General features: G+C 43.2%; 6 protein-coding genes across 8 annotated transcripts; 3 read left to right on the top strand and 3 right to left on the bottom strand.

Moving 5' to 3' along the window:
* Positions 1-25,741: 25,741 nt before the first annotated feature.
* On the bottom strand, positions 25,742-31,653 carry spast (spastin). Of its 3 annotated transcripts, XR_015719919.1 has the most exons (17): positions 31,317-31,653; positions 31,136-31,219; positions 30,977-31,063; positions 30,734-30,894; positions 30,499-30,632; positions 30,309-30,402; positions 30,123-30,197; positions 29,924-29,995; positions 29,762-29,837; positions 29,570-29,661; positions 29,362-29,441; positions 27,799-27,841; positions 27,522-27,601; positions 27,374-27,444; positions 27,239-27,279; positions 26,952-27,149; positions 25,742-26,221 (listed from the first exon to the last, which is right to left on the bottom strand). XR_015719919.1 is itself a non-coding variant. In XM_006806927.3 (16 exons), exons 1-16 carry the CDS (start codon positions 31,432-31,434, stop codon positions 27,024-27,026), a joined length of 1,434 nt encoding a protein of 477 aa, XP_006806990.2. In that variant the 5' UTR covers positions 31,435-31,653; the 3' UTR covers positions 26,362-27,023. The 3 variants fall into 3 exon arrangements, 2 of the variants coding, with proteins under 2 accessions (XP_006806990.2, XP_006806991.2); XM_006806927.3 differs by lacking the exon at positions 25,742-26,221 and having other exon boundaries at positions 26,362-27,149; XM_006806928.3 differs by lacking the exon at positions 25,742-26,221 and having other exon boundaries at positions 26,362-27,149; positions 30,977-31,060.
* Positions 31,654-34,468: 2,815 nt separating this feature from the next.
* On the top strand, positions 34,469-43,243 carry memo1 (mediator of cell motility 1). Its single transcript, XM_006806929.3, has 9 exons — positions 34,469-34,957; positions 36,206-36,287; positions 36,377-36,445; positions 36,639-36,751; positions 37,202-37,313; positions 37,759-37,901; positions 38,021-38,097; positions 39,226-39,330; positions 40,715-43,243. The coding sequence occupies exons 1-9, from the start codon at positions 34,897-34,899 to the stop codon at positions 40,844-40,846; spliced, it is 894 nt and encodes a 297-aa protein (XP_006806992.1). The 5' UTR covers positions 34,469-34,896; the 3' UTR covers positions 40,847-43,243.
* Positions 43,244-45,874: 2,631 nt separating this feature from the next.
* srd5a2b (steroid-5-alpha-reductase, alpha polypeptide 2b) lies at positions 45,875-47,901 on the top strand. The gene is made up of 5 exons (XM_006806930.3): positions 45,875-46,244; positions 46,826-46,989; positions 47,091-47,192; positions 47,267-47,417; positions 47,525-47,901. The coding sequence occupies exons 1-5, from the start codon at positions 45,973-45,975 to the stop codon at positions 47,589-47,591; spliced, it is 756 nt and encodes a 251-aa protein (XP_006806993.1). The 5' UTR covers positions 45,875-45,972; the 3' UTR covers positions 47,592-47,901.
* A 6,161-nt stretch (positions 47,902-54,062) lies between these two features.
* On the bottom strand, positions 54,063-56,889 carry mkks (MKKS centrosomal shuttling protein). The gene is made up of 4 exons (XM_006806931.3): positions 55,852-56,889; positions 55,477-55,658; positions 55,049-55,159; positions 54,063-54,951 (listed from the first exon to the last, which is right to left on the bottom strand). The coding sequence occupies exons 1-4, from the start codon at positions 56,825-56,827 to the stop codon at positions 54,523-54,525; spliced, it is 1,698 nt and encodes a 565-aa protein (XP_006806994.2). The 5' UTR covers positions 56,828-56,889; the 3' UTR covers positions 54,063-54,522.
* Positions 56,890-57,148: 259 nt separating this feature from the next.
* Positions 57,149-89,495, top strand: slx4ip (SLX4 interacting protein). The gene is made up of 8 exons (XM_006806932.3): positions 57,149-57,388; positions 57,561-57,641; positions 66,358-66,447; positions 66,750-66,876; positions 77,613-77,681; positions 79,193-79,281; positions 87,273-87,379; positions 87,479-89,495. The coding sequence occupies exons 1-8, from the start codon at positions 57,269-57,271 to the stop codon at positions 88,242-88,244; spliced, it is 1,449 nt and encodes a 482-aa protein (XP_006806995.2). The 5' UTR covers positions 57,149-57,268; the 3' UTR covers positions 88,245-89,495.
* A 237-nt stretch (positions 89,496-89,732) lies between these two features.
* On the bottom strand, positions 89,733-116,326 carry jag1b (jagged canonical Notch ligand 1b). The gene is made up of 26 exons (XM_006806933.3): positions 115,998-116,326; positions 115,406-115,711; positions 108,839-108,890; positions 105,914-106,171; positions 105,325-105,385; positions 102,105-102,235; positions 101,877-101,996; positions 100,730-100,843; positions 100,526-100,639; positions 100,324-100,437; positions 99,799-99,845; positions 99,156-99,329; positions 98,576-98,726; positions 97,543-97,707; positions 97,352-97,465; positions 97,105-97,218; positions 96,829-96,942; positions 96,283-96,399; positions 95,504-95,531; positions 95,107-95,192; positions 94,419-94,532; positions 94,205-94,314; positions 93,299-93,538; positions 92,573-92,710; positions 92,225-92,366; positions 89,733-91,654 (listed from the first exon to the last, which is right to left on the bottom strand). Exons 1-26 carry the CDS (start codon positions 116,052-116,054, stop codon positions 91,179-91,181), a joined length of 3,657 nt encoding a protein of 1,218 aa, XP_006806996.1. The 5' UTR covers positions 116,055-116,326; the 3' UTR covers positions 89,733-91,178.
* Between the last annotated feature and the right edge of the window lie 20,593 nt (positions 116,327-136,919).

Below are 136,919 nucleotides of genomic sequence, written 5' to 3'. Positions count from 1 at the left end.
ACTGGGGACATTCACCAGGTCAAGAAACCAATACAGGATCTGCTTGAAAAAAAGTGTGCGTACTTTTTCCCTCCCTGTCACTGAACGACAGACACAGGGACTGATTGTATGAAAGTAAATGGCTTGCCTGTCATTTTTGTTCGCTAGTCCATGCGTGGCATTCGTAGAAATACATTTTCACATCTACAGGAAATCTGTAATAAAAATTGTTCGAGGGGGTTTCTCAAAAGGTGGCCTCTAGCAAGGCTGGTAGTAGTGACAGTGATTCTACACAATTTATTATAAATGGATTAGAAGTAAAGCTATTTACTGCCTCTCCATGCCCCTGTGTGCTGGATCGTTAACATGAATAATAATCTCTGCAAGGCTGAAGCCTTTTATGATTTCCTGCAGTGGCTCAGGAAGTAGAGCAGATCATCTACTAATCAGAAGGTTGGTGGTTTGATCGCTGGCTGCTCCAGTCTGCATGCCAAATTATCCTTGGGCAAGATACTGAGTATGAATGTGTGTGAATGTTAGACAGAAAGCACTTAGACATAAGAACAGTGCTTGTGTGAATGTGAGATAGCTGTGCTCAAGCAGAAAACTGCTATATAAGAACCAAGCCATTTATATTTGACATAAAATAGGGGAAAAAAACTTCAAGGAACACCGAGCTGGCTTACTGGCGATGGGATGGGATAGGTCCCATAAAAAAAAACACAAACCACGAATGCCTGCCCACAACATGTTCACACCTATGCTTCAAAGGCTTCGTCAGTCTGCGCAAATATAATTTCACACAAGTGAGGAATATGTTTAAACACCACGGGGCATCTTTTTACCCGATGACATAAACTTAAAGATTCATGCTACAGTTAGATGCTTTGAAAAAGTTATAATTAAAATGTGGATATTATACGTTGTATATGAGGTAAAGCTCTCATGAAGTAAACAGAGACCACAGTTCCTAAGTTCACCTCAGACAAAGACCAGACTAATTTTACTGTTCCCTCTGCACCTAACGGTTTCATGACTCCACAGCCAAGCCTGCTATAACCACAGATTGCTGCTCAAAATATAATTATGCTAAAATAGTGCATGGTGTTACAGTGTTAAGTTGTCCAGTTGAGCTGTCTGAAATTACACAGAGGAAATGAACACTTTATATTATTGGTCTTATCTGCCAGCTTTTTATTTTCAGGACAAAAGTGCAGCACTTTTGTCTAAAATACCGTTTTTTTGGATAACATCTTCATATAAAGCCCATATGAAATAATAGATGAATGGTTCAGTATGCATTTGAAGTGAACACAGGCTCTGTGTTGTGACCAGCAAGCAATGTGGACTGGTTTTGTGGCTCAAGATCTTTGGCTCTGGACCACATGCAAACATTTTTTTGGGCACTGGGTCTAGTTTGCAATTTCTCTTCCTGAGTGTGTTTGTGTAAGCAGGTAACTTATGTAAGAGAGTCTCACTGAGGGCTGAATGTTCGCCTTTCCTAAAGCGGTCTGTACATCACCTTCGGCATAAAGGGATATTTGGCCAAAGTATAAATGCGGAAATATCAACCTACAAATCAAACTCTAGATCCTGTAAAACCTTACGTCCTAAAAGTATGTGAATACATCTGGTCACCTAGAGCCACGTGCTTTTCAAGACTAAATTGACACAATTTCTTCATCTGACAGATGACGGCTTACGCTTCCATTTAAGTTTACATGGAAGCGCTAGTAGCTGATGTGAATGGCCAGCTCTTTGCATCAGCCTCCTTTACCTGTGCTCCAACACTGGAACTCTTCTTGAAACTTCTGGGGACTAAGAAAATTAGTGATCTCCTTTGACATCTTCAAGGAATCCAACCTGTCCCTTTGCATGATGCGTTGCAACACATAGGTGCCTGCTGGTGCGGGACAGGGGTAAACATGTTTCAAACATTTTAAACCTTTTAAAAAGCGTGACCTTATTAGTAACAGAAATGTCCACAGCTGTCCTAACGCCTCATCAGGGTGAGTGAGTTGACCTGTGTTTGACAGAAGGTTAGTGGGCTACATTATTATCCTCTCCCTGAGCAAAAACTTGTTATGCTTAATGATGGCAGCTTCGCTACACCTAATCACCCATATGACACATGCCTGGCTGGGCTTAAATAAGACAGCTGTTACTGACCTGTTTACTTGGAGGTCAGCGTACCTCTAGTCTTAAATTACTAAATTTCAGACACAGTTTTAAAAATGTAAATGTTTTCTGCAACTCAGAGGAAGAAAAATCCAGTTTTTTGTTGTCGTTAGCAATGTGCTAAGTGTCACTAAGCTAATAGCCAAGCTAGTTAGTGCTAGCTAGTGTGTACACATGGCTAGATTAGTTTCCTTGTGATTACATTGAGTACCACGTAGTTATCCAAACGGTGCATGTGCAGTTGTGGTCAGAAGTTTACATAAACTCATTACAGGCGATGTCATGGTAATGTGGGGCTTTTAATAACTTAATTTAACAGTTCTTTTTCTAGGGTAGAATGATTGTATAGGATACATCTTCAACGACTTTAAAAACAGGAACTGGGTGGACAGGTTGGAATTTATTTTGAATTTCCTCTAATCCACATAATCAAATTTATACGTGAAAGCTCAAATATTCACACCACTTACCATTTGACCAATACTAATATTTGCAAATTTTATTGTAACTTGTACAGCCTCCAACAGAGAAATTGGGAAAATACAACAATAGAAGAGAATGGTACTTTTAGGGATACTTTAACACCCCCACTGAGGGTCTAAACTCGACAATGCTAAAGACAGAAACTGAGGAATCTGAGAAGAAGAAGGAAGAAACATATTTGTAGTGAAATCTACATAAAAATTCAGTCCTTTTCTTTTATTTGCAGATGTGGAATGTGCACAAAATCACTATTCACGTGTAACAAAATGCTATTTTTTCGGAGACACCCACATGGCAGGTAGAGGCTTTTACAGACAAATCATGTTTTTCGTGGTTTTAGTTCAGTTACAATGAACAACGTCCACTTTGGGTCATCTTTCATTATCCCCACCTGCATTACTACTTATTATCATTTATCCACCAGCTGCAAAGTTTAAAATTTAAACTTGTTTAAACTTTCACTTAAACCAAAATATTCTAACAACATATTCTGTTCTAACTGACCGCATTCCTGTTTTCATGCTTTTTTCATTTGGCATCCTTAAAAGGATTAGTCAAAACAAATACATATATTTCTTTATAAAATAAAAGCAAATGGTTCAAGTGGGACTTTACTTGAGTTTTATTGTCAAATAAAGGAGAATTATTCTAGAACTACTGCCTGTCAACTCATTTTAATACAGTCATAAAAAAATAAAGTTTAAGTTATTCCGTACCATCAGTAATGTTTCTAAACAATATTAACATTGAATACGACTCTGAAGCACAGTGAATTATTGGATCATTTGCCCCTGTTGGAGGAAGATGGGTGGAATCTTGTCAAGGCTGAACTGAAGCAGCAGCAGATTCTTTCTTCCAGAAAAACCTGAAGTGCTTTTTCTTCTTTTTCAGGCACAGTTCTTGGAGATCTTTGTTCTGCACTACGATACTTCACATCTCTTGGTAAAGCTCTTCATGCTGCACCTAAAGTTTTTTTCTACACCTTTTCTTCAGTTTTTCTTATTTTTCTTGATACTTTCTTGAAGTTCTTTGTTTTTCTCTTGCAATTGTTTATATTTTTATTCTTGAACTTTATTTTCGTTGCGCGTGTTGTTGTGTTTTTTGTTGTACATTGTCATGGATGACCAGCAACTCTTGATGTCTCCTCTGCAGTTCTTGAAGCGCAGACGGGATGTCTTGATGGTTTTTCTCCTGTTGTCACTTCTCCTTTTGCATTTCAGTATTTGTATACTGCGCTAAGTTCCCTGCAAATGGGTATCTTTGCTCACCATTGCCTGGATTATACTCTGCATTTCAGTGCATATTTCCTCCAGTTCTTTTTTCTTGTACTCAATTTCAATGTTTTTGTCATTTATTTACTTGTAAAATACTCATACTTCAATATTTTTCCCCTGGAAGTCTTAGAGAAGATGTTGCATCTCTCTCTGTCTCTTCCAGTCTTTCCTTGTCTTGTTTCTGTCGTGCATTTCTTTGGAGCGTTTCATTAAACATCACTTGAAGCCCTTTGTTTTTTTTCTCCATGTTCTAGAGCAGGGGTGTCGAGCTCCAGGCCTCGAGGGCCAGTGTCCTGCAGGTTTTAGACATCACCCTGGGTCAACACATCTAAGTCAAATGATTAGTTCATTATGAAGCCTCTGGAGAACTTGTAGGCATGCTGGGGAGGTAATTTAGCAATTAAAATCATCTCTGTTGGATCAAGGACACATCTAAAACCTAAGGCCTTCGAGGCCTGGAGTTCGACACCTGTGTTCTAGAGCTTGCACTGCATCTCTTGGTGTATTTCGTAAAGTTGGCCCTGCAGGTCTTTGTATTTAGCTTCCTTTTCTTCTTTCTCATTTTCCAGTTGTGCATTCTTTTGGAGCGCTTTATTAATTATCACTTGAAGCCCTTCGTTTTTCTTCTCCATGTTCTGGAGCCTGGACTGTGTCTCTTGGTCTTGCAGGTCTTCGTATTCAGCTTCATGCTCTTCATTTCTCTAGGCTTCTCCACTTGAGTTTTCTCCTCTTTCAGCTGGGTACACATTCAAATGTTACTGTCAGCAGCTATGTAATTATTAGGATGATCTATTGTAGTGTCTATGAACAATTCAAAACAAATTTCCACAAATTATTATATAGTTGTAGTTGAAAACTGAACCAAAGCCTTAATCGTGTTGAGCAGAACAATTTACAGCAAAACAGACAAGCAGAGAAACATACACAGAATTGTTTTAGTCCTTTCAGAATGAAAAATCAGGCTGCCACTCCTTACATCTGGACAAAATGCAAACTGTTGACAGACTCACTTTTATACCCAACCCCACTCACCCCCAACCCAAAGGACAGATTTGAAGTCTGTTACTGCCATGTAATGACAGCCATCCTGTTCAAGCCATATGTAGAATATTATGAATGCTGTTAAATGTTAGCAATTATTAATATGTTCTATGTCAAATCATCAAACAATAAATTTGGGCAAAACAGAATCTATCTTGGCTTCATAAATTTGTTGCATTTATTTAACCATGTTCTCCAGGTGTTGTTTTCCTTTATACAATGCTGAAATGCTCTTCTGAGGGCTTCATCCCACTGAGGAGTGCTGGAGTCATCTCTTTGCCTTAGGTTCTGCTTCTTCTCAGACATTTTGGTACCTTGAAACAATGCTTGAAACAAAACTCCTTCAAATGTCTTCAAAAATATACAGACACTTATTCCAGTGTTAATAAAAACTTGACGTATACCTTGTGTCATCATGTCTTAGAACTGTCAAATCTCTTCCTATTGAATTTCTTGACTTGTTTAAATGGCACATAAATTTGTGCATTTAGTTCCTCAGTAAGGCATGAAAATATGGGATGTTAATCGTGACTCGTTACTTTGACTTGGAAGTTACTTTTTCTATCACCTGAATATTCATCACTTCTATATTTAACAACATTTTACAACTGCTAATATAATTGTGAAATTTTTGAACCTTCACAACTGACCTGTGTCATGAAATTACCTCTTCATCTTCTTTTTGTCACAGAAACCAAACCCTACAATTCAAAGAAATCATAAAATCCCCAAATTTTCATAACATTCAACTACAACTGTACATATAATAGACCTGAATACAATACAATACAACCTAATAACACAGCTGAGTTATTGCACGTGGGACATAAGCTTTATAGCAGTGGTGGGGAACTCCAGGCCTCAAGGGCCAGTGTCCTGCAGGTTTTAGATATCACTCTGGATTAACACATCTGAATCAAGTGTTTAGTTCATTACGAAGCCTCTGAAGGACTTCAAGACATATTGGCTGTATCCCAATTCAGGGTCTGTAGCCTTAAAGGCCGCATTTTAAGGCCGATTACGTCACAGTGGAGTGGCTGTCCCAATTCAAAGGCTGCTCGAAATGCGGCCCTCAAATGCGTCCTTCATTTCCCTGAATTTTGTGGCTGTGGCGGTGTAGACTTCGTGGCCCCATATATCCCACAATTCATAGCGCGGCAGTCAGTGTGGATAATTCTGCCGCAGACGGCAGAAGCGGAGCGGCCGAAGAGTAAACTGTGAAAAGTAAGTACTGACTATTGTGTCACTTATTTATGTGCAAATGTTTAATAACGAAGAACATTAAAACATTACTGTTGGCCACATGTTGGCAAAGTTATGTGACAATATGACGTTTGTACTAACTTGGTTTTAAAGCCTTTACTTTGAAATATACGCCGTTCAATAGCTGACCTTAATCTTACAGAGAATGATCAAAGCTCATGTAGAAACAAACAAACAAATGAACAAAAGATTTTCTCCTTCATTTCTGTCAAACAAAGCTGTATGAAACGTTTCCAGCTGTTAGTATCATGGTTGCTAGGCAACTTGGGCAGCGCGACGGAGGCTAGACCGTCTCATTTCACAAGCCTCGCACTTCCGGCCTTAGCGGTCTTTGAGTACACGGCCCTTGTGGACCGTTAAGGCTGCGTACTTTAAGGCTGCAGACCCTGAATTGGGATACAGCCATTGAGGAGGTAATTTAGCCGTTTGAATCAGCTGTGTTGGATCAAGGATGCATCTAAAACCTGCAGGACACCAGCCCTTGAGGCCTGGAGTTCCCCCACCCCTGCGTTATAGTATAAAAGTGACTATTGTTGTCCTGATCAGTCAGATAAGATAAGTGATTAATTTCACTTCTTGCATGGCTCTGAGACAGAAGCTGTTCTTGAATCTGTTTGTTTGGGATTGCTTGCAACCATATTTCTCTTGAAATATGCCTTTAAATTACAATATAATCAATCTTTTTTTTAATTTATTAGTTTTCAAAAGAAAAAAAGAAAAATGTTCATTCTACCTTACTTGTATGCTTTAGTAAACAAGAAGCAAATTCAAGTCAGCGCCTTCGAACAATGAGGCCGCTGTGTTGTATCATGGAAACGTCGATGCAGTTTGTGGTCTGTTTATTGATTCCACTGATAGCTCCACTGATATCTTTGGAGAAAGTGGGTCAGCTATAGATGCTGAAAGAACAGGGAACTGTGCAAAAGCTACTGAAACAAAGTGAGTTGGTGAGACAGGCTGAATGTCAAATAAATGTGTTACAATGCAGTAGTCAATGAGTAGCCATGTAAAATACAAAAACAGCTCAGTGTTCTTATGAGATCATTTCTCATCCCTGAGCAAGGGTATTTATTTGGCTCACAGTGATAGAGCGTGCCCAGAAATGTGTGCAGATCAGGTGCATGCAGACAGGTGATAAATGTGAGTATTTTACATAGATAAATGCACAGAGGATTTTCAGCAACTCTCTCCAGCTCATTTCCATATGTGTGGGTTCAACCTCTGAGGCCTGGTCTCACTTAAAAGAAAGTGCTTTCCTGACCACCTGGACAACATACCAGACAGTCCTTAGTGGGTCACTTAAAAATGCAATGCACAGATGTAAAACACCTGGTACAGTCTGGGCCATTGGGTATCCGGTCTTTAAGTAATGACGTGATAAACCCAGGTCCAAACTACTCTGCGTTTTTATTACCACTATTCATTTTAAAGCTCAGTATATTATTTGAAAGTCTCAATGCAGCTTTCTTTAACAAAACAGACTGTACCGTCATGTCAAACACAGCAGGTAATGAACAAGAACAGCTAACAAAGTTAGCACAGAATCTTGTTCATTTATTAGCTCCAGTCATTTAAAAGAACATGTCGCAATCTTGTACAGATTCACAAATACCCTACCTAATCTCTGTTCTAGGACGCCCTCTGGACCCAGTTCAAATGCTCTCTACAGAAAAGGGCAGAGTTTTGGGTCCATTATTATTTTCTTTTTACATGTTTCCTTTAGCTGGCATTATGCAATCTTTTAGTGACATTTCTTATCATTTCTATGCTGATGACATTCAACTGCATATGTCCTTTAACCTCCTATGACCCGAACTCTTCCATTACATGCATTTTTAATTTCTCTTTGATATTTGGGCCGATTGGGACCTGATGAATGTAAAAACAAAGAATTACCAGATCTTTTTTTTTTTTTTTTACCTAATTTTTCTTTCTAAGAAAAATGAGAGCCACATATGAGGATATTTGTTTAAAATTTTGATTGAACAGTGGCAGTATAATGTCCTCGTAAGTGGATATCAGGCCCCTGTAGAGCAAAATTTAGTATTTTGGTCTAAATAACCCAAAATGTGATGTCCACATATGTGGACGACAGGTCCTAGGAGGTTAAGCCTCATCAGATGGATAGGCTGTCCACCCTAGTCCAGTGCTTAAGTCAGGTTTCTGATTGGCTTTCTAGCAACTTGTTAACTTGTTTTAAACACGAACAAGACAGAGACTATGATCATAACACTCTAATATCAGTCAGGTTCTTGCTTCTTACTGTCCTTCTGCTAAGTCAAATATTCGAATTCTTTTCTGGGCCTTGACTTACATGTAAAATCTTTGTCTCGTTCCTGTTTCTTTCGTTTAGGGAACATTTCTAAACTGCAACGTATGGTCTCCTTAGGTGAACTGCAACAATTGTTCATGCATTTGTGTCATTTCGTTTAGATTATTGTAATGCTCCGTTTACCAGCTTGGACAAATCATCTCTTTCTTGCCTCCAAGCTTTACAAAATGCAGGAGCCAGACTAGTAACTCGTTCTAGTAAGCAAGCTCACATTATTCCAATTTTATATTCTTTACATGACTCCCAATTGATTTTAGAATTTATTTTAAAATTCTTGTTTTTTGACATACAGAGCACTAAATGGCCAGGCCCCAGGTTATTTATCCAAGCTTCTTACCAAATACACAATACACCACTGCTCGTTGTCTCCACTCACAGATAGTTTGTTGGTTGTTCCCCGTACACGACTGAAGTGGACAGAGCCTTTCAGTCTGTGGCCCCAAGGCTGTGGAACAGTCTACCAATAAAACTACGTTTGGTTAACTCTGTGGAATCCTTTAAAAAGCAGTTAAAAACTTTTCTGTTTAAACAAGCCTTCTGTTGATCAGCGCTTTTTAATTTTTTTAAGTTTACATTTAACCTTTTATATTGCGTATATTGTCTGTTTTGTTACTTAACATTCTGTTTATTTGAATCTTTGTGTACAGCACTTTGTGACTTTCTATGAAAAGCGCATAATAAATAAAATTTACTTACTTACTTAAGCACTCACATACACATTCCAGAGAAATCAGAACAGAGACAATGAGAGCAAGAGTAAAGAAAAAAGAAAAGCAAAAAAATCTGCGCTAGAGGCATGTAGACCATGACAGATGTACTTTTAGCTGAAGCCCATGATAAGGAAATTACCATAATCCAAGCATGATGTAATGAATCCATGGATGACTTTTTTAAGGTCTGCTTGAAATCAAAATAATAATAATAATAATAATAATAATAATAATAATAATAATAATAATAATAATAATTTTTGTAACATTTCTTAGCTGGGACAAACAGTTTTTAAATCAAACTGAAATTTAGAGTTCAAGGGTCAATATTTAACAATAAACCTATACAATAAGCTTTAAACAAAGAATCATGTTTGACTTGACCCAGAAATATTTTTAAGGAGAAAAGATTTCTTCATCTTTTCAGAAAGTGCTGAACGTTGAAGTGACATAAAACACTGAATGACACTGACTGATATAGAAACACATCATATTATTTTGATATGATGTTGTATTTATTAATGATTACTGCTGCTCCTGCTCCTCCTTCTTTTCGTGTCCCTCCTGCAGCTCTGTCTTCTCATGTGTCCTGCTTGTTCTTGTGTTCCTGCTGCTCCTATCGCTACTACTGCATCTCCAGCCGCTCCTGACACATTTCCTGCTGCTCCTGATCCTCCTTCTGTTTCTGTCGCTCCTGCAGCTCCTGCAGCTCCTGCTACTTCTGCCGCTTTTCCTACTCTTCTCGTCATTTCTCCTGCTCCTCTTTGTGTTCCTGCTGCCTCACTTTTATGGCTCCAGCTTCTCCTACCACTTCTCCTGCTCCTGTTGATGCTGTTCCAAACGCACCTGCTACTCTGACCATTTTTGTTACTCTTACAGCTCCGGGAACGTTCCCCATTTACCGGAGTCCAGGGAGCGCTAATCCCACGTAACTGCACGACCGTACACGCACAAGAGGTCACAGCTCCAACGCCGCTCCCACGTCACCGCCCCACAATCCGGGCCCCTCTCACACGTGCACAAGAGGCCACCGCTCCCAAACCGCCGCCACCCCACATTCTGGACCCTTACTGCACACGTGCAAGAGGGTGCCACTCGCATGCCTCCACACAATCCGGGCCCCTCTCACACGTGGACAAGAGGCCACCACTCCCACGCCTCCACACAATCCGGGCCCCTCTCACACGTGGACATGAGGCCACCGCTCCCACACCGCCGCTACCCCACATTCTGGGCCCATGCTGCACACGTGCAAGAGGGTGCCACTCCCACGCCTCCACACAATCCGGGCCCCTCTCACACGTGCACAAGACGCCACCGCTCCCACGCCACAGCACCACATTCTGGACCCCTACTGGACGCGTGCAAAAGGGCGCCACTCCCACACCGCCGCCACCCCACATTCTGGGCCCCTCTCACACGCGTACATGAGGCCACCGCTCCCACACCGCCGCTACCCCACATTCTGGGCCCGTTCTGCACACGTGCAAGAGGGTGCCACTCACACGCCGCCACACAATCCGAGCCCCTCTTACATGCGTACAAGAGGCCGCCGCCCCACATTCTGGACCCCTACTGGACGCGTGCAAGAGGGTGCCACTCACACGCCGCCACACAATCCGAGCCCCTCTTACATGCGTACAAGAGGCCGCCGCCCCACATTCTGGACCCCTACTGGACGCGTGCAAAAGGGCGCCACTCCCACACCGCCGCCACCCCACATTCTGGGCCCCTACTGGACGCGTGAGAGAGGGCGCCACTCCCACGCCGCCACACAATCCGGGCCCCTCTCACACGCGTACATGAGGCCACTGCTCCCACACCGCCGCCCCACATTCTGGACCCCTACTGGACACGTGCAAGAGGGCGCCACTCCTACGCCTCCACACAATCCAGTCCCCTCTCACACGCGTACAAGAGGCCACCGCTCCCACACCGCCGCCACCCCACATTCTGGGCCCGTGCTGCAAACGTGCAAGAGGGCGCCACTCCCACGCCTCCACACAATCCGGGCCCCTCTCACACGCGTACATAAGGCCACCGCTCCCACACCACAGCACCACATTCTGGACGCCTACTGAACGCATGCAAGAGGGCGCCACTCCCACGCCACCACACAATCCGGGCCCCTCTCACACGTGTACAAGAGGCCACTGCTCCCACACGGCCGCCGCCCCACATTCTGGACCCCTACTGGACACGTGCAAGAGGGCGCCACTCCCACGCCTCCACACAATCCGGGCCCCTCTCACACGCGTACAAGAGGCCACCGCTCCCACACCGCCGCCACCCCAAATTGTGGGCCCGTGCTGCACACGTGCAAGAGGGTGCCACTCCCGCGCCGCCACACAATCCGGGCCCCTCTCACACGTGCACAAGAGGCCCCCACTCCCACGCCACAGCACCACATTCTGGACCCCTACTGGACGCGTGCAAAAGGGTGCCACTCACACGCTGCCACACAATCCGAGCCCCTCTTACATGCGTAAAAGAGGCCCCCGCTCCCACGCCACAGCACCACATTCTGGACCCCTACTGGACGCGTGCAAAAGGGCGCCACTCCCATGCCTCCACACAATCCGGGCCCCTCTCACACGCGTATAAGAGGCCACCGCTCCCACACTGCCGCCACCCCACATTCTGGGACCCTACTGGACGCGTGCAAGACGGCGCCACTCCCACGCCGCCACACAATCCGGGCCCCTCTCACACGCGTACATAAGGCCACCGCTCCCACACCGCCGCCACCCCAAATTGTGGGCCCGTGCTGCACACTTGCAAGAGGGTGCCACTCCCACGCCGCCACACAATCCGGGCCCCTCTCACACGCGTACATAAGGCCAGCGCTCCCACACCGCCGCCACCCCACATTCTGGGCCCATGCTGCACACGTTCAAGAGGGTGCCACTCCCACGCCGCCAGACAATCCGGGCCCCTCTCACACGCGTACAAGAGGCCACCGCTCCCACACCACCGCCACCCCACATTCTGGGCCCGTGCTGCACACGTGCAAGAGGGTGCAACTCCCACGCCTCCACACAATCCGGGCCCCTCTCACACGTGCACAAGACGCCACCGCTCCCACGCCACAGCACCACATTCTGGACCCCTACTGGACGCGTGCAAGATGGCGCCACTCCCACACCGCCGCCACCCCACATTCTGGGTCCCTACTGGACGTGTGCAAGAGGGCGCCACTCCCACGCCGCCACACAATCCGGGCCCCTCTCACACGCGTACAAGAGGCCACCGCTCCCACACCGCCGCCACCCCACATTGTGGGCCCGTGCTGCACACGTGCAAGAGGGCGCCACTCCCACGCCTCCACACAATCCGGGCCCCTCTCACACGCGTACAAGAGGCCACCGCTCCCACACCGCCGCCATCCCACATTCTGGGCCCGTGCTGCACACGTGCAAGAGGCCACCGCTCCCACGCCACAGCACCACATTCTGGGCCCGTGCTGCACACGTGCAAGAGGGTGCAACTCCCACGCCTCCACACAATCCGGGCCCCTCTCACACGTGCACAAGACGCCACCGCTCCCACGCCACAGCACCACATTCTGGACCCCTACTGGACGCGTGCAAGATGGCGCCACTCCCACACCGCCGCCACCCCACATTCTGGGTCCCTACTGGAAGCGTGCAAGAGGGCGCCACTCCCACGCCGCCACACAATCCGGGCCCCTCTCACACGCGTACATGAGGCCACCGCTCCCACACCGCCGCTACCCCACATTCTGGGCCCGTGCTGCACGCGTGCAAGAGGGCGTCACTCCCACGCCGCCACACAATCCGGGCCCCTCTCACACGCGTACATGAGGCCACCGCTCCCACACCGCCGCTACCCCACATTCTGGGCCCGTGCTGCACACGTGCAAGAGGGCGCCACTCCCACGCCTCCACACAATCCGGGCCCCTCTCACATGTGCACAAGACGCCACCGCTCCCACGCCACAGCACCACATTCTGGACCCCTACTGGACGCGTGTAAGAGGGCGCCACTCCCACGCCGCCACACAATCCGGGCCCGTCTCACACGCGTACATGAGGCCACCGCTCCCACACCGCCACCACCCCACATTCTGGACCCCTACTGGACACGTGCAAGAGGGCGGCACTCCCACGCCTCCACACAATCCGGGCCCCTCTCACACGCGTACAAGAGGCCACCGCTCCCACACCGCCACCACCCCACATTCTGGGCCCGTGCTGCACACGTGAAAGAGGGCGCCACTCCCACGCCTCCACACAATCCGGGCCCCTCTCACACGCGTACAAGAGGCCACCGCTCCCACACCGCCGCCACCCCAAATTGTGGGCCCGTGCTGCACACTTGCAAGAGGGTGCCACTCCCACGCCACCACACAATCCGGGCCCCTCTCACATGTGCACAAGACGCCACAACTCCCACGCCACAGCACCACATTCTGGACCCCTACTGGACACGTGCAAGAGGGCGCCACTCCCACGCCTCCACACAATCCAGGCCCCTCTCACACGCGTACAAGAGGCCACCGCTCCCACACCGCCGCCACCCCACATTCTGGGCCCGTGCTGCACACGTGCAAGAGGCCACAACTCCCACGCCACAGCACCACATTCTGGACCCCTACTGGACGCGTGCAAGATGGCGCCACTCCCACACCGCCGCCACCCCACATTATGGGTCCCTACTGGACGCGTGCAAGAGGGCGCCACTCCCACGCCGCCACACAATCCGGGCCCCTCTCACACGTGCACAAGACGCCACCGCTCCCACGCCACAGCACCACATTCTGGACGCCTACTGGACGCGTGCAAGAGGGCGCCACTCCCACACCGCCACACAATCCGGGCCCCTCTCACACGCGTACATAAGGCCACCGCTCCCACACCGCCGCCACCCCACATTGTGGGCCCGTGCTGCACACGTGCAAGAGGGTGCCACTCCCACGCCGCCACACAATCCGGGCCCCTCTCACACGTGCACAAGAGGCCCCCGCTCCCACGCCACAGCACCACATTCTGGACCCCTACTGGACGCGTGCAAGAGGGCGCCACTCCCACGCCGCCACACAATCCGGGCCCCTCTTACACGCGTACAAGAGGCCACCGCTCCCACACCGCCGCCACCCCACATTCTGGGCCCATGCTGCACACGTGCAAGAGGGCGCCACTCCCACGCCGCCACACAATCCGGGCCCCTCTCACACGTGCAAAAGACGCCACCGCTCCCACGCCACAGCACCACATTCTGGACCCCTACTGGACGCGTGCAAGAGGGCGCCACTCCCACACCGCCGCCACCCCACATTCTGGGCCCCTACTGGACGCGTGCAAGAGGGCGTCACTCCCACGCCGCCACACAATCCGGGCCCCTCTCACACGCGTACATAAGGCCACCGCTCCCACACTGCCGCCACCCCACATTGTGGGCCCGTGCTGCACACTTGCAAGAGGGTGCCACTCCCACGCCGCCACACAATCCGGGCCCCTCTCACATGTGCACAAGACGCCACCGCTCCCACGCCACAGCACCACATTCTGGACGCCTACTGGACGCGTGCAAGAGGGCGCCACTCCCACACCGCCACACAATCCGGGCCCCTCTCACACGCGTACATAAGGCCACCGCTCCCACACCGCCGCCACCCCACATTGTGGGCCCGTGCTGCACACGTGCAAGAGGGTGCCACTCCCACGCCGCCACACAATCCGGGCCCCTCTCACACGTGCACAAGAGGCCCCCGCTCCCACGCCACAGCACCACATTCTGGACCCCTACTGGACGCGTGCAAGAGGGCGCCACTCCCACGCCGCCACACAATCCGGGCCCCTCTTACACGCGTACAAGAGGCCACCGCTCCCACACCGCCGCCACCCCACATTCTGGGCCCGTGCTGCACACGTGTAAGAGGGTGCCACTCCCACGCCGCCACACAATCCGGGCCCCTCTCACACGTGCACAAGACGCCACCGCTCCCACGCCACAGCACCACATTCTGGACCCCTACTGGACGCGTGCAAGATGACGCCACTCCCACACCGCCACCACCCCACATTCTGGGCCCCTACTGGACGCGTGCAAGAGGGCGCCACTCCCACGCCGCCACACAATCCGGGCCCCTCTTACACGCGTACAAGACGCCACCGCTCCCACGCCACAGCACCACATTCTGGACCCCTACTGGACGCGTGCAAGATGGCGCCACTCCCACACCGCCGCCACCCCACATTCTGGGCCCCTACTGGACGCGTGCAAGAGGGCGCCACTCCCACGCCGCCACACAATCCGGGCCCCTCTCACACGCGTACATGAGGCCACCGCTCCCACACCGCCGCCACCCCACATTCTGGGCCCCTACTGGACGCGTGCAAGAGGGCGCCACTCCCACGCCGCCACACAATCCGGGCCCCTCTCACACGCGTACATGAGGCCACCGCTCCCACACCGCCGCTACCCCACATTCTGGGCCCGTGCTGCACACGTGCAAGAGGGCGCCACTCCCACGCCTCCACACAATCCGGGCCCCTCTCACACGCGTACAAGAGGCCACCGCTCCCACACCGCCGCCACCCCACATTGTGGGCCCGTGCTGCACACTTGCAAGAGGGTGCCACTCCCACGCCGCCACACAATCCGGGCCCCTCTCACATGTGCACAAGACGCCACCGCTCCCACGCCACAGCACCCCATTCTGGACGCCTACTGGACGCGTGCAAGAGGGCGCCACTCCCACACCGCCACACAATCCGGGCCCCTCTCACACGCGTACAAGAGGCCACCGCTCCCACACCGCCGCCACCCCACATTGTGGGCCCGTGCTGCACACGTGCAAGAGGGTGCCACTCCCACGCCGCCACACAATCCGGGCCCCTCTCACACGTGCACAAGAGGCCCCCGCTCCCACGCCACAGCACCACATTCTGGACCCCTACTGGACGCGTGCAAGAGGGCGCCACTCCCACGCCGCCACACAATCCGGGCCCCTCTTACACGCGTACAAGAGGCCACCGCTCCCACACCGCCGCCACCCCACATTCTGGGCCCGTGCTGCACACGTGCAAGAGGGCGCCACTCCCACGCCGCCACACAATCCGGGCCCCTCTCACACGTGCACAAGACGCCACCGCTCCCACGCCACAGCACCACATTCTGGACCCCTACTGGACGCGTGCAAGAGGGCGCCACTCCCACACCGCCACCACCCCACATTCTGGGCCCCTACTGGACGCGTGCAAGAGGGCGTCACTCCCACGCCGCCACACAATCCGGGCCCCTCTCACACGCGTACATAAGGCCACCGCTCCCACACTGCCGCCACCCCACATTCTGGGCCCATGCTGCACACGTGCAAGAGGGTGCCACTCCCACGCCTCCACACAATCCGGGCCCCTCTCACACGCGTACAAGAGGCCACCGCTCCCACACTGCCACCACCCCACATTCTGGGCCCATGCTGCACACGTGCAAGAGGGCGCCACTCCCATGCCGCCACACAATCCGGGCCCCTCTTACACGCGTTCAAGAGGTCACCGCTCCCACACCGCCGCCCCACATTCTGGACCCCTACTGGACGCGTGCAAGATGGCGCCACTCCCACACCGCCGCCACCCCACATTCATGGCCCCTACTGGACGCGTGCAAGAGGGCGCCACTCCCACGCTGCCACACAATCCGGGCCCCTCTCACACGCGTACAAGAGGCCACCGCTCCGACACCGCCGCTACCCCACATTGTGGGCCCATGCTGCACACGTGCAAGAGGGCGCCACTCCCACGCCTCCACACAATCCGGGCCCCTCTCACACGCGTACAAGAGGCCACCGCTCCCACACCGCCGCCACCCCACATTCTGGGTGTCCGTGCTGCACACGTGCAAGAGGGGGCCACTCCCACGCCTCCACACAATCCGGTCCCTTCTCACTTGCGCACAAGAGGACACCAATCCAACGCCCTCCCACACTCTGGACCATGAGGTGCCATAAGATACATTATTACTCACACACCCTGCTGAAACGCTCTCACACACTCCACTGACAACCAAAGCATTTCAGTTAAAAAGGAAGGCATTTTAGCTGACCAGGAAGTTGTTTCCTGACAAGGAAACTGAAGGAAAAAGTGGTACATTTCAAACCACTACACAGATGTCTACTCAGCACCCTGCTAGTAGCCTCAGTGAAGCAGCTGCATTGCTTAACAATATATTAGCCTCAGCAGAGACCATCAGAACTCAAATTCAACAGCTGTGGGGCAGTAGCCTGTTACAAGACTGTGGTCAAGTGAGCCCCAACATGCAAAGTCACAGTCAAGCTGGCCGCACCGCGAGCCGCACCTACATTCTTGTTGCACTTTACTTACGCACATTACGGTATGGGTGCCGACTGGCTTAGAAACACGTGTCTTCTGCATACTGGCACTTATGTATGTATACATATATATATATATGTGAAAACATTTCAGTAATAATGTTCCTTACGGCACCTTATACTGGACCCCTACCGCACACGCGCAAGAGGACATGGCTACCACACCACTGCACACTCCGGTCCCCTCCAGCAAAGTATAAAAATCTAAGACCGTTCATTTGTTCTGGTTTTGCGATCAAATAAAAATAGTTTGATGATTTTTTGGTAACTGAATTAAATGCCTATATCATAACAATTCAAGAATAATTTCATTCATACACACACAGACACACAAAGACAGACACACACACAAACATATATATTTTAAATCTTTTGTAAATTTGCACCAAAGCCAATTCTATCTATTGTCTTGCAAATGTCTTCCATAAATTGTCATCAAGAATCCTTTGCGTTTAATATCTTTCATATCTCAGCCTCTAACCATGGCCTAATTTATTAGTGATAAATAACATTTGAATAACAGCTAATTATTTACTTTTCTGTTGAAAGCATTTCACACTAAGTAGCAAGCTGGTACCTTAGAACAGCAACACATCTACAGGTCCACACTGTGTTTAGAAAAGTTTAACATTAACGTGGACACTGACTGTCACCTTTACATGTCCACTTTATCATCTCTCACTTGCTGAGCAGTCCTTACCTTAGAAAATAATCTCTTCTTCCTTTTCTGTCCTCCGTTGTTCTCCACTGCAATCCAGAGCAATTGTGTATGCATCTTCCCAGCATCTTACAAAAATGTTTCATTCTGTTAATGCTATGACAATATTCATTTGAATTAAAAGTATTCAAGGGCCTTTGGCACATTAGCAACAATCAACCTGCCTTCTATATTTCAAAATTTCATGTTTTTGTAAAATAACAAATTTTCCCCAGTCTCCAGGAGCCTCTGAAATGGCACAAATCTCAATTTTTTTCAGGAAAGAGAAGCATTAAAGTGCCAGTGTGTGTTTTTTTACTGATGGATGACACAAATTCAAGTGTGCTTTCAATCATGAAATACAATTAAAACAAACACACACTCACACACACACACACACATAGATGCATAGTTTCTGTAGCTAAATAACAAACAACACCAGATCCTAAGATACAAACATTTTCATGTCTCTGTTATAGGGTGTTGACTTTGACTAGAGGCAGGCTGCAAAATGTTTAAACGTGGTTGGTGTAAGAATGGGCTGTAAGAAAGTACTTGCTTTGTTATACCACACCAAAAGAATTACAAATACCCATGTACAATGCCATTGTCTCCTAAACCCAGTTAGACAAAATAAATAAGGAGGGATGCCAATCTGGAACAGTCTTTTATCTCCATGATCAGTGACAGCAGCAAGATAATATGCTACTACAAAGCAAAAACTTATTAAAGTAATATATATATATAATTATTCTTTTGTAACAGCAACAGAAGTACAAGTCCACACTGTGTTTAGAAAAGTTTAACATTAACTGGACACTGCCTTGTCACCTTTACGTTTCCACTTTATCATCTCTCACTTGCTGAGCAGTCCTTACCTTAGAAAATAATCTCTTTTTCCTTTTCTATCTTCTGTTTGTATCCACTGCAAGCCACGGCAATTGTGTGTGCATCTTGCCAGCATCCTACAAAAATGTTTTATGCTATTAATGCCATGACAACATTCATTTGAATGAAAAACATTCTAAAGGCACCTGACACATTTACTAAGCTCCACCCCCGGTTACGATTGAGTAGCAATTCGGTCTTTAAGTGATGACATGATAAACCTGTGTCCAAACTAAGGCTGTTGTGTTTTTAACATGTTTAAATGATTTTAAACTTGTTCTATTTAATCTGAACAAGCCTCTGAGAGATGCAGTAGTCACTGTCGGTTTTTCTGGGTTTTTATTACCACTATTCATTTTATAACTCAGTTTTTAAAACCTTACGATGTAGCCCTTGCAGCAATAAATGAATGACTAACCTCGTATTCTGAATGTATTATCCAAGTTGTTCTCCTGACTGAAGTTTGGTCCGTTTACAGCACCCTGCCCTGCAATGGCATTTGTCCCTAACCATCGGGAACCCTCACGTTAACTTTTATCAAGTGTAAGAAAGTTAGCCATACTCCAGCTTTACTGTGCTAATGTGTTTATATTATGCTAACCGTAGCTGTGTAGCTAGCCACCACGTAGCACACCGTTATATACCATCCAGCTGTATCCAGTAACCATACAAAGTCATTACTGTTTAGTTTTCTGTCTTCATTTATGTCAGAAACATAGCAGGGCTGTAAGTTTGAATTTTTTCAGAAATCCCTCAGTCAGAACATGGTGTGTGTGTTTGCAAACAGCTGAGCCAACGGCTTAATCTGCTCTGTTACAATTACATCTGGCATCTTTTTTTTAAGCAGATGCAACACACCTTTCACCAAAAAGTAACACCTCATAAAAATTCGAGCAGCCATAAATCTGAGATGAAAGCAGAGCAAGGAAGGATATGATAAACGTGCTTTTCCTTTGAGGATTACACTGGCACACCTGTCCAATAAAAAAACATGCCAGCTTAGTAACTGATCTGATCACAGCTAGTATCTTAATTTTTGGTAACAAGCAGAATAAAAAACTAAAACCTGCAACCATATTTTACATGTTTAAAAAAAACATAGTTTAAATAGTAATCAATCTGTTATGAAAAAAGATTATTTGGAGTCATTTTTGGCTTCTTGGCGTGTTTATGTATGCACGCTAGTCTCTGCTTTTGAGCTCACTGTTTGGTGTGTACCATTTCCTGGGGCAAATATCTGTCTCTTCAGCTGCTAAAAGCCCCATTACCTTCACTAACTATGTGATAATTCTGTCTGCCAGCTGTTTGGTGATAAGTAGGTAGTGCACAGGTACAATGGAGTGGTGAGAGTGAGCCCATCAAAAACACTGACCTAGCAGAGCTTAACGCAGTTGATTCCTTCTTCTGAATATCCCCATAATTGCTGAAAGCAGCCACATACAATATGACGCATATGGCATTTTCATGCTTTTTACATTTCGTGTCACTGCAATAAGCTGTAAGCTCTGTGGCTTAGAGGCTCAGATGGGCATGCAATATAATGCCAGGTATCAGTGGTATCACTGGGCACACTGTAGAGGTAAATTCACACCTTACTTTAACTTTAATTATACAGTAGTTTCTACAGGATGCTGCAATGGCACACATTAAACTTTTAAAAGCCTCGGTGCTGTGCTACCCTATCATACACTGTATCAAAATTACCGTCTAAAACATTTAATAATTACAGCAGGATTTCTTCCTGTTCCTTATGTGGTACTTTCTCGGATGGCATCACTTTGAAAGCAGTTGACACATGCAGCTTCATCTGTGACTCAGCCCTCGTGACGTACATTTCGGCTCAGTATGCGTGTAATTAAAGTTTGTGATGTTTGTATTGTTTCCCTGGAAAGAAATCACAGCAAGCGCTGACTTGAGGGATTTCAAAAACACCGCTCTCATAGAGGCCTCATTCTCTGGCCCTTCTCTCCAAGCGATTACGCTGCTTGATTCACTGCTTTGTGTAGGGACACCTCTGTTTTACAGGTCATGTGGCAGAGGTTAGAGTCTGCTCTTGGATCAACTTAGTACTGCAGGGTGATCTGTTCGGTTCTGAGGCTCATGATCAGTGGCAGAAACCAACCCAGAAGCGCCATTTCCACTTGGATTTCCTAAAAAAAGTCTATAAAAATAGCGTAAAAATATGTGGTGTACTGGGTTGTGTTTTGTGTTGTGAGGAGTGCTGTGAGAAACTGCAAGATGCTCTAGGCTACATGGAGATGAAAGAGCTCCTGCCCTCTTCCTGTGTATTTGGCCAGGACATTCTGCTTTGAAACATCCCGATAAAACAAAATCTCACCATGGTGTCTTTGAGAGATTTTGTTGTGCTAGACAGAGGGACACCAGGGGGGCTATGGACACAGTATGTTGACTTAATCATGATAAACAGGCGGACATGACATATACCAACAGTAACAGTTTCGCTTCTGTAGCTCTCAGGGATGTGCTTTGATTGGATTGGAATCATCCTGTTACACATCTGTAAACGTTCCCTTGGTATGTTTTGCTGAAAACACGCAATGATAGATGAGCTGGATTTTATATAGAGTACTCAAAGTGCCTTTAACTACAAACAACACACACACAGTGCTTTTATTCTGCACCTTATAAGTACTTTCTAACTAGATGCATCAAGGGCAATTGGCAGAATACAGGAGCCAAGGACTGAACCACTAAATTTCTGATTGGTAGATAACTGGCTCTACTTCACTGCCTTTAGATCTGTGGCTAATACTGAAGCACTTTGTTTTAATTGTGTGCCTAACTCCTTCAGCACCTGGCAAAGCAAATCATATTCAAAAGGCATTTGATTACTTTAATCTTTACACATTCTTACTTCATTACACACGGACGAATGTTTGGGAAGGTGCAGCTGTTTTTGATCCATATTTAATACTCTTAGGGGAGCTTATTTTATCAAGCAGAAGATTTGATGACCAGCCCATCTAAACCATCATTTTTGCTCTGATCAAGGGAGTGTGATTATGGTTTGATTTGTATTACTCTTTGATCAAGACTGAAATATTTCAAACTAATGAATGAGCATAAATTGCCTGGTTTTTCCTTTTGTGCCATTATAAGGTTGACTTTACTAGTTTTGTGAGCTAATTTAGTGCATAATCAGTTTAGTCATTCTTTTACTTTCAATCGTTCATCAAACTAATGCTTTGTGTTTACACTAATTATTAAACTTAACATGCTACTAACCTAAAACTAATTTGAAACTGGAGATCCTGCTAAACATTAGCGCTGGACTAATCCAGACAGTGAGAGATGTAAATCAACCTGTTGTCAAATTGCTTCACACTGAACCTGACCGGAATCTGAGGCGGAGCTGAACGTCACTCTTGTTCTCACTTGAATGTCCCAAGGGAAGGGCAAAGATGAGATAAAGCCAGAGAGGATAAGGAGAGTGTGAAAGGCAGAATGACAAGAGTATTATTCCTGTGAAAATGCTCAGTCCTTAACGGACTTGCACTTTTCATCAAGCGTTTTGGCTGCATATGAACTGAAGGAATGCCCCGCAGGGCAGCCTGCAACTCAACCTGACAGTGTACTGCTCCCCCTCCCCGCTACGTCTTAACATGTCCACCTCAGTCCAATTTAAGTCCTGAGCATCATCTCCGAGGGATATTTCTACAGAGTGAAAATAAAACACATCTCTCATTCCTTACAGATGTGGCCAAAATTAAGCTTTTCCAGTGATGTGTGGACAAACTGATGTCAAGTTCAATACAGCTGCACCAGTTCTGTGAAGTCAAAGTGAAGGGGGTTGGCTCCTGAGATTAATGGCTTTGTGCAGGCATGACAGACAGTTTGTTCTTGTCCATCCACCTTGGCTTTTTTTTAGCTTTGTGGCTGCAGGAGGTCACGTCGGGCCATACAGATATGTATAATTTGTCTTTAAGAGGACTTTTTTTTTTCTTGCGAAAAAAGAAACAAACAAACTTGATTTAAAAAAAGATTGTTTTTCCTATACACCTTGGCCTTTGAAAATTAGGTTGTGAGACCAACATGACCATGTCTTTTAACTTGCTACTTGAATCCTGTTACCTCTACAATCCAAATGCATCCACTTAACCCTAATTCTAAAGAGGCTTGGTTTATTGTGTAAAGTCAGTGTGAGCTGATATTGGCTACAGCACCCCAACAACCCTAAAGGTAAAGCTACCGTGGTTATGTTAATAGATGGATGTGCTGTAAAACTACCCATTACCGCCTCACCACATCTTTATCGGCCTCCTGGAGTGAACATTTAAGAGGCCTTCACTCGCGTCTGCACTGTAAACTCTTTCTGAAAATACAAATCAGACAGAAAAAAAACCCCCAAACACTCCACGGGCTCTTAGAGAAGCAAAAGCATCACACTTATTTTGGGGTTTTCCACAATGCATGCTGAAACTGTGTGGAATGTCTGCCATCCTTTCACAGTCTGTATTTTTCCACTTAATTCCCGGTGCTACATGTATTGCATGCATATCAGCCCATTGTTTAGACAAGAAACATGCAACATGAGCTCGGTTTTTACTAAATTAGCATTACTACTTATGGCAATTGTTTTCCTTTGTTTCAAGTTCAAATAAAGCTAAAATAAACTAAGCTTCTTGTCCCGCTTTCTGAATACTGTCTTTAGTAATGACATCATATGATCTAAATGACCCCGTTTTCCTCAGGCAGGAATAGGTCAGTTTTTCCATTTGTATATCGATTCATAACCATACACGAACAGCTCATTTGTTCTTAGCAAACACACCCACTGACACGCACAGACACACATATATATATACATATATATAACAGTGTGCAAAAAAAATAAATGGGCTGATAAAGGACAGATGTTGCCTTTGGATAGATAATTAGTCTTGGTTTTGAGCTTCCCATGAGAGAGAAAGAGAAACACCCCTAAGGTAAATGAAGTTATGAAGAGGGTGTAGCAGTTGGTTATACAGAAAAAGCCAGTGCTAGAAAGTGGATACAGCTCAGGTCTTGAAGGCTCTCCAGTGTTTAAGCCCTAAACCATATCTTTATTCCAAGGGCAACATCACCGAACCTCCCTCCAGCTCAAATGATTTACAATCTGACTGAATATGGTGCTGTACACAGTTAGTTTGAACTTTCTTTGGAGTTTTAGCAACTAATAGGGCAACTGATAAATTATATCAGGGTAATAATTAAGTCCCCCACAAACTCAAAAAACAATGCTTTACAACCCAAAATGCCTTAAAGCGAGGCACGTGTAGTTGCTCCTTGCAAAACTCTCCCATCCACATGCTGTTAATGGGCAACTCAAAGAAACAATCACCAGTCATTGTTTGCTCAGTCAGAGAGAGATCCTCACTATGCTAACTGTTTTACTCTCTACAGGGTGGGCTGTTAGCTGGTGGTATCAAATGATCACCAATTCTGTTTTCCCTTGAGTGGATGTCGTGGTCAAAGCATCAATGAACCACTGTGGAAGTGGAGGCCTGCTGACACGCAGTCGAGAAGGGAAGCTGTCAATCATTTTATAGGTTTAGACCACCTCAGTAAAGCTCTGTCTTATGCCTGCTACAAGTAATGCGCAATGTGAACATATAATTGCTTTGTACTGTAATTGCAAGCTATTAAAAATACTTGTAGGAACGTTGCAATTACATGCTGCAGGCTTTTAGTTTCTACTCTTCTAAGTTCCAAGGTGAGAGAACAACATAAAATAGTCCTGCAACAAGTCTGCAATAAAATCTATTTGTTTACTGTCCAGGATAATCTCAGGGGAAGAGTAAACAGCGAGGGGAAAAAAGGTGATGACTAAACCCTAATGCTCTTCATCCCTGTCTGGCATCATGAAAGAAGCTCTTCAGTCATGACATGCAAAATGAAGAAAAAAAAACAACCCCAAAATCCTCACTCCATCCAACAAATCTCCCCTGAGGGAAAGAGAGCAGTCTTAGGTGTGGCTCCAGCTCTATGAGTGAATGTTTTGCATTTTAGCCTCCCCCCTCCCCCCATTTAAAAAAAAGTCTTGAAGCAGTGTGGAAATAAAACTCATAAGAGCTTGAGAAAACTTCATTAACTGCAGAAAATGTTTGCATACGTAGAGTCTGCAAATAGAACTGCAGGAACCAGATGATGCAGCTGCTCGGCCACATAAACCAAAAGCAACACTGCCAGCTGACCATAGGAAGGGCCGTAGGGAGAGAGCTGGAATTTAAGCACACTTTTACAGTGAAACAGATTGGAGGGCACTTAAAAAAAGATCTACAGTCAACCACAAGCATTTATGTTAGCTTGAATCAGCAAAGCTCCCACAGGTGGAACCTCCTGAATAAGCGGAGTTACGCCCGGATAAGAGGTCTTGACCACAGAGCTGCATAATATAACTTCACTTACGACTTTGACTGCATATATGTTCGCACACCCATGAAAATTGCATACTTCACTGATCTGTCAACCTGACAGTCAGCTCAACAGAACATGATTTTTATTCTTATTAACAGCAATTTACTGCATACCACATAACTTTGGTTGCAGGCAAAATAAAAAAAATATGTCAGCTCTAAAAACATGCAGCATGAAGATGCAGAAAGTAGTGTGGAGCAGGCAAAAACCAGATCTGCAGCACCATCTATCTACAAGGGTGAAGTAGGTCAAAAGGCTTCATTCTTCTTTAGTTCACCTCACAGGTCTTCAGGTCTGTCAAAGATGTTTATTAGAAGTGAGAACTTCACTACAATCCTCACGCCTGTAAGCATTAATATTTTAGATCTATTATAACTAGATGATAAAATATATTGTATGTAACAATTAGAATGACAGATACAAGCTGCTATTAAGTTCATGGGCATGTCTGGAGTGCTGCTGATATTAATCTTTTAAGCTCTCTTACTTCCCCAGGGATCACCATAGCAGAAGATGCTCGTGTTTGATTTGGCACAGATTTTCTGACACAAAGCTCTCATTTATCAGAGCTTGGGCTCAGGACAGGACTACACCAGCTTACAATCCCTTAAGGCAAAGGAAATCATTCACATGTAAGGCAAACATGTTAATCACTGCACCACAGGGCTGCTATTGTGACTCAGATACACGTGACATGAGTTTTGCTTGTTTATGAAAGTTATCAGATTTCTGTTATTACCCAGATGTAATGTAATGAATGCATTTATTGAAGAAGGAAAGTGGGAAACCACCACTGCAGTTTGGCTCAGTGAAATAATTTTCAACTTTATGTAACAACACAGCAGTTTACTGAGTCTCCAGCTGTCAAATACAAGTATTAATATCTATAGACGACTGGTGCAGATGGAAAACCTTCATAAACAAACTTATAATACAAAAAAGCCCACATAGGCAACTCTTCTCCCAATTATTGCTCGTGTTATGCATCTAGGCACGGAGAGTGTTAAAGTCAGTACCATCAATGTGTCAGAGTATCAGGTGACTAAATGATGTCATCTAAAAAAGGCGAGGTCACGCTCAAGATTGACTTGCTTCTTTTTGCGAGGCAAGTGGAAAGCTGTCATCTACAGGATGTTTTCAAAAATAAATATTACAATTTCAAGCAGCAATTCAATATTTTAGGTGTGTAAAATTAAAGTTTCAAGAAAGCCCATAAGAATCGTATTAGCAAATTCCTTCTGTCAAACAGAAAAGGATCTGATTATGCATCCAAATGTCCCAACATTCATACATTATTGCTTTAGGGTTTATTCCATGTTTAATTTAATTCAATTACCTGTAGAGGAAATAAAGGTAAATAAATTTGATTTAAATTCAGATTCTTTTCCAGTTGAGATGGTGAGTGAGTTTAAACTGCTGATGTATCACCAAAATCTTTGTTCCATTTGTTGTACATATCAAGAGTTGCTGGACTAACAGTTGGTTTGATTCGCTTCAGAGAATCCTCAAAGTCTTTCTTCTTAATGTTGCGCACCTGTGGATATACACGACAGTATAACTGTACAAACAGTACAAATGAGACATATGTAGGATTGGAAGTACTTTAAAAAGCTATTCTCTCACCTCAGTAGCAGCCATATTACGGACTTGGTCTGGTCCCAACTCTGTGCAAAGCAAAGTTCATATAAACATTAAAGTGGTTGAGCTCATTATGGAAGTATGTGTGACTCTGTGACCAGCATGATAAAAGACTCATACCTCTTATTGGGCCAAGTGCAGCATCTCTGGCTAATGCTGTCAAATCGCTCCCTGAATATCCTGCAGTCACTCTGTGAAGAAAGTTTTGAGGGATTAATGCAAAGTGACATAAAATTATCCCTCTGAAGTCTTCAGAAGTGGAACTCACTTTGCAAGACAGGACAGTTCGCTTTGGCTCAGTGGACTCCCGTGCTTTCCCAAAAGGTTTTTCAGCAGCGTAAATCTTGTCTGGAAGAACAAGAGTTACATCATATACAGTTATTAGATTTAACGGGCAACTGCCTTTTCCTCACAGGGACAGGTAGGTGTTTTTCCCTTAATAAATGAAATAATAATTTTAAAACTGCATTTTGCATTTACTCAGGTTATCTTTATAAACAATTATTTCAGTATATTTGTGTATGTATATTTTTCTATGTATATACCTTCTCATCGGGTAAGGTCACATATACTCTTTTTGCAAAGCGCCTGAAGAACAAAAAACAACAAATGGTTGTGAGTCACACATGAAAATAATCCTCCAACAAACAAAAAATATATTTACAAATTGCTTTGTAAAATGTAAATACAGCCAGAATGCAATGATATGCAAACCTTATTGTATTCATGATTGAATATGGAAAACATAATATACTTAAACTGAGAAAATTTTCCATTTTAAGAAAAATGCAAGGTCATTTTTAATTTGATGGCAGCAACATATTTCAAAACAGCTGCAACTTCTTTTCCCTATTTTTCATTTTATGATGTGACAAATGTTTTCAACTGGTGAAAAGTCCGGACTGCAGGCAGTCCACTTCAGCACCTGGACTGTTCTATGAAGCCATGCTGTTCTAATATATGCAGTATGCAGACTAATATTATCTTGCTGAAATATGCAAGGGCTTCCCTGAAAATTATGTCATGGGAGCATATGTTGCCCTAAAACCTGTATATGCTTTCAGCATTGATGGTGCCTTTCCAGATGTGCAAACTGCCAACACCATAGGTGCTTATGCACCTCCATACCATTAGACATTTGATCTGATTGCTGATAACAAGCCAGATGCTCCATTCTCCTCTTTAGATTCCTCTGATTCTCGATCCATTTTAAATGAACTTTGGCCCTGACAACCCAAACTGTGTTCACAGATCATTTCTGGAAGCAGTGATTTCCATGATAGAATCACGTCTGTTTTTAATGCAGTGCTGCCTGAGGGCTCACACATTGAGTAGATTTTCAGCCTGGTCCCTTGCACACATTTCTCCAGATTCTCTGAGACTTTTAATAAGATTATGTACTATAGATCAGCGGTCCTCAACCACCGTGCCACCGACCTGTAGCGATCCATAAGTCGTTTGGTACCGGGCCGTGAGAGTTGAGACTCGGGTGTGAAATTTATGGTTTGGAGTTTTTATCGTTAACTCGGTATCCCTGGATCTTTTCCCGTGTTGTAGTTGAAAGAAATGTTTACAGCATTAAGGGGCAGAGAGGAGGATGTTACTTTCAGTGTTGTTGGCGTATTTCAGGAAGACGCCGCTAATAAAGTTACACAATTACACAGTGAATTCGCATTTATTATTACATTTACAAAATACCACAGCTTTTGTCTTGGTCGTATCATTTTATTTTGTTGTATTTATCCGCAACACCTTAAAAGGCTTGTCTGTGAAAATATTGGCTGCCATTAAACCGGTCCGTGGCGCAAAAAAGGTTGGGGACCGCTGCTGTAGATGACGAGATGTGAGTTTACACTACTATAATTGGTTCTGAAACTGTAGACTATTTGTAGACAGTATTTTGCAGATTAGTGAAACTATTTACTTCTGAGAAAGCTCTCTAAGAGGATCTTTTTACATCCCATCGTTCTTACTTACGTATGTAGTTGCAAAATTTTCAAATGTTAAAATTTGGCTTTATGAGATCAGAAAATTGATGCATTTTCTTTTGCATTTTACACAGGATTTAAACATTTTTGGAAATGTTAATGTAGAACAGCATAACATACCTTAATATTGCTTCATCGAGCTCCTGGGGCCTGTTAGTTGCTCCCATTACAAGTACCCTGTCATCCCTTCCTGACTGCACCTGAAACCCAGAAGAACTTCAGAGAAAACACCACGGCTCTCCAAGTTAACTAGGATTTGAGCTCCTCTGACAATGTTTGATGAGTGAATTGCTGAGCTCTGCTGTGTTTAACAAATTTCTGAACTTACCCCATCAAACTCAATGAGGAACTCAGTTTTTAAACGGCGAGAGGCGTCGTGCTCCCCCTCCCTCCTTTCACAGAGCAAGCTGTCCACTTCATCTGAGTGTCAAACAGTAAACAGTGAGGTTTATTCATGAGCTGAAAATTTTTGAGATACACTGGTGTTTAAGGCACATCTATTCTTTAGTGTAACACACACCGATGAAGATTACTGAGGGCTGTAACTCTCTTGCAACCGCAAACAGTGCTCGTACAAGCTTCTCGCCTTCTCCCACCTGTGACGACATGAAACATTTAGAAGGAAAAAAATGAGCTAGTAGGCAGAGAGAGCTTATTAAAAACTGTTAAAAGTGTTTCTTACATATTTGGAGGTCAAACTAGCAGCACTGATGTTGAAGAATGTTGCATTAGACTCTGCAGCAACTGCTTTGGCCTTGCAAGAGGAAATAAATGGCTGTGATTCAACTGAGGATAATGAGGGCTATCAACAGCTATATGCAAAATACAAAACAGTTTAAAACATGACTCATATGATTTGTTGTGCTGTAAAATGAACTTACGAGCATGGTCTTCCCATTTCCTGGTGGGCCAAATAAAAGCAAGCCACGTGCAGGAGCTCTCAGACCAGTAAAGAGCTAAACAGGAAAACGTAACAAAAAACAAAAGAAAACTTTGCATCTTAACAAAGAAAAACTTTGAAAGTATATTCATGGTAAGCAGACAGATAAAGGTTAAGAAGTAATAACCTCAGGTCTTAAGGCAGGAAGGATGACAATTTCTTGAAGTGCTTGCTTTGCCAGATCCTGCCCTGCGATGTCATCAAATGACACAGTCGCTCCACTGCAGTGAACAGAGGAAATATTTTAAATGTGCAATACTTTTTTTTTTAATTTCACCCAGGGAAAAATGTCTTGTTGATTGTGATGCTTCTGATACCTGTCTACAATTTCATTCATAATTAAGTTGGCCAGTTTACTGTCCACATTCTTGAAGTTTTTCATATCCCTCTTCGGGGGCTGTTTCACAGCTGCCGGTCTTCCATTCTGAGTTTTTCCCACCCGAGCGGTTGTCTTAGCAGGAATAAGATTGTCCCAGAAAGCATTACACATTAGACAGGTAGCTTCAAATGGCATGTGCCTGCACTATTAAATAACCAAAAAAACCCACAAACCTTTGCATCAGTTAGTCTTAATGAAGGTCTTACAGGAGTGGAGGGTCTGATGGTGGTGGAAACACCTGCGGGTTGACTTTTAGGAACTGACTTTGGCTGTGGAAGAGTATGACGTGATGTCCCTTGGGGGTCATTTCTCCTTTTAGAGGCTAGTGTCGTCTCTGTGAAGGAAGACATTTGATGATCTTAAGCATGCCTTCTCAGCATACATTACGTTGATAAAAATAATCAAGGCCAACTCACCTAAAAGGGTAAGCCTGTCTTTTGCCATGGTGAGGTTGGTGACCATTTTATCCTGAAGTCTCTTTGCTCGGTCATACTGCTCTCCTGCTAAAAAATACACTGAGTATGAAGTTACAGCTGATTGACAGCTCAGAGCATACCTGGATGTATTTGTAATACCTTGCCCAGTGAGCTCTATTGCAATACCCCTTTCAAGCTCAGAAATCCCTTTCTTGTACCACTGCACAGCCTCCTTCTTCTCACCTGTTATGACAGAAAGGATGAGGTGTTTATTACTCTCTTGCACACGTACAACAGCATTTAATAACTCAATACAAAATTAATAACACAATAAACAAACCTGTGTCGTCCTCGTCGATCTTCAGTGCCTTGGATATATACTCAAACGCCTGCTTGTGGATGTTTTTTATAACTTCAGCGCTGTCTTTGGGCTTACTTGCGTTTGTTTTGGTCGACATTACTCTCGCGCTACTTCCCCCCTGTTCTCAGTCATAACACGGTAAGCTAGTCATAAACGAAAACGTTTAGGCTTTAAATCGCATTTAAAGGTGATGCAGTCCTCTTTCTTTGGGACAAAACACAACGCTTTAACTTCATAGAATAAAAATTCTGGCGCTTCGTGACAACACAAACATTTCCAACACAAGCTTCCGGTTTACCGAGCGACCCAAACAGACTCCGCCCCTCTCCGTTCGACGCAACAGAGCAGAGCTCGTCCTCGTGAATGTACCGTTACAATCATTAATGGACATTTTACTAGGTAAACAGAAAATACACTAATTAAAGGTAAAAACAAAAACATATTTTGTTTTATACCTTATATAGTATAAGTAACGCAAAAGAAGCAAAGACAATTTAAAAAAAAAACTTACGTAATTTCCTTTTTATTAAAGAAAAATTATATAGAACAAGAAGTAACTTCCGGTTGAATTCCAGACTAAAAGCATGCGATGTCTGCATATTTCCGGGACACAAACTGAAAATATTTTTTTCTAAAACCTTAATAATGTGCACATACCGGTTCTCTTTAAAACAAACAAAAAAACAAAACAAACAAAAAAAAAAAAGCATGACATTTGTTTCAAGATTACATTTACATACAGGAAGGGTTAGCCATTCAGTCTTTTTTAATTCCACCCATTTCTTATCACAATACCTGTGTTGTGTGCTGCACCCATATGGTTGAATGAAAACCGAATTCAGGTATAACAACATGACTACAGCTTTATTGATAAGTACGTTTTACACGAGTGGCACGAGACTAACCACTGAAGATCAGTGAGACAACTCTGAAGACCAGCTAAAAGTATGTTAAGATAAATAACTGTCATTAGACATTCGTATCAGTGTAATAATGTGCTCATACTGATTTGTGATGCTGATTTTTGTTTGAGAACACAGTGTTCATTGTGTTCATTGTTATCCAAATCAAATCAAATCAAATCACTTTTATTGTCACATCACATGTGCAGGTACACTGGTACAGTACATGTGAGTGAAATTGTTGTGTATATATAATAAAATATATAAAAAATATACAGAGTTGGTTGAGACCCAAAAGCTAAACAGAAAATAAATCTGAAGAGCATAATTATGGTAAACAGAATTAAAAACATTTAGAAGGAATAACCTCAGGTCTTAAAGCAGGAAAGTCGACAATTTCTTGAAGCACTTTTCCAAATACTGTCCTGTACTTGTTACAGCATAGGAGGGCCAGATATCCTTGGAAACATCTGCAGGGTGGATTTTGGAAACTGGCTTTGGTTTTGGAAGGACAAGATTAAGTGTCAGTTGTATCCTCTCCTTTTAAAGGGTGTTTTCATACCTAAATAAGCTGATAAATAAGCTCTTTTCACACAGAGAAAATCCAAGCAAACAAAAATGCGCCACTACAAAGCACATTAGAGTGTTCAGTCCGCTCCAAGCACATCTGGCCAATAAAGCAGATGTGTCTGACCAATAAGCCAATAAGCTGACTGAACTCAAGTTTAACAGGGTTTCACACCTTTGTTGTGAGAATGTCTGTTTGCTTTGTCATATTGATCTCCTGCTAAAATATGAAAGAGGGCATAGGACTTTTAGCTGTATTTTTATCAGTTTTACAGCTTTTCCAATAGACAAAGACCTCCCTCATGGCCGCTCACGCTACACACAGGATCTGAGTAACAAATAAACAATTAAGTTACAGAAGATAATGCTTTCCCCACAATGTACTACAGAGGTTTTTTTTGTTGTTTTTTTTTTTTTTTACTGGGGGTCCACAGTAAAAAGCCCAAAGTGCTGCACTGACTGTATTTTTTTATTCACTATGGCAGCATTTCTTTATCATGGAGAAAAACTGAGACATACTGTTGAAATTTCACTTCTTCCTATATTAAGATAGCTCAGGGATTAAATATGTAGTTAAAACATCTTTCCATTAACAAAAAAGGCAGTTTCTCTGGTACAGACTAAAGTGGACTGTAGGCCCACGACGTAATATGAGTTTGACATCTCTGGTTTAGACAGGTCTTTTTGAAAATAGAGAACACAAGTTTTGTATTTTGTCATCCAGTTTTCTTACAGTATTTAAAAGTAGAATGGGAGAGAGAGCCTTCAGTTTTCAGGCCCCTCTTCTATGGAACCAGCTTCCAGTTTGGACTCGGGAGACAGACACTATCTCTACTTTTAAGATTTGGCTTAAAACTTTCCTTTTTTCTCTAAAGCATATAGTTAGGGCTCAATCAGGTGACCCTGAATCCTCCCTTAGTTATGCTGCAATGGGTGTAGGCTGCTGGGTGATTCCCATGATGCATTGAGTATTTCTTCTTCAGTTACCTTTCTCACTCACTATGTGTTAATAGACCTCATTGCATTGAATCATACTTGTTATTAATCTCTAGCTGTCTTCCACAGCATGTCTTTTGTCTTGTCTTCCTTCTCTCACCCCAACTCTCACTCCAACCCAGATGGCTGGCCCTCCCTGAGCCTGGTTCTGCTGTAGGTTTCTTTCTGTTAAAATTGAGCTTTTCCTTCCATCCTCATAAAGGTGCTTGCTCATACGGGGTCATATGATTATTGGGTTTTTCCTCTGTATGTATTATTGCAGGGTCTACCTAACAATATAAAGTGCCTTGAGGCGACTGTTGCTGTGATTTGGCGCTGTATAAATAGTTGAATTGAATTGAATCTAAAAGCAATTAGTTTTTCAACAGTCACAAATCTCTCATGGTAGCAAACAATGACTGTAGAAATGACTGTTTTCTACAGTCACTGGTAGCAAAAGTACTCTTTTCAATCCTAAGAAGAGGAATAGGTACATTTTGGTGGATGCCCTATTGACGTCCCTGCTTCTTTGCCACGCTGTACCCGCTCACCTGACGGACAGCACAATTTCACAATCAAACAACATCTCAGTAATGGCTACGCCTCCTGGATTTTTTAACCAATCATGTAAAGATGAGCAATCAAACAGCCAATCGGACAGCTCTGACGTCTCTTCGATAACATTTTTTTTCAGACCCGCCCCTTGCCTGGCTTGACAGACAAGTCTGTAATCCTCAGATCCCAACTGTGACATCGCTGCTTTTATTATTACTGTTCTGAGTGTTTCATATCGGCACATTACAAACATTCTGTAATTTGTGCCTTTCCGCATTGCATGCTAATATTAACAGACTTTATGCCAAACGGACCCTAGCTACTCTCCTGGCTAACTTATTAACCGGTAACAACACAAGGGCCATCTGACGGTACACTGAGCTTGTTAGCCAGCTAGCTGCTGATTCTCTAGTCGAACTGCCCTTTGTCTTTTCAGGCAAGTCACCTAGCAGGCGTTGGTTTCTTCTCTCGGGTAGTTAACCCAGGATTTTGGAGTTTTGTTTTTAATTTTTCGCCTGACAGGAGTGAAGCAAACCAAGATAGGCGGCTTGGGAACCAAGATGTCGAACCGAGTGGTGTGCAGAGAAGCAAGTCACGCCGGGAGCTGGTACTCTGCTTCGGGTAACTGTCAACGAAGCATCATCCGCGTTAGCACACCGTGTGCTAGCTGGCAGTCTTATTTGTTTGTTTTATGCTTTGTGTTCTATTAGTTTTTGAGGCTTCTCATTATGCGTAACTTACTGGCTTTGTAACTGGGCTCCCGGTGGCTTGCCACCGCAGCAATTGTCAGGGCTGTAACGTTAGTCCATCCGATTTTTTTTTAAGTCGGCTAACTAACTGTTATTGACTGCCGTCTCCGTATTATCCCATTTGGTGTACGATTGGTTTGAACTTGTTCAGCACCTCCTCCTCGGATAGTGCGTGGAAATGTCAAAACAAAGCATTTTTGACTATCAACTCAACCAACGCTAACTTGGCTAATATTGCAGAACTTCCTGGCCTACGTGCTAGCTAGCCAGCTACACTTAAGATTTTCCGAAGCTGATTACCTACATTAACTTATGCGGTTATTGTCATTATTGTGTTCTTGTTGGTGTCTGCCCCTGATCCGCTTAAGTTATGTGTACAAATGCTCCCTGCCACAGAACAAAGGATTGGGTAGGGCAGGGCAGAAAGCTGAAGGTTCATGTTGCACCCCTTCCCCCATTTCACAAGCTGTACGCTAGTTTCTTTTTTTAATTAAATCCCAAAAGGCTGCCCGATTATCCATTAGAAACTGGCATTTACAATCCTTTTTGAGACAACATATAAAGCAGATAAATACTCAAAACCACAAATGCCGAGCTAACATTGATTACCGTGATTCTGGTTGTTTTTCTAACAAATCATTCAGCTCTGTGTGCTGTTAATGTTGTCAACTATTGACACTGGTAAACATGAACTTAAGTAGTTTATACTGTAATATAGGCATTGTATTCCAGTGTAGTTAATCACGTTTAGTAAAGTTAAAATTGGATTATGACACATTATAATGAGCTCCAGCTTTACAATGACAGTTGCCCAGCATATAAAAGATTGACAATACTATGTTAGGCTTTGTCAAGATGGGCTCTTATCCATTTCTTTTCCGTTCCAAAATAACTGACAAGGAATAATGAACTGCTGTCACAGCTGGATTTCAGCCCAGTGCATTGCTATCACAGTGAGACATTGGTAGGGATCTAAAATGATTGTAGCCTTATCAAAGTGTATTTGGACTAATTCTACAATTATCATTTGATTTTGTGACCCCTCTTTATTCTAGTGTTAGTCTATTCTAGTGAAATATGTATACGTATATATCTTTTTTTTTTTTGTTTACTTTTTCAGGATCCCAGCTGAATGCACAACTAGAAGGCTGGCTGTCTCAAGCACAGTCCACCATCAGACCCGCTAGAGCCATCATAGCACCGTAAGCACACATTGACAAACAGAAGGAAAATGTCTTCTGAATGTGTTCAATGCCTTCTTAATTGTAATATGGCTTGTTTTTGTTTGTAGCCATGCTGGGTATACTTACTGTGGTGCTTGTGCAGCACATGCCTACAAGCAGGTTGATCCCTCTATTACGTAAGTGATTCTGTTTTCTAGCACTCTTCCTCATTTAAGAAGATGCTTTGCATGATTGTTTATCTTAAGTCCACTTTTTCCACAGACTGAGTAGATGTGAGTGTAGATAGCAGAGTACAGAAATGTTGGTGCTGTGCTTTTTGCGAAAACAGCTAATGAAACAGCTAATGAAATTAGTTCTGTTGCCCTTCAGTCGTAGGGTGTTCATCCTGGGACCTTCACACCATGTGCCCCTCTCTCGCTGTGCCCTGTCACCTGCAGACATCTATAGAACGCCCCTCTATGACCTGAGAATCGACCAAAAGGGTATTCACTGTTTTCAAATATGTCTTACATCTTAACTTGTGCTATAATTTATTTATAGGTATTTTGCACATCCTCATAAAAGGTGTTTTGAGGATGTGCGGTGATGTGAGGTAGTAACATGACAGTTTGGATAACATTTACAGTGTAAATGTCATGTTTTGTGCCAAAAGCAAAGTGAAGAACATTTTATTTGGAGTCATTTCTCTTAAAAATGTGAAATGAAGCAAGTACAGAGCTTCAACATACAGACCTTATGCCAGTTTGGCAGGTGATACACTTTTAATGATCCTCCAGTGACCAGACCTTGCCTTGACTCTGTGGTCAGGGCTTTTTTTTATTTTTTAGATTTTCCTCAGCTAAGCACTTGTCAGAATTCTAATCTCACTGACTTTATCAGTAGTCGTGACTATGAAAAAATTCACAAAATAAAGTGAAATCTCTCTCTTTCAGTTTATGCTGACCTCTGGAAAACTGGGTTGTTTGAGAGAATGAGTCTGCAGACAGACGAAGATGAGCACAGTATTGAAATGCACTTGCCTTACACTGCTAAAGCCATGGAGAGGTAATGCACATGAGACTGACATTAATTCAAGTGGAGAATCAATCTATGCATTTAAAGGGAACTGTCTGACAGATTGAAGCTTTTTCTTGACTGTTTCTGACAAAAGTGAATACAAGGTACAACAGCTTTGTTACTTCTGTTCTCTTATTTTCCTTGACTTCCTATTCTATGCACCAGGCACTATTGTAAACCAGAATCATACTGGTGCAGGGACACATGGATGTGCATAATTTATACAACCTTCTGTTAGGTTGGCTGGAGACAGAGCCATTTTCATGGTTCTGTAAAACAGGGATCATGTAGTAGAACTTGAACTGAGCTACGTGACTCCATAATGGGAAATAACAAGTTGAAATCACACCATTGATGTTGACCAGTGAGACTAAAGTCACAAAGTTGATGTTTTTAGCATGTAAAAGTTAAGTTATTATTATTGATGTTGCAGCCACAAAGACGAGTTTAGCATCGTGCCTGTGCTGGTGGGTGCGCTGAGTGAGTCAAAGGAACAGGAGTATGGGAAGCTGCTTAGCAAATACCTGGCAGACCCTTCTAACCTTTTCATTATCTCATCTGACTTCTGCCATTGGGGTATGTACTGACATGACACACTGAAAACAGCAGTTTGTGATGCAAGGATAATTTGGTCTAAATGACATAATTACTTGACTGTACCCAGCTGTGTACTGCGGTGTGTTTCTCTCTTGAAGGTCAACGGTTTCGCTATACATACTATGATGAATCTCAAGGGGAGATCTACAGGTCTATTGAGCATCTTGATAAAATGGTAACTACTGAGATATGTAAGATATAACATGTAATATAAAATGTTGGGGAAAAAAGTAATTGTAAATTTTTTTTCAATGAAAATAATAAATTTTATTTCACTGAGAAAAAACACTTTCATTGGCCACATGCACGGCTGCTGTGGGTAATTAAGCACATATAAAACGCGCCCAACCAATAAAAGGTATTGTACATGGTATTTTGAAAATCTCATGGCCTTAATGAGACAGTTTATTTGCTTGTACAAGTTAAAGATTAACTAAATTTAATGATAAAAAAAAACCTACCGAATAGCAGAGAAGATTTATAGATTTTTCTTAGTTTTTTTTCATGATTTTTTGTGATAAACTCCAAAATAATTTGTATATCAATTAAGTACAGTATATAATGGACTCTGATAAGACTGATTTATTGTTATATTGGTAGGGGCTTAGATATTGGCCATTTAACTACTTATGGATATCAGTATCTGCATTTATAACTGCCAATTAATGAAAATGTGAAAAGTGAAGAAGAAAAGGGAGACGTCATTCAACCACGCACAATTTGTCCACTAGAGGGCCCTTACCAATTTACTGTGAAAGCAAAAAAACTACACTGCCATATTATCACTGATATTATTCACTATTACTGAATTTCCCGGAGGAACCCACCCGAGGGATTAATAAAGTTTCATCTAATCTAATCTATCATAGTAAGGACTCAAATTTACATATAACCATGTGTGACTATGAGTGTGTGTCTCAAAGAAAAACAATTATTGGCCAATATATAGAATTTTTAAATTACACAGTATCAGTGTGAAAAATCTTATATTGGTCAGCCTCTAGTATATTACAGGAATATAAAAAAGGAACGTGAATATCCACGCTGATTTTCACTGCAGGGTTTCTGATTAATGACAGTTGCATTCCGCTTATCGAAGATCGTTTTATTGCGCATGCTGATTCATTGTCATGACCTACTTGGCCAGTCGCAACACCTAATGGAACTGAAACATTATGAGTGTTATTCATTTCACTTATTATTCCTGCTGTGGCGAGTCATAATGTGTTCTTATCCAAAAAAGATACACATTTTTGCAGGTATGAGGGTACATTTAAGGTTTAATTTCTTTCTGTCTGTCAAGGGGATGGGCATTATAGAGCAGCTGGATCCCATGTCTTTCACCAACTACTTGAAGAAGTATCGCAACACCATATGTGGGCGTCACCCGATTGGAGTGCTGCTAAATGTAGGTAACCCAGGAAAAAGTCTTACCAAGTGTATTTCACTCACACTCGTGTTATTAGGTACACCCCCTTAATTCTTCATTACATAGATTCAGGATATTGACATGGTGTGGATGTCATTTGAATACAGTGAACTCAGTGTCATGTTTAAGAAACCAGTTTGAGATGATTTGAGGTTTGTGACATTGCACGTTATCCTTCAGCCATCAGAAGATGGGTACACTGTGGTTAAAAAACAGATAACCATATGTTTGCACATACTCAGAAAAAATACTCACACTGTGGCGTTTAAACAATTCTCAGTTGACACTAAGGGACCCAAGGTGTGCCAAGCAAATACCCCATACACCATTAAGCAAGGATTATACTTTCTGCATCCGTGAGTTCACTTGGGTCCCACTCACATCAATTTTGTCATCAAACAGTTTACTGAAATTGAGGAATTTCGATGAGCATCCCTAAATAAGAGCCTCAGTTTTCTGTTCTTGGCTGACAGGAGTGGCGTCCTGTGTGCTCTTCTGCTGCTGTAGCCCATCTGCTTCGAGGTTCGACTTGTTGTGTGCACAGAGATGCTCTTCTGCATACCTTGGTTGTAACTAGTTGTTGTTTGAGTAGATGTTGCCTTTCTATCAGTTTGAAGCAGTCTAGTCATTCTCCTCTGACATCAACAATACATTTTATTTCTTTTTCGAGCCATTCTCTCTGAACTTCATGTCTGTGTGCCCAAATGCACTGAGTTACTGCCATCTGATTGCCTGATTACATATTTGTGTTTGTGTTTATTTGTTTTTTGTGTGTATATAACAGTCGTTGATGAAATTCATGTTGTGGGCTGACTTTATTTATATTTTGACTGATAACTCCCAAGTAGAGAACCTTCAATGAAATGAGGTTTAAACTACATGTTTTAATCAAGAAGTCAGCATCCTCATCAGCTTTTCTATACAAGAAACACAGAAAATACAGAATCTGGATTCATCTTGAGGTGATCATCCAGAAAATCCTAAGGAAATATTACGCTGTTATTTGATTTTAATATAACCTTTCAATGTAACCTCTAGTCCCACATGTATGACATCCTTCTGGGCTCTGGAACCAGTGTTTTCCAGGTAGTCCATTCGTCATGACACCCCTATATTTCTTGTTTGTTTTTATTTTATTTGGAAAAGCTAAATTAAGATGTGACATAAGGAGGATAGGTCTTAGTGCTACTCAGGTCCTCTGGCCAATGGTCAGTTGACATTCAGGATCCAAATTCATGTCCTTGTCGAGAATAATTCCCTAAAACGAGCCAATCTGTCGTCGTTATCGTCTTTGTTTGTCTAAAGACTCTTGGTGTGTCTTATGATGTGAATTAGTGCCTAAGTGGATTTTGCTGTTTTGCAGGCTGTGGCTGAGCTGAGGAAGTCTGGTCTAGAAATGAACTTCACTTTCCTGAACTACGCCCAATCAAGTCAGTGCAGGAACTGGCAGGATAGCTCCGTGAGTTATGCTGCTGGGGCACTCATCGTTCATTGAGGTCAACTTTTTGCAGGGGCCACAGCAACGCCGCCACCCTGCCCTTACTATCTATCGCCATAACCCGACCCAGACACCCTCCCTCTCACCCCCTCCCCCAGTTATGCCCACTATTTGCAGGAAGGACCTAGACACTCAAAGCCAATACAGTCTTCTTTCTGTCTCTCCCTCAGCTCTCCTCTGCCTTTTCTCCGCCAGTTTGAAGTGTGTCTCAGAGCTTTTGGTTGAAACATTTTGCTTGAAGTGCAGTTTTGAGATTTTGTAGGAGCAAATGGTTAGTGGAGATGGGAAGAGTATGTAGTGTTTTGGCTTGGAGTAAGCAATGAGAGGGGAAAAAATAATCTTATTTAGGTTTTTGCAAGGACTGTAGTCCTCTTAGTTCCCTTTTGTTTTCCTGACTAAACAGATTTGAGTTGTAAAAATGCAATCTTTATATTTGGACTCAATCTGTTCTCTTGTAATTTGCCTCAGAATAAGAATTAAAATAAAACTGCAGATATTAATGGAGACTATTTAAATGTTGCCAGATGAAAATGGAGTGTTTTGGCTGACTGCTTCAAGCTACATGCGATTTAAACTTTGAAAACAGTGTCATAGGTAATTACTACCATTGCTCAGCACGTGTTGTAGTTGCTAACAAAGGGCTGCACCCAACAAAGTTCACTAACCCCCCTTACTGTACAAAACCAAAAACAATATTATTATCCTTTTAGTTTATTAAACACAATATTTTAATCATATTTTATTCCTTTTGTTTTCCTTATTTAGTAGTTTTAGATGTGATGATATTTACTCAGTTAGTGTGTAGGTTTGAACAAAAGCCGAGTCGTCACTTGAGCTCTAAAGCCATCAGCCAGTTTGCCCAGTAAACTAGTGTATACAAACACCGCTTCCTGACTACAATCCCATGCTTTCTAGCATGCTAGAGCCAAACTGCAGTTATGTAGAAATACAATCAACGGTGGATATTGTGTACGTAAGTCCATCTATGAGACGTCCAGTCTCCGTTTACAACTCCACCCCGACTTCCTGTAGTTGCTGAACGGTCAGAAAAGGAGAAAGACAGTTTTGTTACACATTCAGCAACATTTCTTTTTGTCTAAACAACAGGCAAAGCACTGAAGACCACAATGACTTGCTTAAATAAGATCTGTACCTCTCCCCAGTGCAATGCGTGGTAAACCTTATTTGGATTTTTTTGATTGAGGAATGCCAAAATTTATTGGAAAAATGTAAGTTTTCATCCCTATATTTGGTTTACAGTTTTGAGAATTCATTTCAGAATTACTAATGTGACAGTGCAAGTGTCTCTTAGGCAAGTACTGTGCACAAGGCAATTAAAGATGGCTCGAGTATTAATATCAGCACAAATGCTTTCCTGGTAGTTTTAGCAATCTACCCGGTGTTGCTCCCTGCTACATTTTGGATTTATCAGAAGTGTCAAGCACAAATATTTTATTTACTAACAAGCGAAATAGTTGCTGCCTGAAATAATTCAGTTTCCAAAGGAATGCTACATGCAGACCCACCCCAGTGATTCTTAGTAGCAGTTTAGGCTTTTAGTACCAGTAACGATAATAGGCAGCACACAAGTGTCTACTGTCCTGTTGTTTAAGATTGGAACGTCACTTTTCTCTGACTTTTGCTGCTAAAGTTGAATATTCCTATTTAAGCAAAGCAGTCCTCTAACATTAGCCCCTCCCCTCTTGGCACCAAAAGAGGCACCACACTCAGCATTAAACTACAGCATCTGTTCGAATGAAGTGGGCACAGACTGAAAGATGAAATCCCAGAATGGCTTGACCTCTATTGCTAATTTAAGGGAAACTAGTAAAGCATGACACACTGTGCTATTGTGCCTTTTATCACTGTTGCACATATTCATATAAAGCATATTCTCACTTTTAGTCTTATTTTAGAATGTGTACTTGAGTTTTGTTTTTTCTCACGTGTACCCTCCCCTTTGCCTATTGCCCGACGGTGTCTCCAGCTCGCCCGACACACCAGGAATATTCTACCTGTCCCCCCGTCATCCGTTGGTCTAAAATGGCACCAACTGTTATCTCCTTTCTCCAGCAGGGAGTGGTATTCCTCTTTCTCCTAATCACCTCATTCCTGTAGAGAGAGACAAAGGCTAAACCTCAACACTGTTCATTTTCTGTTATATGAATATTTGTTTGTCTTTTAGAAATGTTTTTTGTATTTCTTGTTTGTTTGTTTTTTTCTTTTCTTGGTTTGAGAATTGGAACTTACACGTCACAGACCTAAAAATATACTACTTAACTACTCCCTTAATGGAGTTTTTTTGATCTCAGGTTCCACTGGTAAAGCATCCCAAAAGGCTCTTCAGATGAGGCCGAGGATTCATGTAACAAAATGAGTAAAATGTACTGAAAAGCTTGTCTGCTCTGGTGTCTCGTTCTTCTGGTTTTTACAATCACACAAAACGCACTGATCTCATACATCCATGTAACTTCTCAGTTACTGACTACATTGAAACCAATTATGTTTTTCAATACCAAACACTCATTTTCACCCCAGTTTACCAACTAACAGACATAAGCGAACAATAGGTTTACAGTGCGGCTTCTACAATAGACATCCTGTGCAAACTACATCAGTCATGAAGCAATTTTAAGGCCAATGTCACCAACAGGGGGAGGCAGGTTGTAGGAGGAACACGGTAACATGACAACACTAGTGTGTTTCTTTTGGGAAGTGAAATATGTGAGGACTTCAATAGTCAAGTTTTTGTTTCAGATAGGAACCGATTCCACTTTGTGGTCATTTTCAAGGCTATAGTTTGAGTTGGTGTTAAATTGTACTGTTATACTGGGAATTATTTGCTATTTAGCCCATTCTTACTAATGGAGAGATAGTGGACAGAATATTACAAACACTAATCTGAAACTCTTTCAGCATCAATTGATCATTAAGTACTTTTTCAAATAGGAAGGACACATTCTGGAGCAGTTTTACTACACTATAAGGTTTCCAAAATGTACCTAATAAAAAGGCAGCCGATTGTGCTTGTGTGTATTTGCACAAAACTACTACAGATTGTGTTGCTTTTTAAGTCTACCTTGCTTTATAGTACATATTTCTACTAGTTTTTACATATTTGACCATTGAACTCAAATTAATTTTTTTTTTTTAAAGAAAATGTGTCTATATAAGTGCTTTAGCTGTGACTTGACTAATGAACTCGGATGCTAGAAAGCTGCTGCTGGTTCCTTACTCATCCCATTTTCACACCAGCAGCATTTGATCAGTTGTAGAAGGAATCATAGTACAAGTTGAAGTTAACAAGAATTCTAGCCACCAAAATGCAATGCTAAGTCTTTAGTTACCCTTCACTTTTTAATTAACTTGGTTGGGTGATTATTTCTTTGTTGTAACCTTGCTTCTGGGCAATAAATCTTGCACCGTTCAAAAGCCTGTTTATTTCCCCTTAAATGGTCCCACATTTGTGGAGATGCATTTGCGGGTTGTGCACATGAAAAACTTGCCAAATCATCTCTGCCAATGCCAAACAGCTTATTCTGCTGTTGACTCTTGTTTGGTGTCGTTTATTGGACTGGATCACTGAAGTCTGAAGAAATAACACCAAAAAAAGAGTGAATAGCAGAATAAGCTGTTTGGCATTGGCAGAGATGATTTGGCATCAACAAAAAAATTTAGCAAGAATTTCATGGACTCAGCCCACATACTCAACTTTGCTTCTCAGCCCAATTGTATCCCCTTAATGCCCTTAACTTACTTTTTTATGTGTAGTTTATTTTGCTTTCAAGGAGGCAGACTTTGTTATTTTTGGTGCAAAAGTTGCTCAGGCTCTCTGAAGGTCTTTTGGACCTTTTTCAGAGGAACTTTTTTGTTTGTTTGTTTTGTTAAGCCACTTAATACTGACTTATTATTAAATAGACATAAAACAGGCAACATAGGTACTTTGTTGCCAGCGGCCCGTCACAAATACACATAATTATTTCACATCTCTTTGGTTGAATATATGAAAGAAGCTCGGAGAACTCTTCTTGAAGACTACTTAAAGAAATGACAAGAAAATTTGACAGAGATATAAATGGCATTTCCATGTATGCTTGCACCTTTCAGTTCATTGCTGCACCTATTTCCCATTTTCCTAGCAAAGGTTAAAGAAATGAGGGGTGGTTTGATACTTTTACACAGTATGTTTACTGGGGAATGAACATCAAAGACAATACAAGTTAAATGGTGTTGCACAGAGTGCTGAATTTTTATATGTTTCCCTCATTTTCACATGTATTTAGAATCCATGTGAAAATGAGGGAAATGTATCAAATTTCTACATTTGCTACATTTCTACATTTCCTGATCTGAAAGAACAGGTTCTGATGTTCTGTAAAAGTGACCTAGCTGTGTGCTTGTTATGGTTTTATTGAGGCCGAATGCTTCAAATGATTAATTTCAGTACTATATTCATACCGAGTTGAACATACCAAAAAAAAAGAACTTTTTATGCAAATTCATATCATATATATCATCTGATCACTGAACCCTGAAACTAGGTACATTTATATAATCTATAATCAAGATTATAATCTGGACTTTGACTTTGCTAGGAATTTTTGATGACTTCAGTCAGTCCTCCTGTGCCAGCTGTAACCTCTTGATGGTATTTAGTAGGAGATAAACTCTTACTCTAAAGCTACAGGACTCTGAACATTTACCCTCATGCCTTTTACTTATCACTTGGAAATACAAGAAGAGCAACATAACTGAAGTGCACTTCAGGGTTTGCCATGTGCATCTGTAAGCAGTGGTGGTTTTGAGCACTTTGGTTACCTCTCATACTCGAACTTGTGGTGATTCTTTTCATGTGTGTTACAGCTTTTTGGAAATGTGACAGTTTAACATCAAAATGTCTTCCAAGACAGAAAAGGCTAATCAAGACATTGCCTCTAGCAATGTTTGTACCAACACTCTGAAACCTCAACCTGTCAACAGCCTGATGAACACACACACCTCTTTCTTTATTTTGGGAGGAGTCTGCAAGGCGGTTTACATCCATTGAGCTTCATACATATGCTTAGTTCGCGAGTGGAAACGGTCACAGCAGTTTTTACCGGCTGAGGCGAACACTTGCTAGGATGCACTGCCATCAGGACTTGGTGAGCTTTCTCAGCTGTGGACTTATTCTGGTAGGAGTTTGTCACCTGGTTTATCACAGGAAGTCACAGAGCTCCTATGGACGCTACATGGCATGCCCTCCTGCTAGAACGGTTCCTGCTAGACTAGCCTGGTTCCTTCAGGAGATGCCGGCTTTCATCATCCCTCTACTTTTAATGCTCACCACGCACAAATCCACAATTATGGGGAAGTACCTGCTGCTAGCGACCTTTTGCGTGCACTACTTTCAAAGGTAAAAGCAGAAAAACAAGTCAGCTTTGTGCCACTTGATATGCATGTGAAGGGAACAGGGAACATGTATTCACGACAGTAAACAATGTGTGTATTCCTATTTAATCTTTCCAACGTAAGAGATCGACTTTGATGTTATTTAAAAAAAGGAAAGTTAAAATCCCTCTTCTCTAACAGTTTGTCTTTTCAGTTTTACATAAAACAACAAAGACGTGGCGTAATCATCTTTTAGCTGCTGGATGTACATTACGTATTGAGACATTTAGTGAAAGCAAGACACAAAATTTCAGATGGGGACCTAAAAAGCAAAAGAAAAAAACAAAAGGAGGTTTGAAAAGGATTTTTCCTGCTGCTATAATTCAAAACAACACTCTGAGGAATGCTTTCCTAACCTCCCATGACGAGTGGAGCTTAGTGGCACCATTTTAGTTTTCACCTTAATGCCAAATCATTTATACAGTGTGCTTCCAGTGGTTTGTAAAAACACAGCTTTTTCTGCATGTACCAGCATGGAAAAAATGCACAATTATCCCCGTCTTTCACCACCCCTGCTGCATCTACCATTTTGTTCTCCAATCATAGAACATTTGTGTACTCGCTATTGATGAGAGGAAAGCCTTTCCCGCTGAGTGTGATGGTGACAGCGGGTTTGTTCTGCGCTCTAAATGGTTTCCTGCAAGGACACTACCTGCTGCATTGTGCCCAGTTTGATGATGAGTGGTTTACGGGTTATTGCTTTAAAATTGGTAAGTGGAATATTTACTCTTTGGATGTGAAAGTCAGAATCTAATTGTATTTTTTTATAGGTTTCATATACTGAGAATTCTTTTTTTGTTGTTGTTTTCAGGTTTACTGCTGTTTTACATCGGCATGGCCATTAATATTCACAGCGACTTTATTCTACGCAACTTGAGGAAACCAAAGGAAGTAATATACAAGATTCCTACTGGTAAGAGACAGATTACAAGTGAGCAAACTCCCACTGTGCTTGTATTAACCTGCAGTCTACTTAATCTCCTGCAGGAGGTCTGTTTGAATATGTGTCTGGTGCCAACTACTTAGGGGAGATTGTGGAGTGGTTTGGGTACGCTGTAGCCACCTGGTCTTTTCCAGCACTCTCATTCGCTCTGTTCACCCTCTGCTTCATTGGACCAAGAGCCTACTACCATCACAGGTGCCTAAGATATTGATGTGAAGGAGTCCTGACACAAATACTAACCCCTCAACTAAGGATTTTACCCACATGCTGTTTCTAAACCGTTGTTGTTTCTTCTGTTGCAGGTTTTATCTTGAGAAGTTCAAAGACTATCCCAAGTTTCGAAAGGCTTTAGTTCCTTTTATCTTCTGAGGGAAAACGTTCATGTATTGCAAAAAACTGTTTACCGTGGTCTATAATATGTTATACAACATTGTTATTAGTGAGGCCTTAACGTGGAATAGTCTAGTTAGCTTGGTTTAGTTAGTATTTGTATTTAAGAAGGTACCGAGGTGAAGTATATCAATAGTATTTGCAGCTTGTGAAATTTATGCATGATGTATTAATAAATGTATTTGTCTTGTTTCTTACTGATACTCATACAACCGAGTTTCCAAAAGTCAGGAATGCTGTTTGAAATTAAATCAAATGTAAGAATCCACTGATTACCAATTTTACCAATCTTGCTTCAAAACTGCTGGTGCCATAATTTTTGGGACAATGTCACAGCTTTTGTAATTTTGTCTCCGTAGACCATCACAGTGGGATTAAAACTAAACAAAAAGATGTTAGTTTCAACTCAAATGGTGTAACAGCAATAGGACCATAGCCCACCATTTTCAGTTGTTGTGAAAGTAATTGGAAACTTAACTGACAGCCAGTTTCAGTAGGTCAGGTGAGACCAGTTCTGTGACAAATGAGATAGATAAGAGATTTGGAGTCGATCCAGTTGTTGAACTCGACACTGGAACTTAACATGAGGTCTAAAGACATGTTGATGCAAGTGAGGCCCTCATGAGGCTGAAAAAAGGAAAGTATAAATTAAAAACAAACCTCTCTGTTTAAGAATGTACCAGCAAAATGAAACGCCCACAGAAGGCAATTACAGTATGTGATGACAAATTCCTTCTTTGATTAAGAAAAACAACTTCTCCACCAGTGGAAATGTGCCACTAGTATTTAATGATGATGTAACTGCTGACAGAAGTAGCAGGATGAATTGTGAAGCGTACAGGCCAATACTCTCTGCTCCAACTCAGCCAGATGTTGCAAAACTGATAAGAGACCCTTTCACAGTGCAAATGGAAAATAACCCAAAGGCTACTGCCAAAGAAAGACAAGAGTTTCTCAAGGCAAAGACATGGAATATTCTTCAATGGGCAAGTCAGTGACTTGATCTCAACCCAACAAAGCGTGCTTTTCAGTTACTAAAGACAAGACTGAAGGCAGAAAGTCCCACAAACATGCAGGAACTGGCTGCACTGAAGGCCTGGCAGACTATTGATGTTACCTAATACCGTTTGTGAGCCACGGTTCAAATTCAAAGACTATCCCAACTTTCGAAAGGCTTTGTCCATAGGCTCTAGACTTCAAGCAGCCAGTGACTACACTGGCTACAAAGAATATTCATCCAAGTTTTAAAAACAATCTTTATAATTAAAATTTTATATAAGTATATATAACCTGCACCTAATATGCACATCTGTCACATTTGATTTAAAATCTACTTCGTTGGTTTAGAGAGGAAGCAGTACAAAAACTAATGGACCTAACTACAAGGCTCCAAAAAACCCCCCCAAACTTTAAAGTTACACTTTTTAAAATCAGAATACAGCATCAAGTCAGTGAATCTTCTGGGATATTGAGCTGGTCAGTTCAGTAGCAGAGGGGGTTGTTAATCAGTTTCTTCATCAGTTTCCTCTTTGATGTTAATGATATTAACAACAGGTGCACTAGATGGGCAACAATGAGACGAGCCCCAAAACAGGAATGGTTTTACACGTGGAGGACACTGACATTTTCGCCTCCTCATCTTTTCTGTTTTGCATTTGGCTTAGAGTCAGAGTCACTACTGGTAGCACGAGGCAATACCTGATACCAGAAGGTTTGCTGGGTCTCCCATCACGGTCTCAAGAGCACGGAGGAGATTCCAGGGGACAGGCTCTGGGAGAGCTGTACAGCTGTGCATGTAAAAGGTCCTTAACACATCAGCAGGACCGGTATCTGCTCCTTTGTGCAAGGAGGAACAGGATGAGCACTGTCAGAGCTACAAAATGACCTCCAGCAGGACACTCATGAGGGTGGTCTAAGGGCCTGACGTCCTCTAGTGGGCCCTGTGCTCACTGCCTGGCACCGTGGAGCAGATTAGCATTTGCCATAGAAAACCAGAATTGACAGGTCCACCACTAGTGACCTGTGCTTTTTACAGATGAGAACAGGTTCACCCTGAGCACATATGACAGATGTGAAAGGGTCTGGAGAAGCCGTGGAGAATGTAATGCTGCCCTTTACATGTGGGTGGGTGGGTGAGTGATGGTCTGGAGAGGCATATCCACTGAGGAGCACACAGACCTTTACAGGCTAGCCAACGACACCATGACTGCCATTGGGTACCAGAAGGAACCCCATGGACCCACTGTCAGACCCTATGCTGGTGCAGTGAGTCCTGGGTTCCTCCTGATGGATAACAATGCCCAGCCTCATGTGGTGAGAGTAAGGAGAGTGTCAGGGTACTGGGTCTCCTGACCCAGCGTGTTAATTCTTTGTGATTTTTTGTATTATTGTACTTGTGTGAGTTATTCTATGCTTTCTAGTTTTGATCCCTTGTCCTTCATGTTTCTCTGTGTCCCCTCTGTTCTGTGTAAGTCTGTGTCTGCATGTTTGAGTTTCCCTCTGTGGCTTTCGGTTCTTAGAGCCCTCTGCCTTATGGTTTACGTCTCCGTGTTTCTTAGTTGCTGTCTCCACCGTGTCAAGTTTGCGTCTCTGTGTCTAACTTCCTGTTTTACTTTGAAGGTCCGTGTCTTATGTGAATAGCTGTGTCCCAAAACGTCGGCTGCATCCTTCGGAGGGAGGAAGGATGCAGCCGGGTCCTTCGAAGACCAAGAAGGCCGGAAGTGCGAGGCTGTGAAATGGGACGGTCTAGCCTTCAGATTTGTGTCTCCGCTGTGTCGGTGGAGTTTAATAAACTCGGCCGTCTGCTCCTTGCTATCTGAAATATAACAGGACACTGGCGTCACAGTTTTCTGTTTGACGTTTATTCAGCTGTGTGAAAATCTCGGAGGAAACCACCTGATGGATTAATAAAGTTTTATTTAAGCTAATAATCTAATAACTTTGATCTCAGCCAAACCGATTTACTCCGGAACAAATAAAACACCAAAAAAGGGTAAAAAAATGACATTTTTAAGTTATCCAAGTGACTTATATATCATGTTTAACTTGAGTAGCGAAAGAACGGGGGTCTGAAAACGATGAAGCCGGGAGTCCGCTGCTCTCGCCGGCTGGAGTGACCATTGAATCTGTCCGCTATCGAGCGGGTGGGTAACAGACGTCTCCGAAAACGTCGGCACACTTTTGCAAATATGCGATGTCTTGATAAACCAAGCAGATATTTGTAATTTACACAGCTACTTTCTCGCCTGAAAATATGTTAAAAGTTTATTTTGTGACCCAGAAAGATTAATAAGACTAATTTTAAAACTCAGTAGCGGCCGCCATTGTTGGCAGCTGAAATTTGGCTATGAATTCTGGGATATGGTGGGCCACGAAGGACACACCCGACCCATCCTTCAAATTTGGGGAAATGAAGGATGCATTTGTCGGCCGCATTTGAAGGAGTCGACGAATTGGGAAAGCCTTCGTCGCCTGGCTGTGACGTAATCGGCCTTCAAATGCGGCCTCCGGAGGATGCAGCCGACGTTTTGGGACACAGCTAATGTGTTCAGTTTATGCTTCCTTGTCTCGTCAGTTCTGATTTCCCCCAGCTGTGCTCGCCTTCTGTTGCTCATTCCCCTCATTACTTCCCAGTGTATTTAAACCCTGTGTTTCTCTGAGTCAGTGTCGCGTCGTCCCTCATGCCGTGTGGATCGCCCTGTGTTTAGTGTGTTATTCCCCAGTATAGTTTACTTTGTATGCTCGTTTTTCTGTGACCAGCAAATAAAGCTGTGGTTCTGAGTTTATCCTTCGAGTCTGTGAGTCCTGCATTTTGAGTCCTCATCTCCTGCCTGCCACACAGCGTTTTATGACAGAACGACATGACCAGACATGGACTCAGCAGGCTCCGCCCGGGAAATTGATTTGGCCCGCATCCAAGGTCTGGTAGAGCGGCTTTCCCACACTGATGATGTTCGGGCCGTGACTGTAGGAATCAAAGCCATTGAAGCCATTGAAGCCATCCTCGAGAGGAACCCCCACTTTGGTCAACTCAGAGGATTTATGGACTCAGTAAACATGGTGCGCGAGGCCCGGGAGGTACTGCAAGCCCGAGAGTTAGCTATTCTCGCCCACTCCCGGTATTCAGCACCGAAGCCACCACCGCTGCAGCAGCAGATGGAGCTCTCTGCAATGCAGCAGCGGCCATTAAAGCGCAAGGGGGTTTCCACGCCGCTGCCGCAGAATTCTTCACCATCCACATCCAGCTCTGACCACCGCTCACCTGCCTCCTTTCTCGCAGCAATATGGTCAGAGGAGGAGTCAGATTCTACCTCTCTGCCATTACCAGCAACCACCACTATCTCCGCTCCCATTTCCAGGGGGAAGCGGCGGCAGCGCAGGCAGCGAAAACTGCCACGGACGGAACCCAGGACTTCACCAGAGCAAACGCCTTTGGTGAGTGTAAGTGATACTGAACAGTTTACTGGGTCTGAAGGCCCAAGGTCTGATTATGTTATGGCTGAGAAGAAAAAGACTGTTTCCTTTGAAACCAAAATTTCCCATTTGGGTGATCTAAAAGACTGTTCTCCTCATGCTCCCCCTAGCCATAACAATGCAAAGAACTGTGGTAATTCTGTTCCATCTGAGCCTGGACTAATTAACTCCGTGTCTGCTAGCTCAGATTATTAATCCCGAGACTGTTTTTCCAGAAGCTGCATTTTTCAGGTCCCCGGGGGTTAAAAATTTGTGTTTCCGTTGAGCCTGAAGACAAAATAACGAGCACTGCGAAAGAGAGCTCTAGGTTTGCGCCCACAAGGACCGATTCTATGGCAATTCCTGAGACTGCTACGCTCTCCAAGGCTTCCCCAGAAGCTGATGTTGTAATTTCAGCTGAATCTGGACCCCTGGAGACAACAGAATCCACTCAGCCTGTGATTATTGACTGTTTCTTGGCTTACTCAGAGCAGGAAATAAATACCTCCAAGACTGTTTTTCCTGAGACTGCTCTAGCCCAAAGTGAAGCTCACTTAGCTGCCCGGCCTACTGAAGCGCCATTCTCACCTCAGCTATCACTCCAGCCTCCTACATTGCCTTTAGCCCAGTCTGCTATTCATTGTTCGATTCAACCTTTAGTTCGGCCACTTGTGCAATCCTTTGCCCGTTCAGTCCTTTGCTCATGTGCCTAGTCAGTTCCGAGCTCAGTCTCCTGCGTCGCCACCAGTTCAGTTCCCCGTAGCACTTCAGTCTCCCTCAGTTTGGTCTGCCACTCAGTCGCCCTTAGCTCCATCATCCACACTACCACCTGTTTCTCTTCCACCACAACCATCACTACACTCAGCCAGTCAGGCTGCTACTCATTCAGTCATTCAACCTATAGCCCTGCCATTAATGCACTCTGTAGCTGAGCCATTAGCCGCCCGGCCCACAGCCAATTCAGCCACTCCTCCACCCGTTACACCTCCACCACAACCGTCACTGCAGTTCCCGGTTCAGTTTCCTGCAGCTCAGCTGTCCCCAGTGCAGTCTCCCGTGTCCCCAGTGCAGTCTCCCGTGTCCCCAGTGCAGTCATCCACTCAACCACGAGCTCCACTTTCTCCCCAACCGTCACTACTACCTCTAGCTCAGTTTCCTGTGCAGTCACCCCTAGTTCATTCTCCTGTGAAGTCATCAACTCCACCACCCACTCCACTCTCACCACCACCGTTACTACAGACATCAGTTCAGTCCCCTGTGCCAGTGCAGACGCCCTCAGTTCCCGTGCAGTCATCTACTTCACCACCATTAGTAGCTCAGCTCCCCGTGTCTCCAGTAGCCCAGCTCACACCTGAACCATTAGCCCAGTCCCTTGTAGCGGTTCAGTCTTCTGGTCAGCTTAACATTCAGCCAGGGGTCCCAATACCCTCTGGTTCTACATCGGCTCCTGCTGGAAGCTCGGATGAGTCCATCCAGCACTCCACGGCTCCCACGCCGCCACCCGCCTCGTCCACTGGGGGTTCTGGTGAGCCCGGCTCTGTCACCTGTGCCACCCACCTGGTCGCCCCCGACTGTTTGACTTATGAACTTTTGTGCTGGCGACCTCCGGGTCGGCCCCCTGAACTGTTTCTCGGTTGCCACCGTTGCCGTTTGCACGATCGGCCCCCTGACTTACTATTGAACTGTTATTTGTGCGCCGGTGTTTTATGTGCACGTGTTGTTTTTGGACTCCTGGTGCTCCTGTTTTGTTTTGCCACACAGCGTTTTATGACAGAGTTCCTAGAGAACAAAGTAACTGATGTTGCTGACTGGCACCCACTCTTGCCTGACCTAAATCCAATAGAACACCTCTGGGAACACCTCTAATAACAGGAGCTCAATGATGCCCTGCTCCAGATCTGCGAGGAGATCCCCCCCCCCCCCCCCCCCCCCCCCCGACACCATCCGTCATCTCATTAAGGGCATATGCAGATGTTGTCAGGCATGCATGTGGGGGCCACACAAACTACTTACTAGTATTTTGAGTTGCTTTAATGACATTTCTGCAAAATGGACTAGCCTGAAGTATCAATGTTTCATTTTTATTTATGGGGTGTCTTTGAATTCAGCCCTCTGCAAGTTGATAATTTTCATTTCCATCCAACAACATGGTATCTCTTTATTGCTAACACATTACCCAGTCCAAATTACTATAAATGCCCAGCATGATTCTTTTCCCCAGACACATCAGATGCGTTTTCAGCGTAGTTAAACATTAATGCTACCTTCACATATATAAGTTACCCATGTACTAATGTACCCCAGTGCCAGCATGGGTTTTAAATGATATGCAAAAGGACTCCCTACTGTCTAAACTTTTTTTTTTTTTTTTTTTAAATTTGAAACCAAAAAGGCAGCATTCAGTCCCCATTTTAAACCCACAAACCAGAATTCCACACTATACAAAAAATCTGTTCTGCTAATTCATATCTTGAATTATATATTTAACATCCAGAGCAAGATTAGCAGTTTCCACAGCAACTTGCAATGCACTGAGTTTAGCTGTGAAGGAGTCTAGTACACGTGGCTGCACACGAGTGTCTCTAAACACCGATGATGGACAGAAATCTGAATATTTAGTGCTTAGATAAATCCACTTCTTACTTGGGCTACTTTGTACCAGACCGCAGCCACAGAAGCCCAAACTTTCCTCCATGGTTTCTTTGATGGCATCTGCAGGGAGCATCCAGCGATGAGCATGAGTCAGATCAATTAAAGAACTCCCACCATCGTGCTCCAGCGCTCGAGCTGCAGACTCCAGAGCACAGCAGAATAGCTCCACACCAAGAAGGTACTCTGTCTGTGAGCACATTAATACCGATGCAGTCTCTGGTACTTCACTCTTGCTCTAAGAAAAAAATATGGCATCATGAAGGCATGTCATTGTGAAAGACATGTGAAATCAATAAAACTGGGGTAAGTGAAGACCAAATACTGGATCTCACCTTGTGTCTAACATAAGCAGCCAAGTTTGTCTCAGTACAGCCACCCCCAACCAAGGCAAATGGTTCCCTTAGAGTGAGCCTCAGTACATGTTCTGCCGTCTGGCACACCACCTTTAGCACAAACACATCAGGAAGTGACCACTTTGTCACATTTACATGATAATAATGGGTATTCCAGGTCTCTGTGTTTAAAAACGTATATTTTCTGAAGAAATTTGATCTCTCAAAGGACGAACACTAAAAATTTACTTTGTGGGAAAATCCATTACTGATTTCTCATTTATTGAACTAACATACATCAGGATTTGTAAATCTTAGCGATAGGGAGTCTTATGAGTGGAATCTATGTTGTTTCAGGCAATATGTCTCTCCATCCATCATTAACTCCAGAAGCCAACAGTACAGCTTTAACACCCACTTTATCTTACCTTCAGCTCATTTAACATGGTCTGGTTCCTGTGGCAGAGGATCATTGTGCAGATCGCAGACTCCCCAAGAGGGAATAAATGCAGCATTGTCTTGGATCCAAAGTGCTTTATACAGAGATCCCTCACCTTCCCGTAGGTCTTGGGTGGGATTGTGGTATGTAATGTGGCCACAGGTTGAGCCCCTATTTGTAAAAGGTATGCAAAAAACAAAACAAAAAACCCCCACCATAAATACAACACAAGTATATTCCACTTGGACAGTAGATAGATTATTACAGTAGTGCAGTGAGCTGAATTGAAAAACAAATAAAGCTATTGGTGTTTAACTGGTGCTTGTATGTATGGCATGATTTTGCAGCCTGCATCTAGGCTTACCTGTCAGCTGAGTAAGTGGCTCCATAAGAGCAATTCCCAGTCTCTCTACCACTATGACACCATGACTCCTCAGATATTGCTGCAAAACTGGGTGGATGACCTTCTGGCACATGAAGAGCTTCACTTCATCGTTAATCACCTGTCTGCCAAGCTCCAGAAGTTGACCCAGGATCTGTGAGTCTGTGTCTACATCCGGGTGGGCCTCAATTACTCCATCTCCTAGTTCAGAAATGTCCCCAGCAAGAGATGCACTGAAAAGCACAACACTGAGGGGATTTAAAAGTTTGTCTTCCTCGCTCAGGCCATCAGGCATCTCCACCAGTAAACCTGGAAGCACTTCAGAGCTTAGCACAGAATGACCTTCTACAGGAACAGTCACTATTCTGCCAAAACTGACTATACCTGGACTGCTGCAGGGAACGGTGAGCAAAAAAGCTTGCACAGCCAGTTTGCTAATGTGAAACGTCTCGGGCTCTGTTAGTACACATGCGGGTTTGCTGGAGATAACACTGCGAGCTAACGTGATCAAGTTCTGAGTGCTGCAGAAGTCAAGCTTCACTCTACAACCACAGTCTTCTTGTTGAAGGTAGCTGGTACACAGAGCGAGCAGGTAGTTGTTCACTCTGATAGCCACGCTTTCCTTGAGAGCAGACTTTTTGATTTGTTCAATAAGAGAAAGGCATAAGATAGCTGCAAACAAACCGCAGTCGCTGAAGCGAGAGACGTGGTTGAGGATGGAGGTTTTTATGAGATTGATAAAAGGCTGCGAGGAGGAAACGGATGAAAGAAGAACCGAGGAGGCAGAGGTGGTCACGACGTGTCCTCCAATGTTGTTGTGAACTTGTTTCAGTCTACCTGTGGGACCGAAACAAGACGTTAGTATCTGTTTCAGCAGGTGAAGCTTGCTGCAAATATCAGTGTTGTCCAGTGGCATATCAGTGCAAACAGATGGAGATTTCTTGCTGAGTCGAGACATGACCGAAGCACATTTAACATTGTTAAGGTAGACAGTACCGACATACGGCAAATCGGCAGTGATAAGTGTTAGTAATGATAGAATAGTGATGCTCGTAGCATTGCCTGACCAAATTGTGTTTTAAAAAAACGGGGAAGAGTTGCAGATTAATTTATTAAATCCAACCAAAACCATCACTACCTTATGGCAGGGTCTAACATTTGATGCCATACATATTTAGATGTAATTTGACAGTGTATAGTTTGAGAGATTAACAAAGGCGTTGTACAGACACAACTCGTTTCCATGGTAGCAACACAGCGCTTGGCCAAACTGCGGTCCTACTCGAGAAACCGTCGCTTGGCTCTAGTACCGGCTTTTCATAAGGAATAAACAAACTAAAAGCGAATTTACGAGTCTTTATGTAGAAGAGTAGTTGTCTATCTCTATTATTATTATTTTATGCAAAAGGCATACAGTGAAACGTCCCACGCACAATGCGCTGAGTTATTGGACTACAAATTGAAGGTGACGTCATCTCCGGTCGCCCGGCTGTTGAAGAACCATTCAAAACTGTTGGCGGTATGAAGTCCTGGTTAACTTTAATATACTTATACGTTTTATGTCTAACAAACTTATATGTTATTATTTTAGTTTATTATAACACTTGTTATGTTTTTGTAATTGTTGACGGTGGCCGTTTGTCGTACGAGCGCAACAAATAAATAAATCTCTCTGTCTTCAAAAAATACAGCTAATAGCTGCCCACCGTGCACTTACTCTAGTGACGCTAACTGAATTCATGAGAATGGCTCCTATCAAACTTGTCATTAAGGTAAGTGAAACGATATACCCAGTACACGAACTCGTGCGGTGCTGTGTTGAATTAACATACTGTATATTATATTTGTTGATGATGAATGAATAAAACGAGGTAGATAAGGGTGTGTGGATGGAGGACAGTACAGATCAGGAAGTACAGATGATTAGTAAAGAGGAAGTGAGGGCGGCTGTGAAGAAGTTAAAATTATCGTAAGACTCATTTGCGGAAAATTTGTAGCAGTATGAGCAGTACTGTTTTCATTACTGGGATACAGCAGACACAGGAAGAAATCTACACAACATTATAGGCTTGAAGAGAATGCAGGGTACGAACCCAAAGGAAGAATGATTATTTTGTTGACAATAGGACATATAGGCTAAACCATACTCTAGAACAGGCAAACACTGAACAGGTCTCTGCATTTATGTAATCCACCAAAACCTGTTGAACACGTACCAATCCTTTGCATTAAGTTTGAGTGAAAAAGAAGATAATCAGTGGCTTTATTCAAGGACAGAAATTACAGTTTTACACTGAGGAATTTGTTACTGAAATTAAACAATTTTCTATTTAAATATCTTGAATTAGATGATTGATGCTAGTCTCCTGTCCACATTCCAGTCCACTAGGTGGCAGTAATGCACCTGTAAATTGGTTTGCCAACTTACAGGTGCATTACTGCATTGAAGAAAAAGCTACAAGAGGATGAAGAGTAGAAAAGCAATTGGTTCAAATGACTTGTTTTTAGCGGCATAGAGATATCTATATGAGATGGAAGCACGTGATAGGATGCCAAGGAATGAACTGGGTTATTGCACGAGGAAGTTAGAAGTGGCAGAGAAGTATTTGAGGGTAGTATAGAACATATATGAGGACACCAAGATGATAGTGAGGTGTGCAGTATGAGTGACAGATAGGCTCTGCCGTGAGCCCATCCTTTTTGCTGTTGTGATGGACAGCTGAAATGAGATCTGACAGGAGTCTCAGTGAACTGTCATTTTTACAGATGACTGTGGTCTTTAGTAAGAGTAGGAAGCAGGTGGAGCCTGGAGAGATAGAGGTGTGTTCAGGAGAGTAGAGGAATGAAACTCATTAGAACGAAGAAAGAATACATGTGTGTGAATAAGAGGGAGATGGGTGAAGATGCAAGGAGTAGAGGTACTGAAGGTGCATGAGTTTAAATATCTGGGAACAACCATCCAAAGCAACGCACAATGCAGAAGAGAGGTGAAGAAGAGAGTGCAGGTAGAGTGGAGCAGGTCAGAGGTGATTTGTGGGAAAGGGATAGCAGCAAGACTGAAATGGAAAGTTTACAAGATGGTAGTAAGACCTGCTATGATGTATGGTTTGGAGATGGCACTGACAAAAAGACAGGAGGAGGAGCTGGGGGTAGCAGAATTGAGGAAGTTCACATTGGTACTAATCAGGATGGACAGAAATTGAGATGAGTATATCGGGGGACACCTCAAGGTAGTTTGGAGACACAGAGGGCCAAGTCTGTGCATGTGTGCAGATGATGGATAGTGGATATGTTGAGGAAAGGATGTTTGCTATGGAGCCCCCAGGCAGGATGAAAATAGATATACAGAGAAGATGAATGAATGTGAAGGAAGACATGAAGATGGTTGGTGTGAAAGAGAAAGATGCTGAGGATATGGTGAGATGTAGGCAGATGGTTAGTTGTGGGAGCACGTAAAGAGATCAGCTGAAATAAGAAGGAGATAATATATATTTGTTAAATTAAAGAACATTGTGCTCCCATGTTCAGCTGCGCAACATCAATTGTACCTCAAGGTGCTTTACATAGTATGGTAAAGACAGAGTTTGAAATTCTTATCAACACTCATTTTAAAAGCCTGCATCTCTGATGGTGCATTAATGCCTGTGGGCTTGCCAGCTAACACATCTGGAATACACTCTCATCCAGATGATGTCTTTTTCAGGGAAGGCCTTGCATATTTCAGCAATACAATGCTAAAGCATGTACTGGATCTATTACAACAGCATGGCTTCACAGAAGAAGAGTCTCAATGCTGAACTGGTCTGTCTGTATTCCAAACCTTTCACCAGTTGGAAAGATTTGACAGAATATAAAATGAAAAATATAAAAAGGAAGATTCAAGACTTTTGAGCAACTAGAATCCTGTATCAGATAAGAATGGGATAATGTTCCTCTCCTAAAAGCTCAGCATCTGGTCTCCTCAGTTTACAGATATTTACGTTATTGAAAGAAGAGGACATGCTACGCAGTAGTAAACATGTTGCTGCCATCAAATTCAAAATGACTTTGTTTTTTTCTTGAAATAATACTACAATTTTCTCAAGTTTAAACATTTGGTATGTTTTCCATGTTCTCTTGTAAATAAAATGTGGGATTATAAGATTGCAGATCATTGAATTCTGCTTTTATTAACATTTTATACAGTGTCCCAGCTATTTTAGAATTGGGTCTGTAACTCTAATTGAAGTACATTTGCTGAGAGCTTTCCCAGTAAACTTTGCTCAGGGCTATAAAACTGTTTATAGCTTATTTCAGCGTCCTGTCAACAAGTACTTGCCATATGTATTTGGGAAGTATTTTGCTTCTAAGAAGCTGTTTTGTGTTTTTCACTCACCACAAAATGCATTTTTCTGACGTAAGATGCACACAAGGTACCAAGCGACGAGATGAATATGCTTTCTTTTCAAACGTTTTAGCCGTCATGATAAACACCTCTCTGTGTTTGTGCTACGTCCAAATAGTAGAACAGCTACACAAACTACTTCCAGCAAGTGACATGAGTTTTTATGGTCTGTGCTAAACCTTTGAAAAGCTCTCGTGCAGCCCTGGAAAATATGCAACCCAGCAATACAGCATGTGGTTGTTTTTCTAGCATTTGCTGTATTTCTATTCTGATGTAAGATTTTCTTTCTTTTTCCCCCCTCTAAGTAGCAATGTATTTGTCCACTAGAGGGCACTACAGATGCATGTTTCAGCTGCTGTAACACCATGTTACCATGTTGTGGTTCATTCTTTAGAAAAAGTTGGAGGTTCTGGTCATCTTTTGGAAATCTCATGCCTTCCCAAGAGCCTTTTGTTAATGGGCACAACCATACGGCGAAGAGGAAACTCATTCTATGAAAAATCCGAGCTGTTCATCCTCAGTCTGTTGCTCTGACAGAAATAATGCACATCAGATGTTTTTGTTAAGTGCAGGGAAAGCCGTTGGTCTCTCTTTTGTTGATGTTTCATTTATTGAGAGTTTTGGTTGAGGGGCTGCAGACATTTTCGCTGATCTCTCACATCCTCCGTAATGCCATGTGTGCCTAGCTGACCAGATATTGCGTTCATTCCCTTTTATTTGTTTCATATGCATGCCTGCATACAGGCTACCCCACCACCCCCCTTGGTTGGATGTGGGAGAGTAAAAACCCTGGAGGTTCACGGAAGGTTCCTTCCCACTGGGCACATAATGATACTGTTGTGTTAGTCTGCCTGAGAAAATCCACACAGCCTCTACCATGCTTAACCAGCTAACCGCAACAAGTATGTTAGAAGGGATCAGACCAAACAATAGCATTCAAGGCTCTGCCTATGGCTTCTCTTTTACAAGACATACAGCACTGCCACCATGTTTTCTTAATGACTGAATTAACTTCTTAGAATAATAAAGAGAAAAAATCTCCTGGTTTCTGTTTTCACAGATGTTGCTGATTGTGTTTGCCATCTTGCACAGAGAATAAGGTTTATCTGAGAAATTATGATTTTTATGTTCTTGGATTCATCGGGCCATGTTCAGTAGGTTGTTCGGGGCGTTTTATGGTCCTTTCTACTGGGCTGTTTTCAAAGCAGCTCCCTCCGTGGTCTGTGGAACTGCAGGAGGTGTTGGTATGCTCCTTCTTAAATAGGCTTAGACCATATAGTGACCTGCCACTTCTCAGACCTCCCGAAAAGGCCCTGCGGGCTAAAAGGCTGATCCACTCAAGTGCATGCTGTGTCTGCCAGGACATTATTGCTACAGAGCCCTGCAATCTGCCTTCTATTAAGAGCACACACCACCAACTTTTTACCCATCTAATGTAGTAAGTTGAGACAGAGACCAAAGTGTTTTTTTAAGGAATAAAAGATCTGAGTTATCACAGAGCAGTTTAATGTCAGAGGTTTATGTGCTGTTTAGTGTTATTGTTGGTCTGGAGATGAGCTCATAACAGACCACACATCATGGCTCTGAACAAAAATGATTGCTTTTTCTTCTTGGAAACATTTTTGACACTTTCCATTTTCAAAAAGAGAAAGTGACAAGGATAAAAAAAAAAAGAGGAAAAAAACGCTTTCATCTCAAAACTGGCCTACATTGCAGTACAGAAATCACATCTCCTAATGAGGCAAAATGCTTCTCAGCTTGCTATTTCTGTCTATCTACCAATTTCTCAGGGATGTGTCTGCCTACACTTTGTTTGCCGAGTGTTACCTGGAGATATTCTTGTCTGTTCTTGCTGCTGGAATTCCTCTCCTGGGTTGTGTCTCTTTTTATCATCAAATAAAGGAAACTCAGGTGTGCTAACATTCATCCAGAATGAAGGGAGGCTTGCACACAAAACACTTTGGTGCATTGTTTGTAAATAACATTTGCCCTGGGAATAATCAAGTTTCAAATGTTAACGTTAAGTAGCCAGTGGTTTGAAAAACTGGAAAACATTTTTTTTGTGTGTGTTTTTTGCTTCTTTTTTTTTTAATAAGGGGAAACCCAGGTGACTCACAGCACAAAGAAAGAGAGCTGGGAATGAGAAAAATAAAGCCAAAGTTGTCACACCCACATATCTAAAGAGTTCCCCAGGGTGCTTTGCGGACTTGCAGAAAGAGTCAGAAAAAGAGAGAGAGAGAGACAAAGGGAGAGTTGGGATAGATGCAAGTTTTATTGAGTGAGACCGCATCTGCTGTCCCTTCTCTCCCAATGTAAACATCTGCGGCTGGTTAGTGTTAGCCTCTGAGCTAAGTGCAGTCTGAGAAGGTCTGGTTCTTACACTGCGATAGCAATGGCAAAGGGCAGCGAGGTGGGGAGGCGGGTGAAGCTGGGCTCCGTGCCCAAGTTTGAGCAGCGCAGGCAGGAGGTTTGGAGATCTGGGTCTGGGAGAGAGATAAGGGAAGGTAAAGAGTGTTTTGGGAACTGAGTGTGACATAGACCAGAGCTCTGCAGACGAGAGAAAGTAAAAGAGTCATCGGGATGTGTTTATTTACAGGCAGAAAATAGAGAGGACCTTTCTTGTGTTGTGCTGTGGGCTGTGGGCAGGTTTAGTGTCTGCTTTTTTGGATTTTTTTCTCTTGGTTAACCTTTTTCCCCCCACACAAGTTATCGGTTCAGAAGCAGGGAGACTTGGGATAGAGAAGCTGAGCCTTAGCCTGCAGGAAGACTCGGTCCTATCTATTCAATATGTGACAGCAGACCACAAAAGATGGCACAATAAAGGATTTGGGATTAAGTAGCGCTTCTTGCCGCCTCTCGTTCAGCCTTCAGCCTCTGTTCATAACTCTAAAGCCCGAGCAAAGCAGAGAACAAAGCGGTGCTGGCCCACTTTAGTATGTATGAAAAGAGTAACTTCCTCTTGAACTTGGCCCTTTATCAAACTGTTCCTTTACAACAACAGTGACAGAAGCTCTGAGTATTTCCTTAAATGTGTCACAACGTAAAATAGCTCTTCAGTTTCATCAGTGAATATGTCACATTTAATGAAACCCTTAGGGTCCTGAGTATGACATGGTAGAAACTGTCACAGAAAGAATAAAATATGGAGTTTTTACTAATGGGGTGATGCTAAATTCTCTGTTGCCCTTTTACTGTGTTTTCTAAAAAACAAAAGAGAGAGAGAGAGAGGAAACTTGTGGTTTCATCGCTGCATCTAAAAAGTATACTACTCCTTGTGAAGATCTCACTTTAAAAAGATCAATAAATAAACATAAATCAACATACACGAAGGTTATGGTTCGTGGCATAGTTCAGCCAAGAGATGCACTGGTCACTCTTTGTGCTGGGAGTTGACAAATTTAGGCCACATGATGTGATTGTACTCAGAGCCTTTGTGCAAAATTAAATTAAATGCCAAATTCTGCTGCTATTTTGTCTTGTCTGCGACATTCAACATAAATGTCCCTTGTAAAAAGCTCTAGTAGCTCTAGTGCCCAAGCAGCACAGCGTTGGCCAAGATATCAATACTTTTGCAGGTAATTTGTCTCTCTACCAAACTGGCACTTTTGCTGGGCAAATTAATTGGTTTCTCATTAGGGTGATTGCATTAGTTTGCATTCCTGACAAAATCCCCCGTTTCCGAGAATCTGGCAGAATCACATGCTGTTTTTGTATAAGGGCAGACCAGTGTTTATCATTAACTTCCAATTCCCAGTCGAGCCTTGTCTGCTGTTCTAATGTGATAAAAAGAAGTTAGTCTAAAGCTTGATACTTGTCTGGCTGGCAGCCCAAAGGACACTCACTCAGAAGCACAGAAACCACGTCAGGGGATTTACAATGCTGTGCTTTTCTATAACGATCTCCCTCTGAACCCTATACTGATTGCATATTTTTAGCAAATTAAGTGTGACATCACACTTTTTTGTGATTGCAAAAAAGTTTGCATGATATTTTGTCCTTTCTGAGGTCAACACAGCTGAGCAGACAGATAACCGCTGGTCAGGTTCAGTCTCTGCCAGCACACATGAGACTGTGTGATTTTGAGCCATCTAATTCAATGATTGTAAGATTTTGTGAAAACAGAAAAAGTGCACAAGTCCAGTAGCCACAAAAATGTTGACAAGTGTCAACTGAACATTTGTCTTGCACATTATCAGTAAAAACTAAAGATCGTAAGGATCAAAGGGTGGTTAGACTGGATAATCTGGTAACTTGTATGCAGTGAAAAGAGTTAAGTCTTAGAAGTCGGGAACCAGTATACCAAAAAATCCAGTCTGCATGTGTCATCTCCACTAGCTGGTCTCTGTGTTTTGATTGACAGGGTCTGACCCTCTGTTGCTAGGTTTTCCCACACATGGGTATTTGTAGGAGGCCACCAGTCATTGGTGCGCAACTGTGAGACAAAGGTCAAAAGATGAAGAGAATGCTGATCTTTAGGGACGAGCTGATACTGACAGGCAACATGCACACAATTTAAACATGAGGAGCTGGCATTAAATGGGGCTCCGTTCTGGTCCGTGGGGTTCATTTTTCTTTGTGCATGCATGCTATTGTATAAGAACCTTTCTGTATTTTTTTGTACACTCTGTTTTTATTTTTTAAACAGTTTTCCATTTGTAAGTGTATTTTAACATTTAGACTTGCATTAGTACTTTAACATGAATTGGCATGCATTAATGCTGTAGGGCTGCACATACTCAATACTACAAGACATGTCTGAGATTAAAACGAACAAGAAAGATTCACTTATCAGTCATGTGGGGGCACCCTCTGCACTCGTTTAGCTGTGGAAATAAGAAAGCAGATTCTCTTCAGTTATTATAATACAGAAAGAACGAGAGAGGATAATGCTCTCAAGGGGAAAATAATGCAGAGTATTTGGCAGGCTGATTTGCTCACATGTAGCCTTTAATAACATTTGATGAAAGGTTCACAGCCAAGCTTTATTTTTACCAGTTGAGAAGCAATGCAGTACTTTAATGAGCAAGCTAAGCTAAGTCCTAACTAACAAAAGAAAGAGACAACTGGAAAAAGTATGAGTTCGAAGTGTACATTTGTGTCCAGAGTTAGAACATTAGTAGACGGTTATACCCCTGCGGGATGAGGTCTCTCACGTCATGCTGAGAGCATGCTGGATTGTAGAGTTTAGTCATCTTGTCTATAATACTATGCTTTAACACTAGCCCAGAGGATGTGCCTGCTTAAAAACAAAGCTTTCAGTGTGCACCAGTTTCCCCTGTTACTGAATGATCCAGTGATCCTTCTCCTCTTGTTACACACTCTTCAAGTTCCACAATGTGATCCTCAGGTCAGTGTCTGGTTTTGGCTTTTCGTGACCTTAGTGTTTTTGCACCGTCATTCTCATGAATGCTTTTTGCCGCATTATCACTCTGGGTTTTAGTACTCGCTGCTCCACTGTGTCATGTTGTGGGTGGTCTCAGTCCATCCATTACTTCCTTGACCATGGAGAGGCTAAGTTCACACGAGACTCACATCCATTTGCTCTCTGCAGAGGGCAGCTTTTGCACTCATGTGTAAACCATAATCAGGCTAGCTTGAGAAAGATGTAACAGCAACTTAAACAGCAGCGGCACTTTTGGCCTCCTTGTCCCTTATTGCTTATTGTCACAAGGACATAGTGCTTCAGGAATCCACCCTGCTGCTCTTTTCCTTTCTTTCTACAACACACACAAAAAAACAAGGTTTTATTACCTCTCTGATATAAACTGGGATAATAGTCCTCATTTTTATGGTACATCTTTAGATTTTCCTGTAGCTTACTCTGTCCTTAGGCACTGTATTGCAGATATAATTTACGCTGAGTGAGGGGAAATATGAGGAGACAAACGGGGCCATACTTTTTGTAAAGAGATTGGTAGGGAGATGGCTAGACAGAGAAAAAGGAGGGAGCGGACTGCTGTGAGAGGCCTGGGGTGATGTTTGAGGACACAGGGGGTCGTTGTGGTTTGTCTCGCTGTCAATCACCCGCACTTTGATTCCCTTTGTTGCCTGTGAGCTCAATGCCCCTCAGCAACCTGTGGCTATCCTTCCTCTTTGTGTTACAGTGTGGGAACTATGCTGTGCTGGTGGATCTCCACGTTCTATCCCTGGGCGGCCAAGAGGACACTAGCTGGTTCACTACGAGCCACATCGAGGTACAGACACGGGGAGATGGGCGTGGCTGTTATTAAGTGTGAAAGGGAATACATGGCGTCTTTCCTGCTGGAGACCTTTTCAAAAGGCGGCAGCAGCGTAGAATCTAAAATGACTCTGAGCCTCGTCTATTTTCATTGTTGGAGAACTGTTCCCATCTCCCTCTCAGCCACATGTGGAATTTCAGTAATCATCTTTGCCTCATCTGAACTTTAAACTTTACTTGTTATGCCAAATCAAATCTTGTGTTCTCTTACCAATTCAACATATGTTTACTTTACATACATTAAATATGTGTTTTTAGGAGGTTACAACCCTGGTTCAAGATTCTGTGGACCAGAGGGTTAAGCAGTATACCGAGTTCCTCCACAATAGAAGACAGCCCAAACAGAAGAAGGAGCTGGCATCAGCTTCAGCCTTTTCTGTGAAAGGTAAAACCCCATTATCCCGACCCTCGTTAATACTGGATTGTTTAATCTAGCGGCAAATATTCCAGTGTTTATCAGTTTATATAATTTAGTGCTTTAAAATCCATTATTTAGCACAACACTGTGTTTTTCAGTCATTTTCCTCCAGCACTGGTTTTAATTGTCATGCGCCAGTTGTATTTATTCTGTTTTGAAATCATTGTTGCTCATTCTGATGAAGTCATCTACGTCTTCCCTTTCCTTCTCCTAGGTGTGTCTGTCGTTAATTCTTGGATAAGTAAAATGGTTTTCTTTGGCTTTGAACGCAGTAGCATATTTACTCAAACAAAGCAGACTGTTGAAGTCTGTACGCAGAATGCAAATTGGGTTACAAAACAAAGTTACAGGAAAGCATTTCACGGCTACCTTGTTGAGTGGGTGAAAAGACAACAGAACTAGTTGGGGCATGGTGGTTCCCTACGCCCAGGGTGTGACCTGTAAAGGCAAGAGCTGATAGGAGTTTTCATATTGTGTTGTGGTGTTTGACTTGGCAGGTCTCAGGTGCATTTGTATGCGCAAGACGCATATTCATTAAAACTTCTGACGTTTATTATCATTCTGTTTAATGCGCCACTGGCTAGTCTGAGTTTATCTGCACCTGTAGTTAAACGATAACATCAAAAACCAGCTGCTGTGACACAAAAAAGTATGTACAGTAAATATCAATAAATTATGCACAAATTTACATAAGTCAATTCAGTTTGTCCCTGTTTATGCAGAAAAGATACATTCCCCCAGCCATCCACATGCATGCCTTTGAAGCACTATATACCTATAAAGCATCAGAGGAACCTCCAGCTGTGTGGTGTAAGACAGACAGGTTTTGTCACAGGTAGCAGTTAAGGGCAGTTAAACTGGGCTCTCTCAGCGGGGCAAGCCTGACTGTTAGAGTGGGATTACAGGGCAGTCGGCCCCATAAAGTTTCTCCTGCGGCTGTAGCTCTGCCTCTCACGCTACCTCCCACACACACACTTAGTCCTACCACCTTTTTGTAGTTTTCACACGTAGTGTATATGTACACATTTTTCAACTTTCTGTCCATATAGTCCTGATATAGTACGACAATGCGTGCACACAGGTGCTCATTTGCATCAGAAAGAGTGTGAATCAGAAGTTGTACAGTGTGTTTGAGACACATATCCTCCCCTTGGGTTAGGTGTGAACAGGCTCACAGTGTAAGGTTACTGAAAAGCCTGACTCATATTTCCCATGACAGACTGACGAGAGACAGACATGTCTAATGATGGTGATCGTAGACTAAGGCTCCACGTGCGCGCGCACACACACACACACCCCAAATGGTTGTGCACAGTTTAGAGTGTGAACAAGGGGACTATCAGTATTTCAGCAGTGAAATATGCATGTAAAAATGATTAAGCTCCTTGCAGCTTCACCACAAAGAATGTAACCAGTGGAACATGACTCCATAGCATATCAGAGAATTTTCCCCTCTTACAACATGAAAAGGTATAGTGCCTCAAACAGGCCTACACAGTTCATGTTCTCTAGTCCTATTAAAGGTCTTAAGTGAGTGTAATGACATTCTTGGGCTTTTCATTGTCCCAAGTGAGGGAGGTGGCTGAGCAGTAAAGACTGAGGCTGTGACTGTGAGAAGTGAGCATGCAAGCAGGAGCCATAAAAAAGGGGAGGACAGACTATAGGCTTAGGGAGGGAAACCCAGCAAACCACAGGATGGGTATTAAGTATTGATGGTATCCATTCAGCAGTGGAGGTAGATATTAATCTTTCAGACTGTTGGTGAGATTGTTTTTTGTTTTAGCAGAGGACCTGCTTGCATCTGTTTGTTTTATGTTTGATGGCAGGATGGTCCTGGATATCAAGGGGTGAGCCACATGTGACGAAACATGTGCACATGCATGTAGTTGCATATAGAGAAAGGTGTCAGGCAGGATAGTACTGATGTCTACGCCAAGAATAGGCAGATGGACCGTTGCGCTATGTGTGGGATGGTGCGGGAGGGGGCTTGTGGGTCTTGTGTGAGGCGGCGTTTGAGCTGGTGCCCGTGTAAAATCACAGGGACTTCCGCCAACAGAGAGCAGTAAGAACGGCGTACAGTCTCAGCTGTTGGCACTTCAAATGAGCCATCAACAGCTTTTAGCATTCCAAGACTCTTCAGCACAAGTGTCTGTATCGGACTTCTTTCTGTGAGTTATGGTATTTATGTATGTACGCTGTGCTGAATGCATATGTGTGTGTATAGCACCCAGTGAACAAGTCAGAGAGCGGCTTATCTCATGTCTTCTGTCAACATAAATCTAAGCCATTTCTACAAATCTCAGCTGCAGAAGCCAATTCCAACTGTCAGCCCCCCACCCCTCTCGTTTTTTTTATACAGGCTACTTGAGACTTCGTGATTAGCTCACAGTGATGTGATTTATTTATGTTTTTAGAGAGATGAACAGAGGGAACTTTTCCCACCAAGCATTTTGGCTCTGGACTTGCAGAATGGACATGGTAGACTTTAAAAGTCCAGGGAAGGGGAGGATGAGTGAGGCCTCATGCATTCTCACTGGTAGACCGTGTTCAACACACCCACATTTCTCATAGTAATTACAAAATGAAAATGAGTGCATAATATGTTCTCTGTGTTCTCAATGACATTTTTGTCATTCAAAATGTTAACCGAGTAAAGAAGCTGGTGGTTATACGCTACAACAAAGACTATCCACAATAACATTCATGAAAATTCATGACAGATGCTAATATCTTGATCATCATGCTGTCTAAAAACATACAGACTTGGAAAAACATACAGACTGTCTAAAAGATTGCCATACACCACCTACTGTATTTCCTTTTCCTTTTCCTTTACCGGATTAAATATGATCCTGCACTTTCTTGCCTCATACTGTTTCCACTCAAGAGGATATTGATTTTGTAGACCATAATAGCAATATGTATGTGTCTATGGGTATAGTGTAAACTGAGAAGTCCCATTTTACATGGGTTTAGTTAACATGCCATTTCAACTTCCCAAAGTACATTGCCAGATGTCTTTTGTCTACCATTGGTATTGAAATAGGCACACTGATCTGCCTATGTGAGGCAGAGCTCAGGTGTGGTTTAACCTGGCATTTGGAGTCCTGCTACCAGTCGGAGGACTTAGAGGCACTGTGGCAAAATGGTACCTAGAGTCAGTTTGAACCCATGAGCTGGTTCCTTCTTCCTCTCCCTGCACAGGTGCCAGGGCTTAGAGGGAGGGAACACCTGCCAGCCTGTTTCCCCATGGCCACGGCAGGCTGGAGAGGCATTTTCCCAGGCTCCCCAGATGAATGGTCACTAATAGCCGTGGGAGAGGGCTTTGCGAGTGCTGCACAGTGTACCACTGACTCCTTTTGGCAGGCCTATGAAGGGGGCTTAAGGCAGCCTGGACACGGCCAATGCGGGAAAAGCACAAGTGTTGCTGGATAGCTTTACTGCTGGAGAATGTGTTTACGAATGACCATCTCCCTTCCAATAAAGACTGCGGAGGATGTTCAGGGACAAGAAGGGAGATGGCTCACTTTTACTCAGCTCTAATTTAACTGTTGTTTGACTTAACCATGCATTTCAAGATCTACAGCCCAACAGTGAGTTTCTAATTAGGATAGGATTGTAGTAGCATATGACATTTTCTGTGCAAATATACAAAGCAGTGCACGTGTTGCTTGGGATCATTTTGAAGAGTGTTCGGCCTGGATGCAAACCTTTCTGCTTAGTACTGTGATGCTTCTCTTGAGGCAGACTTTTTATCAAATGTCATTAAGTGGTGACGGTCTGATTTAACACACTTTGTTGGTTTGTAATGCAACGTCAGCTATTACTATTTATATTAGCAACTATTATGTGGGGAACTCGTCTGTAAATAGAAAAGCATGGCTGCGTGGTTTAGTTACCTGCCCTGCTCTATGTTACTGGGCGTGAGGGAGGCTGGGATTAAGGCAAGAGGGAAACGGAGACCTGTGACAGGAACAAAGGAATTCCAGGGCCTAGGCTGGAAATGGATCCTGATCAGAGTAGCCGCTCCATCCAGCCCGCCTCTCTCTCTGCTTGCTCTCCCTCCCTTGGCCCCTGCCAGGCAAGCCCCTTCCCCATGGTGCTTTGTGGTGTTGCTGTGGCTCTTTAAATCCTTTCTCTAAGCCTCCAGCCTTACTCAGCAGCAACACATAGGACAGTCCGACTCCATTGTTAACCCCACTACCTATTATTTCTCACAAACACGCACACTTCTCTTATAAATCTTTCTTTTTTTCCCCTTACATTTTATGCATTTATATTTATTATCGCCTCTTCTCTGCCTTCCATGTCTGCACTTCTTTGCTCTCCTAATGCCGTCTTTTTATGTTTTCCCACTTTCCCTGCTTCACTTTCTCCACAGGGTCAGCTGTAGTCTCTTAGGACACAACCGCAATCCCCACCATAGCTGTCACACCACACTCTTTTCCCATATAATTAGGGCCTGAGTCTTAGCCTGAGCATGGATCACATTCATGTGACTGTTCCCTTTTACCACAATCTGGTGTGGGAGACGGCACACACACACTCTGTTGAACTCATGCTAAGTGTTCAGCCTGACCAGAATGCCTTGTTGCAGGCATTACTAAAACATGTCAGAGAACAGCAGTTCCGTGCCCTTTCACTTTGGAAGAAATGGACTTATGTCATGTGCTTTTGAGTTTTGGTTTTTTTGTTGTTGTTTTTTTCCATGGACAGGTGTTATTATAGTAGTTTGCCTAATGCACTGCGTTTTGTCAACACTGGTGAGGTGATAATTGAAAACAATATTGTATTACACTTTCAAATTTTACATAAAGTAACAGTTTCCAGTTAATCCACAATCACTTAAATTGCAGCAGTATAACTTTAACATTTACATAAGACAGCATATCATGACAAATTTCTAGATTATGACTAGATCTTTGAACTTTAGCGTAACACACTTGCTCTTTTACGCAACAAATTCCAAGTAATGTGTATATCTACTACCCACAAGTCATAGGCCGCTCTTAAACTTTTCCCCTTGTTGCACAAGTGGAGTTGCAGCAATGCATTACCTTGTAATACACTACCTCCAACACAGTTTATCAGAAAAGCCTGCCCACAATGGCTTTAACAAAAGCAAATACAATAGATAGTGCACGCCGACCATTTCCAGTTCACGTAGTGTTACATCATTTAACTATTTACAACAGATTATAATAAGATTCAGACCTAGTCAGAGGAAAACAGTTTTGGTTTTTTGGTTTTTTCACTCACTCACTTTGTACCTTCCTGTTATCAATAAACAGTGGTAGATGTTCCAGGTAGGAGAGGCTTCTTTCAATGAGACTTTAGCCCTGGTTTTAAAGAGTGAACACTTTGCATAACTCAAAGCCCCAAAATGCACTTATTTTATTTAAATGCAGATTAAGCAGATTGCTTCCTCACTCTGAATGCTCCGTTTGACTGCACTTTGGGAAATTTGTAACCTCGCGAGCTACTTAAGATATAATGATGATTGAACACGACATTTTGTATTGTGACTTCATGTCTCTCATCAGATTATGTTCCTGAAAAATATATTTTTCCCTTTGGTAATTGTTCTGCACTTCAGAATGCTCCCCACCACTTTTATTCACATGCTGCATTATGGGTTGGCCTGAGCTACCATGCTGCGGCGTATTTTGTAACTGCGATGAAGGGGTCACCCAAATGTTAAATTGAACACTCATGTGCAAATATTGTTTCAGGTGGAAGTTGTGCGGGATGATAAGGCACAGTTCTCTGCTACGGCCGTAGTTACAGTTGCACACACAGAGTGATGTCCTTCCAGGAAAGCCCCCACTTACATATGGGTAACTTCCTCATGCGCTCTCATCCCTCGCAACTCCACCCCACTCTCGCGCACTAAGCCTCGACTCTCCACCCACACTTGAGGACAGAGGGAGGGGGTCTACATCAAAGAAGAGATGTCAGGAGATCAGGATTCTCAGGCACTGGTGTCTGAGTGTCCTGCTGGTTCAACTCCTGTTCGTAAAGAGGTTTCGTGGGAATTACAGTTCTCCCGACATGCAGTCATTAGTTTTACATGCACACTAAGAATATGTTAATGAGAGAAATTAGGTTAGAGGAGGAAATCGGTGCCTTTGCAACCACTGCAGTAATCAGATTTTTGTTTTTGAGGCAGTGCAGGCATAATTTAAACATATAATACTGTGGCCTGTAGAATTCTGTTCATTTTGAGTTGAAACAGTTAAACTGACTGACTAAGCAGCTCTTTTCCCCCCGCAAGAGCCTGAATTTGACATAAAATCTTTGTTAAACTGTGGAAATTGGTTTCAAGGATGCATCCAAGTTTTGGGTAATCAAGTAACTTAAGAGTCTGTAAACACAGAGAGAAAAAACTGTAGTTTTCCTCCTCGTCACCACAGGACAGGCTGCTAGAAATGCCGATGGTAAGACGAAGTATGCTGTGTTTTCTATGGGTGTTTTAATGATCTCCTCAGGATATGACTGAAGTTAATGAAGTCTTTTCCATGGGTGCTTACCTTTGACCCTGGTCTGAATGCCTCTCACTCCTGTCTGGTCCATTTTACTGTCCTACTCACTCTGGACGCCTTCTGGTTTGTTGACTTTTCTTTCCTCTCATTGTTTTCCCAGGAAGTGGTGAAAACTGCACTGTGTGTGTATGTGTGTTTCGAAAGCACTCTAGCATTGGTCTTTCTTCTGCAGTTGTTCTGCGGTATGTTACAAGATGGCAGAAGTCTCTCCAAACAAGAGGTTAAAATATTATCTACCACATTTCTAAAAACATGGCATACTAGCTTTTTTTATTGTTTGATTTGACCTGTCATAATATTGTTGTGCATTGTATTTCAAAACAATTAAGCAAGGCCATCTTCTTTTTAAGGAAGTACAAATGAAACCTTTTAAAGTCTCTGCTCTGCAGATTTGAGTATTGCACCACTGTGGGCCACAGTTGCCACAAAAAGGGGCCACTTATTCCCAGAGGAGGGACCAGCAAACTGTTTGTGAGAGAGAAACATGAATGTAAGCTTAGCACGAGAGAACCTGGGCAGAGGGCCAAGAGCAACTCTGCGCTGCGCAGGACGTTTCAACATTGGAGCAACAGCTGATGTCTCGGGCCGCGGCGTTGCACTGGTTCCCAACTCCATGTCCAGACATCCCTGTCAAGTTTGTCCTGGGAATTGGCAAGCTCAACTCACCAAGGGAAAGCAGTGAGAACAGTTGTACAGCTAGACAAGTGGCTAAGAGGGCTAAATCAGAGCCTCCAAAAACAAAGAGTCATGAAAGTGCAAAGAAAGATGCTTGCTTCCTGGTTCCTCATGGACTAAGAGCAGTCAGAGAAAACAAAACGGAGATACAGATCAGCATTCCACAGTGGGTGATAAATTATTTTCTCCTGTGCTATTTAGGGAAAAACACAATATTAGATTTTGTTCCTGATAAAGAAATTCTGCTGTTAAATACAGACATGCTCAACATACCCAATCTGTGTGTTAATGCAATTTCCCATTGGGATTAATGGCAATCTATTTAAAGACTGTTGACTTATCCGTTATTATTACATGCCTTATGTGCACCAGACTCTAAAGGAACAGTCTTATAAGGCTGGAAACTTTAAAGACAATTTAGTGAGAGTACTATCAATACCATATGTACTCCTACATTAAAGCTAACACCAGCACGGAGGTGCTCCTTCAAAGAGATGTGCACCAAGTATAGTGTAGTCAGTAGGAAGGACAGTGACATTTTTCTCTGTACTCATGCGCATTGTATCTAAACCAAAAAGACGTCTGGAGCTTAAAGTACAGCGAGCCACGTTAAAGGAATAGTAAATAATTTTCTTAGGTTATTTGATAGGAAAAAAAGACTTCTTTCAAACTATATATGCCCATTTAACATTTATACATGCATATTTTCATCATCTCTTTCTCATTATGTCTCCTCACCTCAAGCCTCATCTCCTGAAGTCAGGGCTCCAACACGCAAAAAAGTGTGTTAGCATGATAACAGTACCATGCTAATTTGTGTGGCTAATACATTTTAGGCATCATAACTGTAAAGGCTTTGCTACCAAATTATCAGGCTTTTGACTTTATGTTATTATCTGCTTTTCATTATGGATAAGTGGATGTAATCCCGTATAGCTCGATGTTGGCAATTGAACATTATAATCACTGTTTTCTTGCAGACCTACTGTGATGGGGGCACATAGCCAGTAAAACAAATCATTATCATACATGCTGAGTGTGCCGCATTTCCAGAACTGCAAGCTCTCGGCTGATAAAACAATTTGCACAATTCTTTTTTTATTAATAAGTCTTATGGGTCTTTTTGGAAGGAGCTTTTTGCTGCAAAGAAGCAGAGTTTAATGCCAGCCTGCGCAACCTAGATAGAGCTGTAGAGATTCTATTCACTGACGAAAAGACAACTGGGTTGGTCCCAAGACATTAGTCATCCACTGATGGCTTGTGTAAAAAATCATTTGGCCTGAGGAGCAAGAGTTTGTACAGAAATAAAGGATATGGTAAGCTGAGCTTCTTTCATCACCCCAAAGAAACATTTTAGTTTCACACAATTAATATTATGTAACTTTTGAAAACAAATAATGGGATGTAATGTGTAAGAAAATATTTAACCAATATGCAGTTTGAGTGAAGAAATGGCTCTTTACAGATCTCACAAATGTCACTACTAAAAGTCACTTTGTAGTTGTGCATGTTAGATATTTGGGTTTTGTTCTCTTGCAGAGAGATTCTGTTGAATGTTCACAAATCATAGTTACGATGCTAAACATTTTCCAAAACAAATTTTGGTAAGGCTCAATTTATACTAATACATTTGATGGTAAAAAGCATTCCTGAAGGTGTGATATTGAAAAGATTGTAGCCTCTGGGTAACAATTTCCCCTGATTGTCATTAAAATACTGATTGTAATTGCTTAGTATCATAGTAACTCATAGTAACACACATCTAGTTTCAAAGGCTCTGTGATGAAGTTCACGATTGATGGATTTCAGTCTATATTTATAATGTCAGACTGATTTGATTTGTGTGTTTCATAATCTATGTTGGTAATGTCTTTTCTAATGATGAATATTATTCATGATGTGCTGACTCTAGTTGCTAATTATACCGCGGGCACCAACAGAAAGAAACCAGACATGATGCTATCAATCACTGGGTAGTAAACTTAAGAATATACAATAATGTCTTGAAGTGTTGACACTGTTTTTGTAGTTTTGCCTCTGTACACCACCAAATTGGATTATAATTTAAACAATTAAGATGTGATTGAAGTGGAGACTTTCAGATTTAATTCAGGGGATTTAACAAAGGTATTGCATTAACTGTCTTTTAGTCTGGACCTGTTGTTCTTGAGTGTAATGGGTGGTTTGCACCTTGTTGTAAATGCTCTGTAGTTTCACTCATAAAGCCATTTCTTGATCGTGGACTTTAACAGTGATACACCTACTTTCTTAAATTTTGTAAAGGGTTTGTCATGAAATAATGCAGCAACAGGCTTCACGGACATGGGCATGAAACTAGTTGTAGTTTATTATTTGAAGTAGACTTGTCCAAGTTGTTCCAAGTTTTCTTGATGGGTGACCGTTAGTGTCATTACTGGCAGATTTAAAAAGACTTCCAAAACAGCAGCTTTTCAGAAATACAGACAGCCTCATTTTTAGCCTGATGACAGTGCACATTTGAGATTATCCAGGGACTTCTGAAAGAGCCTTAAGTGCAAGAGGTCATGATTTTCTCAAACTTGGGAAGACATGTAATCCTTTAATTGAAGCAAAAAAAAAAAAAACCAAACCCAGACAGTTTGCAGAAAATGGGTTTTTTATATGTCCACACATGGGAGAGAATGTCAAATAAGAAATAATAGGAAGGTGGTGTTAAAGTTTCACATTCACTTTCTTATGAGGACAAAAAGGGTACGAAGAAGATATCAAAGGATGAACTGGCTTGGTCAGCTTCCCAGCACTGCGTGTCTGTTTGCAAAGAACAACTGCATAGCGTGTTAGCCAGGCCCTTGCTTTTAGTCAACAAATTCCTGCCAGATTAGGCAACAAGCTGCTGTTTCTGCACAGCACATCTTACATACCATGAAATCATTCCATGACAAATAGAGCAGAGACCCCAGAAAGGGTTTCTGTGCTTGTGCCAAACTGGAAGGTCTTTTAAATTAAAGGAGAATGAATTGTTTCACACTCGATAAATAATTTGGCTTGTTTTAGCGTGCTGTGCCTTAGACCAAGCATAAACTTAAAGTTAGTAGAAAATTGATGGGTATGTGTCCAAGCATATGGAGCCATGTGCAGCACTGTTATCTGCATTAATGGAGTGTGCTCTATTGCTGCAAAATACCCTAATCCTGTGTTTTTTTTGTGTTTTTTTTGTGGTTTTTTTTTTTTTTTAAAGCTTTACTGTGATTCTTTTACTGCATGTGACAGCAGTAAGGCCAGTTGTGGAACTCATCATATGAGGGGCTTTATACTCACGTAGTGTGTCCATTATTTAACCACTTTGTCTCACTATAACATTTGCAGCTGTTTCGTGTAATGATGGGAAATTGAATTTAGTTTGTAATTGGTGTATCAAAGCATGCACCGTCTCACCAAAATGTGCCCACTGTTAGATAGGTAATAGAACCTTTTATGTTAACTGTCTCTCTGTTTTGGTTTATACAGGTGAAAAATTCAACCTGGTGGGCAATTTTCTGAAGCGACACTCCAGTCTCAGATGTATTGTCAAGCAGGGTAAGTGACCTACATGTTTTCAATAAATCCATCCCCAGTTAAAACTCAGAAATAGACCTCTCAAGGGTTTATACTCAGCCAAATTTCCCACAGAATGAGTGAGGCATCTGTGGTCTGGATGTTGATGTTTCTCCCCCTCACTTGTTTTTATGTCCTGTCCCTACCTGATCGGGGTGTTGTTGAGAACAAGCGGCCATTAAGTGGTTCCCTTGAGAGGCTACTGAGAGAGGCAGAGAGAGAAGGATTCCTTAGCTGTATGTGGAGGGCAGTGAGAATCTATCTCCATGGCTCATCTAATGCCTGTGACCCTTGGCCACCTTTTCATGGGACCAACATGGTTCTCTTCCTGTCAGTAAAGTTAATATCTGCTCCTTGGGGGAGGACCAGGCCTTGGCTGTTGAGGCAACGGTGACCTGTTGCTGGCTGAGATGACGGCTTCTCTCAGCAGGTCCATTACACATCAAATTAGACTCGGTCTCCTGAGGTCAAAGGTTGTGTAATTTGGTCCACTGAGTTGGCAGTACATATGTGGTTAGATCATTAAAAAAAATCAATTAGCTATAAAATGGATGGTGAAAAGTTTTTATCGTGGTTGACGAGACGGCTACAAAAAACGTTCTTAAAAGGAGTTCAAGGCTGAACCACAATAGGTCTTCTTAAAGCTATGTTACGGTAATTAGTTGTTCAGAATGCAGTGAAATATTCTGATTTAGCTGACTTAAATTTCACTCCACAATGCCAACATTTTAAAGAATAAAGAAGAAAAAGCTGACATTTGGTGGAGCAAAGACTGTAAAGTTTGTCCACGGGTTGGCATTAAAGGAATAGTTACGAGGTCATTGAGACTAAATGTTTTATTCCTCTTATTTAATATGATTTGCAAATTCCATGTCAATCTACTTGTTAGATTTCAAGAAGGCTTTTGGGTTTGCTTTAAATTTTAACTGGGATCGGGGTAATTCGAAGAAAAGCTAGATTTCCAAACTCCAAGAAGTGCTCTGTCTAAAAGTGTCCTGAGAAATTTTCATTGAAGGTTCCAATTTCGCTTGAAACATTTCACGAGCTCTGAACTTTTTGTCGAGCAATCAAGCAGAACCCAAACCCAACTGAAAACAGCAGACATTATAAATTTAATTATTATTAGTGTCACATGTCATCCGGGCAGAGACTTTTGGAATATAGCTGGACCTGAGTTTCTTGACATTGTTTGGAAAAGCGGCTTAAATGATCTTTCCTTCTGAAGTCAGTGAGACAGTATTATTACTCCCAAGAGTCATTGTTAATGTAAAATTTCCTAATATTTCATGCTGTTTATGCAGCTCATAAAATTCAGCAATTATATATAAACTGCTATTTTCTCCCCGGTCTGAGGGATAGTAAATACTTGGTACTGGTAGATGTAAAAATTAAACATTGACCACAATTCCCTCTGTCTGAGTTTGACTGATAATTAGAGGTGAGCCCACGTTATTAACCAGCAGGGTCTGTGTTGTTTCTCTGCCTGCTCTCAGATTTGCGTGTGTTTCCCGAACGATATGTTGTGTGTGTGAGCCGTCCAGAAGATGCCTCAGCGCACCATAGAAACCCGAGCCTGCCCGCGGTGAGTGCTGTTTATACTCCTCTATTTCCTCTTCCAGTCGCCTGGCAAAAAGTCGTCCATGTGTCTGTGTGTTATTATAGGGATGTGCTGCCAAATTGCACTCTCGTTTATATATGCTTATCCTCTTTATAAGGGGTGGACTCTGAACCTCCATGGGCTTTAAGGAGACCTAGTGAGAGGAAAACCAATGATCGTGGGAGGCTGGGTGAAGCGGTGCCAAGTCACGCTTTTTTGAAAAGCTCCTGCTCCCACATTTTTAATTACTTACCTGCAGAACTTTAGTTCTCTCTGTCAGTTTCAAGCATGAGGTTTTGGGGTTTGCATGCTCAAGAGAACCACAACAAATCCCTCTGTCCTGCGGTTGCATGTGCATTGTTTGGGTCTTTAAGAGAGAATTCGGTTAACTTTACTGTCTGCAGTTGAATGCCACGTGCCTTGATTAATTGGACTCAAATAAAGTTGGGTTCAGTGAATATTTCCCTGTAGTCTGTGCTGTGTAGACCAAGTTGAACTCTTGTCAGTGCCATAAGACCTACTGCTGTAGTTCTTTTTTTGTCCGCCTGTATTATAATCAGTTGTCCTTTGGTCAGTGTTCATTTGATCTCAAACTCCCCAGAGTATTCTGGGAAAAGCCTGTGGAGCCTCTCACCTTGGCACTCACATCAAGGACAGACATCTCTCCCATCACATCCCATGATCAGTGGCCTGATGTTTTTCTACAGGGTTTTTGCTATTGTTTCCCTTTGAAATGTCTCTGCACTCTCCACAGTTTGGCTTCCAATGAAAGCAGCGATTGTAATATTTTTAGTGGAGCAACATAGTCGTCAGTGAAAAGTTCAGATTGTGTAACCAATTTTCCAGTTCAAGGAGGCACTGTTGTCGATTGCGTTCCTCTCCTCAGGATGTGGTTCTCTGGGCTCATACAGTACAAGCTGAGGGAATTGGAGGGTGGGAGTCTTGTGGTGAAGCTCTCACTAGCTCAACCTCGAGCCCGCATTGTAAGGGAAAGATACCAGACAGAGAGGCTGAAGTTTTTCACATGACAAAAACAATAATTTGTTTATATCCCTCACTCTGTTCTTATTTGTCAGAAAGGGAGTTTTTGCAGTTTTAATGCTGCCAAGGAAGTCAGAAATCGGAAAGGGAAAAAAAAGGTTTAGACTGTGAGTCACAACTGATGTAAGGTATAATGTTGCTGTCTATAAATAATGGGGTGTTTGGAGTTCTGTGTCAGAGTTGATATCATGTTTAAAAAAGGGTCTTTTATCCCCCAATTCTTGACAGCACAAGAAAGGCAGTCTCAAAAAAATGCCACATTTGTCCGTGTTTAGGGAGGTTTCAGGTTTGTTGTTAGGATTCAGTTTGTGTGACTAGTTGTGCAAAAATCTTCAGCCGCAGTGGAAATGTAGACTCATCAATGAGCAGTTTTCACAAGTTTAGGGGGTTATGTTATGAGGGAGCTAAGGTGACATCACTGAAAGGCAGCTTCTCACTCCCGCATTTGAGTGTACTCTATTTTAATTTTATACAGTTTGTTCACTCTATATTAGTCATATTTTCAACTGACATTTAGTCAGGAAGCAGAAGCATTTTCCTTCCAAACAGCCACACACGATGAGAGAAAAGGTGTGCTATATAAAAAGGTGAGATTCTATTTCTATCAAACAGCCTTCCCAGGAAGGGATTAGCAGTGTAATACGCAAACTATGGGAAAGAGCAAACTTAAGGGGGGAAAAAAAGGCCAACTCCAGCTGTTTTGGTTTCAGATGGTCATTTGCTGCAGAAACAACCATGATTGTCCAGTTTGAAATGCTTGATTTAAATGTTACTGGGGCAGAGAGTGTTCAAGCATCCGGCAAATGTTTTGGTTCAGACATACTGAGTGCCATGTCTGGGATAAATGCTGAAATCCTATCAGCCTAATTGACTCTGTTTGTTAGGCACCTAGAATCCACTGTTGCTATGCAGACGTTGGGCAATTGATGCTGCTTTGTTTTCATGTGATAATGGAAAAAAAGGCATACGCAGAGGATTTGAAGATTTACGTCCCTTCCCTTCATAAAAGCTTGCTCCTATTGTGAGTCAGCACCAACACCGAAGAGGGCAGCATGGGAAGAAAATCTAGTGTTTATAATTGCGGCCGTTGTTTTTTAGTCAGGCACAGAGTGGGCAGCTGAGGTGAGTGGCGTGCTGGGCTGCAGAAGTTTGGATCAAAGGCAGAACAGATGTGTTTCCAGTCTCCCCCCCTCCCCTCCTCTTTTGAGCTCTGGACGAGCTTGTGTGTTTACTCATGACCTCAGCACGCCTCTGTTCTTCAGAGCTCACAACAGCTAACAGCAGTCCGTTCCCAAGCGTCCAGTGTCTACTGACCTCCTCTACACCTAGGCTGAATGCACGACTATGATCTCTTACAGGTCCTCATTCCAGCCCATCTTAAACTGCTTTTAATGATTTACATGAAGTGTGTTCAGTTAACCACTTGTCTCAGTCCTTTGATATGGGTGGATCCAGAAACTCTTGTTTGGGGATAAGAACTGTCCCCTATTTTAGACAAGTATGTGCCCATGCATGTTTGTTGACTTTGTTGCAGAGAAGATGTGGTGAGCTTACACAAACAGGGCATGCTTGCCCTGTGGGAGCAGGGTGGGTGCATGATGAGGGGTGGAATTTGTGGACTCCATTCACGAACATCTCTGCAGGAGGTTTTTCATTCCCTGACAGTTAAATACTCTTGTTGTTTCTTGGTGCCAGTTTGAGGACTTTGTATATTTAGATGTGTCATCAAAAAAAGCTGCTCAAAAGAAGTTCCAGTGGAAAGAATAATTCATTTTTTATAATATGAGTGCTGTGAGGGATTCAAGCATTTCAAGCTACCACAGATTTCAAGTTGAGACACTATTATTTTGTGACAGATGAGTGGAAAATTGCTTTATGGGAATGCATCTCACTGGCTTTGTATATGTTAGGTGAGGTACAAAGATATTAAAGTAATCCCAGAACAAACAATCTGACTTCCACTGTGGCACATGAAAGTTGATGGTTCATCGGAGCCTCCCATGCTGACTTGTTAGATTTTTTTATTTGAAGTTTTTATGTTTTAACTTCCATGCTTAAAAGCTTTTGGAAAAAGATTAACTGAAAAATGCTCTTTTTCTACAAAGCAAAATTGTTAAAGTAGTATTTAGATGAATGTGTATTTGTGCAGACTATATACAAAAAAGCTGTAGTGTGTATAAATATGGCATTGTATATCAATAAGCATTGTCTTTAAACACCAAGAGAAGGTTTGTCATCCTTTGCAGCAACATTTTAAACAGCTCAGAGACCTTTTGGCCATATCGCTGCATTACTTTTGAGTGCAGCTGCATTAAAAGATAACCAACATAATCGTCCTATCTGTGTTCTACCTTATCTTGGACGGCTTAGAGGCTGTTGCCTGTATTTTATGGAGGCTGTTGCTGGTTATCCTTTTGAAGTTTTTTTCCAGGAGTCATTCAGAGTTGGGGCAAGTGCTGAGAATCTGTCCTGGTAGCCTTTTAAACCAAATGAATCATTCTCTCTGCTATCCTTGCCCTTTTGCCAGGCTTATCGCTGTAATCTGACATCCAGATGTGCTGTTTTGTTGCAGCTCCTGTGGCGAGGCTGTGTTGTTTTGGAGGCTCTGGGGCCAGGGAGGGCACTGTTGGTCTGCTCTACATGTTGTATCACGAGGAGCATTTTTCAGCTTTGTGTGGGGGCGAGCAGACTGGCTGGCGGTGGGGGGGTTAAATCCTTTTTTTTTCTCTCAGAGAGAGGTGGTAGCAACGGCGGGTAGACGTTCTTATTTACCACCATCCCTCCCTCCTTTTTCATGGGACTCTCTCCAGCTATTTAGAGTTTGCATCATTCCTTACAAGATTAGGCCACCTCGGTTCCCACACAATTCTTACCGTTTTATCCACATAGCTTGTGATAATTATAAGGTTATTTAATCCGTCTGATTTCTTCTGTAGTTGCTATATACAGAATCTCCAACCTCTAGACCCCTGCTGAAAATAATTTATGCACAATCTCTCTCGCTCTTTCTGTTTATCTATCTTTTCTCTACTTGCTATCTATATCCAGCCTCTTCCTCTCTTCATGCTTCTTCCTTTCTCTGACTCTCCTCTTTCACTCTCTTGCTCTTTTGAAGTCGTGCCGACAGGAACAGAAAGGCACTAAACTTTCCCAGAGAGCCTCCCTTTAGCTCCTTGTTGATTTTTCTTTCAAGTTCATTTTCAAACAGCATTTATTCATATTAAACAGGCTAGAATACATATCAAGGCATTACAATGCAAACGATAGCACCCACATTTTTCTCAGAATTGTTGTTGTTGGGGTGTGTGTGTGAGTGTGGAGGCGAAATGAGAGTTTGTATGTGTGTCACTGTCCCAAATCCATGTTGAAGGTTAGCTGTAGCTCTGGGTATGAGAGAAAATGTCTAAAGACCAGACCAGAGCTCTGCCCACACTGTAGCATGACTCCATCTCAACACAAAGAGGAGCCTGTGTGGAACTTCCTGTGTGAGGATTCTTGCGTTTGTGGGCATGCTGGAGAGACTGTTGAGGTCAGGCAGTGTGACTCTGAGGGGGTGCCTTTGCTTTTGTTGTGCTCCACTCTCTTTTTTTCTCTTATACACTCTGTAGTATCTTGTCTCTTGTATTTCGCCAGCTCCGCCTCCTTCCCTGCTGCCCGGCCTCCCCTCCCTCTGTCTGGCCTCTTTATTCCGTCTACCACACCACAGACCAGAGTTGCTAGGTCTCAACACCCAGCGCAAAGCCACAATGCCCCAGCTTGCCCTCGCAGCTTGGGTCGATCACTCCATTTCCCCCTTGCGTGTCGGGTCACATGTTGTCACTAGTATCGTGACGTGCGGGGGAGGACATTTATGATATTTCTCTCAGTTTTCACAACATCTGCAGGATGCCAGAGCTTACCGCACTGGCTTTCCCCATCTTAGAGTGCACATTGATCATTTTACCAACCAGTTTATATAATAGTAATGATCTGAAAAATGGCTGATGTTGAATAAACATAGCGGCCACGACCTTGAATTTTCCCAGATTTAATTTCTGTCCAGTTGTTGTTCCCCCTTTGCAAAAACCAATAAAGTTTAGCGGCGTGAAGCTGTGGATAGCGGTCTCAGCCACGTTGATCCAAAGAGCGATAGCTTCAACAGTATTGGATGGTTTGCTATGAGCTTGGGCATAGCATAGCGCAGTGGCCAGAGAATAGATCCTGATTATTAATAAATCCTATTTTTGGTGATCCCTTAAATCTTGTGCCGCCACTAGATCAATTTTTTCACTTGTCAGTGAAATAGCTCAACTTTTATTACACAGAAATACACTAGAGGATAAAGCTTAACCACTGTGGCGATCCCCTAACTTTTTGCTGTCAGGTTGATATGAATGTTTTTGAGTGAAATATCTCAACAGATAATTTAGCAGGCATGAAACTTGTCCCATCTTCTCCTTTAAACTATAAACTCGCTACCAGTACCCAGGAAAGTACTACTCAATACCATGGGGTTAAAAACATAAAAACAAAAAAAACAAGATCACGTTCTTTTCCTGTCAAATTTACACCGTCCATTAACATTACAGACAGGCAGAACTTATAATGTTTGCTGCCTAGCTCCAACATTAACATTATCATTTTATTATTAGCCATAACCTCTACCTTACAGAAATGGCTATTGCTAATTGTTAAAAAGCTAATGTTAGCATGTGTGCCAGCCAGGTTAATATTTATTACTGTTTTTTTTAAATAAATAAATAAATGAAACAAAATAATAATAACAAATAAACAAATCTTGTTGGAACTGTCTTACATTTCCTTTGCCAGGGTTGTGGTTCTGCTGTTTACATCTTCAGCTGCTAGTGAGGGGAGGGCCTTTCTGCCCACCTATCTGCAGCCATCCTGTGCAAAGCTATCTGCCAACTGTAGGAGGTGAAGACGGCACTGCTGGTGTCAATAGTGAAATATTTAGTGATCTGTCAAGAGACCTAAAAACAAAACAGTCAAAGAAACATAGGTTAAAATGACAAGCTTTATTTCATGACTTTTGAACTTTAAAATTGGGTCATCAGATGGATTCCTATTTAATTCTGTAGCCTAAAAATGCACACGCCAACCTTAAAAGGATTGCAAATACATCAAATGTGCATATCACTGCAAAACCTACAATGTATGCAAACACATAATAAAATCATTCTTACAAACCCACAAGGTAAAATTGAGGCCCATTATAAATTTCCTGACAGAGACCTCACCCAACCACATATGCATTAGGATTTAATTCGGTTCAACTGAATTTTATTTATATACCATCAAATCACAACAGCAGTTACTTCAAGTCACTTGTAAGGTAAAGGCCCTACAGTAATAGAGAGAAAACCCTAGAAAAGATCGAACAACTCACCCCATCTCTCTTTGCCTTCATTGGCAGCAGCCCTAAACAGCTGCAAACAACCTCGTTCACCTTGAGGTAAGTGCAGATACACCATATAATGTTCTGTGCCTTGCTTACACACACGTCAAATGCCCATTGTTTGCTTCTGTCAAGTTCCACAGTCTGACCGCCTGTGATATCAGTCATTCCTGTTGGACAAGTGACAATGAGTTCAGAGTTCATTCCAGTCACATATAATGCAGTTGCAAATGGACGTCTAATCCAAAAGTAATTTTTAGTATCAGTTAGTATCTAAGTATCAATTTCGTTGACAAACGAACTTGGTTGGTATGCCGCTTAGGTAAGTACTGTACTGAAAAACAAAAAAGTACTGTAGCTTTTTCAGTTTTATATAAAGATTACTTGTAAGTATCAGTTCTGGCAACATCCCCATTGTAGACCATGAGCTGATATAAATGCCTTTGTACAGCTTCAGACCCTTAGAAGTTCTAGTATACAAAATATAATATAATATACTGCTTCTCCAGATAAGAACTAGCAGACGTGCTCATTTTCTAAACCATTGCTAGTCTACAATTCCACCAACTTTTTTTGATTTGATTACTTTATGATGAATTGACAGTGCTTCAGCCTTTGAAGTTCTGCTCAATTTGCCACCAGCGTCTCTTGTTCTCATAAATCCAGAGTCTGTTCTGGGGCAGCCAAGGAAAAGACCCCATGATTAACCGTCATTAGTGGCCTGTTGAGGGCACACGTTGGTGAGATCCAATTTTCAGCTTGTTCCTCGTTCTGCCTCAGAGGTTTCCCTTAGTATGTGGATATTTTGAACTTTCACCCCAGAGTTTTAGCAAATAAGACTTGCTTTTCAGAGACACTTAGGGGTGTAGCAGAATTACAGATGCAAGTTTTAGACACATAAGGACATAGAAGAAGCGCTCGGCACTCATCCTGCTTTGTTCAGTTACAGTTTCAAAAATCATTGCTAAAAGTAAAAAAGGTTTTTTCCCCCCTTCAGTCTGTTTACATTTGCAGCTGTCCCATAACATGCTTTTTACACCTTTTTTTAAAAAAAAATTTTTCTTTCCCACGCAATGCTGCCCTTGCGTCACATTTTTTCTCTGTTACTGAATCTTCGTTATTCGCTGTTTTAACTTGTCAATATGGTCACCGTTTCGTAACTCTGCCTAAGGCTGAGAGCATTATTTTAAACCTCAGGTAGTGTAGGCTGAACAATTGTCACGCCATAATGAGCCAGTGATTAATTTCAAACTTTGAGGTGGAGGATTTGGGGAGTTTACGGTGGGTGTGGGGGGGGCAGCTGCTACTCTCTCTGAAGGCCCTTTCATCTTTCATGTTGGGCAGCATCATAGTTTAAATAATAAGGTGACTGCATTGATTGAACTTCAGACAATCTGACATGAACTCTTTTAGTTTTTGGTCTAATGGATTTAATGAAGGTGTTCAATGAAGGATGATGACAGCACTGTGAGACGAAATGTTTCCAGGGTATGCCAGTAATAATATTTGTGTTTACACTGATTCTGTTTGTCCTCTTTAGACTGAGCTGTGCGAACAAAGCAGATCTGAATATTTTTCCAGTGTGGGAGAAACCCAAGAGCCTTTAAACAGCCCCACGAAAACAAAGAAGACTGTGCTTCAAAAGATGTAAGTATGATCTAATGCAGAACTTTCCCACCCCACCAGTCAGAGAGGACACTCAAGTATCTGTTTATATCCTTTATACCCATTTTTTTTCTTTCTCAGAGCCAAACAAGCCAGTGTCCAGCGAGACCTTTGTGGTTCCACTATGGCAGAGCAGCAGATTGACCGGAGAGTCTGTGCTGAAAACCAGAAACCGGAACTTCAAGTTGTCAAGTCAGAATCGGGCTTAGTGAGTCTGTCCAGATCTGAACAGAAGGTCCTGTCAGAGGCAAACCACAAGGTGCCCTGCTCCAGTGCATTAACTGTAGCAGGAGCTCTAATTGGGACTACTCAAAAGCAGGAGCAGCATGCTGAGAACGATCTTCCAGACTGTATCAACCTAAATGGGACCTCAGCAGGTTTCTGCCAAAATGAAATCAGTCAGGAGACCAGCACGAGCAAGAGGTGCAAGCTGAGTGATGCTGGGGAAGACCCTCACCCACACGGGGCCAAGAGGATGTGCCTTGGAAGACCTCCAGCCCTAATGCAAACTTACTCTGCACAAACATCCAAGCACGACCTCCTTCCTCTGCCACCCCTTCCTCCACTTGAAGCCAAGGCAGAGTCCCATGCTTCCCCTGTCTCAGAGTGCAAGAAAACCACACTGGAAGTAGAGCTGCTTACTCCAGGGAAACGAGCCCAAAGGCTCTCCCTCACAAGCAATAACACGGCACAGACAAACCAAAACAGGCTGGCCGCAAGTCTGAGGAGCCTATCTGTCAAGCCTGCATCCTCAGGCTCCTCTATTGGTTCCAGATCCACACTCGGAGAGGAGTGGAGTGAAAATGTGCCCAGAACCTCTAGATTACGACGACTGAAGAGGTCCTGAGGGGGAGAGAGAGACAGGCTACAGTAAAGATGCCTGACGCCACAGAAATAGAGATGAGACTCTGTCAGACTACATGCTTCCCCCACACTGTCCATGTGGTCTGCTCAGATGACTTGCATTTGTGCTTGTGTCACTTTTTACTGCGATATCTGTTCTTTTCACATATGCTGCACACGCACAGATCAAATGCTGAACACATTATGGCAACTGATACATGTGCATTTGAGTTATGCTTTGTCAAATACTTGAAACGGATCTCTGCCTCCACCCATAAGTAGTGGTGGTCAAGAGCGGCTCGCAAATGAAAGTGAAAAACCTTTAATTGGAGTTAAGATTTGGTTTTGTGTTAAAGATTGGGGATTTCAGACAGGCAGGAGCCATGCAGTACGTCATGGCTTTCAGACTCAAATACTGGCTCCTACGTGTCTCAAAACTGTCCAGTTTACCCGCCGAAGCTCGAGCATGATTGATTGCTGTTTCCAGGTTTATTTCATCACCCCATTCTCAAAAAAAGTGTTTTTGTAGCTAGATATTTTTCATATACCAGTTAGTTGCTAAGCACCTGAAAACAAATCTATAAGTGAAAACATACTGTGCTGCTTTTTTTTTTTTTTTAAACTTAACCTAAACCAAATATATGCAGGAATGTGATCAGTTTTTAAAACAGAGGTTGAACAACAGCTGCTGTCACCAGCCCGCCGCTTGGTGTAGGTCCTTAAATCTGCCCACTGGCCCGAGCCCAGACGGAGAGCCTACTGTCAGCTCCGTTAACAACCCAGTATTTCTATTTCACAACAAAATGTTGACTGAAAATTTTACTCCTGTTTTATTTTACTGGAAAGACATTTCGATATAAATAAAGTTTTCCCTCAGTCAAAACAAAACAAAAAAAGCCCCATTTGAATCATTGTGTAAAATTCACTGAGAATTTCGGGAAAGCAGCCGGCACAGATCTCATTGCATTGTTTTCCTCTCACAGAGTCCAAACCAAATGCTGCTTGTGGCAGTTTGACAGTGGGGTCTGTCCAAAAAATGAAAAAATGTATTAGTGGTTACAACCCGAGTGTCACGACTAGGAGCCAGTTCAGCTATCAAATAGGACGAGTTTCACTAATCTGCCCTAAGGTTTTAGTCCCAACATGTTGAGGATCTTTCTCAAGGGATGTTGTAATCTCTCGTCTTTGTTTTAATTCTGGCAAGAAGAGTTTGCCCAAAAAAAAATAAAGAAAGAACATAATAAATCACTTTTACTCCACAGCTTAGGCTTCTCCAGCCCAACTTTTTTTAAAAAAAAGAAAAAGCTTGCTACAGTATCTTAACCAGACCATAAAGGGCTACAATATCTGAGCGTTATGAGTACTGCGTCTCCAGGACTCGACTAGGAAACCATTAGCTGTAGTTCCCACGCCACGAGAGATCTTTAATATGCTCCAACACGTTTGGCTCAATGCATCAGACTCGTCACTCTCTCTCCAGAACAGAGACAACTTTAATTCTCGTTTCATACAAAATATTTAATAAATATGACTTTCAAAAATATATTGCCAGATCAACACATAATTCTCAAGTTCATAACACAAAGTCAAAAAAAGAAAAGGGACAAAGTGTTGCCACGATCTCAAAGGGTTAACAAATGAGATAAAACATGTTTGTCTTTAAGAGCCTCAATTTTTAAAAAGAAACAAAATGTGCACAGAAACAAAGCGGACTCTTGCAGAGCAAGGCAGTGTATTTATCTGATACTACAGTGTTCCCATTGCTCCCCTACTGTTCAAGTACTCACAGTCTAGCTTATGATATTATGCTGACTAAAGCAGATGGGAATTCTGGCGTGTCATACTGATGTGACTTGCCTTGCAACTTGGTTGATTTCGACAGCCTTTGAAATACGTCTGGGTTAAACTGAAGCTGCTGAAGAATTTTTGTTCCCTTAAGTATTTATTCATTAGTGGCAAGCAATGTGTCTGCCACCATGTCCAACCCTTGCAGCAGCCGTTTTCTTTTGTTGTCCTAACCTCACTTGTCTACAATTAAGGTCCTGGCAACAAATAATGAAATGTCCAACGTGTGTATGGGAGGGAAACAAAAATGAAGTGTTTCTTTCAGGGCCAAAGCACCCATCTTTTGTCTTCTCTGAAATTTGGCTTTTATTGAATGCATTGGAAACAAAACAAAACAAAAAAACCTTGAAAGAAATGGTAGGCTTCCACAGCTATCAAAACCTTCAAACTAAACTGGAACGTATAAATAAAAAGGAATGATATCTTAAGGCTCTTGATTATTAAGTTAATAAATCAAATATACACAATGATTAATAAAAAAAAAATGTACATATCTACACGTTCTAAATTGTCACATAAATTCTTCATATTGACAGCAACTGCTGACATCGAACCCCTTTCATCTCCCTCCCCACCCAACCCTAAAAATAAAAATAAATAATAAAGTTGATCTTTTTTTTTTTTTTGTCTCATTTGACAGTTGCTGAAGTCTAAAGCTGAAAAAGCACTTCCTCCAAATAGAACTAGAAAAAATTCAAACACATACTAAAAATAATTAGCTCTAGTGTTGAACACGTCGGGTAGTTTAAACTCATTGTACAACAATTACACCAGGAGCCCCTTAAATGTGTCCGCTAAAAAAACAAAAAGGAAACGGGGAAATGAAATGCATAGGAGGACACGTTTGCAACTAGTTCTACAGTGAAATGTATACCAGTGCTTTGTGTTTCCAGCCAACCAAAGCAACTGTCACTGCCAGTGTAAGCCAGCTTGTCAAAACTTAAATTAGCACGGGGAAATATCTGAAAATACTGAGGGGGAGGAGGGGGTCACAACTGACATGACTATTTACACATGCCAAAGCTCCCCCAGTTTCACCCACCACCTGGGTGTGAAGGCGTAAGGCTAGGTTGCACAGCAACACAGCTGTCTGCTATACAATGTAGTCCATCCTGTTTATGCTGTTTGCTGTCTCCAAGTCTCTATTGTCCTGTTTGTTAGTCCAATTAGCGTGCTTGGATGTTGAGTTGGGATTGGAGATGGTCGCCTTCTCGTCCCTCTCCACCAGTGTGTATGCTGGCTGTTTGGCAAAGCGGCCCTTCTGCAAGTGCCTCTCCTTGTCGTCCTCATCTCCCTCGGGATGATTTGTCCTTATTTTGGCAATGATGGAGTTCTTATTTTCATAGTCTTTAATGGCCACTGTGAGGCCCACGTGCTTCTCTATAGGGTTCTTGATCTGGTTAAGCTGCTCCCGGACGTTGTTGGTCGTGTTGTCCTCTGAGCTGGTCGCTGATGTCCCGTTGTGGTTGCTCTGTTTCCGCCGCCGGCGCATGCACCACAGCAAAATTGAGACCAGCACGAGGGCCCAGATGACAATGAAAATGGAGCTGAGAAGGGGCACTAGGTAATCTGGTAGAAGAAAACAATGACAAGTCAGAAAGAGACCACAAATAAAGAAGAATTGACTCAAACGGTGGATAGTAGGATTTCTGTATTAATGCATCAAGCTAGCTCAGTCATTAATGTGCTTTTGCCAGAACAACCTGACCTCCAAGCCTGGAGCTGAAGAGGAGGCTGCTTCTACTTGGCTGTGGCAGCAGTCTGCTGTCACCGTACTGATGAATGGTGAACACAAGTGGGAGTCTGACTAAAAGTCCAGCCAGTTGTACCGCGAGCCAATCTAAAGCCATGTAGCCAAGCAGCTCTGCTCTTTCCATTGAAGATCCTGGCTAGATTCTTTTTAAGCTCCATCACAACTGCCATGAGTCGTGTGGGAGGTTAAGGAATCAGTTTACATATACATGGAATGTTTTTTCTTTGGTGTGCAGCTATGTTGTCATTTTTAGGGCTTGGCTCTATCTCATGAGCTGATCTTTAGAGAGAAAAAAATTGAAAAAAATCCTCCCACCCATTTCAGCACATGCAGGTGTGTGCAAGTGTGGAAAACTTCATAATCAAACAAATAGTTTCAGTTCATACCAGTTTTGCTGGGGCTTGGCACACGCACTTCTGCGATGGCGGAGATGATCGTGTTGTTCCCGTTATGCTTGCTAACCAGGTCAATTATCCTTTCTGTGATCTTTTTAACGGGGCTCCCGTCCAAGCGGTGGTCGTCAGTCGACTAAAGGCAAAGAATAAAGTGAGGTGTGAAATTTAAGTGTTTAGTTGTTGTAAACTGAAGCCACAGAAACTCAACCCTACGTCTATAACACATCCTACCGCAGCTGCAAGAACTCTACAATGCAGGTTATAAATCAAAAGCATTTTTTGTGTGTGCTTTAATGGAAGCAGCCAAACATGGCAGAGTGAGTAGAAGGAAGTACTCACGATGCAGACGTGGATCTCGTTGCTGGCTGAGAATGAGGGGTCACAGGTTATGGACACAGAATGCTCCAAGGAGAAATTCTTGACCACGTATAAGCTCCTCAGCTGCTTACATACTCCTTCCACAGTCAAGCCCTGGACCTGAAGGGAATGAAGCAAATGTTAACAAACACAGGAAAAAAAAGGGAGGAAAAAAAGGGCAATCAAGAAGAAGAAGAAAAAAAAAAAAGAAGAGCCAAGGCTGCATTTTGGCAGCATGTTCCAACATCCTATCCACCTAATTTAGATTAAAGACCGCAAAGTCATATGCTTGTCACTATCTGCTGTCATGCTTGTTAGGCAACTGGCAAGTGATCATTCTATGTGGTGACAGAGTCGCCAGTGGTCCTGTTCAGCTCAAAATCCATATCATCCTGAAATTAATCTCCCCATGTGGTTGGTTTAAGATTGGGATTGGCAGAAGCTAAAAAGTCATGAATGCCTCAGTCTCAGGAACAAAACTTGTATGCAGACAAGGCTCCGAGAGAAATATTCCCCCCACTCCTTCATGGAGCACATTTAAATACATGGCTGAATTGTTAAGGAGTCTTTCTGCCCTGGAGGAATGGGTAATCTTTCACAGTTTGCTGCTCCCATTCATTTAAGACTGCTGGTGGAGGGGAGGGATGGAAAACGAGCCCAAAACCTGTTAAATTCAATCTCTTCCTCCCTGGTGCCTAGGTAACTCACTCGAGGCATGATCTCCTTGTTGAAGGTGAAGGTGATGTTGGCGCAGCTGTTGTCCTGGTAAGTGGAGCTGGGGTGGCATTTGGTGGGGGGCTGGGGAGGGTCGGAGTGCCAGCACTCTCCCAGATCAATGCAGGGCTTCACAAAGCAGTGGCCCTCCCTGAGGGGGATGCAGCTCTGGCCTGAAGGGCACTCGCCTCGGCCCTTGGCACCCAGTTTGCATGACATCGGGCCACACCACATCTGGAGAGGAAAAACACGGGAGCATTGATACATTTATATTACACTGAGTACACTATACAGTAGAAAACACTTTCAAACTGTCACTGCCGTATCCCCAGATACATCTGCATAACTGTGGAAGAGATTTGTATTTCATTTACTACTCGGGGTCTCCAGAGGATGAGTCACACTGTACGAATGTCTAAAAACAAAAAACTGGACCAGTGGTAACAGCTGTCCAAAGATTGATTTGTCTCCACTGCATGTCAGAGATTGTTATGTATCACAAACAAACAATACTGTGATGTCAGGCCAAGTTTTAAATGCATCTCCCAGATCTTTTTCAATCCTACGATGCATTTTCTTGCCGAGGTGAGCTCCACTAGTAAGCCGCCAATGTTCATCTAGCGGTTAGACAGCCATGATGATGACAGCACTACTGTCCAACTCACCCAATCGTCCCTTAGTGGGAACCGGTGTGTGTTCGTGTTCTAATCAACTAACTGCATCAAGAAATTGGCACTCCCGAGCCAACTCCACCTAGTGACACATAATGTCGTGGCCCTGCCTACACCTTCTCATAGAAAACAAGACACCAAACATCAACGCGATCCATTTTGTGCAGTTCTCCATTCGGAAGCATGACATAGACTTCACAGGTGTGCCGAGCATTCATAAATACTTTACCTTTGTGCACACAACTTTCCCATTGGAACAGTGGCAAGTGTTGCAGTCTTCATCCCATTTCACTCCATCAGGGGTGACGTGTCCATTAACGGAGCAAGGTTTTCTTGTAACTGTGTAAAAGCAGTCACATTGTTAGAAATATTTTCATTATTTTTTTCCCCTTCATTTTCATATTTGTTGGGGGTTGTTTTCCCCATCATATGGAGGCTGCTACCTTCTTGGCAGTGGGATCCAGTCCTGTCTGGTGGGCATAGGCAGCGATATCCATTGATCTCATCCACGCAGGTGGAGCCCAAGGCACATGGAGAGGACTGGCACTCATTAATATCTGCCACAGAGGAGAGAAGCCAGGGGTAAGAATTGGTTCCTTTGTGGCATAAAGAGCACAAATATTTCACTCTGCACACAAGTCTAATTGCTAGGCTAAACTCACTAAGGCTGTGCATCATTTGAACAGTACATACTAACCAGTTAATAATAATAGTGATTACTTAGAAAAAACCAAACAAACAAGCAAACATGCTTTATGCCAGCCCTGGTCTTATTAGGCAGCATCATTAGCAGGTATGCAGGAGCTAAAGGCTGGACTTAGACGAACAAAGGGTTTGCAATGGGAAAGAATGTGGCCATCTGAAAGCCTTTAAGAGGGAAAACAATCTGTGTAATCAGTGTCAGAGAGCATGGCTGATTAGCCGTTGGCCTGCTAAGCTGGTTTCCCCCAGGGAAAGCAGCGAGGCTTGGTGGAGTGACACCAAAATGGCTCAGCCTGGCCTGAAGCCCAATGAAAAGATAATTGGCTGACTAGACCTTCCATTTGGAGTGACTGATGGTCCCGGGCATGCTCTAACTGACTGCTCAAACTGCGATCAGGGGGACGTTCTGGAGGCAGGGTTAATACTCACTGATCCGACAGTCTGGGCCAGCGAAGCCTGGGGCGCACTCGCAGCGGTACCAGTTATCCCCATCGACACAAGTTCCACTGTTGTAGCTGGAAAAAAAAAAAAAGAGAGAGAGGGGAGGGGGATAATTTCAGTCTGGAATTTTCTCACCAGTCAACTGAACAATTTCTCAAAGATAATTAAAGCAATCACTCCTATTCTTTGTTTTGGACAAGTGTGCTTGGGTTAGGGAGTTCACTAAACAGAGTTAACTGACTGCATCCCAGGAATGACAGGGGCAGGGTGTATGCCTGGTTCCCAGCAGAGAGTGAAAGCGTCACAGGTGAGAAACTATCACACAAGAAGGAGCAGCTTGTTTACATCTGTCTAAATCTGCAGGAAATGTTTGGCTTCCACTTACCATGGGTGTGGACTGCAGTCGTTGGTATCTGAAAGAGACAAAAAAAATAGAATGGGGAGGGAGGGAGACGAGAGCAGTGAGCATGTTGATTGTTCTCATGTTTTGTGCACATGACAGCAAGAGCACGTCTGAGCTTGCGTGTGCAGAGGCGTGTTGGGCCGGTCGAGCCCGGACTCAGCGCTGCCTGATCACGATGCCTTATTATGTCGACTCTCACCCTCAAAAATGCAACCCACCCCCCCACCCACCCCTTGGCAACACCCATAATTCCATCCCGACCTTCTCCCTCCCGTCCAAAAAAGTTTCAAGAGGAATTCATGTTTTAGAGTGCATGCATACATGGCAGGGATCCCAGAAAAAGGGGATATATATATATATATATATATATAAAAATCAGGGAAGTGGAGGAGGAGAGCTCTAGAACAAGCAGACATGTCACTGTTTGGACAGGAATGCAACGAATGAGAGGGGAGAGAGGGGCGCGTGTTGAGCTAGCAGAAAGGGGGAGAAACATCTGTCTCCACTTTCCTGAGCCCTTTTCTCCCTCCTCCTTTGCTTTCTCCTCTCATGGCCGGCAGCAGCCAGGGAGAGAAGAAAGAGAAGAGGAAGGAGGGGGAGAGGGGAAAAAAAAAGCTACAGATCAAAAGATGATGGGAGAGTCTGCTCTAATCAGATGCAGGACTTCACCTTTGCACTAGGTAGCACAATGTTTATCATAATTTAATGGCAGTAACTGTCCACCTTTATCTATTACACCACCACCCTCCGCCCTTTCTTACTTTGGGTGCACGTGGGACCCTCCCAGCCTTCCTTGCAGACGCAGGTGAACGAATCCCCCGTCACCACGCAGGTACCTCCATTCTCACACGGGTTTGGAAGGCAGCTCGAGTTTTTGGCTGAGAACAGAGAGAGAAAGGTAAAGTTTGATTTTGTCAGTGAGCTTTCCCAAACAACCAAGAGGATCATCAGCACAATCATGAACCTCAACCCAACTCAGAAGACTGCCTTTGACTGGGCTTTTTTTTCCCCTTCTTCTCCCTGACAGCCTTAATTTTCCTTTTTTACGCCCTATATTCTTTGACTTTGAAGTGTACTGTCAGTGCAATCAGGCATTTTAAGCATACGTCTGTCGGCACTCAAAGGAGAGAGAGAAATGGGCGAGATGAGAGAGGGAGGGAGCGTTGACAGAACGAAGGGATAAAAACTGTTTGTGGACCTCGCAGATCTGATTAAGATCTGACACAACACGGAGCTCTCCCATAAAGCAAACTTCTTCGTGTGCGTGCGTGCAGAGATGAAACATTAAACCAAGCTGGATGACTCACCTATGTTGCATGTCGTTCCTTCCCACCCCGGGGAACACTTGCACTGGAATGTGTCACCCTCATCATAGCAGGTGCCTCCGTTGTTGCATGTGGCTTCATCGCACTGACTCTCGCCTGGAGGGTGCATGGACAGGACATAGACTTTCTTACATGACACTCAGCACAATGTAGAAAATACTGGGTAATTACAAAGAGCCATTAGCACATACCATGAGCCTGCACAAACAGTCTACAGGGGTGTGGAAAAAGCAGAAAAAAGAAGAAAAAAAAGCTTACGGGAGTGGCAAGTCTTTCCCTTCCAGCCATTTTTGCATTCACAGAAGAAGTCCGTCACCAGGTCTCGACATGTCCCTCCATTATGACAGGGGTTGGTGCTGCAGTCATCTATGTCTGGTTGCAACAATAGACAGCGGCGTGATTTATGTGCGGCATATCAAACGAACGCGTTGAAAGATGAATCGACAGGCACCATGAAGGAAGTGTGGCCTTGTTTTGAGGTTGCAGCATAAACAATCGTACTCACTGATCTCGCAGTGGTCGCCTTCCCAGCCGTCACCGCAGATGCACTGGTACACGCTGACTTTGTCAATACACGTGCCCCCGTTGCGGCACGGGTTACTCTCACAATCATTGATGTCTGAAAATGGCAAGAGATGTGTTAGATTTATGACGTGATACATTGTGATCAGTTGTAGATTTGGACTCTGTCCTTACTCTCGTGGCAGTAGGTGCCTCTGAAACCCTCTTGGCACTCGCAGCTGAACTGGCCCCCGGCCTGACTCTGACAGCGACCGTGAGGTCCACAAACGTTTGATGAGATGTAACGCTCTCCTCCTGGTGTGCTGTTGGATGCCACGGCAACCGTGCAGCTATCAATCACTGCAGAGAGGCAATCAAGTTAAATAGTAAAACCAATGACTTTATGAAAGGCTTATTGCAAATTATAAATAAGCCTTAAACCAGGTCCCATTTTGCCTTATGACCCATGTTTACCATAAACAAGAAGGGATGTAAGACACATTACGACAGATCTAAAGGGCAACAGGCCTTTACAGATATAATACCCATGTGGTTAAAAAAAAGGTCCAGAGGAAAAACAGTACTGTCAAAAAAGAAAAGGCAAATAAAAAGAATGACAGAGATAAGCTGTTATGCTTTCATAAGCAATTCATTCTGATCTATTTTACTGGGAACTGAAATCCCTTCCTTTCCCCCTGTCTGATCAGGTTAGGTGAGCTGGGTGAATTTGTTCCCCTGTAATCACTTAATTCTTGCCAAGAGCAGAAAGAATCTTGCGCCTGGTATCTGACTCTGTGGTTGGTCCACTCACTCAATTACACAGACGGGGAGAAAGAGAGAGAAATGTGCGCATTCACTGAGGGGGAAAAGAAGAGGTAGCCCACCAAGTCATTACTAAGAACACACACGGTGCTATCAGCCCTTTGCCAGGTTTTCAGGGAAGAATCATCGGAAAAGCTTTGCTGAGGAGAGGGAGGGAGGGAGGGCCATCATCAAGAGAGCTGAACAAAAACAAAACAAAACCCCTGCTCACCTTGGCCAAGAAATTACTTTGAGTGAAACTAAAATACAGGTATTGCCCTCATGGGAAAAATGTGGGCAAAGTATCCAGGCAAATAGTGAATATCTAGCCTTATTCAGCATTATACAACATCACAGTGCACAGATCATTTTTCAGGCCCCTCGCTGGGGGGCAAAGAGCTTGCAGTACTTGCATCGGGAGACGTACCTTTGCACGTGGTGGTGCGACAGTGGTCCTTAAGGTGAGAACAGTTTTTGCCCTCGTAGTCCTCTGGGCAGGCGCAGTAGTAGTCTGTGGCCAGGTTGAAGCAGACTGCTCCGTTCTGACACGGGTTGGGCAAGCAGTAATCAATATCCAGCTATGGAAGAAAAGGTTTTGAATAGAGAGTAATGAACCTGATAGTTGACATAGTTTCTGCTACAGAAAACAGAGCAAACCCACAGCATCCTCCCCACAAACTGTGCCAGGAAACAACACACGCACAGCGCTCAGAGGAGGGGAGGGGGGGGGGGACAGCCAGAGACATAGGACCCGTCCTCTGAGTCTGGGCTTCAGCGCTGAGGAATGTATCCCACTGTAGCCAGGAGCAGCTTCAACAAAGCACTCCCTTTTTAAAAAAGGAGGACTGTGGAACAACAGCCGTTTAAGAGGGTGGGGCAGGAAAACTTTACAACAAACCCAAAAGATACAGGCAGCGCTAGCAAAGAGAGGCTTAAAAACGCTGAATGAGGAAAGGAAAGATGCTTGCACGCACTGGTGTGGGATAGTGGTGGGAGTCATGCCTCACCTGGCAGAGATTTCCTGAGAAGCCAGTCAGACACAGGCACTGAAATCCGTTCACTTCGTCCTGGCAGCGGCCGCCGTTCAGACACGGCGAGCTCGCGCACTCGTCGATGTCCCTCTCGCAGTGCTCGCCGGCGAACCCAGGCGGGCACGCGCACCGATAGCCGTTTACCAAGTCCTGAGAAAGAGAGGGAGAAAGGGAGTATGAGGGAGAGAAGCCGGAGTTAACCTCGCACAGCCACAAATTTGATTAACTGCTTTCAAAGGGTGGGGTCCAAACAATAACTGTCAAACCAGGGCACAGAATGAACAGGACGGGGGGGTAAATATCACAACTACACAATTATTTCAACACATTTTCCTGGCACGGGCTCAACGCAATAATGTTTATGGTAATTCTATCTAGTGTGGTCGAGAAACTTGCGCGCCCCTCCCTCAGAAACCCCTCTGAACCCACTCCTCTCAGATTTGATTTCAGAGGAATTCCACAACAATTCCACTGTCGGTTTGGAGGGAACCGTTTACGGCAGCTATTTATACAACCGCTGCAAATGTCTCTGGCTTTGACAAAAGAGACACAATAAAGCAAACAAGTTGGCAAGCAAACCAGCAATACCAGATAAAGCGAGATGGGTTTTTGACCTTACCTTACAAGTTCCCCCATTCTGGCACTGGTCCTTGCAGTCGTTTATATCTGCACATGAAAACAAATCTGAGATTTAACTCTGAACAGCTTAACTAAATAGTCCGTCTTTAAAAACAAGTCTGTGCTTTGAGTTTCCCATGCTAGGGGCCTTTAAAAACATTGTCGGAGCTGGAGAGTGCTGTGCATGTGAGCTGGATGATGTGGCTGCAAAACTCGGTGCAAAACAGCGTATTGAGCAATCCTCTCTGCTGCCAAGTGAAACTAGTCCCTGCGATTGTTTTGAGCCACCCTTAATCACCGTGGCCTTGGCCACACACAGGCCTCATAATGATAAAGCAGATTCATTTATACTGCAGGAGGAAAAAATAAAGAGGACTGCACTTGTCCAACTCTCCCCAACACCTTCACATTACAGCTTCTATGCAGCATGTACACAATGAAAGGAACTGAAATATCTAAAAGAGCAACAGGAGCTGGACAGATGTTCTGACCCACAGCTGCCGCTGCTGACAGAATTCAGACTCACTGATGTCACAGTTCTGCCCCGTCCAACCAGGGAGGCACTCGCAGAAGTATCCACCAATCAGGTTGCGGCACGAGTTGGCATTGACGCAAGGCTTGCTGTCGCATTCGTTGGCATCTAGAGGGTGAGAGAAGGCGGTTAGTGGCATGCACACAGCTGTGTTGCCGACAGCTGTGAAGTGGTGTAGAAAGGGTGCGCGATTCACCTATTAGACACGTCTTCCCCGTCCACTGTGAAGGACAGTGGCACTTGTAGCCGTTAACCAGATCCTGGCAGGTACCGCCATGGTTGCAGGGGTTGGGAAGGCAGTCGTCAACATCTGCGCAAGAGAAGAGGGTCTCGTGTAAGCAACAGGATATTTTCTGTGAAAAGGTACTGACATTAAGAATCTGCACACGTTCAGGCTTACTGATCGTGCAGGAGGAGCCGGTCCAGCCTGGTGCGCACTGACATTCGTAGCCTTGACTGGTTTCTGAGCAGCTCCCTCCATTCGAACATGGATTTGAGAGACAGGCGTGTTCGGCTACAAAGAGAGATCACAAAACAAAAATCCTTGTTGTTTTAATGACAAACTAAGCATCACATATATACATATTTCTGCCACTGTGCCTGCTAACAGAATATATATTATTTTTATTGATACTGAAACAAATCGCGAAGTGCAAATGCAGGTTCTGACTTTGATCCCTTAGAAACGTGAGCCCTCTACCCGCGGTCCAAGCTGTTACATGTCCACGATCGAGTCATTCCTTTAACTCTGAAACCTCCTCCTCTGCCCCGAAAGGCCGCTCAAAAATCCCCCTCTCTCTCACTCTCATTACCCGCCCAGGCAGACTACACCACCAGGAAATCATCTTTCATGCTAAGTTGACCCGGCCAATGCACCGTGACTTCCCTCTGACTCCCCGCCATTCTTCTTCTGAGAGGCGGCACAAGATGAGAGTAGCGGGAGGGAGAGCGGGAGAGGGGGCAGTCGCGGCACCTCCTTTACAGATGAGTTAAGGATGAGTGAGCACCAAACAAATCAAAAATTAATGATTCGCTCGAGGAATAACTCGGCAGTCGGAGGTGATCGACGGACGTCCCCTCGGTATGCCGTGGGGAGGAGGGAAGGGATGCAGCGCTCGCACCCTGGGGCCTCCCTGTTACAATAGCCCAACGTATCGTCCGGTCTGCAGACCTCCTGTTATGAGGGGCATGGTTTCCTGACATCTCTGCAGTTAAGCTGTCAGCACCCTGCGAGCCTTAGATTTAATGAGGAAAAAAACCCATCATCTCCATGGTAAGTGTTTGCAACAGCTGAACCTTAGCAACACACCCCATCTGTCTTGAGGAGAGAAGGATGACAGGCCCCAAAAGATCAAGATCGGTGGATTACCTGACTCAAGGGCCACTTACTCTGGAGTGGAAACAGATTATTGCCGAGTTACTGCCTCCTCTGATTACAAACTGAAGGCACCTCTGACCTTTTGTCTGCAAGCTTGGTGAGCCCAGAACATTCCCATTTATTCTAACTGTAAGAATGCTTGGAAGATATAGCCAACACGGACACTCACCTCTCTCACAGTTGGCTCCTGAGTAACCCTCCGCGCAGGTACACTGGTACTTATCAGGTCCTGTGTTGATACACGTCCCTCTATTCAGGCACGGCTGGTGAGTGCCACAGTAGTTCAGGTCTGGGAGAAGGAGAAAAAAGAAGAGGAGGGGGAGGATCACAGTTTGTTTGGGCACAACAACGGCTGCTCCTACAGTGAACGCAGCTGAAATAAGAGAAGGAAATTAACCTTTATCACAAAGGTGACCGCCCCAGTTGATGTCACAAAGGCACTGCCACGGCTCTTTACAGGTGCCGTGCACACAGCCGGGGTGGGGGATGCACTTGTCGCAGTACTGACCCTGCCAGCCATACAGACACCTGGAAAACACAGAGATACAGATTTTTTTATTTGTCTTTTATTAATCCAGGTAAAAAAAAATCTCATGGAGATTAAAAATCTCATTTTCAAGAGAGGCCTGGCATCATGGATGCAGAAAATTAAAAAAAACAAAACAAGTAGAGACAGACAGTGACAGACGCACAGCCTTCAGAAAAGTTCACAACCTTCACAGAAGAGGTCAGATAATCCACGCACTGCCTGAAAATGTTAGTATTTTAATCTTCCATGTATTCCAGATTTGTTCAGCAGCTGCTGAGCCATAATCTTAACTTAATGAAGTACACACTAGCGTGAAACAAACCAGCTCCCACAACTGGGCTGCATCTTAAAAGACCGCAAATGAATTTTAAGTAGCAGGGTGTTTATGTAACGGCCTTTAAACAATACGAAAGAGGAGCATTTAGCTTTTTACTAAACAAGGAAAACAAAAACCCAACACACTAAATTACAGTTCCAATGGGACCTTTAGCACAGCTAACATTAGCATGCGACTAGACGCTCCCTTTAACATCACTACGCCTGTGGCTTGGCAGCGGCAGACGAGGAGGGTTCAGCCTTCCTGGCTGTTACACTGCTGCTCGTCCTGGTTCCCATGAGTCAGAAGTCAGACTTGCGCCCCGAGGGTGAGGACACAGCCTGCTGACCACTGAAATATCCAGGTTCATAATTACACCGATAATGCAGCTCCCTTTCTCGCTCAGCTCCATAATTAAGACGGCAATCCAGCCCCGGTTGATAAATCGGCTCTTTAAAAAGCTGGCAAAGCGGCGATGCAGTCCCTGCTGCTAAGCCCAGCGACAGGAAACGCAACGCCCCCCCCAGCCGCCCCCCAGCGGCGCGCTGATTAGCCTCAAGAAACGGACGGACTGTAAAAATAAACGCGGCGGTTAAGTAAACCTCAGTCTGTGATTAAAGAGGCTATTCCTTAAAAGTGTGCTAATCCCCCTCCATGAGAAGTGGAGCTGGAATCCCCACAGCAGGATCCCAAATCATTTACAGTTATTACACAGCCAAATTACTGGGGAATGTGACATTAGACTGTGCAGTTCTGCTGATGCACAAAGATTTCATACCCATGAGAATCTGATAGGTGGCTGCGGTGCACGTGTGCCTTCTCAAACTGTTGTGCAGGCCACAGGTGCACTGTTGTTACTCCATTAGCAACAGCGGACGCTCAGGGTATCACTAAAGACTCTAAAGTCATTAAGCTACGGCTTTGCTGCGACAACGGGGCTGCCAAGCCTGCAGCTAATGTTGCTATGTACTGCAGTTGTTTGAGACGCCGCAACAGCCCAACGATGGGAAACTGCTCACTGACTACAGCAGCAGTAGATCTTGCTTGGAGAGTTTGTTGGCGGAGTGCATATAAACAGAGTTAAACCCTGAGCTTTAAATATAGCCACACCTTTACAGGGACTAAAAGACATTCAGGCTCTTGTTCTGCCAGTAGTCACACAAGCAATTACATGAAACTCGATGATGTCAAAGGCTTGGGAAAAACAACAAAGCTGCAGCACAGAATGAACAAACCTGATCATCCCTGTGCTTGATTTATGGCCAAATCAGACAAGTAAGAAAGCAACCATTGCCTGAACTGTGGGAAGAGCCGGACGCCGTGGGGCCCTTCTCCGGGATGAGGATGAGAGTCGACTCTTACTGCGCGCACACAATGCCCTAACGCCGATACCCTTCTGTGCTGGGCTTTTCCTCTGGCTGTGCGTGTAAACAGCATTAGGAAGCCATTAGCTACATAAACAATACACTTTAAGACTCATCCGAATGTTACACACGATTTTGCTGCTTAACACTTCCCCTCGTTTGGAGAGCTACATTTCCAGCAGGGCTGTGGCAGTCGAGCCCTACTGCGCAGACTGGCAGCCCCCATCCACAAGAGCTCCACGAGAGATTTACAAGCAGCTCAGCCTACATCTCTGTTAAAGCCCTGGTAGTGATAGTCTGTTGGCCGGGAAGCCAAAAACAAGTACAGAGAAAGATCTGTGCCATGTCAAAACTGGTGCTTGGACACAATCCCTACACATCTAAATGATCACCACCACAGGCTTCTGGCAACACACCCCACAGTAAGTAAAGGCACTTGAATCAAATGGCTCTCTGTGCAGGGTATTCCAGCCAAAGAAGATAAAAGGCTGGCTCAGTCCAAAAGGAGCGAAGACTGGGATATTTTGTGGGAAAAACAACATTTGGACTGTTAAAAGAAAAGAGGCTTAGATTAGCTGTTGTCCCAACTGATATTACATGACAACTGGTAAATAATCAGCATACTGATATACATAAATTGGAAAACATTGGTATAACATTTGTGAGAACACCATCATACATTTTGCAAAGTAATCAAATCACTTTTTTTTTTTACCAGAGGGTGCAAATAATTCAGCTCTGGGTAGTTTGTTTTCACTCATGTGTGTATTTTTGCTTTGTTTTTAATCTGTGAAAATAAATCCTTTGAGCACGGGCCCCTGATGTGCAAACATCATCACCCTTCAGCTTACGTCACTGCGACTTTGTGGCTAGATTTTTCTACTCTTTTCCCGTTCACTTCAAAAAGCGCCTAGAGACACATCTAGCGTCAGCCACCGGTAGTGTTTCACCGCAAACACGCGGCTCTTTCCCACCGCAGGCAAACTTCTTTTTTTTTTTCTGTGTCTGAGCTGTTTGCACCTGCAAAGTTTTTGTTTTTGTGGTTCGTTACTCAGGAGAAGAATGTGCATGGTGCGAAACACTGTGTAAAAAACGCTCTCATTTTACAAGGAAATCGCTCAAAAATCACAGAGTATGGGGATTTTGTTCGAAAGACACATCCCTCCCCTGCAGGGCCAAGGACGAGGAAACGTATGTTTGACAGTTTATTGCTGCAGAAGCTCAAACGGTTATATTTGAGCAAGCGTTGCCATTTGGAATATGGAGGAATATGGTTGAGGGAAGTTCCCTTAGCTGACATCCTATGGATCAGGAAGTAGTGTAAATGTACAAGAAGGGGAAACTGGGCAATCAACGGTCGGCATTTCATTTGGAAAAGTGCAGAAAAGTCTCACGAAGCAGCACTTACTTGCATCCACCTGGTTCCTTACATGATCCGTGCTCAGTGCTGCAGCCCTGTCGACATATAGCTAGAAGAAGAGGAAGAATTAGTCATTTAACTGCACGGTGACAAGATTCACACTTGGCCTGTGGCAGTTATAACAGCAAATAATATGATTAGTGCTATTTGACATTTCTGTCTGTAGAACAATCAGAGCTGTTTACAGACAACCATGCATGCCTTGCCAAAACTGCCCCGGATCTCTAACTTCTCCTGGTTGCCCTCTTCACAGCCCACAACTGTTAGTCAATCAACATTTAACAACATTTTAGTGACATACAAATCAGCAGACTGACAGTCTAAGAACCGCAGTCTCATGGCATGGTAAGACACTTATTAAACTGACTACTGCCCAGGCTTGTTTTTTGGAGGAAATATGATTTTTTTTCACACAGAAAAAAAAAGAAAGAAAAAAAAAAGGGGGGGCAGAACGGAAAGCATTTCCTTCATACTCATAAAGACTAATCCTGCAGTCTTACGCAGTTTTCTCCAGAAGCATCTGTTTCAAAGTGACTTCTTCCATTACTTCATGCTGCCATCTCACCAAAGGCCTCACCTGTGTTGCAGTCAGGTCCAGACCAGCCTTCCAGGCAGGTTTTGTTTCCATTGTTGTCACACGTATAATGCCCGAAGAACTCGTCTCTGGGCCGACAAAACTTGTTGCAGCCGAAACCGTAGTAGTGCTCGTCGCAGCTGACCCGGATCTGGTATTCAAACTGGGCTATGGGGCCGTTGTGCGTCAGCTTCTGCCATTGCGGGCTGGGGTTGATCATGCCAGAATGAGAGGCTTTTTCTATCAACCTCCCATCTACACCTTAAAAGGGGGGGGGGGGGGGGGGGGGGGGGGGAAGGAAGCACAAGCAGTTGTACTTGTGAATTTCATAGTAAAGGAAAGAAAAATACTACTTTTTTCTGTTCTGGTTCTTTTGAGTTTCATCAAATGTTTGGGCCTGAGAGGAGAAAACAAAAAAACCCAACATCAGTGGAATGCAGCATCCTACATTACGCTTTTGGCTTTTGCACTTTGCTCCGAGAGCCCAAAACCGGACCAAGAATTCTGACACAAATTGCAGAAGATCCCTTACATTGCAGATTATATGTAATTAAAGCAGCTATGTGTGCTGGAGAGGAAGAAAAGTAGTGGGATGAAATGCAGGAAAGAAAAAAAAAAAAGGATGCGGTAATGAGCACTTTTAACTGCTTTTTTTCTCACGCTTCCCTTTCCAACTCTCCATGGTTGGTTTGTGATTCTCAGGTTTACAGCTTGAGGAAACTGCTGGTCTCTGACGCTGCCCTCTGCATCTGCTCAGGCGAGGACAGAACTGCAGCCGCCGTAAATTACAGTGCGAGGATGCCACAGTCACTACTGGGAAGCCAGCCAGTGTGCCATCAGCACTTTTCCCCCCCAGTCTGCCTTCCTCACATGCATTTCTTTATTTTTTGGGGGCACCAACAGCACCCAAAATTATTGAAATCAACACTTGGAAGATTCCATCTTCACTTCAGGAGGGAACCAAGTTTATGTTTTGATTGTAAAGATCCACACAGACACAGACCTGCGTTTTAGTCAATCTTGAAGAGTTCACAGCTCTGGCAAATAGAGGACGGAGGCGAGAGCCACGCTCGCAGAGCAAACACGCTCACCCCAACCTCCAGACACCGCACCGTCTACATGCAAGCCCTTTCGCATTAACACCACTCATTCACTCGCGCTCGCTACTCCATGTCTAAATCTTCCACCTGGGAGAGAATGAAAAATGTGTCACAGTCATCATTTACTGCGCTCACACGAGCAGGGGTGGTTGACCGCGAGGTAAATCGCTCCTGTGTGTAGTATGATGCAACGCAGCGCGGTGGGGCGGGTGGATGGCCCGCTGTTATTTATTTACTGCACTGTGTTGTGTACGGCGGCGTCCTGAAATCACAGTGCCCGGTGATATTTCGCAGTACTCTGGAATCCAAAGATTAACCGTGTGGTATTTCTCTACCGACTGCTGGCCTGCAGTGTCAGGAGTAGCACGCCCTTGCTACCTGCTGCCTGGCTCGTAGCTTAACATAAATCAGACCAACTTTAAAAAGTTTAGAAAGGACATGCTAGAAAAGAAAAAAAATGAACTTTTTTAATCTAATTTTAAAAAAAGAAGAAGGAAAAAAAAAGCAAGAAGAGACTGGTTTCTCAAACACGCTATAAAACTAAACGATTCAGATTCTACATTTACACAGGTGTTTAACTTGAGCCAGATGTTTTATTCTATTCAGGAATCTGTTTAGATGTCGGTCAAACACACGAAGCCTACAGAACCTCAAGTCAGCCTGCTGGAGGCTCAGAGGCTTAAACAGCACCGCATGTGTACATTCGGGGGGCTTTTCACACCAATGCCCTAATGGGTCTCCGGGGAGCGGCAAATACAGCAGAAAAGACCGAAACCTCGCTGAGCTTGAAAAAGACATAAACAAGCATGGGATAAGGCCCTGCCCTCATCTGGAATCACAACGCTGACCACCAGCCAGCAGGAATCCAAGCAGGAACCAGAATTTAGTCAGGTTGATCGCATAATTATGGGAAGAGCAGCTCAAGTCTTAGAGTGGCAGAGTTGTCAAAAATAATTTCAAGCAGTTTAAGTACCAATAATTCACAGATACCCCGCTGGGCCCTCTCTTACTCTGCCCATGTGAAAATCCCCACATAGCGCCACCTCCTCTCTCATAGTGGTGTCTACTTCTTGTCACTTGTCCTACTCACTCCAGTTCCCTAGCATTTTGCGTGGTGATAGAAAGCCGCTTTTGTGGCTGAACATCTTTTTATAATCATCTTAACCCCCACCCGTCTGTGGTATTGACCATCTGTATTTTTCAAGGCATTTACCCAAACATTATTGACTAGTAGTCTTCCACCGCACATGCTCTGAGCTCAGCCCGCCTATATGCCTGCGGTCATGCACAGGCCAGAGGTCACTTTAACCTCAAACAGAGCAGAGCTCTGAGGCTTCAGTCTCCTACACACCAGTCAAAGCCTCAAACTGGTCGGCTGGATGAACTATGTTTCACGCCTCAGTGACAGTGAGACAGTGTGACCCCGACCCTGGCTGGCAGCACCCGCCATCAGTCATGAGCCAAATAAAAATGTTTTTTCTATTGGGGGAGCAGCGTGGCTCTGTTGTCTTAAAAAAAAGGGAGGGGGGGGGGGGCACCCTTCCTCTACCTTGACAGCCCTCCCCAATCCCATCTTCTTCCTCTTACTTCCTTTAACTCATCTCCTCCCTGTAGCCACCTGTCAACACACTTTAACACACACGCACACGCAAAACCACCCAGTGGACCATGTGGAAGAGGGCAGGGGAGTTCAGGAAGAATAAACTTCCTTCCCTGACCTTCAACGAAACTCCTCCCAGGCACTGCTGTGACAGGGGGGAAAGGGAAAAAAAGAAGAAGAAATGAACAGAAGGCAAGATGGAGATACCAGACAAGGAGAAATACTTACCACTGGTTTCATTGTTGAAGTCCAAGGCTTCCACTATCAAAGTGTAGGACCTCTGAGGAAGACAAGACAAGACATACAGGGAGCGTTAGTGGAGGAGGAGTTCCTGCATCATAAACAAAATGACTCAGTAGCAAATCTTTTGAAAGACTTCATGATAAGTTCAGTGACACAGTCACAGTAGTGCCCTTGTGTTTTTTTACTGACCATGCAAACTAACTCGTAGGAGGTTCACACGTTCTCCCATTTATCGGCAATGCTGCAGTTCTTGGGCCCATTTATCTGTGAGGTCTGAGGGCTGGAACGTGTTTTTCCTCAAGTGTCATAAATGGTACATTTGTAACGCCTACGAAGAAAAGAGACTAAAATCCAGAACTTTTCCATTTCCCATGACCTCACCAACCTTGCCAATGACGTTTCATCAGCCTCTCACCGGGTTAGCCTACAACAAAGCCTAGTACAGAAACCAACGTGAACTATGAACAATAGTCCCGTTGATCTGATTAAGAGGATAAGCTCGAGGTGGTGCGGAGGTCTCTGTGATTAGAATGGCAGTCACAGTGAGCAGTGGTGTGGTCTAGGTGGACACGCACCCGGCAGGACGGCGCTGGACGCGCCAAAAAAGCAACCATAAGTCAAAAATAAGAGAGCGCACAGAAAAAGCAGAGCCAAAGATCTGTCTTCATATTAGCCATTGTAACCTTGCCCCTCTTTAGAAACAGTTTTTCCCCAAATACAGTTTTTCCACATGTTTATAAAACGGTGGTGAGAGGCCAGTTGATTCCTTTTATTTTTTTTTTTGCAGCGTAGGTGGGGTTTTCAGTTTCATCCTAATTTATGTACTGCAATAGGCGTGCTATGATGAAGCCAGGCAGAAGTGCTTAGGAACGCCACTTTATTTTTTAAAGGACAAGCAGAAAAATGGGACACACACAAAAAAAGCGTGCGTAAGAGATGGTGAAATGGGGAAAGAAACTGAAATACAAGAAAGGGGAAACCACAGAGAAACTGAATGAGAGCTACACTCTGGAGGGCCCGTCTACATTTCAGCACTGCCGAAAACGCTTTGTCCAATTCAGGGCCGGTAGCGCTCACACCGATATCGGCTTACACATCCACCCTGCGCTGTAGTTATGAGGGAATCGGACAAAGTGTCTGCGAGCGCACACGACAGAGTCCCAGAAAAAAAGCATGCGGCTGTGAGAGGGTGTAATCCACTTACATTAACTTGGGCATCCAACTTTAACACCTACTTGTTACATTCACAAGCGTACTCGGCCCTAGCAGCGATGCTTGGAGGCATTTCAGATATATATAATTTTTTTTTTTTTTTTTTTTTTTTTTTTTTTGCATGGCCTCTTTCTGCCGAAGCAATGACTTCACGATAAACAAACCAGCTTGAAGGAAAACCCCTGGTCTCTTTCCACAGAGGAACAAAAGGGGGCATGAGTCATTCCTGATGCTTTTTCACGGCTTCACCTTGTTTTCTCAGGCATTTGCCTTTCCATCTTTCCAGGAGACATTCGTCTCATCCCGTGCCAGTATTGCACTGCAATCAGGGCAGCCATTATTTGAGATGCAGCGCTCATCAGCAACAGCCTTTACAGTATATTCTGACTCACAATTGGCTGCAATCGCTTGTTGCAGAGCTCCAACAAGTGAGTCAGTAGTTATGTGATACCTAATCACCTAAAGCCACAGCCCAACCTACAGAGAGTTGCTTTAACAGTAGGAACAAGAGTCTTCTGGCTTCTCTTCAAGCATTAAGTAGTATTGTGTAAATGTTGTCATTCACCTCCTGTGACCAGCACTTGACACAGTTGCAAAAGAGTAGACTTCTCATTAGAGAACCAACACTCCAGCGTAAAGAACAGCGCTTGCATACATCTAGCAAATGTTTACAGACTTTTGAAATATCAGGATATCACCCATGTGACAGCACAGCACATGTGGAGAAGTCATCTTAAAAAATGGGAACTCGACTGAAAGATAAATAAATAAAGACGAGAAACATCCTTGGAATTTCTGAATCATGGTGACATTAACTTGACGTGTTTGTCATTTAATGTGTGGAGAGAAAAAAAGAGGATTTTGTGTTAAAACCCTGTTTTTGTTTTGTTGTTTGCACTTGCCAACACGTTATCATTCTACTGGCAGTTAAATAGGGAACAGCAACGGATCCCTGCCAAGTGAAAACATCAACAAGCCCGGATTCACCTGCTGCACAGCAACATTTCACAACGTGTCCGAGACTGATGGGAAAGAAATCCCTCATTGTAGTGAACTGGGCGTTAACAGGCGTCAAGTCTAATGGAGTACTCCTAAAATAAGTAAACAAAAAAATATACACAGAAAAAAATTCTTTAACGTGACACGCACACTTACACACCCACATCTTCCATCATTAGACTTGCCTGAACACGGACGCTTTTGAAGCTATGCAATCGTGCGGTCACGTGATCGTGTAGTACTCCTTCATTAACATGATTAAAAGGGCTCGCAGTTAAAAACTGGGAAAACAAACAAACAAAAATTCGATATCGATGTTTTCTGTTCTGCCCTTTTTGGCACACTCCTAATGTTTCTATACCACGGGGTTCCCAATGTCAAGCGAAACATCAGTGCGGCTTGATCCAACAAGTAGCTTCCCCATTAATGGGATGTTTAGTTTCATGCTAAATAACTGCTCCCGGAAAGTGAGATACTGGCTGGCTCCTCATTCGCCAACACTCCATAACTCCTTGGCGGTTATCAGTGCCGAACCGTCTGCCACTGCCAGGTTCACTTTTCCCAGGCTCCCAGCTGACTCACTTCTCCTCTTTGAACTACATAGCACACTCTCTAACCCCCTCCCCTCTCTCACACTTGCACACAGACACACACATCCAAGTGCAATAAGTGTGGCCATATGTCTTCTTATCTTTCCCGGCCAAGCAGGCACTGTCCAACAGACAAGCGGCATAAGCGATAAAGATCATTCCAGTTCAAATCACATTCACTTGCCAAAAAACACTACTGAATCCTCTCAGTAGGGGAATTTTTCCCCTCACACACCCTCTTATCTTCCCTCTTTCTGAAAATGAAGCCATTTGATGTACCATTACTAAGAAATATAAGAAAAAAAAAAGTACAGGGGGAGGGGGGGTGTCTCATGGAACAGGTCAAAGGTCTAAATAACGGCAAGGCAGAACAGATTGGACTAGTCTAGGCCTACAGTCAGCACAGAGGAAATGTAAACAGTTTCATCAAAGGCATGTTGACTTTCTGTATCAGCTCTCCTGAGTCAATCACTTTCATGGTATCAGCCTGCAATCTAACCAATGATTGGGGCTGCTAAATAACACACCCTGTTTGCCATCAAACCTTGGTTCAGTCCTGAAAAGCCCACTCTTATGATCTTCTTTAAAGCCCACCGGCTTTCACTGATTGGGGTTGGAAGGAAGGAATGCATTGTTTCCCCAGGACTTTTTCATCACAGGAGTTACACGGAGACTCAGTTTATGTATCCTGTTAAAAAGGTACGTCGGCCCATGGTACAAACAGAACCTCACCCCGACCAAAAGAATCTCACCTTTTGCCAACTAAAACACGAGGCACCGCAAACAGATTACTCACAAGGAAAACTTAATCAAAACATGAACCTGAGTCCAGGAATGAAAACCATATCGAAGTGTTTAAAGAAGCAGGCAGTCATCGGTCTTTATCAAGGTTCACAGGCCATTAAGGGAAACAAACAAAATTAAAGGTGCAGGTTATCTTTTCCAGTTAAATACATATTTTCGAATCATGTCTCCCTTCCAAGAAGCTGGGAGCAACTGATAAGAAGTGAAGCATCAGAGGGCGTTATGTAACGCCGCGGTGACAAAACACAGCAATTACACTATTATAAAAAAAAAAAACAACAACATTCTTTTCTCTCTTTCACTTGAGTAATTTGCCCTTAACTGCCACATCAGAGCCAACTACAAACATGTCATTACTCCCACCGCTCCCACGCTCACAGTCCGACTGAGCTAAGCATTGTTCTTTGACGCACCTGATCCCGGTTCTCAGACTGTTCTGACTCACTCCAAAACCCAAAAACAGGGATACCACCGGGTCTCAGGCCTCAGAGACGCCAGAGGTTTTCTTTTTGTTTTGTTTTGTTTGGTTGGTTTTTTTCAAAATGGAAAGATACTTTGAAATCCAGGCATCACTGGAGCGAGGGAAAGGAATCGCTCAAAAGATAAAGACAATGGCGGGGAGGAACTGGATTGATCCAATTTTAAAGTTCTGGCCTTTTCCTTTTACAGGTGTTACACGGGCAAATTATTGAAGGCCTGAGAGCCAACCTTTATATCACTGCTGAGTCTACTACTGCAGCTTCCTGTTGCTTGCCCTGCGCTGGCGTTACAGCTGCAGTGCATCTATTATGCTCTGTAATCCTCACTGTAGTCACCGAGGGCACACTATTGTCCCGGCTTGCCACTGTAGCAGGGCCCTCACTTCTCTGTGGGACACAAGCATGAGGCGGACATTAACCAGGACCTGCACGGGGCTCTGAAACACTTCTGAAAGAGATGTGCGGCTGATGTCATTCAGCTGGATGCCTGGCTCTTGCCCCTACCTGATCTAAGCGCATGTGTGTAGCCTCATTAAGTGCCGCAGTTACCGTGGGTGGCAAGGTTAAAGCGATGAAATGCCTGGGATCCAACCGAGCGTGACTTAAACAAAGCCCTTAGCCTGGACAAGAGGCCAACTTCATGCAGCTCAGTAGAGAGGATGAAGGGAGAGAAAGAGAAGAGTGGGGGGCTGGGGGGAGTTTCATGAACTCAGAGTACCCAAGAATCCAACTGCACCACACTGCCATCTGTCCACAACAGCCAATCAACTGATGAAAAGGACAAAGAGTGATATCATACCTAACCTGACAATTGTTAATGTGCAGTGAAGTAAAGCACTTAAAGTGAAGGATGGGAGAAGCTAGCGAGCAGCTCCAAACTCCTGTTTTCTACAGATATGGGTTCAAAACAAGTGACCTGATGGATTGTGCAGAACTTTTTTCTTTTTTAGAAAACAGCATATTTCTATGTATCTGGAGATTTTAAAACACGACATGGACATCCTTCATTAGGCCCAGAACATGCAGGCCATGTTTGGAAAGAAAGCATTCACATTATCAGCGTGCGAGAAAAGAAATGTGAGGAAAGCGAGCAGAGTGCCGGGTTGCATTTCAATGTCAACAATGTGCCGTTTCCAAGCAGAAATGGTTTTATCCAGTAAGATGAAACTAGTCCAGCTGCAAGGATTAATACTAACTTAGTGTTGCCATAGTGTGAACATAAACACAAACCTTTGTCTTTTAAAGAAAGTTGTGAGGTGCCAGAGACTAAGAGGAGAACAAATAAAAGTACAGGCTAGATCAAATTGCACGCCATCCTGCTGAGAACATGATTTTACTGGCAGATTGCAGGGAAAACACAAATTTAAATGATCTGTTCGACCTCACAGGTAAGGCACACAACAATGAACCACATGAAAGGGGAAAATTGAAAAGTCCACTTCTTTTATTTTTCCCCCTCTCCTCCTCGAGGCCTTTCAAGTGCGTGCAGTGCCTGAAATTACAACAAGAACCTCCATCAAGTTTGAGGTAAAAATAGCCTTGATGTAATTGGACAACACATACCAACAGACTGCGCCTTTCACCCATCAGGCACAGCAGAGGAGTTTGCGGGCCAAGCTGTGGGGCCAGTCAGTCTGTGCACAGTCCTTTTTTTTTCTCCCCCTTCTTCTCTCTCACTACATAGAAATGTGCTCCAGCATGGCAAATCATCTCCCTCTCACAGAGCTACAACACTCCCACAGGCCTGTCAGGCCCATTTATTTATTCAATGAAGAAGAGCTGACACTCAAGGAAACCAGAAAGTGGGTTTTCACCCTGGAGTTGCTGTACTGTGCTACATGACCAGCTTTGCCAGGAAGGCAGACAAGGGGAATCTGAGAGTTAAAAATTCTTTTAATCTACTCAATCGGGCCAGACAAGGGGGCACACATTCATAAGGAATGGTAGGAAAGGAGGAAACCCATTTAACACATTAATAACAACAACAAAAGAGTGGATTTCTTGAAATGTTTCATCTTTTTTTTCTACTAGATTAGATGACCCAGGAGTTCAGATTAACTACAAGTCATAATCTGCCCACTTGCACTCCCTTAAGCCAAATTCTAACTCGGGTTTTATGATTATACGTAAAGCGGTTTTAACAACCTTACACATAAGCAGACAGGTCTAGGCCTGATGGTGCAAAAATGCCTGCACCTGGTCAATTAGCGCACATAATGAGGAGGGGGGGTCTTGAGGGGGGGGGGGGGGGCGCTTTCTCAAAGGGACAATTCACTGAGAACCAAGTGCCAAATGAGAAACTCACTCTTTGTTTGTTGTGCTTTCTATCCTTTTTTTCTCCTATTTTTTGAGGGGAGGGGGGTTAAGAATGATTGACAGGCAGTAATTGCGCAGAATTGCCCTGCAAACACACATTTTCTCTCTTTGGAGATTTTTTTTTCTCTCGCTTTCTTAGAGTCTCCACTCACCGGCCAGGCAAAACTGAAGGGCAAAACTATCCTGGATTTGTCATTCCTGACAGAGCTCTTGAAAGAAAAGGTATTCCCTCCCAGGACAGGCGTAGATCCCATTCCGAAGCTGCAGGGCCCTGCAGCGGAAACTCTGGACTGGTATTCCTTTAGGCAAACTTTAAAAAACGTATTGCACTCGTCCCGTGTGCACTTTCTATCCGCGCCGCTCCGTGCGCCGTCGCAACACACGCCGCTCAGCAGCTCTCCGTTCGCATTGCGCATCGATAAGATTTGTAACTCGAATTGTCCGGATCCCTCTGACACCTGTTGAAGACAGAAAAGTGAGTGCAATGGGACTTGTGGGGGACTAAACAAAAAAAACAAAAGCTGTACTTTTAACACTTTTGCGTCACATGTACGCTAGTTTTTACGCACGCAGCATGCTAACTGTTGAGATTTTTCTTGCAGAGGCATGCCTACATGTAATGTTAGCATAGCTGTGAACTTTCAAAGGCGACACGCATGCAGAAAGCAGAGGACATCCAAACGGCCCGAACCGAGTGACCTTTCCCGCTTGTTTTCAGCGGAAAAAAGGAACCAATCCACGTACCTTCGCGAGAAAGCAGAGTAAAAAGGCAGCAACCACCGAGCCCCGTCTCAAAATCATGCCTCCGGACTGCTGTTGCCACTCGTTTGTACTAATCGTCTGGCCGACACACGGCACCAGAGCTCTCCTCTGGTTTAAACATGCACGAGTGGGGAGCAACGATTTGTTCAGTGGAGCGCAGGTTCCTGATTCATAGACCTTCCTAGTACGTCCCTCAGGTTCTCCGAGCCTGTGCGCCTCTTCGTTTATCTTACACTCTCCACTTGTTGTTGTTGAGCAAAGTTTACACAGTAGCCATGCGGCGGCCGAGCTCACTGCTGACTGACTGCTGCTCAGAGTTGGAGAAAGCTACACAAGTTCAGCAACGAGGGAGTGTCCAAGCCTGCAAACTTCATATTCATGAGCGCTAAGCCCGGCCCCATATTTCTTTATCTCTCTCTCTCTTTCTAACACACACACGCGCGCGCGCATTATTATGAGGATAACCATAAGGACTCTTTGGCAGTGGTGTGGTGGAAAAATAAAAGTGGAAATAATCTGTGACCCGAAGTCATTTTGATACTCATAAGTCAGCACAAGCCACAAACATAAACGAATTATACCTTAAGACACGCATCATGCTCCACCTCCCCACCTCTCCGTTAGATTTTATCTGTTTTTAAACGATTGTTATTATTTAAACGCTACTCTCACCACAGTGTATACTCTTATTTTACCTCATAAAGATTTATGTCAGCTTAAGAGATGGACAGAGCGAGTTCGGCTGGGTTTTACCCCCCTCCCCTTCAATATTTGAAGCAATAAGGAACATACTAAATCATCTGGGCTGCAAAATGGGCTGCATCAAGGCCAGTGCTGAGTCAAGGGCAGATTCCAAATGCATGGTATGTCAGAGAAGCCTTGGATAAAGAGCATAGAATTCCACAGTAGGAAAAAAAAAGAAGCTTTTTTAAGCACACTTTATGGGCAGAAATACTTAATTGTCTGACATTTTAAACAACCTAAAAGTGGCAGCTTGATAGTATTAGGAGTATATGCAACAGTGCCCCCAGAGTGGAAGACATGCCATAAGAAATGTAACTTACATTTTAAAGCTGTTTCCAATCAGCTTCTATAGCCAAGCATAATATCGAGATGGGAAACCCCGCTGTCTGAATTTAGAGCTTCAAGGTTCAAAATCACTGACAGTTTGCTGAAAGATGTTATTACCACACTGTCCTTTTGGTGTCAAAGGGCAATGTGTCCCAGGTGTATCTCTGCCAGAAGGTAATCCGTGAACTGGATAGGTGAGTGCCTCACATACACATGTACACATGTGGATATGAGAGGATGGAAACCACCCACCCCCTCCCCTCCCTGCCCCTGTGGTTAGTGATTTGTGTGGACCAATTACACAGGTCACTCAATGGGTCAGAATCAAAGAAACACACAAAACTGGCAAAGTGAGGAGCATCATCAATCAGTAACTATGTAATACTTCACCATCTCACTTTATAGCTGTTTATGAGCCTATCGCATATCTCAGATGTATCCGTTTGTATCTGATAAGCAGAAAGGTCATGGGTTTTCTCAAACCCCACAAGTAACCGAGGTGCAGTGAGACATGTAGCTTATCTGATATTTTGTCGAGATGTGTTATGACACAGGGTTGGTGCATGGTAGCACTGTAAGTAGTGGTAGCCCTTTAATGTATTTGAAAAGGGAGGCATGTGTGAGTGTGCAAAATAATTGAACCACCGCTTATTTCTTTATATAGAAAAATGGGAAACAGGTGCAGTGATTTATTGAAATATGTGCATACATGAATGGATGTGCATGATTAGTCAATATAAGTATGTAGCAGTCATACCAAATATTGCAATAGTCACTATATTTCAAGTATGACCACCTTTATTCTTCAGCACAGTCTGAACTCTCTTAGTCAAACTTTCATGTCATTTCTTTAAGTAGTCTTCAGGAATAATTCTCCACCTGAAGGACATTCCCTCTGAGGACAGGCGTAGATCCCATTCCGAAGCTGCAGGGAAACTCATCCAAAGAACGCTTTGAATGTCACTGAAAGACATTCAAAGCTCTTCTTTGGATGTCGGCTGTCTTTAATATTCATCTCTCTAAAGATGATCCCACATTGCTTCAGTAATGTAGAGGTCTGGGCTTTGGGGAGGCCAGTCCATGACTATAGTGTTCCACTGTGTGTTTCTCTATCCAAGTGTGCTTTTACTGCACTGGCAGTGTTTTGGGGATTATTGTCCTGCTGAAAAATGAAGCTGCTGCCAATCAGATTCTTTCCAGGTGGTATTACATGGTGGTTCAAAATCTGATGGCACTTTTCTGAGTTCATAATTCCATCAATTTTGATAAGATGACAGAGCCTCCGTTGTGTTTTACTGTTGTACCTCTCTCCAGACCACCTCTGAACATACTGATGATGAATTAAACCAAATAAATTCCAATTTGGATTAATCACTCCATAAGTCCACAAGAACTGGACTTATTTTCAGTCCAGTTCTTGTGTAATCTTGCAAACCTCAGCCTTTTCTCTTGTTTCCCTTTTTTGGGAATGGTTTCTTGACTGGCGTTTTCCCACTGAAACCATTTCTGATGAGGATGTGTTGAACAGAAGATGGATCAGTTGAAGGGCCAGATACATCTCTCGGGTCCTGTGTCAGTGTATACTTTCACCTTATGTTTCTTTGGGAATCAATTCTTGGTCTAAAAACCGCTATTTTGAGCCTGTCAAACTGTTATCTTTGGCATTTTTATAGCGATTCAACTAAAGAAATTTGAGCAAATGATGTATTTTTGCTACAGGCTCTTAGTAACAAAGTGCCTAAAGATAGAATTTAAAATTGGTTCTTTGCTAAGTTGTCTGTGTGTAGACTCAACACTGGTTCACCTCATGAGTTAGGAGCCTTTTTATAAGCTTGAATGATTCATAGGCTAAGCGGCTTACCAAATCGAACCAAAAGCATTCCTCTGAAAATGAGCCTGTACTAGGACTGGGCTATAAATGAGGGAAAAAGCAGCCAATGTACAAAGAAAACCTTTGAAGGACTTTTAGAAAACCTGGAGAACTGTTACTCAAAACCACTTTAAAAAAAAATACCAAAATGTCACTGGAAGAATAATATTTTTTAAAAATGAGGGGAGGCTCAAGACTTTTGCCCAGCACTCTAAGTGGTCTTAAATCACCGCTGTCAATATTCAGGTGTCACATTTCCTGTGGTTGAACTTCAAGATGAAAGGTGCAGCTTCCTCTACCCCAGCTCCACTCACTGACCTGATAAGCATCTCAGGTTACAGGCCTAATTTCAATGCTGTTCTGGGTAATTAGGGTTAATTGGAGAAGTTTTTAACCTCAGTGAGCATTTTTTCTTCTTGATGGGAAAAGCCAATCTTGTGGACACTTTGAGTGGGGTGGGGAAATTTGTCGGGTCTTCACTATCTGCCCAGAGGTGATGCTGGTGTTTGGGTTGATGACAGGAGTGGTGTGAGAAGTGAGAGTACATCCATAAAAATAAGAGGGGTCTTTCTTTCTTTTCTTTTTTTTAAGAAAGACGGGATGTTTTTTGTGTTTGCACGCTTACACAGGAAGCCTCCACCCCCACCAATGATTGGTGCTCCCTGTAAGCATGGCTCGTAGCCGACACGGCGCACAGACAGGGTTTCTCCTCTGAGGCCACGGTGATAATCTCCTGCAGCCTTAATGTGATTATGGTAATGATCACACAAATGACCCCTGGGCTTTGGGGGATCCGTGTTTCATAGATCCCCACACATGGGCTGCACAGGCACTGTGACTCCATTGGCCAGCATAAGAGACCACCGGACTGAACCAGTCCTGGTGGGCCACTTCTGTTCTTATGTCCTTGCTGAGCTTGGAAGAGTAGAGTGAATGACCAAATAAATTCCAGCCAGCCACAAAAGAGCTGAACGGCCATGAGAGAGATGGATATCTTTTGTTGTCTGACACTCAGTGCCGTATACCAATCCAATTACCTCAGCCTTTTGCAAACCCTCCTATCACAGGGCATGGCATTGAAGCCTGCCTGAATTCAGACTCAGACCCCTAACAAGAATGCGGTGGATTAGATGGTTAGTGAGCACTCCCTTCCCCCCTATATTTACTAAGATCTGTGCACGCTCTCCTAAAGAGATTTACTCCTCGTGCTATCTTTTAAAACATGTATCCTGTTCACATTTTAATGTCTAGCCACCAAAGGCAGAGAACGGAATAATTGCTTTCCTCTGTAACCAAACATTACGTGGCTCTGTTGTTTCAACATGGACTTTTATTGTGGACAGTCAACAGTGAAAGGCAAGAAAGCACCGTGTGACACACGTTGTGGATTTGATCACGGGGTAGTAAAAGTGACGGCGCACTACTACAGACATGCAGCTGCACATCAGGGCTAAGAGGGCTACTTGTTCATTAGTGACGAGTGTGTAGAGCAAAATGGAAGTCCCCCTTCCACTCAGAAGTGTGGTTTTCTTGTAACTACACCTCCATAGTGTACAGCGGGGTCCCCAATCCCAGTCTACGAGGGCCGGTGTCCCTGCAGGTTTTAGATGTGTCCTTGATCCATCACAGCTGATTTAAATGGATAAATTACCTTCTCAACATGTCTTGAAGTTCTCCAGAGGCTTGGTAATGAACTAATCATGTGATTCAGGTGTGTTGACCCAGGGTGAGGTCTAAAAATTGGGGACCCCTGGTGTACAGCATATACTACACTGTGTGCGGAGAGAGTTACACTTTAAGGTTGTTTGTGGTCATCTGCTGAAGGCTGCGAGATTTTCTGTTCTCACCATAAAATCTAATGTTAGACTATCACAATGCTCTAAACATAAATCCTGTTTTTCCCCTCATGAGTTCTTGTTCTTGTTTCAAAATTGTAACCACTCTATACAAGATGTCTTAAGATTCATTCAGTGTATGTATGTGGCAAATTGCATGTTGGCCCAGTACTGACTTCCAGCTAATTATCACAAATTATGATTTAAAATAGCAACAGAGTGTTTTTTGTTGTAAAAGATGTCTATTTAAGAACAGCTGTGCATTAAAATACTCCAAAAGTTTGCTGCCCGTTGGGGGAAATATTGGAAACTTGGAAACTGACAGCTGTAGTTATGTATGAGCTCCTTTGTACTGCAGTTCTTCGTGAAAATACAACACCTCTGAATCATAGACGCAACTGTGTTTGTCCTCTGAACTTCTCAGATGATTTCATCTCTGCCAGTGCTGTAAATTACATAAAAGTACCTCATTATATTAATGTCTTCATAATGCTGTATGCTAAGGAACGGCTTTTTGTGTACAACTTGGGCTGAGATTTTACACAAACAGACCAGGCAGGAGGGAAAAGTGGCTTAAACCTCCCACTATCACATTTCCTCTGATTTTTCTTGCAACCCTTTGAAGGAGGTGTATCACTTACATTAGTATTAGCCACAGGCACATCAAAAAGGGCATAAATGTTTTAGCTTAAAGAAATCCAGTACTATGTCAAAGTCTTGCACCACCTCTCATTTCAAACAAATTTCTACTCATTTCTTTAAGTAGTCTTTAGGAATAGTTTTCCAGGCTTCCTGAAGGACATTCAAACCTCTTTTTTGGATGCCGGCTGCCTTTTGTTCTGTCCTCTGTTAAACTGATCCCACACTGCTTCAACAATGTTGACATCCATGCTCTGGGGAGGCCAATCCATGACTGACGTTGTTCAAGTGTGTGTTTTTCTATCCAGGTTATGTGTTTAGTGGGCTGGGGTTGTGTTTGGCATCATTGTCATGCTGAAGAATGAAGCTGATACCAATCAGATGCTTTCCAGATGGTATTACATGGTGGACCAAATCTCATGGTACTTTTCCATGTTCATTATTCTACCAATTTTGACAAGATCCCGACACTACTGGCTGAAATACACAAACCATGACAGAGCCTCCACTGTCACTGTGTTTAGTGCAGTTCTTGTGTAATTTGTCATACCTCAGCTTGTTCTCGTGTTTCCCTTCATTAAGAATGGCTTCTTGGCTGCTGCTCTTCCACTGAGACCATTTCTGATAAGACTTTACTGAACAGTAGATGGATCAACTGAAGAGCCAGGTACATCCCCCACGCCCTGTGTCAGGTCTTTTTTTTCTGAAAGACAGGATTTAAGATACTGTCTCAGAAACCTTGGTGATTGGTGTAAAAATACATTTTTATGCCCATCAGACTGTGTTACATTTATAATTTTTGTAGATAGCAATCAAACAAATTGTGTTTTAGTGAGAGACAACACACAACAAAGTGCCTAAAGATACAATGTAAAACTGGTACTTTGCTGAGTTTTCTGTCACGTGTAGACAACAACGATTTGCTTGAGTTAGGAGCCATTTTTACTTTTGAAAACGGTCAGGTACAAAGCCTGGATGAAAAAAACAGCGAAAAAGCAGCCAATGCCCAAAGAAAAACTGAATAACCGTCAGAAAGTCTGGAGAACTATTGCTCAAGAGCACTTTAAAAGATTCCAAGAAAGTCTGGCTCCTTGGAAGGAAAATATAAAGAACTTTTGCAGAGCACCGTACTGTAAATTAAGTTTTCTTTATGTCAATTTTTATGGCCAGGCCTAGTTTAACTGCATGTGAGTCAAAGATGTGCAAGGTAAAACAGGAGAAGGAGATGAGTGCCTAGACCACTATAGAGGGAAAAGGGAGGCTCTCTGTAGTGACATTTAAAAATATCACAGTGTTTACATGACGTGTTTATGGGACCTGCTTTTACAGAACGTGTGACAGATGGTATCAGCAGTCGGCACTGAGATAAATATTATTTTCCACCGTTAAAGGCGGCCTCTTTGTTATTTTCAACATTTATCCAAAAGCCCTTTCTGTGAGGTGATGGTATTTTTTTTGATGTCTGAGTGTATATGTGGTAAGTACCTCAGTGTGGTTAGTGCACAGGGAGTCCAGCTGCTCTGTAGAGGTTAAGTAAAAATTGGATTATGGAGGGTTTGTTTGAGAGCATAGGTTTTGATTTTCATTGGTTCAAACTGTGCCTAATTGCTGTGGTGATGCTGTGGGTGAGTCTTTTATGTCGTGTTTATTCTCCTCTTTCTTTCTTTCTTTCTTTTCTTTCCAAATTCGCGTTGTGTGTCAGTAATATAGAAGAACTACAGGGAACAGTGACAGCGTCATAAGAGACGAGTGGATCAGCAGTCTGCACAAGCACTCAGGTTAAGAACCTTTGAATGGATCATCTGTGTGCGTGCGTGTGTGTGTCAGTGCACATCGTTAATGGCCAGAGGTGTTCGATCCTCTAAGGGGAGGAGGGCTGCGGTTGGTGAAAGAAATCAGATTATCCCTTCTTACTCTACTAGCTTGCTACTCACCAGGTCTCGTGGTCCCGAGCTGACCCTCATGTGATTAAGTGATTTGTCTGTGAGTGTGTAACGTCAGAGCACAATTGTTGTCACTGTGAGTTTACAGACGCATTTGATTGCCCCTGCAGGACACAGAGGAATGTTTAGGGGTTAAATCGTTAATCTGGGTGACAATTTCTTAGGTGGGAGGATGCAAACTATCCGTGCAGGAAGATTAGATACTTTGCCCATCACACCATTGAAGGTGGTCTCCCTTTGGTAAGGAGGGACTGTGAGTGTCCCCCTCAGGATCAGTGAGTCAGAACAGTGCTCTCTTCAAACAGGATATTTGCCTTCGCTTGAGGTGAGTGCAGCTAATTACCTGAGCTTCCTATCTGGAGGAGGTGACACTGATAAAACTCTTCCTTTCTTTTGTCTCCTTTTTTAGTCAGTTGCCTGACACTTTGGATCCTAGAAAAGAGCCCCTTACTCTTCAGACCTCACAGTGTTTTAGAAAAACAGCCTGTAGTCTTGCAGAGAGGACTCTAAACTCGAACATGAAGCCCATCAAAATGACATCCACTGCCAGCCTTGAGGGGAAAATATTGATGCTGGCAAAGTCTTGACGTCCACTCGCACCATGACGTAGCGGTTTTTCCATGACACATTTGATGATTGCTTCAAAATGGTTCTGTCAGCTTTAATATAACCTAGAAGAAACCAGCATTTCACTTTCCTCTAAAGTAAACAAAATCCACTAGCTCTCTCCCACACACACACGTACAGATGTGCGATCACACTCCAGGAATGAGTTTTGAGATAGAACAGGCATTTGTGAGCTGATATGTTTTCATGGTCAATCTTTTCACTCTTGAGTGAAGCAGTTTGAATCGATGTTGTTTTTGTAAGTTTGCAGACTGAGAGCCACGGTGTTATTTCAGGAAACATGGATGTAAGTTCATGACATGGCGTTAAACGCTAGTATGTGGTGGATGTAAAGAGATTTTGCTTAGAGGAAGCCTGTCAGAGAGTTTACCTTACGCTTTTCCTCACGGTAATAAATTAAAACATTGCTCAAGTGCGCTTTGTTAATTTTATATGACAATAAACCAATTTCTTGTCATACTTACTCCTGGGCTAAGACCCAATGCCAACATTTAGTGAGTCAATACACTGACAATTGGATTATTTAGTGTCAACTAACAAAAAGGAAGGACAACATCCAGTTTGTTTATAGACATATATGAGAGACTGGGCGGTAAAAAGCGGAGCGGTCACAAAGAACATGGAAATATGTGGGAACAGCGCAATTACAAGACGCACTGCGAAGCTGAATATTGGACGGTCCAGTTCGCTGGAGCATGTCAACTACCTGTTAATGTTAAACTAATGAGTCTACTTTCTTTCCCATTTCTGTGAAAAGGCCGACGCACAATGTAAATCACCATGTGCTAGTCTGTGGTGGAACAGAGCTGATTATTGCAGCATGTGTTGCAACTTTTACACACTGTAACAGCTATCTGTTATGACTTTAATGAAACAAACTGACATTTTGGAGAAGCGGGTTATTTGCTTTCTTAGCGGCGGTCTTGATTACACCATCATGCCTGTGTGCTAAAAATAACGTCAGGGAAACAGTTAGTCTGGTTCTTCAATGAGTGAAAAAAAAAAAAGAGTTTATATTTCTGCGAAGATTCAAAAGTGAAATGCGGTTTTGCAGCTTAGTGTTTAAGTGTTAGCCGAATCTTCTTGTAAAGCTTTTGGAGAGTCACGACAATCCTCTGAGAGTTCATCGCTGTGAGTCACTCATTTCATACAATTTATAATTGGTCGTGTAATCCGCGGTTAACATAAAAATACTGACTTCTCTTTTAAATTGGATTAACTAATGTTTTGTTGACGCACTCGTTTAATCTCCACCTCGAGCTATGTTTGTGGTTTTTTAGCCAGAAAATTTTTATGATGCTGTCACCATAATTTTCCCAAGGTACTGATAAAGCTGTTCAGCTGCTGTAATCTGATTTTAAATTATCCTGCTCAAAAAAATTAATGGAGCACTTTTTAATCAGAGTACTCATGACGTCAGTTAGACCTCTGGGATATTGATGTGATCAGTTAAGTAGTAGACGGGGCTTTTCTCATTTGCATTTTGCTAGGGTGAGTGTCACTGCTGGTAGCATGAGGTTATACCTGGACCCTACTGAGGTTGTGCAGGTAGTCCATATCCTCCTTGATAGCACATCAATATGTGCCAGAAGGTTTGCTGTGTCACAGCATGGAGGAGATTCTAGGAGACAGGAAGTTACTCTGGGAGAGCTGGGCAGGGCCGTAGAAGGCCCTTAACCCATCAGCAGGACCAGTATTGGCTCCTTTTTGCAAGGATGAACAGAATGACATCCAGCAGGAGCACGATTGGTATTTGGCATAGAATACCAGAACTGGCAGGTACGCTGTGCTTTGTCAGAGATGAGAGCAGGTTCACCCTGAGCACATGTGACAGACGTCTTGGAGAACATTATGACTGGTTTAGTGGTGAGTGAAGGTTTGGGGAGGCATATACACGGAGTGACACACAGACCTCTACACGCTGGGCAGTGGCAGCTTGGGTGTCATTGGGTATCAGGATGAAATCCTTGATGCACAACAATGGATGGTGTCATGTGGTGAGAGTATCCCTGCAGTTCCTGGAAGATGAAGGACTTGATACCACTGAGTTTCCTCCACACCTGCCTGACCTAAATCCAATAGATCTCCTCTGGGATCTTTATATTTCAGTCCATCTGACATCCACCTCTTACTGTCCAGGACCTCAGTGACCAGTGCCCTGGCCCAGTGCTGTGAGGAAATCTCCCAGGGCACCACCTCTCATCTCATTAGGGGCAGGCCCCGGCGTTGTCAGACATACAGTACGTATGATACAGCGGGGCTCATTGAAACTTCTGAGTACTATTCTGAGTTTTTGTAATGAAATTTCAACAAAATGCACTAGCCCGACGCATCATTTTTTCACTTTGATTTTTGGTGTGTCTTTGATTTCAGCCCTGTGCAGGTTGATAATTTTCATTTCCATCAAACGATGTGGCATCCTATTGTTCCTAACACAGTACACAGTCCATATCAGTATAAATATCCAGCACGATTTTTCCCCCCCAATTGACATGATTCGAAATTGAAATGAAATTCTGAATCTGAATTTAAGTAGTTAGCGCAATAACACTGAAACAAAATAAACTTTATCGCTCTGCCTCAGCTAGTTGTTAATACAACTAGTTAATATACACTGCTAATATGACTGCCTTGTTGTTGTTGTGTGGTTTTTTTTTTCAAGTTGTTGTTGACAGATCTTGTTTTGTAAGAAACTTCGACATATTTCAGGCCGTTTGGGAAACACAAAGAGGACGTCACGCTTCTGTTCTGTCTGCACAATAGGAGTAGTGACACACCATCAATGGTAAACCTCAGTATGGTTAAATTTCACTATGGCTTAATAAGCAACAGGAGGGTTTTATTGCCATGTCTTTTTTTTCTTGGCCATGAGACTCAAAATGCTGTGAAGTAATCATAAAGCTGTCAGTAGGAGGAATATTTTCCACACAGCTTGATGACAAATAGCATGTAGGCCATACATGTGGGTGTTAAACAGACAACATACCGTAATGTGCAGTATTCTTTTTTTTATTATCAGTCTGCATCAGTGGGCTGTCGTCTGAATGCTGTGTGTGTGTTTGTCGATGTAAGCCAAAGTAACAAAAAACAAAAAACAGTCTGGTTCCCAGTTCTAAAAAAAAATCATAACAAAGATAAGAAAAAAAACAACCGTTTTTCTTTGGTTGAAACATGTTGCCTCCCTAAGACATTTTCATCATCTGAAGATAGTGGAAGCCTGTGCGTAAAAAGAATCCAGCACATCATGAAACGTGGGAAATGTTAATGTTACGGCTCAAAATTTCCTTCACCCCGTACCTCTGATTATTTAGACAAACACAGGAAAAACAAAACCTAAGCATGCAGTTCTGAAAGTGTCCAAAAGTCTAAAACACAATGCAGTTTTAAAACGTATCGTGCTGTTAAGTTAAAGATTCCATCAGCTTTAAGTGTGAATGTCAGAAAGAGGATACCTCTGCATGGTTGGTAGACTCTCAGCCCTTTGAAAAGGTGTCAGCTTGCAACAAGCTGGCATTTCTGCCTGGCTCTGTCCTCTTGTGGTTACTCCGCACTAAATGGTCCGAAACACTAAAGCAAAGCACGCTCATTAGCGAATAGAACAGAGGGGGAAAAAAATCACATTAAAATGTTGAAATTCAAAGATAATAGTGAAGGCAAAGAGATCAAACTTTTAACTGAAAGAGAATAAGAAGATGAGGTCTGCAGATCAGAGAGGGGATGGTGTATGGAAGAACTTCACAAAGCATTTAGTAGTAAAAATACATGACTGTTTGCTGGGGTGGGCAAAAAGACGTGTTACTCTTTTATGTTGTCGTCATACGTACAAGAATGCACTGGATACATAAGTGCGTGAGCACATAGGGTGACAGTAACCGTGTTTTGCTGCTTACAGTCTCTGTTTTGACATGAGAGTGCCTGTCTGTCACTGGCCAAGTCAACTTGTGCAGAAAGAGAGCGAAGCGCTGGCAAGTCTCACGGGATCCGTGAATCAAGGTCGGCGCAGCAGAAGGGGCCCAGTGTTTTCTTAATTCACTGACAGACACAGCTAACTCTGTTTACAGCAGCGTAACAAAAGCAGTCTGGAAACCATAGAGTCAAAACCTTGTTTTAATTATTTGCATTTGATAATGTTTTTTCACTCTGACCTAGTCAGAATTCCTGAATGCATTTTAATGTGGGGCGCAAATCCCTGGATGTCTCATCTCCCCTCAGCGCATTATGCTTTATGTAAATCAAGGCGGAAAAGGAGAGATCTTTTGTGTCAGCACATCTGACGTTCTTTTGTGCTAAGTTAAAGGCTTGTCTCGCGTAATCATGCCTCGCTGCTATTGTGGAGTTGTGGTTTGTGCACATTCATTAGGAGGAGCTTGTGAGTGACATTATGTTAGCTCTTACGGTTGAAAGTGAGAGGCTGCGCTCATTAACAAGACTACAATAAGTCCCATTCGGGGACCAGTCTATCCAGTCTTAACGATCATCCACTACGATGCAACTACTATGTGAAAAAAATAAATGAATAAGAAAAACACGAACATTTAGTCATGGTTACTCAACAGGTTTCCTTGCCAACTTATATATGAAAAAGAAAGGGGGAAAAAAAAAGAAAAAACAAACTTTATATTAATTCTGGCTCAATTAATACAGAGTGCATTCACGTTAACTAGTAATCATTATGCTCCACTGATCTAAAGGCCATTGTCACTCAGGCACTTGAAGAAGTCTTTTGTGTAACAGAAGAATGGCAGAGTAACCCCCGACAGTGCCGAGCAAGGCCAGGGAGACATTTCTCCAGCCCCACTGCTCTCAGCAGCCTGGAGTAGGATTTCAGGGTCTGAGTGGCCATGAGTGTTGCTGAGTGATAGGCAAAGAGAAGGGACCCTAAACCCAATAGCTTTGATGATTGAAACAAAACACGGGAGTCCCCTCGGACCACAGCCTGCGGCTCTGTGACTAAGCAAGCTGTCATGCTAACTTGAGGGTTGCAGCTACCAGACTTTGAGTTTGAGTGCACCCTTCCTTGCTATAGGTGTTTAGTTCAGACGTACACCAACAACCCACTCTAAAAGCTGATATAGAGTACACTTTTAATCAACAGTCGCTGCAGTTTTTCCCGTGAGACTGTGAATAGAAGGCTGGAAAGTCTTGACAATGACAGTAATTTTACGGGGTCAAAGGTGGTTAAGAGTCGCACTTCTCTGAAATGAAACGCTGTTCTCATGAATTCTAATGACGTTCTGAATGTTCTTTCCATGTCGCCTAGAAAACATTTCTAGACTACGACATTTCTTTGCCAAATACTTTTGGGAGGAAACATAATTGCTGCCTCGATTACTTTAACTTCCAGTGTTTCTTTTTCTGAGTTCATGGACTGCGATGCTTTCATACCATCAGATCTATTTGGAAGCGATACAGAGAGACAGGACCACATGGCAACTTCACCTGGCCGCAAAAAAGTTCATTTGTAGGCAAATAAGTACTGATTGCTTTATTTACTATTCATTTATGAACCCGACAAAAAAGGTCCTGCAATGACAGGATGACAGTTCGTCACTGTCGCTGTATTTTTGCGAAAGTAATTTAAAAACAAGTTGAAAGCGGCGACACTTTGCTCCCTCTGAAGATTTAACGCTATAGCTGATGCATTTTTTTGGCCAGTAAAGTATTTGTTTACCCAACAGTTGGATGTATGATTGATGTTTTCAATATTTTGAGGTATAAACCATGTCCTGTGGGTGTGCTTCCTATAGGTGTGGTGACCAGCAGTTCAGCTGGTTGTGGCTATTGAGTGGCCTCAGTGTTGGGAAATCATAAAGCATCAAGAAATGTAGAAAACAGTCCCAAGAAAAAGCAAAGAGTAACAGGCCTGCATCTGAGTGTCACGTTGGACCCATGGAAGTTGACTGGTTATCAACAACAGGGATAATGCTGCCTCACAGTGAAAAGTTTGACATGACTTATTCTGAGCAGCCACACACAATCATGTGTTTCTTGATGAAAAATGTTCAATGTCTGTATCCCTTTTCACTTGTTATTGTAGCTGTCGTAAAAAGTTGTACATATTTGAAGTACTGTGCAAGTCTTGAGCAACCCTCATTTCTTCATATTTTGCTTGCCAGACCATCTAGTAATTTTTACGAAGGCCTTTTGAAAGTTTCTTTTTTGTTAGACATTGGCTGCCTTTTCACTCATTTTCATTCCCGTCCAGACCTAATCATTTTTAGAGGAATGTTTTTGTTTTTTCACTTAACACTAACCTATGAATCATTCAAACATAAAAAAATGCACCTAACTCAAGTGAAAAACCAGTGTTGTGTCCACACATATCAGACAATTTGGCAATGAAGCCATTTTATCTTTAGCCACTTTTTTTAAACTAGCAAAATAGTTTAGTTAAATCTTCAAAGCTGCCAAAGTCTGGCAGGCATAAAACAGTATTTTTGCAAGGTCATTCATGAAGAGCTTTTAGCTAGAATTTATTTTCTTTAAAACAACTAAGGAAATTGACAAGTGGAAGAAAAAAGAAGAAGTGGGAGGCCTAAAAAAAACTACACAGCAGATTAACAGGATCTGAAAGTAAAGTCATTAATAAAAAGTTGTTTTGTTTTTTTTAAAAAATCTGACACTGACCAGACACAGTACATGCATCTTCCCCTTTGGTTCATCCAGCTATTTCCTGAGCTTTTATTATAAATGATCTCATTGGAAGGGTGGCTGTCAAAAAGCCACTCTTAAGTAAAGGAAACAAGGTAAAAGGCTGAGTTCTGTCAGATTACTCAAGAACTGGTCTGAAAATCAAAAGACAACAGGTCTTTTGGAGTGATGGATCCAAATTTGAAAGTTTTGGTTCAGATTGTCATCAGTAGGTTTGGGAACAGTATGGAGAGAGGCACAGCAGTGAGTGACTACAGCCATCTGTAAAACACGGTGGAGGCTCTGCCATGGTTTGGACCTACATTTTAGTTAATGGCGTTGGAGATTTTGTCAAAATTGATGGACTTATGAACGTAGAAAAAGTGGGGTACAAAATTTTGGTCAACCACTTAGCACCATCTGGAAAGTATCTGCTTGGTAACGGCCTATTTTTCACCAGGACAATGATCCTAAATACACTGACAATGCAGTAAAAGCATACCTGGATAAAAAAAAAAGCACACACATTGAAACAGTATCAGTCATGGACTGGCCTCCCCAGAGCCTGGACCGCAACATTATCGAAGCAGTTTGGGATCATCTTGATAGAAAACAGAACAAAAGACAGCCAACATCCAAAACAGAGCTTTGAATTTCCTTCCTTTAGCCTGGAGAACTACTCCTGAAGACTACCTAAAGAAATAAGAAAACTAAGTAAGTTAAGGGTAAAGATAGTAATACCAAATATTCACTTTCAAGCCCTTAGAACTGTACAGTACAGCTGTTTTTGCCTTGCATCTTCTATTAAAGTGCAATTTTGTCAATAAACTGCTGCTTATTTCTTATTTTTCTAGCAAAATATAAAGAAATGAGAGGTGACTTATGACTCTATGCTGTATGTGGAATGACTTCCCTGTTGCACGTTATAGATCAGCGGTCCCCAACCCCCGGGCCTCGGACCGGTACCGGTCCGTGAGTCGTTTGGTACCGGGCCGCGAGAGTTGAGGCTCAGGTGTGAAATGTATGGTTTTCAGGGTTTTTATCGGTTTCCAGCGTTATTTTGTTAACGTTTTTATCGTTAACTCGGTTTTCCTGGGTCTTTTCACGTGTGTTATGAATAAATATTATTTTTTTCGGTACCAGTTCTAGTTTTATTTTGTTGTATTTATCCACGACGCCTTAAAGGTCTGTGAAAATATTGTCGGGCATAAACCGGTCCGTGGCGCAAAAAAGGTTGGGGACCGCTGTTATAGATGTACCAATGACCCACACTGAATCTTGATCACATCATGGATTTGTAAATTGGCATAACAAATAACAATACTCAGTTGATCTTAACTATAGGTTTTTCTTCTTTTGTTTCATGCAAAGAAAAAAAGAGAATTGGAAACATTTTTATAACAATGTTAAACAAATGATACTGGTACCTCTTGTAAGGTGTTTCCCTAAAAGAATTTAAAAAATGAGAATTTTACCTTTTTAGGCTGTAGCTCTTTAACATGGTTGCAGCCAGTTAATAAATCAAAAATGGTTAACATTAAAGACACAAACAAACATGAATCTCTTTGAGGGTTAAAAAGAAAACAATTCTCCGAGCCTTTCAACTCCGCTGCGTGCTTCACATCTTCAGGATGTGTGAAAGACGGAGAGAAAACACTGCATGCTAAAATGTTCCAGCTTCATGGGACGTGTTTAAAACTGCCGTTGCTCAATCAAAGCGCCGATAGCATCTCCTTCTCTTTTTATTACCCTTTGGAAACATGCTCAGAGTATTATGTTATCAAACTGGGAAAAGGGAGGGAGCGCGCAGACAGCTGAACAAAGGCAACGCAAACAGCTGTGCCAGTGCAAACAGCAGACAGATTATTTGTGAGAGAAAAGTTAGGCAGGCCTCACTATCATAACACTGTTCTAAAATCATAGCAGCCATGAAGTGCTCTTCAGCTGTGTTTATTTACACACTTTTTTTTTGTTGAGCAGTTTCTGGAAATGACAGTTGTGTCGGTAAAAACCAAACTGCAGCCTTTGATGTAAAACTCTGATCCCACTCAGCCTGAATGACAGCGCTCGCCTCTTGTCTGTCAGGACGGTCTCGGACTCGACATTTTCTCTCTTGAGGTGGCTGGCTGCAGTAGGAGGACCAGTGTTGATACAGCTGATCGCTGTTATTCCAAGTGAAATATATGGTCCTGTTTGTTTTCAGAGATAGACCCAATGCTTTGCTTCAAGTTCATATTCATCTATGGAGGGAAACATCTCAGCACAGATACAGTCTCTTCTCCTCATCGTGCCGCCGAGGAGCATTTCTAGTACATTAAAAGTCTCACCAGGGTGGGATTATAAACCAGATTCTGACCAAGCTCTGACTGACTTCCAATTACACGCGATTATGCCCTGTGAACGCCATATGATGAGACGGTGGGTGGATTTTAAGAGCCGCGTTCCAAGAGATATGATTGCAGTTAAAAAAGAAAAAAAAATTGACATGACAAACATAAGTGCCCTCAAGGTGTTGAAGGAGCGCCAGTAACAGAGGATAGCAGTAATTTTAGAGTTGCGTGCAAGAGACACTACCTTGTGGAGCTGCTGCACACCCATGTGATGGATTTCCCCTCAAGAAGGTTTCATTGGTATCTATCAGGGGGGGAAACATGAAAAAATGACTAAAAGCATTGTTTGATGCTCTTGGCAGGAGTTGGGGTGATGCGTTCTGCTGCAGGACTCTCACAGGCTCGTGTTACAACCAGAGGAAACTTTGTCACACAGCACTAAAATGTATTCAGCTCCAGCAACAATCCCAGAGTTATGGTAATGTTACTGCCTTAATATTTGTCAAGACAAATTGGCCTTTGTATATACTCTCACTTAATTTGGTCTTGGACTCTTAAGACAATATTGAAGTTAGACTGCAGCATTTGGTTTAAGTAATGATATTACCTCAGTGGTGGATGAGGCAATACAGTATTCCTCTACATCTTTGGAGGGAAGGGGAAGTCCCCGCGTCTGTGTGCTGTTTGACTGAGCCGGTTGAGTAATGCAGCCTGGGATTAGGTGGAGCAGCCTCACAGCAGCAAGCCCTCCCTCACACTGGTCTGTCTGAACCCACACATGTGAACAGCTGGATCAGAACCGTAGCTGGCCTGCCTCCTTCCAAGGTGTCAGACCATTTATATATCAGTCCTAATGGAAGAACATTCTTTCTCTTTTAAAGCTGTAAAAGAGCAAATAAACCAAATTTACTGTTTTAACAAACCCTCGCTAAAAAAGCACACGGAGGAATGCATTCCTCCTCTGATTTATGGTCACTGAGTGTTTTTATGAACAAAAGGCATTGTGCTTTTCCTCAAAAGGCCATCGCCAACAAGCAGATGATGAAATTAAGAGTCTGTGCCTCTGTGTAAACTTTTAAGGTTTTTTTTAAAAGCAAAAATAAAGATTTACAAGATAAATCCTGAGTACGCTTTAACTTAAGATTTCGTTTCTGGCAGAAACAAAAAAGAAAAAAACAGGGATTTTCAGGGCAGCACGACCTGCTCTCTCATTCTCTGCGTCACCAGCGGCAATAAATTAGCGGTACACTTCGTCACTTATTGCAAAAGCCGCTGAATGTTTAACATAAATTGATGGATTTTTACGGCCAACTAAATATTTGTTTACCCAACCCAAGGAACATGGACAATACTTCCAATATTTTGAGGCTTCAACAATGTCCTGTTTGTGTGTTGCCTATAGGTGTGGTGACCAGGAGTCAGCTGGGCTGTGGTAACTGAGGCTAGTGGCCACAATGTTGGGAAATCATCGCATAACAACAAATGGAGAAACCAGCAAGAGACATAAGATGTTGCTGGAAGAGAGAGCGTGAGAACTCAGGATAATAAAGATTCTTGAGGTCTAAAACAAGTGGAAGTGAAAAAAAGTAGCGTTGCCAGTAGTGTGACTTTTGTAGAACGACTTTCCAGACATGCTCCTCAAAAGAATGCTCCCCGCGCCTCACCATATCAAATCTACTACGATGTGGAGCACTAATTTGGTTAAAATGAGTTACGACTGCTTCATTGCATTAGAGCATCAGAATATATTAGCGGCAGAAAAACAACTCACTGTGTAATATGTCGACATTAAATCATTAGGCAGATGTTAAGGGTGGCAGCTTAAATGCGCGACTAAAAAAAATGATTAATGCCACGACATGACAGAGTGAGAAAGTATAGAACAATCCAATCATATAAGTGGTTGAAGGAACTGCCAAAGATGGAGAACACCCCTAGTTTAGAGACGACAGCAGCAAATATTTGACGCCCCCCCCCACCCTCCTTAGCTTGCGCTGCTGTATTGCAACATATTTATGGAAAATGAATTAAAATGTAATTTACACACGCACAGTCTCGTATACAAAGAACTGTGTTTGCTTAATTAAAAAAGAAGCAATGATTAGTCTGTGAGAAAAAGTAATGGGAGCACAGCAGATGAAAGGCTTCAATTATCTGATTGTTTATAATGCAGCACCAGGGACCCGGACCCATACTGTTCATTATAAAGGAGTGTGATCCCGAATAAGGCGAGGCCAGCTCTGCACCGATCAGATATATGTAGCAGTGTGGAAACTGGCTGTATATTATGAAAGATTACAATCTAAGCAGTGTGGTGTGTGCATGTAATTCATGCCATATCCTGTGAGGGCCTGGGGTTAAACAGGCAGACTTAGTGACAAGAACGAGACTTCAATCAGCGTGAGGCCCCAGTAGGGTACGGAGAAAAATCCACCGCTGGCAGTTGATTGTGAACGACATTAGCTGGGACGGAAATTGAACAGCGATAGCTGAGAAAATGTGTTAGGTTCGACTTGTGTGGTTTCAAGTTGGAAATGTCTGTAAGGTGGTTTGAGTTACAAATCTCATGTTTATTCTGGATTTTAGCATTGCAATGGAACGAAGCGTGTGCAGATAGAGGAGATGGGTGATATGGTGTGTGTGGGGGGCTCACAGCTGGTTAGTGTGTTTCTTCCGAGGCGGCAGTGGCAGCCTCCGTGGAGTGTCTATATTTAATGTCCTTGGAGAGGCTCAGATGAACTCTCATACACAGGTCCAGGCTTTAGCAAAGCATGCAGCAGTGTGGAGAGACAGATTGAAATGCTGAGGGAAGTATTTAACCCCTGCCACCTTTCCAATTAGATAACTTATGTCCCATTTCCTTAAAGATCTTGAGAACATATTTATTGAAAAGGGGCTTTATTTTGGACACAAAACAATGGCATGTCCCTGTCCGCAGTAGGCTTCAAGTTACCGTTTTTAGCTAGATGCTACTTTTCAACCAACATCTTCTGATTTTAAAAGAAGGAATTGTGAGTCAAGTATTTTTAAGTCACTTTGTGCAATATCATTGTTTTTCTGTTTGCTTTTCCTTTCGTGATGTGTTGTCTTTACAAACTTTGTTTATTAATCTTAGTGCAGAAATATGCAGCGCCTCCAATCTCCAACCCTAACTCGCGCACTAGGAATAAAACGGACAAAGTTAAATGGAATATCCCATTAAATAAAGTGGGAAAGTATACTATCATTAAACTAGTCTCACAGGAAAAATACAACCACCAGTCACTTCATTAAGTACACATGTTCAACTGTTTACTAATGCAAATATCTAATCAGCCAATGACATGGAGTTAACTCAGTGCAATTATTCATGGTCAAGGGAACCTGTTGAATTTCAAACTGATTATCAGAATGGGAATAAAGCTGCTTTGTGGTGCTTTAAATGTGGTATGGTTGTTGGTGCCAAACGAGCTGAGTATTTCAGAAATTGCTGATCTGCTAAGATTTTCCCACACAACCATATCTGGGCTTTGAGAAATGTTTTCTGCAACTTACTGAATGTGTTTAAGGCAGTTCTGAAGGCAAATGGGAATCCAACCCAGTACTAGCAAGGAGTACCTAATAAAGTGGCTGGTGTGTGCATATATTCCCAATTTATATCAGAACAAGGGGAAAAGTCTAAACTCCCAAATAAGCAATGATGAAAAAATGTACGCAGTAAGTACCATGCAGCTTCTTTGTTCCAGGTGTTGTTGAAAGGTAGATAATAAAAGTAGAACGTCATGAATCTGTCATGATTTCAGGGCTGCCACTGAGAACAAAGTGGAGGAAATGAAGTGGTGTCCAGGGATAATGCCTCCTTTCTCCAAACTCTTAAAGGCTCCCAAGCTGCCAGTCAGCACCTGATTAACACCAAAGGTCTCCCGTTTTCCACTCCCCCTTTCATCTCTACCCTTGGAGTGAAATGGAGACCATGGACT

This window comes from Neolamprologus brichardi, chromosome 13, assembly GCF_056152115.1.
Source record: "Neolamprologus brichardi isolate AB-2024 chromosome 13, ASM5615211v1, whole genome shotgun sequence".
Classification (NCBI taxonomy): domain Eukaryota; kingdom Metazoa; phylum Chordata; class Actinopteri; order Cichliformes; family Cichlidae; genus Neolamprologus; species Neolamprologus brichardi.
The sequence above is the reverse complement of the archived record's forward strand: the minus strand, read 5'-3'. Positions and strand labels throughout refer to the sequence as shown.

Bases quoted from the DNA above. Each gene is read 5' to 3' on its own strand.
- mkks (XM_006806931.3), bottom strand. From the start codon at position 56,827: ATGTCTCGACTCAGCAAGAAATCTCCATCTGTTTGCACTGATATGCCA. The intron at 55,659-55,851 runs GTAAGCCTAGAT...TTTTACAAATAG, and splicing joins GCCACTTACTCAGCTGACAG to GGGCTCAACCTGTGGCCACA. The intron at 54,952-55,048 runs GTGAGATCCAGT...TTTTTTTCTTAG, and splicing joins CTGCTTATGTTAGACACAAG to AGCAAGAGTGAAGTACCAGA.
- slx4ip (XM_006806932.3), top strand. From the start codon at position 57,269: ATGCAAAAGGCATACAGTGAAACGTCCCACGCACAATGCGCTGAGTTA. The intron at 57,642-66,357 runs GTAAGTGAAACG...TTTGTGTTACAG, and splicing joins CTATCAAACTTGTCATTAAG to TGTGGGAACTATGCTGTGCT. The intron at 77,682-79,192 runs GTAAGTGACCTA...GCCTGCTCTCAG, and splicing joins CAGATGTATTGTCAAGCAGG to ATTTGCGTGTGTTTCCCGAA.
- jag1b (XM_006806933.3), bottom strand. From the start codon at position 116,054: ATGATTTTGAGACGGGGCTCGGTGGTTGCTGCCTTTTTACTCTGCTTT. The intron at 98,727-99,155 runs GTGAGGCATGAC...TTTCTTCCATAG, and splicing joins TCTCAGGAAATCTCTGCCAG to CTGGATATTGATTACTGCTT. The intron at 92,367-92,572 runs GTGAGTACTTCC...CTTTGCCTTTAG, and splicing joins ACGAGATCCACGTCTGCATC to TCGACTGACGACCACCGCTT.
- memo1 (XM_006806929.3), top strand. From the start codon at position 34,897: ATGTCGAACCGAGTGGTGTGCAGAGAAGCAAGTCACGCCGGGAGCTGG. The intron at 34,958-36,205 runs GTAACTGTCAAC...TTACTTTTTCAG, and splicing joins GAGCTGGTACTCTGCTTCGG to GATCCCAGCTGAATGCACAA. The intron at 37,902-38,020 runs GTATGTACTGAC...TCTCTCTTGAAG, and splicing joins ATCTGACTTCTGCCATTGGG to GTCAACGGTTTCGCTATACA.
- srd5a2b (XM_006806930.3), top strand. From the start codon at position 45,973: ATGCACTGCCATCAGGACTTGGTGAGCTTTCTCAGCTGTGGACTTATT. The intron at 47,193-47,266 runs GTAAGAGACAGA...AATCTCCTGCAG, and splicing joins AATATACAAGATTCCTACTG to GAGGTCTGTTTGAATATGTG. The intron at 47,418-47,524 runs GTGCCTAAGATA...CTTCTGTTGCAG, and splicing joins AGAGCCTACTACCATCACAG to GTTTTATCTTGAGAAGTTCA.
- spast (XM_006806927.3), bottom strand. From the start codon at position 31,434: ATGTCGACCAAAACAAACGCAAGTAAGCCCAAAGACAGCGCTGAAGTT. The intron at 29,996-30,122 runs GTAAGTTCATTT...TCCTCTTGCAAG, and splicing joins GAAATGGGAAGACCATGCTC to GCCAAAGCAGTTGCTGCAGA. The intron at 29,662-29,761 runs GTGTGTGTTACA...TTTGACACTCAG, and splicing joins GCCCTCAGTAATCTTCATCG to ATGAAGTGGACAGCTTGCTC.